Source organism: Cetorhinus maximus, chromosome 6 (assembly GCF_964194155.1).
Source record: "Cetorhinus maximus chromosome 6, sCetMax3.hap1.1, whole genome shotgun sequence".
NCBI classification, from domain to species: Eukaryota; Metazoa; Chordata; class Chondrichthyes; order Lamniformes; family Cetorhinidae; genus Cetorhinus; species Cetorhinus maximus.
The window spans coordinates 153,176,623-153,320,801 of record NC_135884.1 but is presented as its reverse complement, the minus strand read 5'-3'; the positions used below and the strand labels follow the sequence as shown (position 1 = coordinate 153,320,801).

The following is a 144,179-nucleotide window of genomic DNA, read 5'->3' as shown; positions in this document are numbered from 1 at the left end:
CTTCCTGCTCTCATTTTGCTTGGTCCTCTGGTGCAGCAAGAGCTGACTGCTTGAGAGAAAAACAAAGGAATGTTGCTGCTCCCTTGGTTTTATCATTTCTCTAATATTCATGTTAGACCATGTCTTTTTCCAGCCTGTCCATGATAAAGAAGTGGCTGCAGAGGACGAGCAAGTTTTCCTGATGAAGCAACAGGTAAGATCGCAACACTGCGAGCGATTGGGCCGTACTCCCCCGCCCCATCTTTTTCCTGCCTCAGAATAACTAACATCTTGAGAGTTGGGAATGTTCCCCCGGTGAACGTGGAAGTTCGATCCGGAAACATAAGGACATACAAATTAGGAACACGAGTCGGCCATTCGGCCCTTCAAGCCTGCTCCGCCATGTGATAATATTATGGATTATCTGATTGTGGCCTCAGCTCTGCTTTTCCTGTCTGCCCCATACCCTTTGATCCTTAATTGACAAGGGAGTCAATCTCACTCAGCCTCAGAAATATTCACTGACCCTGCCTCCACCACTCTCCAGGGAAGAGAATTCCACTGACCAATGACCCTCTGAGGGAAAACAAAAAGTCGTCCTCATCTCTGTCTTGAATGGGAGATCCCTCATTTTAAACTGTGTTTCCTGGTTAGGGAGGTGATGGCAATGTCACTGGACTAGTAACCCAGAGGCCTAGGTTGATGCTCTGGGGATATGGGTTCAAACCCCACCATGGAAGCTGGTGGAATTTAAATTCAGTCAGTAAGTCTCGAATTGAAGGCTAGTTTCAGTGATGGTGGCCCTGACAACTGTATAAATCCATCTGATTCACTTTAGGGAAGGAAATCTGCTGTCCTCACTTAGTTTGGCCTACGTGCCTCCAGACCCACAGAACGTGGTTGACTCTTAACTGCCCTCTGAAATGGCCCTAGCAAGTCACTGAGTTCAAGGGGAACTAGGCAACAAATACTGGACTTGTCAGTGACGCCAACATCCCATGAAAGATATTTTTAAAAAGCTCTAGTCTCTCTCACAAAAGGGGGACATCCTCTCGGGACCTTGTATGTTTCAATCAGGTCAACTGTCATTTTTCGACTTCAGTGGATAAAGGCTGCCCAACCTTTCCTCATAAGATAAACACCATCTCCCCCCCCCCCCCCCCCCCCCCCCCCACCTCACCCCATCTCCAACCAATCCCAGGAATTCGTCGTGTGAACCTTCTCTGAATTGCTTCCGATGCTATTGTATCTTTTCTCACGTAAGAGCAGAACTGTACACATTACTGCAGATGTGGTCTCACAAAATACCCTATACAGTTGTAGCTTTATACTGTATGCTTTTATATTCCATGCCCTTACAATAAATGCCAACATGCTATTTGCCTTGTTAATCACTTGCATCCTAACCTTTGGTGATTCATGTAGCAGGTGGACTTTGTTGCCCTCTAGTGGTGATATGGCAGAATTCTACTTTCCTGGGTATCTCTGTTAATATTGTTGTTAATGTTGCTCTATTTTAAGTGTTTTGTTTTAAACTGCAGCTGTTTTAATTTGGAGTTCAGATAGACTGGCATCTTTAACCTTTCAAAGAACGCACATAAACATGACAGACCGATCCGTAAACTTCAGGTCATTCAAAAAAACCTGCTGTCCGTGTCTCCGCGCCAAATCCTGTTAGCCCATCACCCCTGTGTTCTCTGACTGGCATTGGCTCCTGGTTAAGCAAGGACTCTTGAAATTCCCATCCTTGGTTTCAAGTCCCTCCTTGGCCTTGCTCCTCCCTGCCTCTGGAATTTCCTCCAGCCCCACAACCCTCAGCTCTCTGCACTCCTCTGATTCTGACCTGTTGTGCATTTCCAATTTTAATCATTCCACCATTAGTGGCCATGCCTTCAGCTATCTGGGGTTGAAAACCTGGAATCTCCTCTCTAAACCTCCCCATCCTTCTACCTGCCTCCTTTAAAATCCCTCGAAAACTTACACCTTTGATCAAGCCTTTGGTCGCTTGCCCTAATATCTCCTTATGTAGATCAGTGTCGAATTTTGTTTTATAATGCTCCTGTGGAAGTGCCTTGGGATACTTGTTATGTTAAAGGTACTTTGTAAATAAGTAGTTGTTGTACTGCAAGTTTGAATGAACTGGCTCTCTGCATTTACGGTGCACGTTCCTGGATCCCCAAACCCAGCAGCAGGCTCATAGCCCCCTGATACTTTTCCATCCTTGAAACGAGCCTTTTGAGCCTGTTGCTGGGATAAAGAAGGCTGATTTGTAAAAGGCAGGAAGCCAGCTCACAGGCCCTGCAGCCGGAGTTACCAATTAGAGTTACCAATTTTGGAAAGCTCTATCAAACTACTACAAAGAATGGTAGCAATCTGAGGAAAAAGGCCCACTACCACCACCTTAGGACAACTAGGGAATGGGCAATAAATGTCAGACTTATCAGTGACACCCACATCCCAAAAATAAATTTAACAAGAAAAAAACATCCTCGTTGCAAAATCCTATAATTTCAAGGCAATTCTGAGAGTTTTTTTGCAGGGGTGGAGGGCACGGGGTCAACTGGAGGGCAAAGTTTAAATGTGACTTCCGTCCCCCCTGCAGCCTGAGTTATATCCTCTGCTTTCTCTTAAATTTCCCAGGTTAATGAACCACTAGTAGTGTTGCGAGGGCTGGGGAAGAATGCTTTTAGGAACTTGCCCACAGGACTCCATGTCTGGAGCTCTGAACCACTGGATAGTTCTGAGGCCCTGTGCTTTGTGTGCGTCTGCCCCCATTCCCACAACCACAGCTTGCATTTATATAGTGCCCTTAATGCAGTGAAGAGTGCCAGGGTGTTAGACCTCTGGAGGGCTGGGTAAAATGGTGTGTCTGAGCACTGCATCTCTCAGCATTGCCTGAAATTATTCTCCAAACATAAGAGAGGCAAGCAAAAGAGTCGAAGAAGAGTAACCCTACCTGAAGATGCTTTGCTAACAGAACAGTATTGCAGTAGGGTGGCTGAGTAGTGTGATTGATGAAGTTTGCCCACGCACATCTGGGACCCCTGCTCTAGTCTTGGCTTTAAAGTTCCTATGTGAATTGAATATTTTTTAAAAATAAATTCTTTGGCTGTGAATATTGCCACCTTGTCAAGGCAACAAATGCAAAGGGCAGATTTCTTGAACCCCGATAATCTCTGTGGTATTGTGATGTAAATGAGCGGCTTGTTGGGCCACTTCAGAGGGCAGCTGAGAGTCAACCACATTGGAGTCCAGCTGGACTCACCCATACCAGGCTGGATACAGTCAGCAAGTTTCTTCCTTTTGGCTCACTTGGTAGCACTCTAGTCTTGGAGTCACAAGATTCTGGGTTCAAGTCCCAATCCAGAGCTTGAGCACAAAAATCAAGGCTGGCTCTCCACTGCGGTACTGAGAGAGCAGTGCATGTCAGGGGTGTTGCCTTTTGGATGAGACCTTAAACTGAGGCTCCCTCTTACCTGCTTGTGTGGAAGTAAAAGATCCCATGGCACTTTTTCGAGCAAAGGAGTTCTTCCTATTGCCCTGGCCAACATTTATCCCTCGACCAACATCACATCTGGTCATTATTACATTATAAGAAACGTAGCAGCTAATTTGTACGGTAACAGTGACTGCACTTCGTTGGTTGTAAAGTGCTTGGAGATGTCTAGTGGTCATGAAAAGCACGATTATAAATAAAAGTCTTTCTTTTTTTCCACTAGAAGACATTATTATTTGGGTTTTTATGATAATCCAATAGCTTCATGATCACTTTCACTGATATCAGTTGTTATGTTTTGAACTGAAATCATATTCTTAAACTGCCCATGGTGCAATTAGAACTCTTGTTCTCTGTATTATTAATCTGGGCTGTGGATGCTGGTCCAGTAACATAGCCACTGTGTTAGCATACCCCAATATTATGGCTTTGAACTTTGCAATGCTTCATGTCACCAATAAAAGTAGATGGAATTAATCATTTTCTGCCCTTTTCTTCCAAACCATTCCCCAAACCCAAACCTGCAAAATGTAATTGCACAGAAAAATCACTGGCTTCATCTGTCCCAAACCTTGGCCTTTGCAGGAACACAAACTGATGGATGACTTGATAAAAGCTGTAGTAAGGTTTCCAGTTTTTCTCTGTGGTGAGACAGTGTCTCCCTTTTCAGATGTATTCTAACATTGCCTACCCTTTCTCTTGCAGTCTCTTCTTGCCAAACAGCCTGCCACTCCTTCAAGACCTGCCGTAAGTCTGAACAGAAGAGCTTGAACTGTCTGAAACAAAAACTTGTTTAATTTTTTTTTAAACCAAAAAGTCTATGTTCCTCTGGACTCATCCCAATGAGAAAAGAGACCCCTCTGCACAGAAGTGGTGCACCTGAAGGTGCCTGTACATTTGTGCTGCTTTATAATTTGGGTTTGAGGAGGCCAATATCTGAGTTCCCTATCTCGCCAGCAGGCTTACAGGCAAGAGTCTTAAGTCCCCAGTGCAAGCAGGAAACTCAGGTTTAGCAGTGTAAGAGGGGGATGGCTCTCAGACTCCTGGACTCTCAGGTGCGATATAAAAGCAAGTTAAGTTGCTCCTCCTTGGTTCCTCTTGCATTGGAGAACTGCCAGTTGTAGAGGCAGCCTGAGAATGGATGAAACTCCTGACTTGATGCTTGGGTGCAGTGTTCTCGTACAGTGTGGCAGAGCTGACTATTGACATTGCTGCAGCAGGACTTCAGAATGTCACTTGGATGAGCTCTGCCAGGAGAGGAGCCAGGAACTTGAATCCCCCTCATATTTATACTGCAGACCAGCTACAATGCACCTCCGGCATCAGCAGGGCAATAACATGCAGCTGGCATCAAAGAGTTATTCTTACCCCAGACCTTAATGCTTTTTGAGGGGTTGGTGTGGGGTGGGGGGATGGAGGTGGGGAACACGATGCAGAAGATTCATAAATGTCAACATTATGAAAGCTGTTTGAGTTATTGCTGAAGGAGGCCATTCAGCCCATCATGTCTGTGCTGACTTTGCGAGAGCAATCCAATCCTGCTGTTCCCTTCTTTCCCCTTTGCTCGTACCTTCCTCCATTTCAAAAACTTATCCAGTTTTCCCTTAAAAGGATGCAACCTCAACCTTCCTCAACCTCCCCCTGTGTCAGAGCATCGCACGCTCCAATGCTCTGAAGAAATTTCTCCTGTCTTCCCTCGCTGTCTTAGGGACTACTTTAGGTTGGTGATTCCCAGCCATAATTCCCCATCTAGAATAAATAGGCTTTCCCTGTTCACTACATTGAAACTCTGCAGCTTTAAACCCCCTTGCAACCTCTTAACTTTCTCGGCTCCCACGTAAAGGGTTAGAATTTCTTGTCTTATAGAAGATAGACTTGCGTTTATATCTTCAGGACTTCACAAAGCACTTTACAGCCAATGAAGAGCATTATACTGTAGGAAACACGGCAGTCAATCGGTATATTGGAGACTGAGTTCAAATCCCACCATAGCAGCTGGGGAATTTAAATTCAGTTAATTTAATAAATATGGACTAAAAAGCTAGGATCAGTAATGGTGACCATGAAAGTATCAGAGTGTCGAAAAGCCCACCTAGTTCACTAATGATCTTTAGAGAAGGACATCTGCAGTCCTTGCCCAATCTGGTCTATGTGTGACTCTAGTCCCACAGCAAGGCAGTTGTCTCTAAACTGCCCTCTGAAATGGTCAGCATGCCACTCAGTTGTCTTCAAGAAGGTGGCTCACCAACATCTTCTCAGGGGCAATGAGGGATGGGCAATAAAAGCTGTCCTTACCAGCAACGCTCACATCCTGAGAATGAATAAAATAAAGAATTACTTACAGCAAAATCCGACAAACAATGAGATAATGACCTGACAATTTGTTTTTGTGCTGTTAGTTGAAGGATAATTATTGGCCCCAGGGCACTGGGATGAACTCACCTACTTTTTCATGTCTGCCTGAATGAACAGGCAGGGTCTGTTTTTAATGTCTCATCCAAAAGATGGCATCTCTGGCAGTGCGGCATTCCCTCAGTACTGCACTGGCACAAACCACTTAATAGGATGAAATGAGAATAAATTGAAATCCTGTGCACTGCTCTGTTTTGGCAAGAGATTAAATTATTGATCGAATAGGAAAACTGGCAGACAAACTTAGCAGGAAATAAAACTTGGCAAAAAGAGATTGCAAGATGCAAGATTGCATTCATTGCTTGTGACCTTCTGCACCTGAGCAAAATGGAAAAGCCACAATTTGCATTTCACTGCCTGTATGGATGATAAAAGCAGATTCCATTGTAAGTTTCAAAACAAATTAGGTATATATTTGATAAGGAAAAAAGTTCAAGACTAGGGGGAAAGAGATGGGGGGAACTAATTGGATGGCTCTTTCAAAGCTCTGCAGTCCTGCCACATCCATTCATAAATGGCGGTGGACAATTAAACAACTCACTGGAGGAGGAGGCTCCACAAATATCCCCATTGTCAATGATGGAGAAGCCCAGCACATCAGTGCAAAAGATAAGGCTGAAGCACTTGCAAGAATCTTTAGCCTGAGTGGATGATACATCTCAGCCTTATCCAGAGGACCCCACCATTACAGATGCTAGTCTTCAGCAAATTCGATTCACTCCACATGATGTCAAGAAACAGTTGAAGGCACCGGATACTGCAATGGCTATGGGCCCTGCCAATATTCCGGTAATAGTGCTGAAGACTTGTGCTCCAGAACTTGCCGCGCCCCTAGCCAAGCTGTTCCAGTACAGCTACAACACTGGCATCTACCCGGCTATGTGGAAAATTGCCCAGGTATATTCTGTCCTCAAAAAGCAGGACAAATCCAACCCCGCCAATTATTGCCCCATCAGTCTACTCAATCATCAGTAAAGTGATGGAAGGGGTCAACAACAGTGTTATCAGCATAGAAATAACCTGCTCACTGATGCTTAATTTAGGTTCTGCCAGGATCACTCAGCTCCTGACCTCATTACAGCCTCGGTTCAAACATGGACAGAAATGTTGAACTGGTGAGGTGAGGGTGTCTGTCCTTGACATCAAGGCTGCATTTGACAGAGTGGCACACAGTGTGTCAAGGAGCCCTAGCAAAAGTGAAGGGAATCTGGGGTGAAAACTCTCCGCTGGTTAGAGTCATGCCTAGCACAAAGGAAGATGGTTGTGGTTGTTGGAGGTCAATCAACTTAATTATGAACATACAAACAAGGAGCAGGAGTAGTCCATTCAGCCCCTGGACCCTGCTCCACCATTTAATAAGATCCTGGCTGATCTGATAGTAACCTGAAATCTGCATCCCACCTACCGCCGATAACCTATCGCCCCCTTGTTTACCAAGAATCTATCCACCTCTGCCTTAAAATTATTCAAAGACTCTGCTTCCACCACCTTTTTGGGAAGAGAGTTCCAAAGACTCACGACCCTCAGAGTGAAAAAATTTCACCTCATCTCTGTGTTTTAAATGCGTGACCCCTTATTTTTAAACAGTGACCCTTGAGTTCCAGGACATCACTGCAGGAGTTCCTCAGGGTAGTGTCCGAGGCCCAAACATCTTCAGCTGCTTCATCAATGACCTTCCTTCCGTCATAAGGTCAGAAGTGGGAAAATTTGCTGATGATTTCACAATGTTCACCATTCGTGACTCCTCAGATACTGAAGCAGTCCCTGTCGAAATGCAGCAAGAGCCGAACAATATCCAGGCTTGGGCTGACAAGTCCAAGTAACAATCACACCACAAGTGGCAGGCAATGACCATCTCCATCGAGAGAGAATCTAACCATTGCCTCTTGACGTTCGATGGCATTACCATTGCTGAATCCCCCACTATGAACATTTGGGGGTTACCATTGACCAAAAAAAGAGCCAGCGTGCTTATGATAGGCTGAATGACCTCCTTCTGTGCTGTATGATTCTATTGTAGTCTGGCAGTCAGGAAGACCTGAGCTGGAAGGTCATCTTTGTGGGTTATGTAAAGTCAGTTCTGGGTTTGATGAGTTTACGAACATCACAAGGAGAAGAAGCTGCTTGCGCATTAAGGCCGACTCAAAATGCCAGATGTGGGGGAAGTATCCCAGCAGTGTGGTTTTGCTCATGTTATACTTTTGCCAAATATATTAATGCATTTAAAGTCACACCTGAGTGACCTGTTTTACTGTGCTTCCTCCAAGGACTCTCCAAGACAGCCAGGTGGCTCTCCCAGGACCCCAAGACAACCAGGTGGGACAAACATGGTAACTGCAGTCCCACCCATGACATCGGGAACTCCAAAAGGTGAGTGCTGTAGGCCACAGGTGATTTAGTATCTGTTGGTCACCCTGCTGAGAGGGGTAATACACATTCATTTATTTAATTAAATTTAAGAAAATTCACTTGGTATGGATCGCAAACTGAACAAAAGGAAAGAACGTGGCATTTATGTAGTGCCTTTCCTGCCTTCTGGATTTCCCAAAGTGCTTTACAACCAATGAAGTACTTGCAGTGTAGTCAGTATTGTAAATTGGTGACCTTTTTACACACAGCAAGATCCCGTAAACAGAAATGTGATAGCAACAAGATCTCTTTTTTTAATATTGATTGAGGGATAAATATTGGCCCAGGCACCAGGATATCTTTCCTGCTCTTCTTCAAAATAGTGTGACATGAACTGAGGCACTGCCTGCCCTTTCAATGTCTCATCGGGGGGGAAAAAAAAGCATCTCCAACAGCTCAGCACTCCCTCAGCACTTCATTGAGTGTGTCTGCCTAGATTTTGTGCTCCAATCTTTTGAGTGGAACTTGAAATCCAGACCTTTGGATTCGAGGGGAATGCTACCCACTGAACCATGGCTGACGCCACAAATCATTCAGCAAAGGCAATGTAAACCGACGACTAGCCCATCAGTAAAAGGCCAACGCTTTTCCATACAGTTATTCAGTGAGCACCTTCCCTCACTACCATTAGCAACCAGAACTGCAGCGCATCACTAAGGAATCCCACTACCACTACCTTGGGTATCCAAGGATGAGCAATAAATGTGGTATCACCCGTATCTTGATATAATAAAAAGAATTGTCTCTGGTTAATACATCCCAGTACAGGGTCCTGTATTCCCTTCACAATTCTCTCAAAATTTATACTTTTACTCTGTTCCCTTCCCTTTTGTTTATTTTCAAACTTATACTACCTGTTTCACCCAAACCCCCATTCCAGACTTAGTAGTTTAAAGTTCTTGTGACTGCCCTTTCTTTCCTTTCCGTTAGGATCCTGGTCCCAGCTCGGTTCAGGTAGAGCATGTCCCAACAGTACAGCTCCTTCCTGTCCCAGTACTGGTGCCAGTGTCCCATGAAATGGAACCCCTCTCCCACAACACTTCTTCAGCTGCAACATGCCCACCTGCTCAGTCTGCCAATCCTTACTGTAAGTTGCACGTGGCTTGGGTAATAATCAAGAGATGAAAACCTTTGCAGTCCTATTCTTTAATTTAACTCCTAGTTCCTGATACATTTCAAGCAGGACTCCTTACCTACAATTTGGTTGGCCTCAACATGGATCGCAATGACTGAATCCTCCCCATCCCTCTCCAGAGAAATTCAAGACAGAGATATTTACCCAGATGTGTTTGCAAAGTCCCACATGCTGCAACCCAGACACTGATATATCGTAGTCCAGATTATTTGTATCTACTTATTAGTTTTTTTCCTGCATTAAACAGTAGCCAAAGATATTAAATACTAATTGCATGAAGTTTGCACGAACCAATATAAGTCTTTGGAAGCAAAAAAGCAAGAGCTTCCCCTTCTGCACCAAATTCCAACTTGCACCAAATTCCTGAGTTTTGAGCACTCTTTATGTTGTATTCTTCACAGTCAATCTGAGAGATCACTCTGTGCGTTAGCAGACACTGCTTACTTTAGACATCCTTACAAGCCACAACCAATTTACAAATACTGAAAGGTTCCTGCATGCAGTAAGTAGCACCTATTTGGGTGAGGTGAGAGTGACTGCCGCTGACATCAAGGCAGCATTTGACCGCGTGTGGCACCAAGGACCCCTAGCAAAAGTGGAGTCAATGGGAATCGGTGAAAACTCTCCACTGGTTGGAGTCATACCTAGCACAAAGTAAGATGGTTGTGGTTATTGAAGGTCAGTCATCTCAGCTCCAGGACATCACCGCAGGAGTTCCTCAGGGTAGTGTCCTCAGCCCAAGCATCTTCAGCTGCTTCATCAATGACCTTCCTTCCATCATAAGGTCAGAAGTGGGCATGTTCGCTGATGATTACACAATGTTCAGCACCATTTGTGACTCCTCAGATACTGAAGCAGTCCTTGTCCAAATGCAGCAAGACCTGGACGATATCCATGCTTGGGCTGACAAGTGGCAGGCAATGACCATCTCCAACAAGAAAGAATCCAAATATCGCCTCTTGACATTCAATGGCATTACCATCACTGAATCCCCCACTATCAACACCCTGGGGGGGAGCGGTTATGATTGACCAGAGACTGAACTGGACTAGCCATATAAATACTGTGGCTACAAGAGCAGGTCAGAGGCTAGGAATCATGTGATGAGTAACTCATCTCCTAACTCCCCAAAGCTTGTCCACCATCTATAAGGCACAAGTCAGGAGTGTGATGGAATACTCCCCACTTGCCTGGATGAGTGCAGCTCCCAAAACACTAAAGCTTGACACCGTCAAGAACAAAGCAGCCCACTTGATTGACACCACATCCACAAACATTCACTCCCTCCACCACCGACGCACAGGAGCAGCAGTGTGTACCATCTACAAGATGCAATACAGGAATTCACCAAGAATTACTTAGACAGTACCTTCCAAACCCACGACCACCACCATCTAGAAGGACAAGGGCAGCAGTTGGATGGGAACACCACCAGCTGGAAGTTCCCCACCGAGCCACTCACAATCCTGACTTGGAACTATATCGCTGTTCCTTCACCATCGCTGGATCAAAATCCTGGAACTCCCTCTCTAACAGCACTGTGGATGTACCTACACCACATGGACTGCAGCGGTTCAAGAAGGCAGCTCACCACCACCTTTTCAAGGGCAATTAGGGATGGGCTATAAATGCCGGCCCGGGCAGCGAAGCCCACATTCCATGAATAAATTTTTTTTAAAAACACTTGCATCTAAAAAGGAAAATACTGCGGATGCTGAAAATCTGAAATAAAAACACAAAATCCGGGAAAAATTCAGCCGGTCCGGCAGCTTCTGTAGAGAGAGAAAGTATTAATGTTTCGAGTGCGTTATGACCCTTCAGCTCTGTGGAAAAGTCATACGGACTTGAAATGTTGCTGTCTCCACAGGTGCTGCCAATCTGATTTTCTCCCCGCCCCCCCCAGCATTTTCTGTTTTTATTAAGCGCTTCCCTCTGATTGACAGTTAATTTTTCTGGTGTGCAGTTTGTGCCAACTGGATTGCAGTTTTAAAGTTCTAAGTTAAATTCAAAATGTTAAACTGAATTTCAGTTTGATAAATGGGTCATTTTAAGGTTGGGACTAGTGCTGGGCCTCAACTATTTGTAATCTATGTTAATGACATGGATGAAGGGGTCAAGTGTAGATTCACCAACTCCCGGGAGGGAAAAGATAAGGGACATTTGTATTTGGGTTTGCTGGTGGGGGCGGGGGGGCGGGGTGGGGGGGTGGGGGGGGCGGTGTTGCTGCTGGGCCTTCCGCTAGATGAACTCCCCCTATTCCATATCAGAATTCCAGGAAAAATGGCGCCCCAGGAGGAAATGCTACAGGACACAGGACAATTATGTTAAAAATGGCACGGTCCCATAAAATACAGAATGGTTGGGCATTCTGTCCGAGTATTATAGCCAAGTTTGCTGACAATGCAAAGATAGGAAAGCAGGCTGAGAGGATGACACAGTTTGCAAAGGGATGCAGATAGATTAAGCAGGTGGCAAATATTTGCTAGGTGGAGTATAATGTGGGAAATTGAGGTTTTCCACTTTGGTGGGAAGAATAGAAAAGCAGAATATTATTTAAATGGAGAGATTGCAGCATGCTGCAGTACAGAGGGATCTGGGTCTCCCTGTACATGAATTTCAAAGAGCACATGTAGGTGCAGTCAGTAATTCGGAAGGTAAGTGGAAGGTTGGCCTTTATTGCAAGGGAGATGGAGTATAAAAGTAGCTAAGTCTTGTTACAACATGTACAGAGCATCGGTGAGACCACACCTGAAGTACTGCGTGACAGTTTTGGCCTCCTTATTTAAGGAGGGATATACTTGCATTGGAAGCGGTTCAGGAAAGGCTCACTAATTTGATTTCTGGGGTGAAGGGGTTGTCTTATGAGGAAAGGTTGAGCAAGTTGGGCCTATACTCTTTGGAGTTTGGAAGGATGATAGATGATATTGAAACAAAACGGCTCTATAGGGTAGATGCTGAGAGGTTCTTTGCTCTCGTGCGGTATCTAGTACTAGACACGTTTTCAAAATAAGGGGTCTCCCATTTAAGACGGTGATGAGGAGGAATTCCTCCTGAGGGTTGTTAATCTTTGGAATTCTCTTCCCTAGATAACAGTGGGGAGGCTAGGCTATTGAATATTCAAGGCTGAGTTAGACAGATTACTGATTGATAAGGGAGTCAAGAGTTATGGGGACAGACAGGAAAGTGGAGTCAATGTCACAATCAGATCAGCTTTGATGTTATTGAATGGCAGAGCAGGCTTGTGGGGTCAAATGAACTACTCCGACCATTCCTTATGTTCTTATCTGTGCTGAGAATTCTCTCTCTACATTCCTGACTTGTGCACTGTCTTTTACATTGCATTCTTTTCATGATCATTCTGTGTGACCACTGTCGTGTACAATTTGTGAACCTTCAAAAGGAAAAATGAAAGTTTACCTTAGGATTATATCTTAGCCACAGATCCTGGGGAAGCTTAAAACTGAGATAGGAAGATCCAATGGGACTTTAAATGAAATATCCAGAATTCTAACGAATGCAGGTAAATTTAATCCCAATGTGTTTGACAAATCTATAAACTCTAATTAGGGAGAAGTGGGGGCAGGGGAATGGGGGTGGGGCGGGGGAATGGGGGAGGGGGGGTGGTGGGAGGGAGTGGCCTGGGTGATGGATGCAGACTTCAGCTTGGAAGAAGGAATTGGACTGGTGGTTTAGATTTTGCTGCTTCTGACTTAGCACATGGGAGAGTCTCTCTGTGACCGAGAAAGATAAACGCCTAATTAGGAAGGATTAACGAAGAGAGAGGATCAAATGCTACTTTTTTAACTTTGTGGCCAGTTACATGGACTCTGGATGCTGCAAGTTCCCTCAGCTACTAAATCAATCCCTTGCATCTATTTTGGAAAAAAATGAAAAGCTCACCACACTCTGCTGTTTATTGACCTGATTGAACTCTGTCAGGATGGAGCCTATACTTCCAGAGCACTTGGGAGACTGATTGCAGCTGTAATACTGCATGGAGTGAGCGCTTAACTGTGATTAAATAACTTGCAGGTGTGACAGTGCAATTCACCTGCTTTAGATCAGATTTCACTTGAGTAAAGCGTGGGAAGATGAATCTTTGTGCAATCAAGTTTTTGTGAGTGAATGTAAACTTGCTTGCGTGAGACTCTGAATTCAGCAGTAATTATCACAATCTCTGAGAGCTACTGCAGAGTTTAAAATCAATGACTCTTGAGCCTGCAGGTAGGAAGGCGAGTGCTAGATGGCACTCTTGTCTGGATTAAATGTAGCAAAACTGGTTTGGAGAAAGAGGACCTTTCTGAATAATAACCCTGGTCCAGATTTCCAAGCAGCGACAGTGTTTGTCAGATTGCTGCTTTGCTCATAAATTCGTAGACGCTGCACTGCATTTCCTCCTGGGCCTTTCCTGGAAATGTGGAGCACAGCGTCCCTCGGAACTCCATCAAAGTAGAGTAGAAGACAGCACATTCCTCTTTTAACAGCACCCAGCTGCCTTATGAGTAAGTTTAAAGATACAGTTTGAATGTCAGTGAATGGATGAGCAGGCGAGTGAGCTGGGTAGGGTGGCAGGTGGAGAGTTGGGTAACATAGTTTGAGAGGTCAGGGCGTGTGATTTGGGGGGTCAGTTGTGCAGTTACTCCGATGTTAGACTAAGTTTTAATCTATCTAACATTTCCTGTGTAACTATCCAGGCAAGTCCCATGGAACTATCCAAAGTCTCTCCCTCTAGCTCAGAGTCACAGACATTCGCGGATGGTCCTGGAGATCAGGGGAATTGCCCATTGGAAGTTGGAACTTTCCGGGCAATTGCCACAGGGGTGTGCATGTCAGAACTTCCACAGGGTCCCAATGCACATCTTCGGCCGTATGTCTGTTCTCCAATGACCTGGAGACCTGAAGATTTGGCCCCCTATTGCCAGCCTATTTCTGCTCTTGATTTCCACCTGAACAGGCAAGGAAGGTCTACTGTGCAGCTGAAGGACAGCACTTCTGACAATGCCGCACTCCCTATGTAAAGGACTGGCGTATCAGCCAAGATTAAACTCTAAAATTGCAGTTTAATTTTCAAATGCACAGTATGAAGCAAGCATGCTACCAACTGAATTTAGCTTCATTCAAACAGACATTCAAACCTTAGCAATTCTGAACTATCAACCTCACCAAGTTTCCTCAGCCATCACCCCCTGAGTTCACTCTCTTAATTGGTTCCTAATCTCCAATGTCTTCAGTTTAAAATTCACAGTTTTATGTTAAAATTCCTCCCTGACCTCTCCCCTCCCTGCATCTATAACCACTTCCAGCCTTACAACCATCCAAGATCTCGTTGTTCCTCCAAATCTGGCTATTTGGACATCCCCGATTTCCTTTGCTGCACCATTGGTGACCATGCCTTCAGCTGTCTAGACATTAAGCTCTAAAATTCCCTCCCTAAACCTCTCCACCTCTACTTCCCTCTTCTCTTTTAAGACCCTCATTAAAAGCTCATCCCTTAGCCAAGCTTTTTATAATCCCTCCTAATATGTCAACCTTTGGCTCAGTGTCAATTTTCTGTGAAGCAACTTGGGTGGTTCATAACATCATTAAAATCCGGTTATCTGGCCATCATCATGTTGCTATTTTTGGGAGCTTGCTGTGTGCAAATTGGCTGCTTTATTTCCTACATTATGATAATGGCTTCACCTTGTTATGATCCCAGCTGATGTTACTACTGGGCAAGTCAGATCCCAGGATGAAACCTGGTTTGATGGGTCTTAACTTTTTTTTTTAGAACCTGTGAAGGTAAGCTACTCAACAAATTCACAGGAGTCTGCTGATGAACTTTTAACAAAATAATAAAACATTTATTAAAAACAAGAAAAATGAATTCTGTTACACCAGACAATTGTCTGGAAAGATCGCTACACAAACACATGAAAATGATTCAAATATTCATGATTCCTTCACCCCAACTATGTCTTTACCGACACATACAAATTCAAAAAGATAAAACAATTTGCCATATCTATCCTATACTCTAATATTCAGGGCAAGTATACAGTACATGTGAACTAATTGGCGAACTGTGGTCAGACACCCTACCCTTCAAAGTAAATGACAGATGTGACGAAAGCAGATTCTATGGATTCCTCAACAACCCACCCAGATGCTTACCACACCGTGAGCTAGCTGGTCTCACTGAAACTCTTTCTTTCTCTCGAGAATTTCCACACTTGAAAAGAATTTGCCTTGGAATTTTCTCCAAAAGTCGCTCCCACTCGTTAGTTTCAACAAGAATCTACCTCCAATGTTTCAGTCTCTCCTTCCGAGGTTCCTTTCCCCTGGATCTCCATGTACACTCAAGCTTCACTTTCCAAGTTTCAGATCTTCCGGTACTTCGCTTCATCTGCTCCTCGCAGCTCTTTCTTTAACTTGGAGCCATTTTCACTGCCCCTGTCATTTATCTTGACTCTGGGATCTATCTCTGATCCATTTGTTGTCTCTGCCCGGTACTTTCTTCTGAGACCCCTTTCTGTCTCACTCTCTGGTTTGGGACCTCCTTCTTGGTTTGGGACCTTCTCCCTGTACCCCTCTGTGTCCTGCTCCCTGGGACGACACCTCTCAGATGGCGCCCCGTTCAGGTCATCTGACCTCCAGTTTTGTGCTGTTTCAGTTTTCTTCTTTATCTTCTTTGCACGTGCGCAGGGCCTAAAGATGGTGAAATCAACCAACTGTGCATGTGCGGCCATTCTCTGGCTGGCACATGCACAGAAGTCCTGGAGTTTCCGAGCTCCCAATTTAGCTAAGTATTTTTGTATTTCCTAACTACCATCAAAGAAGTGTTATGAGGTTAACAGTTTGGGAAGTCCTGAGGTTGTGTAAGGTGCTGTATAATGCAAGCTCTTTCCTTAAACTTGAGTCTGGAATATGTTTATCTTCTGTGAGATTATATTTCCAAGAAGCTTTTGAATAGCTTAGCCTAGAAGTGGTAAGGATTTTTTTTTTAATATATGTACACCTGAACCGCAGTCGCACTTTTTGCCTTCTGATCTTGTCATATGAACAGGTGTATTATTCCTATCGTCTCCTGTAACACGGTGCCATGACTTTTTTTTACATTCCTGCACAGGATGTGGGCGCCTCTGGCTGGGCCAGCATTTGTTTCCCATCCCTAATTGCCCTTGAGAAGATGCAGTCTGTGTGTTGTAGGAACTCTCACAGTGCTGTTAGGAAGAGAGTTCCTGGATTTTGACCCAGTGACAGTGAAGGAATGACGATATAGTTCCAAGTCAGGACGGTGTGCGACTTGAGGGGAGCTTGCAGGTGGTGGTGTTCCCATATATCTGCTGCCCTTGTCTTTTGAGGTAGTAGAGGTCGCGGGTTTGGAACGTACTATTGAAAGACCCTTGGTGAGATGCTGCAGTGCATCTTATAGATGGTACATTGCTGCCACTGTGTGTTGGTGGTGGAGGAAGTGAATGTTTGTGGATGTGGTGCCAATCAAATGGGCTGCTTTGTTCTGGATGGTGTCAAGCTTCTTGAGTGTTGATGGAGCCTCACTCGTCCAGGCAAGTGAAGAGTATTCTATCACACTCCTGATTTGCGCTTTGTAGATGGTAGACAGGCTTTGGGGGGGTCAGGAAGTGAGTTACTTGTTGCAGAATTCCCAAGCTCTGACCTGCTTTTGTAGCCACAGTATTTATATGGCTAGTCCAGTTCAGTTTCTGGTTAATGGTAACCCCCAGGTTGTTTATAGTGGGGGATTCATCAATGGTAATGTCATTGAATGTCAAGGGGGAGTAGTTGGATTCTGTCTTGGAGCCTGGCACTTGTGTGGGGTGAATGTTACTTGCCACTTATCAGCTCAAGCCTGACTATTGTCTGGGTCTTGTTGCATATGAACACAGACTTCTTCAATATCTGAAGATTCACAAGTGGTGCTCAACATTGTATAATCATCAGCGAGCATCCACACTTCAGACCTTATGATGGAGGGAAGGTCATTGGTGAAGTAGCTGAAGATGGTTAGATCTAGGACACTACCCTGAGGAAATCTTGCAGCGATGTTCTGGGACTGAGAGGATTGATCTCCCAATAACCATCTTCCTTTGTGCCAGGTATGACTCCAACCAGTGGAGTGTTATAGGAACAGGAGAAGGCCATTCAGCCCATCAAGCCTGCTCCACCAGCCAATAGGATTATGGCTGATTGAATACTTCAATGCCTTCCACACTATCCCCATAACCCTTTATGCTATCGTTAATCAGAAATCTATCAAACTCTACCTTAAACATACTCAATGACCGATCTTCCACAGCCCTCTGGGGTAGAGAATTCCAACGATTCGCAACCCTCTGAGTAAAGAAATTTCTCTTCATCTCGGCCCTACGTGGCTTCCCCCTTATTTTGAAATTGTGCCCCCTGGTTCTAGACTCCCCAACCACGGGAAACATTTCACCTGCATCTACCCTGTCTATCCCTTTAAGTATTTTGTAGGTTTCAATAAGATCGCCTCTCATTCTTCAAAACTCTAGAGAATACAGGCCCAGTTTGCCCAATCTCTCTTCATAAGCCAGTCCTGCCATCCCCAGAACAAGTATGGTGAACCTTTGTTGCACTCCCTCTATGGCAATAATATCCTTTCTGAGGTAAGGGGACCAAAACTGCACACAGTACTCCAAGTGCAGTCTAATCAAGCTTCTATACAGTTGAAGCGAGACTTCACTATTCCTGTACTCAAATCCTCTTGTGATAAAGGCTAACACTCCATTAGCCTTCATAATAGCCTGCTGCACCTGCATTTAACCTTCAGTGACTTATGGACAAGGACACCCAGGTCCCTTCGTACATCTACGCTTTCTAATCTCACCATTTAGGAAATACTCTGCACATCTGTTCCTTCTACCAAAGTAGATAACCTCACATTTTTGCACATTATATTCCATCTGCCATGTTCTAGCCCACTCATTAAGCCTGTCCAAATCTTCCCCTCAACATACATTCCCGTCTAACTTTGTATCATCCGCGAACTTGGAAATATTGCATTTGGTCCCCACATCCAAATCATTGATATATATTGTGAACAGCTGGGTCCCAAGTACTGATCCTTGCAGTGCCCCGCTATTCATAGCCTGCCAAGTGAGAATTACCCATTTATTCCTACTCTCTGTTTTCTGCCTGTTAGCCAATCCTTAATCCGTGCCAGTATATTACCTCCTATCCCATGTGTTTTTATTTTGCTAATCAACCTCCTGTGGGGGACTTCATCAAAAGTCTTTTGAAAATCCAAGTATACTACGTCCATTGATTCTCCTTCATCAATTTTATTAGTGACATCCTCAAAAAACTCCGAGTTCGTCAAGCATGATTTCCCTTTCGCAAATCCATGCTGACTATGCCCAATCAGATAATGATTATCCAAGTATCCATTTATCACATCCTTTATAATAGATTCTAGCATTTTCCCTACTAATGATGTAAGGTCCGTAGTTCTGTTTTCTCTCTCCCTCCCTTCTTAAATAGTGGGGTGACGTTTGCTACCTTCCAATCTTCAGGAACCATTCCAGAATCTATAGAATTTTGGAAAATGATCACCAATGTTTCCACTATATAGCAACCTCTTTCAACACTCTGGGGCGCAGAATATCAGGTCCCGGGGACTTATCAACCTTCAGTCCCATTAATTTCTCCAATACAACCTTCTTTCTTATACTAATTTCCTTCAACTCATCATTCTCCCTCGTCCCTTGGATCTCCTAATCTGGGAGATTTTCTGTATCTTCTTCAGTGAAGACAGACACAAAGTAACCATTTAGCTTCTCTGCCATTTCTCTATTTCCCATTATAAATTCTCCTGACTCTGTCTGTAATGGACCCACATTTGTCTTAGCCAAACGTTCCCTTTTTATATACCTATAGAAGCTTTTACACTCCATTTTTACGTTTTTTGCTAGATTGCATTCATATTCTATTCTCCTTTTCTTTACCAGTTTCTCGGTCTTCCTTTGCTGTATTCTAAAAACCTCCCAATGCTCAGGTTTACTACTGGCAACTTTATAAGTCTTTTCTTTTAATTTTATACAATCCTTCACTTTCTTTGTCAGGCACAGTTGACTAACTTTATTTTGTGTTTTTGCACCTTGACTGAATGTATAGGTGCTGTAAGCTATGTAATAGTTCTTTGAAGACTATCCATTGCCTATGTAGTCATACGTTTTCATGTATTTTCCCCATCCACCTCAGCCATTTGTCCCTCATGCTTTCATAATTTCCTTTATTCAACTTTAACACCCTTGCTTCAGAGTGAACTACATCACTTTCAGACATAATGTAAAATTCTATAATACCATCCCTAAAGCTTCTTTTACAACAAGATTATTAATTAGTCCTTTTTCATCACATAACACTAGATCTAAAATAGCCTAACCTCTAGTCGGCTCCTCAACATACTGCTCTGGAAAACCATCCCTAACACACTCCAGAAACACAGCTTCCACAGCATTAGTGCTCAGTTGGTTTACCCAGTCTATATGCAGATTGAAGTCACCCATGATTACTGTATTGCCCATGCTACATGTTTCACTAATCTCCTGATTAATACCATGCCCCACATTACCATTACTATTTGGTGGCCTATAAACAACTCCAACCAATGTCTACTGCCCTTTGCTGTTTCTTAGCTCCACCCAAACAGATGCCACACATTGTCCTTCTGATCTGAGATCCTCTCTTACTAATGCACTGATCCTATCCCTTATTATCAGCGCAACTCCACCTCCTTTCCCTTCTTGTCTGTCCTTCCTAAACATCAAATATCCTTGAACATTCAGTTCCCAGCCTTGGTCACCATGCAGCCATATTTCTGTAATGGCAATTATATCATAACCATTTACCTCTTTGTGCCCTTAGATCATCTACCTTAGTGTGAATGCTGCGTGCATTCGGGTGGAGTGCCCTTAACTTTGTCTTTTTGACATCATTCCGCATTTGAAGCATACTCAATGCTCTGCTTTGTTTCTCTTGCCTTCTAGTCTCACTACTTCCTGTTACCAGCATTAGTTCCTTCCCTTAGGTTCCCACTCCCTCTGACAAGCTAGTTTAAACCCACCCCAACAGCACCAGCAAATCTCTCTGCGAGCATATCAGTCCAGGTCCTGTTAAGATGTAACCCGTCCGGCTTGTACAGGTCCCATCTGCCCCAGAACCGGTCACTATGCCTCAGAAAACTGATGCCTTTCCTCCTACAATTCTCCAGCCACGTATAATCGATCAATCCTCCTATTCCTATGCTCACTAGCATGTGGCACTGGGAATAATCCTGAGATTACTGCTCTGAGGCCCTGTTTTTTAATTTACTTTCTAACTCCCTGAAATCTGCTTTCAGGGCCTCATCCCTCTTCCTACCTATGTCGTTGGTAACAATGTGGACTACGACTTCTGACTGATTCCCCATGCCCCTGAAGGATGTCCTGTAGCCGCTCAGTGACATCCTTGACCCTGGCACCAGGGAGGCAGCACACCATCTTGGAGTCACGTTTACTGCTGCAGAAACGCCTGTCTGGTCCCCTGACTATGGGACCCCCTTTCACTATTGCCCTTCCATTCTTCTTCCTCCCCCACCTGTACAGCTGACCCACCTGTGGTGCCACAAGCTTGGCTCTGGCTGTACTCCCCTGAGGAGCCATCGCCCTCATTAGCACCCAAAATGGAAAATCAATGAGCAAGCAGGATAGACTCAGGAGACTCCTGCACTACCTGCCTGGTTCTCTTAGGCTGCCTGACCATTCCCCATTCCCTCTCTGGCTGTGTGTTTCTGACCTGTGGTGTGACCATCCCCCTAAACGTGCAATCCATGTAGTCCTCTGCCTCATGGATGCACAACAGTGACTCCAGCTGCCGCTCGAGCTTGTGCAGCTGGTGACACTTCCCACAGATGTTTTTGGGACATATGGTGTGTCCACGAATTCACGCATGCTGCAAGATGTACACTCCACTTGGCTGAGCTGTCCTGCCATCCAGTAACTCTAAAAACTTTTATTAAACTTAGAGTAAGTAGAATAAATTACTAGTATCTTAACTTCGCTACACGTAACGCTAACTTTATCTTACTTTGGCTTACTTTATTACTTTATTTCACTTTGACTTGATTTAACTTTACTTCCCTATTGCTAGTGTTCCTTACTGAAATCCAAGTAGCTACTTCTTTATAAATACGTTTTTCTAGTTTTAAGCTATTTTAACACACTCCCTAACAGCAGCTTCTCACCAACTAATGAACTTACAGCTTTCCAGTGATGTCACTCCTGGATTTTTTTCAAACTCAGCCCACTGCCTGAGTAGAGGTGTCCCTCGTAGATCCGGCTGTCTTTGCTCCCGGAAGGTGAGTGAAGGCCCCGAGCCTCGCCCCCTCTTTATTCGCTGACCGAGTAGAGGTGTCCCTCTCGGGTCTGGCTGCCTCCGCTCCTGGAAGGTGAGTGGAGTGAGTGAGGTGGTGTTCCCCTGATTCCCATTGACTTTGGTTTTGCCAAGGCTTCTTGATGCCACACTTGGTCAAATGCTGCCTTGATGTCAAGGGCAGCTTTTTTGTAAGCCTCAGTTTTTGTGTAATCAACCCTTTGGCGTTTCCAAATCTCATTGTTTTCCCAAAGAGGTAACTGTTCAGCATTTTCCAGCCTCTCACTTTGTGGCCATGTTTCCTGCATTATAACAGTTGCTACATTCAGAAACTTTTAATTGGCTGCAAGGTGCATTGAGACATCCTGATGTTGTGTAAGACGCTACATGACATGCAAGTTCTTATCTCCTCCTCTCCTCTGTTGGCTGGTCCTTTTATCAATTTTAATGGTGCCTCACCAAGTTTTGGCTTCAGGCTGTGTCAATGTTGAAATCTTTTTTTATTTCAGGTTTTTGGCACTTAGAGGAAAACTAAGTTTATGTAAAGGTGTGGAGGTTGATTTAGCGAGTGTGAAGGTTTTTTTTAAATAGAAAGCAAGGATGTTGTAACTGGCATCTGACGGAGTGTGAAATAAGATGATGATGAAGTGGTAATTTACTGTTCGCAGTAGATCTTTATCGTAGCTTGAAGGCGCTAGTGGAGCTTGACAACCAAATGAAAAGCGTAAGTATAACTCATTCTTGAGTTTGAATTCCCTGCAGCTTCACATCGTTTGTTGAAACTAGTTTTCAAGTCCATTCAAAAACCCCTGCAATTATTCATGGTTGAATACCAAAGAAGCTTCAATTGGCCAGTCTCCTCTAAGTTTGCTGATTTTATCGAGGGTGGTAGTGGGAATACTGCAGTCAGTCTCCTAATGATGGCTTGGGCAAGGGCCCCATCCTCTCACCCAATCCCCTCCCCTTCCCCACTGAATAGTGCTCACCAGGTGAGGACAGGGATATTGGGTTCAGTTGTGATGGTCAGCGAGTAACCAGTGTCCGTTTTCTCAGCTCAGGAAGGAGAGGCACTTGGCCAAGGGCTAGTGGGGCCCATGGAATGGTCTCGAGTAAGATTCGGTGCCTTTGGTGGAGGGAGTTAAGAACAAGTCTGGTGGAGATTTTAACTGTTTTTGAGACAAGGCAATTTTTCTCCCTTGGTTTTAAAGTTCCCATCGTTGCGTTCAAAGCCTTCCATGATTGTGCCTCCTCCCAGCATCTGTAACCGCCTCAATCCTTTCATTCCTTCAAGCCTAGCGTCTAAGTGGTGGAATTCCCTCCCTAAACCTCTCCGCCTCGCAGCCTCTGTTTCCTCCTTAAGATGCTCCTTACAATCTCTGACCAAGCTTTTGGTTGCCAGTCCTTATATGGCTCAGTGTGATTATTTTTGTCTTGTAATACTCCTATGAAAAGTCTTAGGATGTTTTACTGTGCTAAAAACGCTATATAAATGCAGGTTGTTGTTTACTGTGCTCCTGAGGGCACTGGTTCAGTTCCATTTGTGCTGATTTCCCTCTGGTACCTTATCCAAGAGACCACAACCCATCTTCGATCCTAGACAGTGAGTTATGTTGGCCCTTCAGACCATGGTGGGTTGGGGGTGGGAGGAAATTGTGATTAGATGAGGCCAGGCTTGGGTTTCAAAGTCCTGTGAATTGCAAGAAGCTAACTTGCCCAAGCCTGACCCCTGCATTCTTTTAGCAGGAGGGTAATTGGGAAAGGGAGAAATTGTTCAAGATTTACTACCTAATTCAACCCACTGAGACAGATTGTAGCATCTTATATTACTGCCCTGTTGGAGACAACATACGTGCAGGAGGAGGCCAATCAGCCCCTCGAGCCATTTAATTCAATCATGATTAATCTGTAGCTTATTACCCCTGCCTAACAACAATCTATCAATTTAATTTCTGAAATGTCCAAATAACCTCCCAGACTCTTCGCTTTTTTTGGTGTGGGTGGGGTAGGGGGGGGGACTTCTAGATTTGCATTACCCTTTGTGTGAAGAAGTGTCTCCTGACACCACTCCTGAGTGGCCTGACTCTAATTTTAAGATTGTGTCCTTGTCCTGGACTCCCATCAGAGAAATAGTTTCTCCTGATTCACTCTATCAAGTCCTTTAATCACCCTCAATTAGATAGCCCCTTAATCTTCTATACTCAGGAGAATACAATCCCAGCCTTTGCAACCTGTTCTCCTAATTCAGCCATTTTAGCCTGTTATCATTCTAGTGAATCTGTGCTACACTCCCTCCAAAGTTAATTCATCCATTGAGATGTGGTACACAGTCTGAACCCAGTACTCCAAATGGAGCCTAACTAGATCAGAACAGAACTTAGCACAACTTTCACCTCTTTGTATTCCAGCCCCCTAAAGATAAAGGCTATCATTCTTATTAGCCATTCAAATTATTTGTTGTACCTATCCGCTTACAGACTTTTATACATTGAACCCCATTAATTTGATATATTGCTGCCAGGATGTAGACATTGCACTTGCATCCAGGAGTGAAGAATCCACACCCACAGAGTGGGACCTTGCTGTGCCCAAACTGGCTGCTGTGTTTCCTATGATACAGCAGTGACTGCATTTCAAAAAGTACTTAATTGGTTATAAAATACTTCAGGATATCTGGAGGTCGTGAAAGGTGCTGTAGAAATTCAGGTCTTACTTTAAATATGAGTCTTAAAACCTTTTGTCAGATCACATTCTTGGAATGTGAGCGAGCGAGAGGTGTTGAGGGAGACACTGGCCAGTTGAGCTGTGATAATTAATGAGTGTGTGGTGAGAATTGGGTCACCCGCCTGGACGAAGGCTGTTCCTGCATATTCTGCTTTTCCTTTCATTCCCTCAGAGGGAAGGCAAGCTTAGTGTCTACTCCTTATACTCCACAGTTCATTCAGTGTCCTTGAATGCAGCCCCAAGAGTTAACAGTGCTGGACAGCCAATCCTGGAACTTGTTGAACAAACACACTGTGCAAATACTGAGCTCAGTTGAGACCTCCATATTACAAAAAGGATTTGGAGGAACTGGAAACGGTGGGGGAAAAAAATGAACAAGGCTGATGCTGGAGCTGGGAGGCTATAACTACCTGGAAAGACTGGGCCTTTTTTTCTCCAGAAAAGAGAAAGCCAAGGGGTAAAACCGACAGAAGATTTTAAAATTATGCCGGGGATGGGGTGGTGGTGCTGATATTGTATCTGTAGTGTTAGGACCAGTCCCCGGACAAGATCCCACAATTTGTTCACTTCCCAATGGGACCCCCCATTTTGTTATGTTCCCGGGTGAGGAGGGATGAGCTGGCTCCCCTTCTTTATTCAAATTCCTCAGTTGGTCACAACAAGGTTAATTTGAAAGGGATCCCTTCCCCTGCGGAGACCTTTTCCCAGTCCAAAATGTATTTTTTTTAGAAGGAGCCAATTTAACCGGGCTTTCTTGAGCCAAAGAAAGACTGTCTATTTAGTTACTAAAAACCTGAGAAAAACAATAAAAATGCAACACACACACATCAGAAATGAGAAATTAAGAATCTAAATAAAAGTTTAAAAAGATATACGAGTACTTTTTGGCTTGTCCATGAGGCATAGATGGCAGTATGTTGCGGCTGTAAAGTTGGGTGATCCGGTAGAGCTGACTTCGGCAGTGTCGCAGTTGGTTTGGAGACATTTCATTCTGCAGGTTAGCTGAAGAAGCTGTCCTATTTCCTTTTTGATTGTGGCTTCTGCTGAGCTTTGCCTCTAGCAACAGAGAGAGAGAGAGAGATACTTTGCCTGCAGCTGCAAAGGTGACTAGTTGGAAGTTGCCTTGGCTGTCACACACAGCACACCAGCTTTTTAACTGAATTTTTTTCTCTTCCAGAATATGCAGGAAAAAATATGACTTGCACCAGAGTTCATGTTCTTTTCACCTCAGCCCATTTACACCTTGAGATATAAATCAACAGATGGATTTTGGACATCTGCTGAAACGTGCCAATCAGTCTTTGTCTTCCCAACCACAGGAGATTAAAGTTCAGTCTTTTCTATCTTTCCTATCTCCCTCTTCTGCTTGAAGAAGGCCATGACCCCAATTCAGGTGTAACACTCCATGTTCTCTCAGGACAGGTCTGTCAGTGTAATCCACATAGGAATTTTCCAGAAAGTGGTCACTTTACATTATCAGCCATAGTGTCCTTGCTTGTATTTCTTTAAAACACACAAGTCTTCCTTAAAAAGTTCAATATACCTGTAAGTAATTTGTGGCAGTAATCGGTTTTTCATGACAGTAGAGAAGTGTTTACACTTGGGAAAATCCAAACCTGAGGGCCAAAAATAAAAGATAGAGACTAATAAATAATAAGAGAATTCAGGAGAAACTTCTTTACCCAGAGTGATGAGAATGTGATCTCATCACCATAAGGAGTGGTTGAGACGAATGGCATCAATGCATTTAAGGGGAGGCTAATTAAGCATATGAGGGTGAAAGGAATCGAAGGATATGCTGATGGGGTGAGATGAAGTAAGGATCATTGAAGCATAAACACTAGCATAGAGCATTTGGGCTGAATGGCCTGCTTCTGGACTGTAAATTCTCTGTTGGAGTGCTTGGTTTTTCCAGGGCTGGTCATGGAGGGCATTCTTCTGTCAGTTTGATTGTGTTTCAATCTACTTGCTGGCAGGAACTGAAAAGTGAAACTGAACTGTGTACATAACAGCTGCTTTGTGCATTTTCAGCCTTTTACTGTTTTTCCTAAGACTGAGAGCGAAGCGGTGGAGACTGGGAGTTCCAGCACTCGCTGCTCTCAGCTTGTTTTGCTTAAAGGTGATTGCATTTTGCTAAAATTCATTTCTTGTTTGCCAGTTTATGGCATGAGTGGAAAATCAGTATTACTTTTGGGAGGGATCCTTGCCAAGAAAGATCCCATGAGCAGGGAAGACTCGTTGCAGGCTAGCCGATGATATCAAGTTCATGTTTAATGGAGCTGTGTGATTTCCGTTTTCCTTGAGTACACAACCATTCTGTTTAGAAACCACAACCAGTGTTTCCTTCATATCCTATAACATGCTGGAAGTGGTCAGCAGCTCCATCAGCATTTGAAAGATCTCCCCTTTTTTCTCTCGTTCTTTTGGAGGTTCAGTAAGTATTGGAAGATCTCCCTGTCCTCCCATTCTCTACCCATGTACCCCCTCCAAAAAGTCTACCAAGCACCAAAAAGTTACCCAGCATGGAAGAGGACAGGAAAACGCAGCTGTATTAGTGAAAAGGCAAACTTAAGTTGGCAAGACCCACAGTAATGTGGTTGACTCTTAACTGCCCTCTGAATTGGCCTAGCAAACCATTTAGTTGTATTCAAGTAGGCAGCTCGCCACCATGGTCCTTGCCAGTGATGCACACATTCACTGAATGAATTAATAAAAACCCAGAGTGATCAGCACTTGAAAAAGACTTCCTGACCAGAGTGGAGGAAAAAAGCCAGTAATCATTTAAGAAACTGTTGGATCCTGTGATGAGAGGGAAGGTTATTGTGTCTCTCCCTGAAGAATGAATGGGCTAAGGGGGAAGGAAAAAAAAAAGCATTTCTCATGATGTTTTTTATTCATTCATGGGATGTAAATGTCACTGGCAAGGCCAGCATTTGTTGCTCATCCCTAATTGCCTTTGAGAAGGTAGCGGTGAGCTGCCTGGTGTAGGTATGCGAACAGTGCTGATAGGAACAGAATTCCAGGATTTTGTCCCAGTAACAGCCTCATGATCCAACTGATGCTTTACTTTCAGTCGGTTTGAGGTACATGTCATTGTGTTGACTTCCTCGTGTCTCCTTTTCATTACCTCCTTCCCCACCTCCATCTAATAAATAGGGAGATGGTTGCAGAAATCTATTCAGAGAATGCCCCTTGTTCACCTGTGTACGTGAGGTCCAGGGTCTCTGATAGCATCGAGGCTGAATTATTCTGTCCTTTCTGATTTCAGGTCCTGCTGCTGCAAATGAAGGAGTGCTGGCAAACTTCTTTAACAGTTTATTGAGTAAAAAGACAGGTTCTCCTGGGAGTCCTGGAGCTGGAGGAGTACAGAATGCAGCCAAGAAGTCAGGTAAGCCCTTGCCACCAGTCATGTCCATCTGGGCTGGAAGTGGCTCATTCGGTTGTTATCAGTGAGATTTAAATAAAGCATCATATGGGGGTGCTAGTGAAGAAAATTTTCATGGAAAGCATTCATCAGTAGTTCTAAATGTGGGGACAGTTTGAGCAGTGAATTCAGGGTATCTTGATGGTTGACTTCTGAGCCTTGGAGACCAGAATGGTCCCACTTTAGATCCTTGGTTCATGACAAATTAACGGGGACAGGTAAAGTTACCCCAACTTTAAACATAGGAGCATTGTAGACTGGGACTTGCTGATTTACTTCTGAGGATTTTGCGAGAAACTTGGGAGCAAGTAGATATGCTGGCTCTGTCAGTGGTGGCGGAAATACCTTGTAGGAGGAACGAGTTTTTAATTTAGTAACAACCCTTACTCATTGTCCAAGCTAAGTGGCTTGGGTGAGTTCATGTTATCTGCATCTCTCATTATTTACTGACCTAGATCATGTCCTCGCTCACCACTTGCTTTGCTTCCACAGTGAAAATAAGTATTGTCATTGGGAGTCTTTCTGCATCACCCTTACGCCTAAAGACAGGAATTGCCCTGTCCCTGTACACTGTTCAAGTACTCACCTTCCCCATTAGTTACTGACTAGACCTTGCTGAGTTTGAACTGCAACCCTGCTTCAGCTAGGACCAGGGAATTGAATGGAAACAGCTTTAGATTGTTGGGATATGGTCCAGCTGTAACGACGCCAGAGGGCTTTGGGGGTATGTTGTTTCAAAAATTGTATATTGTGCTTTTTTTGTGTATTGATGGGAAAATACGATCATCAGGAACTGTACGCTAAAGAGTTCCCAAGATTTGCATTAATCAGGTCATGACCAGCCAGACAATTTCCTTTGGAGTTGGTTGGAAATTCCTGAAATACTTTGGAGTGGAGAGACTAGATTGTCAAATTGTTTGAAAAAATAACAAGATGTATTCACTGAGCAACTAACCAGAGGGTGGTCAAGAGGGAGTATCCTGACACTTTATACCTCCACCTGCCAAGTAGTTTTCAAGCTCGATTTATGAAACTTTCCCCAATGATAACTAAATAAAGAAACAAAAGTAAGTTTTTGCACTTATTCAGTCACTTTCATAGCCTTGAACAAAAAAACAGATGAACTCAGAACCCAGCAACCTAACCTGCAAGCCGCTGACCTGTATGATATAACGTTATAACACATGGCCTCTTCCGAATGAAGGCCTTGGGTTCAGACCTGCTGCACTCCAGAGATCTGAGCACAAAAATCCAGGCTGACGCTCCAGTGTATTAAAATCAAAATACTGCCAATGCTGGAGATCTGAAACATAAACAAAATGCTGGAATAACTCAGCAGGCCTGGCAGCATCTGTGGAGAGAGAAACAGAGATCACGTCTCAAGTCCAATATGTTCCGAAGAATAGCCTTGTCAAGAATACTCCCTTTGGGGTGTTCTGAGGTCGTGAAAGATGTTGCATAAATGCAAGTCTTTGCTGCTGCCAGTGCAAAGCTAGTGTGTCTCCATCTCCATATTTACATGGTAGCTGTGCCTCTGCCAAAGATCTGCAGTGGATCATGATTGCAGGAGGGAGATATTGATGCTGCTATGGAAACCTGAGTGGTGCCAACAAAAGCAAGCAGATAATTATTGAAGGATTGAGACCATTCTTGGCATGTGCCTCAGTTTTTTTTTTCTCTTACGCACACTCTCCACCACCCCAATTTCCTCTCTGGTGGACATAGGTTGTCTCTTGAACCTATTTATCATACCTGGTTCGGATGGTCTTTCCTGGTAACATCTGAAGTGCAACACCTGCAGGGGTGGTGGAAGCAGAGTCAATGGTGACCTTCAAAAGGGAATTGGATGAATACCTGTAAAGGGAAAAAAATTGCCGGGCTATGAAGAAAGAGCAGGGGGGGTGGGACTAATTGGATCACACTTTCAGAGGGCCAGCACAGACACGATGGGCTGAATGGCATCTTTTGTACTGTATGATTCTATACAGACTAGGAGAAAGAACTGAAAAAATGTAAAAGAAACATGTACAGTGTTTGGCTGTTTCACACAGTCTTTTTCTTGTGATTTTTAAGAGGCGTTCTCTCATTTTATTTCTAGGACAAAAGCCGGTTTTAACAGATGTTCAAGCAGAGCTGGATAGGATGTCTCGAAAACCGGATTCAGTAGTCACAACAAACAACTCTTCTCCAACAGAGAATGAAGCCTAAAAGCTGCAAGACACACTGTATAATATAATATTTAAAGATAAAAGACCAAATTAGACAATTGTATCAATCGAGAGGGCCAGCAGTTGTCTAATGTGGCAGCCGCTATCAGTTTTCGTTTGGGGGTGGGGGGGGGAAACATGAAGGCATTAACTAAATTTTAAAATGACTTGTGGCAGGATAAGTGTGTGCATTCCAGAAATGTAAATAAATCCCTGTGTCTGACAACACCTTAATCAAAAAAATAAATGTTTTTATCGGAAAGGCTAAGGGGGAATAAAATCTCGCTCAGAACACTGGCAAAGAGGTGTGTGTTACTGGGGTTTGAGAGAGCGCCTGGAAGAATGAGAGGGGGGTAAAGAATTGGGGTCAGAAATTGGACTGGGTTGCTTGGCAAGTTACAATTCTGAGGGGGGGTACGAAGAGATCTGGGAATCGGAAACTGGGGTTAATAGTAAGTAAGCGCTGCACTCTTATTCCCTTTACCCCATGGACTGCTTGTAGGGGAGTTGGTGAGCAATGCCAGTGAGGCAGTCAGGCGGTGTTGGTCAATTAGTAATCTGCAGAGTCAGCTATTGGATGGTAGGACCAAGCTGGTGCAGGAGATGGAACCGCTAACAGTGGCAGGGGCACGGTGAGTTGGGATGGGCAGAGGATGAGGAGGAAAGGTTCAGGAAAAAGGACAAGGGGACATGACGGAGAGGGGGATTCAGACTCTGCGACTGTTCTATAAATAACCGAAGTATAGAAGCATAGCAGTATGAAACCGTTTTTTTTTAATAAGGAACTTCGAATTAATCAGGACTTGAGGGCGGGCATGGAAGCAACTCTTAAAATCATGAATTCTTCGAAGACCAAGTTGTGTCTTTGAATTTAAAGACTTTTAGGATGTTTAGAGGGCACTTTGAACTATTAGTTGTTGTTGAGGACATAGGGAAGAAGGGGAAACCTGCTGGATACAAGTGCCTGACACACCACCATGCAGGTGTCATAGTTAGCGCTCAACTCAGACATGCACTATAGCACAAGTGGACAGTCGCTTCATGGCATTTTATTTTTTACCTTAATTTAAAAGTTATTTTATCCAGCGATGGAAAGCTTTTTAGTTTCAATTTTCCTGATAGTTCCTGCCTTCCTTGAACCGTGGTGAGTGAGGCCATCTTGAAACAAGGATGGATTAAAAAAGGAAAAAAAAAAGTGTTTTTTTCCCCCTTGCCCCATCCCTCCCACTAAAAGATATACCTGAGGAAAACATCATTCCATTGTCTAGCTGCAGTTAATGAAATGGCACATTATTTCTCTGAGTGTAAACACTACTCGATGTAAAGTACCTTATTGCATTGTATTCTCAAGGGGATTAACCACAGAATGGAATTGTGCGGACTTCTACTTTCTGTTGTACAAACTGTCCTAACTTGTGCTGAAATGGGAGGTCTGGATAATCAGCATTTTCCCTATAACATTGCATATATATTATTAAAAGCAGTAATATATTTACCACTGAAAGCTGGGCATAATTAGCTTCTGAGTATTTCCCAATAGCGAGGCTGTTTGTATAATTTTTATTTTTTATTTTTATTCTTTTTGAAGCTCTTAACTGTAATATGTATGTATGGAGGTAACCGGGAACGACTCACTCCTGTTCCCAAGTTCCTTGCACCAAGGGAGGAAGGGGTAATGTTTCCAGGTTTTGTCTGGAGAATTTACCTGATATCTATAATCAAAGTTGGTGTAGCTTTGGAGAAACTGCACATTTGGTCCACTGTTTTATTTTCAGTTCTTTTTTTTTAGATTAAACTGCTGGAACCAAACTTTAAACTGCTTCGAAGATAACAGAACAAATTGTTAATCCATATAACTGTTGTATAGAGGATGCTGAATGATTGTTACACTAACCTTGAGAAACCAAATTAATGCTTAGTAGACTTTTTTCTGTCTTTGTCTCTTCCTGATCCATCCCGCTTTACCCACCCTTTTCTGTTTCTTCTGTTCTGCATGTTCTCTCCCCTCTACTCCAGAACCTTTATTTTCCTTTTTCATCTCTCTATCATCAGCTTTTTTTTTGTCCCTTTTCACCCTGTAGCTTTTTCAGTCCGGATGTGTTTGCTCTGTCTTCTACTTTTATCTCCCTTCTCCTCCTCCTCCTCCTCCTGTTTTCCTTCTCCCCCATTCTTCCTCCTCCACCTTCTACCTTCCCTGTGTTTGTGTCTCCATCTTTACCCCTTCTCCTTTTCCAGTCAGTGTGCTTTGTCCTATTTCTGTCCTTTCCTCCCTGCCCCCTCTTCAATCTGTGCCTCTCTCCTTTTCATTTCTCTCTCTCTATATGTTAATCAGAATTGCAATTCTGGTCAGAAGATGCTGTAATCTGAAAGATCTGGCTCAATCTTGTTCGCATTCTTTTCAGAAATGAAAATGAAATATTTATGCTGCTTAATTTAAAGTTTGCACTTGAAATATTTTGTGGGAAGAAACCAACAAATTGGCATTTTTGAATCAAGTTTTAAATGAAAAGTTATTTAACAAAATGAGTGCTAATGTCCACCTTTTAATGAAGGTGGACATTTACTAGAGGGAGAGAGATAGGGGAGATATATATATGTATAAATAAAGTTCTCTGTTAACCATATTAGGTTAAACTTTTTGTACTGCATTGGACTGAAATTGTAACATTGAGAGGAGCGTTCTGATTTAGTTCACGTGTATGGCTTTAACCTGATACATTCATGTGGAATCTTGCTTTTTCTCTAGTGCTGACAAAGACAAAAATGTGTGTCTCCACGTGCCGGCTTCAATAAATGTGAATCCAGACTCGGTCGTCTGCCCTTTTATCATCTTTAAATTTGCTTTCTTCTGGATACACCGGCTGCCGGGATATGGGGATCCAGGCCCTGAGCTGTGCTGGTTTTAGGCTCCGTGGGCCCTGACCTGTGCTTACGTGTTCCATGGGCACTGACTCCTTGCTTGTTGGGTGGTTAAAGACAGGACAAGCGTCATGCTGTCCATTATTGATCGGGCAGCCCAGTATTCACCGTCCAGATCCATGCAGGAACTTCGGTTTGATGAACTGGGAGAGCTGTCTCTCAGACTAGCCAAGCAGCAGCCTGACATTGTCTGTAAGGTATGATTCTGAGAGTGTGACTATGTCCCAGACATCACCGTCACCATACAAAAACAGAACATTCTGGAAAAACTCAGGCCTGGCAGCATCTGTGGAGAGAGAAAGAGAGTTAATGTTTCGACTCTGTATGACCCCTCTTCAGAGCTTTTACCACCATCACCATGCCTGGGTATGTCCTGTCCCACCGGCAGGGCAGAGGTGGCAGCACAGTGGTATACAGTCGGGAGGGAGTTGCCCTGGGAGTGCTCAACATCGACTCTGGACCACATGAAGTATCGTGGCATCAGGTCAAACATGGGCAAGGAAGCCAGCTGGAGATTAGCACATACCATCCCCCCTCAGCTGATGAATCAGTGCTCCTCCATGTTGAACGTCACTTGGAGAAAGCACTGAGGGTGGCAAGGGCAAAGAATATACTCTGGGCGGCGGACTTCAATGTTCATCACCTAGAATGGCTCGGTACCACCATTACTGACTGAGCTGGTCGAGACCTAAAGGACATAGCTGCTAGACAGGGTCTGCGGCAGGTGGTGAGGGAAAAACGCACTTGACCTTGTGTTCATCAACCTGCCTGCCGCAGATGCATCTGCCCATGACAGTATCGGTAGGAGTGATCACCGCACCGTCCTTGTGGAGACGAAGTCCCGTCTTCATATTGAGGATATCCTCCATCATGTGTGGCACTACCACCGTTCTAAATGGAATAGATTTTGAACAGATATGGCATATATGAGGCGCTGTGGGCCATCAGCAGCAGCAGAATTGTACTCAACCACAAGCTGTAACCTCATGGCCTAGCATATCCCCCACTTTACCATTACCACCAAGCCAGGAGCTCAACCCTGGTTCAATGAAGAGTGCAGGAGGGCATGCCAGGAGGAGCACCAGACATACCTAAAAATGAGGTATCAACCTGGTGAAGCTACAACACGGGACTACTTGCGTGCCAAACAGCATAAGCAGCAAACGATTACACAAACAGATCAGATCTAAGCTCTGCAATCCTGCCACATCCAGTCGTGAATGGTGGTGGACAATTAAACAACTCGCTGGAGGAAGAGCATCCAAAAATATCCCCATCCTCAATGATGGGGGAGCCCAGCACATAGCGCAAAAGATAAGCCTGAAGCATTTGCAACAATTCAGCCAGAAGGGCAGAGTGAATGATTAATCTCGGCCTCCTCTGGTGGTCCCCAGCATCATATATGCCAGTCCTCAGCAAATTTGATACACTCCACGTGATATCAAGGAACGGCTGATTCAATGTTCCGGCAATAGTACTGAACACTTGTGCTCTAGAACTTGCTGCACCCCTAGCCAATTTATTCCAGTACAACTACAATGCTGGCATCTACCCAGCAATGTGGAAAATTGCCCAGGTCTCTCCTGTGCACAAAAAGCAGGACAAATCTAACCCGGCTAATTACCACCCCATCAGCCTACTCTCGATCATCAGGAAAGTGATGGAATGGGTCATCAACAGTACTATCAAGCGGCACTTAACAATAACCTTCTCACTGATGCTCAGTTTGGGTTCCGCTAAGACCACTCAGCTCCTGACCTCGTTATAGCTTTGGTTCAAATATGGACAAAAGAGCTGAACTACTGAGGTGAGGTGAGACTGACTGCCCCTGACATCAAGGCAGCATTTGACCGAGTGTGGCATCAAGGAGCCCTTGCAAAACTGGAGTCAATGGGAATCAGGGGAATACTCTCTGCTGGTTGGAGTCATATCTAGCACAAAGGAAGATGGTTGTGGTTGTTGGAGGTCAGTCATCTCAGCTCCAAGGTATCACTGCAGGAGTTCCTCAGGGTAGAGTCCTCGGCCCAACCATCTTCAGATGCTTCATCGGTGACTATCCTTCCATCATAAGGTCAGAATTGGGGATGTTCGTTGATGATTGCACAATATTCAGCACCAATCATGACTCCTCAGATACTGATACAGTCCATGTCCAAATGCAGCAAGACCTGGACAATATCCAGGCTTGGGCTGGTGAGTAGCAAGTAACATTTATGCCACACAAGTGCCAGCCAAGGACTATCTCCAACAAGAGAGAATCTTTGCCCCTTGACATTCAATGGTATTTAGCACTGAATCCCCCACTAACAACATCCTGAGTTCCCATTGACCAGACTGTACTAGACTAGCCATATAAATACTGTGGCTATGTTAGGAAATAGGAATAGCTTAAGTAAGTTATATTTGTATTTGTGGGTGTTAAGAATGAATTTTAGCTCTAAAGTTTAAGTTTGATTTGTATTTCTGTATCTGTGTGTTAAGAAAGGTCAAATGGAGTTTTAGTTTCACTTTAAAAGGCTGCTTGCATTTCTAATGAGATGTTTACAATCCCTATAAAGTGAAACTAAACACACAGGATTAGGAAGAACAATGCTGTTGCCTAGCAACAGGGGGCCAGATAGGCAGGTTCCTCCCACAGACACACATACTAGAAGAAAGATAGCAGTTTGTTTTGGAAGCTGTTTGAGTTCCATTGGTTTGAAGGCAGCTGTGAAGCAGAAGCAGCCTAAAAGGGGACAGATAGCAAGTCCAAGCTGAGAAAAAGTCCAAAGGAGATCATCTAGTTACAGGAAGGACAGGAACCTGGGGAAAAGGCCCTGTTAAGTGAAGGGCAGAGGGAAAGGCTCCAAGTTTCAGATTTAAAGTGAGGACAGCTTGCAAGAAGCAAGAAGGCTCAAAGAGACAACTGAAGGTCTGTAATTCTTTGCTATGTGAAGCAGTGGTGTACTGTTAAGGCTGAGGTGGTGAGAGAGTGCGCATGGACAACAGCTTGAGAGCATGTGGTGACCCAGGGAAGAGGAACATGAAAAGGAGAGTTTGAAACCCCGGAGGTGAACCCTTGTGCAAGGTGTCTGAGTGAAAACGTCAGTTTGGGATAAGATTCCAAGGTGATGTCCTGGTGAGTGGAGATTGGAATCCCTCATGTAAAGGACGGAATTCAGTGAGACTTACGATTGGCTTACAATGTGTGTGGGGGAGCGGGGTTGAGAGATCCATAGCATCTGTCTGGGGTGGCACCTGTCACTTGGCTTCAGAGTGTGGTGTGTCTGACCACAGGGTGCCATAGGTTTACATGGATTGTCTACTTACTGTGAACATTAGAGTATAAGATAACTTTTGTAAAAGCAAAAAACTGCGGATGCTGGAAATCCAAAACAAAAATAAAAATACCTGGAAAAACTCAGCAGGTCTGCTTTTGTAACTTGTTTGTAAGGATAACACCTGTATATATCTGTAAAGGCATAGTGGTGGAAAGAGCATTGTAATATAGTTCATCTTTTCTTGTAGAATAAATGTTTTATTCTTTTGTTAAAAGTTCATCGGTTGACCCCTGTGCCTCCTCCTTTAACTAGAAGGTCAGTAGCCACTCTCCATATATTTAAACAAACAAATAAAATTTAGGATCTGTCAAGCTGGGTTCCATTCTGGGATCAAGCTTGTCCAGGGGTAACCTCAGCTGGGTTCAAAACAGGCTACAAGAGCAGGTCAGAGGTTGGGAATCCTGCGATGAGTAACTCACCTCCTGACTCCCCAAAGCCTGTCCACCATCTACAAGGCACAAGTCAGGAGTGTGATGGAATACTCTCCCCTTACCTGGGGGAGTGCAGCTCCAAAAACACTCAAGAAGCTTGACACCATCCAGGACAAAGCAGTCCCCTTAATTGGCACCGCATCCTCAAACATTCAGATGTATGACTAAACTAAATTAGAGAATGCAAAGACGTAGTGGTATTGTCACTGCACTAATATTCCAGAGACCCAGGGTAATGCTCTGGGGACTCGGGTTTGAATCTCATGAAGACAGATAGTGGAATTTGAATTCAAGAAAGATCTGGAATTAAAAGTCTAAAGATGACCATGAAACCATTGTCGATTGTCATAAAAACCTATCTAGTTCACTAATGCCCTTTAGGGAAGGAAATCTGCTGTCCTTACCTGGTCTGGTATACATGTGACTCCAAAAAGGAATGAAACCGGATGGACCACCCGGCATCGATCTGGACACTGTAAATCCTCCTTACGAACATTTGGAGGCCAGTGCCAAAATTGGGAGAGCTGCCTCACAGACTAGTCAAGCAACAGCCTGACATAGTCATCCTCACAGAATCATACCTTACAGATAATGTCCCAGACACCACCATCACCATCCCTGGGTATGAGATTATTTCATCACACTCCTGCCTCACCAGCAGGACAGATCCAGCAGAGGTGGCGGCACAGTGGTATACAGTCGGGAGGGAGTTGCCCTGGGAGTCCTCAACATCAACTCTGGACCCCATCAGGTCAAACATGGGCAAGGAGACCTCCTGCTGATTACCACGTACTGCCCTCCCTCAGCTGATGAATCAGTACTCCTCCATGTTGAACACCACTTGGAGGAAGAACTGAGGGTGGCAAGGATGCAGATTATACTCTGGGTGGGGAACTTCCATTACCAAGAGTGGCTTGGGAGCACCACTGTTGACCGAGCTGGTCCAGTCGTAAAGGACATAGCTGCTAGACTGGGTCTGTGGCAGGTGGTGAGGGAACCAACAAGAGGGAAAAACATACTTGACCTCATCCTCACCAACCTGCCTGCCGCAGATGCATTTGTCCATGACAGTATCGGTAGGAGTGACCACCACACAGTCCTTGTGGAAACAAAGTGTCGCCTTCACATTAAGAATACCCTCCATCGTGTTGTGTGGCACTACCACCGTGCTAAATGGGATAGATTTCAAACAGATCTACCAACTCAAGACTGGGTATCCATGAAGCGCTGTGGGCCATCAGCAGCAGCAGAATTTTACGCTAACACAATCTGTAACTTCATGGACCGGCATATCCCCCACTCTACCATTACCATCAAGCCAGGGGATCAACCCTGGTTCAATGAAGAGTGCAGGAGGGCATGCCGGGAGCAGTACCAGGCGTACCTAAAAATGAGGTGTCAACCTGGTGAAGCTATAACACTAGGTTACTTGCATTCCAAACAGCATAAGCAGCAAGTGATAGACAGAGCTAAGCGATACCATAACCAATGGATCAAATCTAAGCCCTGCAGTCCTGCCACATCCAGTCGTGAATGGTGGTGGGCAATTAAACAAAATTGGAGGAGGAGTCTCCACAAATATCCCCATCCTCAATGGTGGGGGAGCCCAGCACATCAGTACAAAAGATAAGGCTGAAGCATTTGCTACAATCTTCAGCCAGAAGTGCCAAGTGGATGATCCATCTCGGCCTCCTCCAGAGATCCCCAACATCACAGATGCCAGTCTTCAGATAATTCGTTTCACTCCATGTGATATCAAGAAACGGCTGAAGGCACTGGATACTGCAAAGGCCCTGGGCCCTGACAATATTCCGGCAACAGTACTGAAGACTTGTGCTCCAGAACTTGCCGTGCCCCTAGCCAAGCTGTTCCAGTACAGCTACAACACTGGCATCTACCTGGCAATGTGGAAAATTGCCCAGATATGTCCAGTACTCAAGAAGCAGGACAAATCCAACCCAGTCAATTACCGCCCCATCAGTCTACTCTCGATCATCAGTAAAACAATGGTAAGGGTCATCAACAGTGCTATCAAGTGGCACTTGCTTAGCAATAACATGCTCACTGATGCCCAGTTTGGGTTCCACCAGGGCCACTCAGCTCCTGACCTCATTGCAGCCTTGGTTCAAACATGGACAAAAGAGCTGAACTCCTAAAGTGAGATGAGAATGACTGCCCTTGACATCAAGGCAGCATTTGACCGAGTGTGGCATAAAGGAGCCCTAGCAAAACTGGAGTCAATGGGAATCGGGGGGAAAACGCTCCACTGGTTGGAGTCATTCCTAGCGCAAAGGAAGATTGTTGTGATTGTTGGAGGTCAGTCATCTCTGAGGACATCACAGCAGGAGTTCCTCAGGGTGGTGTCCTCAGCCCAACCATCTTCAGCTGCTTCATCAATGACCTTCCTTCCATCATACGGACAGAAGTGGGGATGTTCGCTGATGATTGCACAATGTTCAGCACCATTTGCAACTCCTCAGATACTGAAGCAGACAATGTCCAAATGCAGCAAGACCTGGACAATATCCAGGCTTGGGCTGACAAGTTGCAAGTAACATCTGTGCCACACAAGTGTCAGGCAATGACCATCTCCAACAAGAGAGAATCCAACGATCATCCCTTGACATTCAATGGCATTACCATCGCTGAACCCCCACTATCAACATCCTGGGGTCTACCATTGACCAGAAACTGAACTGGACTAGCCATATAAATACTGTGGTTACAGGAGCAGGTCAGAGGCTAGGAATCCTGTAACGAGTAACTCACCTCCTTACTCCCCAAATCCTGTTCACCATCTACAAAGCACAATTCAGGAGTGTGATGGAATACTCCCCACTTGCCTGGATGAGTGCAGCTCCAATAACACTCAAGAAGGTTGACACTGTCCAGGACAAAGCAGCCCGCTTGATTGACACCACATCCACAAACATTCACTCCCTCCACCACCGCGCACAGTGGCAGCAGTGTGTACCATCTACAAGATGCACAGCAGGAATTCACCAAGACTCCTTACACAACACCTTCCAAACCCACAACCACTACCATCTAGAAGGACAAAGGCAGCAGATAGATGGGAACACCACCACCTGGAAGTTCCCCTCCAAGTCACTCACCATCCTGACTTGGAAATATATCGCCGTTCCTTCACTGTCGCTGGGTCAAAATCCTGGAACTCCCTCCCTAACAGCGCTGTGGGTGTACTTACACCACATGGACTGCAGCGGTTCAAGAAGGCAGCTCACCACCACCTTCTCAAGGGCAACCAGGGATGGGCAATAAATGCTGGCCTGGTCAGTGAAGCCCACATCCCGTGAATGAATTTAAAAAATCACTCCCTCCACCAATGATGCACAATGGCAGCTTGAAAGCTGTACAAACCACTACACCTGTTCTAGCAGCACCTGACTAGAAAACGGTTGTAAATGGCTGTTAATGCCAGTAACGTGGGTGTTGGTGCTCTGTTGCTACAGGAAGTTGAACTGGGTCTTGAGAAGCCGGTAGGATATTTCTCACTGAAGTTGAATGTGCATCAGAAGAAATATTTAACTCTAAAAATAGAGACTTAAAGTTTGGTTTTAGCTTTGCTGCATTTTGAAGTGTATGTTGCAAACAACTCATCAGAAACAGTTCTATGTACTGTGCACAGCCCTTCGAAGTTTCTGGGAAAGTTTTGAGATGAAAATTCCAGACTGTTCCAGTGGACTTTGTTATTGCAACTGTTCAATTTAAAAATGACACATGCGGCTGGGCGAGATCATTTATTTGCAGAGGATTTGTCAAGAGCTTAAATTCAAAAGGACTTGGATGTTGGGAAATTGAGAGTAGACTGGAGTGAACTTTATTCTTACAAAAGGATTGTACATATATTCATGGTTGATGCATGTACGCCATAGTGTAATAGGTTTTTTATATATATGGATAAGTATAATAGGTAATACAAAGTGGGTTGACAAAATGAAAATGTTTTTTTGAAATATGTAATTTCATTATTTTTCCATTGAAGGTGTGAAAATGCATGTTTTTTTTCAAAAAAAATCTTTTTGGGAATATGGTGGTATTCTGTAAAGCAGGGTGTGTGTGTGTTCGTGTGTGTGTGCGTGTGTATAATGTGTGTCTTGGGTAATTAAACTGGGGGTAGGTTGGTAAAGACAGCTGTCTGTGGGAACTGAGATAAAAGGTAAAAGGGTCTCTGATGAAGAGTCATCCGGACTCGAAACGTTAACTGTCTTCCTCTCCGCAGATGCTGTCAGACCTGCTGAGCTTTTCCAGCTATTTTCGTTTTTGTAAAAGGTAAAGGTGTTCGGTTCGTGCATTTGTAATGGTGAGGTTGGTGAGGTTGGATTGGCAAGTAAATAGGTTGGGTAAAATTTGCATTATGAGATAAATAGGAACTTGACTTTTCAACTGGTGAATTTCAATGGGGAGTTTCGAAGTGATAGGGACTTTTACAACTCACAGAGGCTTCATAAGTAAACAAGGGAAGGTTGTTAAATTTTATTTGACCTGAAAGTGGAGGCAAATGGAAAAGTTGGAGTTCAAAGAGGTGTTTGAGAACAATGGAATCTAAGATGAAAGGGAAGAAAGATATTTAAGGAAAGATGTTTCATTGCGTTGTGTCAGGGAGTTGTCCTGAGACCTGCTCTGTGCTGAGAAAAGTTGTAACTTCTGAAACAGCCACCCAGTGGGACCAGAAAAGTCTTTGTCTGAGAAAGCGGTTTGTTTTCTGAATTTTCTTGGGTTTCCACAGCAGAATGGAGGAGATCGAGAAGTTGTGTGGTATACCGTTACTCAAGTGACAGCAGTTTTTGCCTTGGGTAATACTACTGGATTTTTATGGTTATAAATATCAAACAAGATGAAACAGGTTGAGGCTTTTTCGGACAGAGAAAATTGAACCAAGAGTCTGAAACTAGCACAGCCATAAGTAATAATCCCATTGGGAATGCAGGAGTAATTTTCTATATTCAGTGATTAGAATGTGGAACTCACTACCATAAGGAGTGGTTGAGGTGATTAATGCAGATGCATTTAAGGGGAAGCTAGTTAAGCACCTGAGGAAGGAAGGACTAGAAATATATACTGATCAGGTTTGATGAAGTGTGTTAGGAGGGAGCTCCTGTGGTCCATAAACACTGACACAGATATGTTGGGCTGAATGGTCTCTCTGTACTATAGACTCATCGCAACTTGATGTCACATATGGAATGGAATTTGGTCAGAGTGGAGGCGAAAATCCTGAAATCATTTAGGAAATAGTTGTATACTGTACTGAATGGGAAACGCTAGGGTCAACTAACATCTTTAAAAGGTACGCTTCTGTTCCATGAGCATATACTTTTAAGAGCTTAAACTGTCCATTGGGTAAATGTACTGTACAGCTTGCTGAAGACCTGTACAGACCAGCACAGCTCTTCAGTTTCAATCTCAGGGGTGTCGATCTCGCTGGCAAGACTGGCATTGCCCATCCATCGTTGCCCCTGAGAAGATTGTGGTAAGTTGTTTGTGACTCGATGCAACTGAGAGGCCTCAGGTTCAAAATTAACCTTGTTGCTGTTGGACTGGAGTCACATATAGAGCCAGCCCTGGTAAAGACAGATTAACTGACGTCAGCTGGGCCAATGATGGGGGCACTACAGTCAATCGTGATGCCCTTGGACTCGAGAGATGGAACAGCTAGGATTCTCACTCCAGGTCACTGTCTAACTGATCGGTGCTGGAGAGTACATCACCACACCAAGCAAGGAGGAAGGAATGAAAGGTGCGAGCGAAACCAAGGCGAGTGCAATGGTGAGATGGGGAAGGTGTTACAGGAAGCAAGTGTGACTGTTACAGGAAGCATGCATATAACAGCTTGCATTTATATAGCGCCTTTAACATAGTAAAACAAGGAGCTTCACAAAAGCAAAATCAAGGCACGACTTTTGAAATTGGCCGGGAGCCATTGTAGTTCAGGAAGCACAAGATTGATGGGTGAATGTGAATTGGTGTGAGTTAGGATACGGGCAGCAGGGTTTTGGATGAGCTTAATTTCAAGGCGAAAGTTGGAAGGAAAAGTCAAGTAGACCAAAACTTTGGCTACAGTTTTTTTAAAATCGGCAGTTGTGGGTTCAAGGCCCATTTCAGGACTCAAACGTGAAAATCGAGGTGACAATCTAGTGGAGTACTGAGGGAGGGCTGCACTGTCGGAGGTGCCATCTTTTGGATGAGATGTTAACCCGAAGCCACCCTCTGCCCCCCCCCACCTCAGGTGGACCTGAAAGAACCCATGGCACTATTCTGAAGAAGAGCAAGGGAGGTCTTCCCAGTGCCTTGGCCAACGTTTGTCCCTCGAGCAATATCGGAAAAACAATCTCATTTTACCGCATCGCTTTCTGTGGGATCTTGCTGTGCAAAAATTAGCTGCTGTGTCTCCCGCATTACAACAGTGACTACACTTCATTGGCCGTAAAGTGCTCAGGGACGTCCAATGGTTGTGAAAGGTGATATAGACAGGCAAGCCTACTTCTTCTCAGTGTGTGTGTGTGTGTGTGTGTATTTAACATTTATCTGCAAATACAACTTAAAGGTAGTCAGTTGTGACAGAGAGAAAACCTGTCCTGGAACAGAAAGTGCTCGGGCCGCAATATCTGCATGTTCCTAATTGACCTTCCCAGAAACAAAACTTCCATTCTAACCTCAGGCCTAAATACCAGTTAACCTTTGAATGAACTCAGTTAGTGTTTACTTAACAGCAGTTATCATTTTCAGCCTTAAAACGACACACCCAATACTTCAGAATGATGCCTTTTATTTTTTCCATGCTGCAGTGTCTGTGTCTCTGCCTTGTGTGAGGAGCTTCATGGGGTGATTTGTTGAGATACATAAAAGCTAGACACCTTTCACCCATTTTCCCCATCACAGCCGGCTACCTGCAAATTTCACTCTGTGACAAAAAAGGAAATAGTTTGCCATTTAGAGAAATGGCACCAGCAACAAAAGGTATTTCATTAATACAGGAGAATGAACGATTCCAAATTCTCAGGGGGCTGTGGAATATATTATGGAAACTCACCAAGGCTCCTTAGACAGCACCTTTTATACCCACCACCGCTACCATCTAGGAGGACAAGGGAAGCAGGCACACAGGAACAGCACCAGCTAGAAGTTCCCCTCCAAACCACTCGCCATCCTGACTTGGAAATGTATCGCCGCTCCTTCACTGTCGCTGGGTCAAAATCCTGGAACTCCCTCCCTAACAGCGCTGGGGATGTACCTACACCACATGGACTGCAGCGGTTCAAGAAGGTGGCTCACCACCATCTTCTCAAGGGCAATTAGGAGTGGGCAATAAATGCTGGCCCAGCCAGCGACGCCCACATCCCCGTGAATAAAGGAAAACAAATTTTGAAGAAGAATAAGGGAGCTCTCCCTGTATCCTGGGCCAATATTTATCCTTCAACTGACGCTGCTAAAATGGATTATTTGGTTATTTATCATATTGCTGTTTGTGGGAACTTGATGTGTGCAAATTAGCTGTGTCATTTCCTACGTGACAACAGTGACCATACCTCAGAAGTGCTTAATTGGCTGTGAGGTGCACTGAGACATCCTGAGGATGTGATAGGCACTACACAAATGCAAGTCCTTTTTTTTTTGAAGAGAATAAATTAAAAACAACTGAAGCATTTCGCTGTGATGCTAACACGCCTATCAGTCTGAATTTCTAACGGTAATAACCTGGAAATGTTCTTTCTCAAAGTGTGATCAAACACTGACTGACCTGATTAAAAATTTGATGGGTTAGATGAAGAGAAACTGTTTCCTCTGGTAGGGGGGGAGGTAGAGGCGGTGCGGGGGGGAGGTTGTGGGGAATTTCGAACAAGCGGAAAGAGCCTTAAAATTCGAGCCAGGCCTTTCAGAATTGGTCAGGAAACATTCTTCACACAAAAGGTTAGCGGATATTTGGAATTTCCTGTGAGAAACTGTTGATACTTGAGTCAAGTAAAAATTTCAAAGCTGAGATTGATAGGCTTTGTTAGGCAAGGATAGAAGGGTTATGGAGCAAGACCAGTAGATGGAGTTAAGAGAGAAATATCTATGATCTTGTTCATCTTTCGAGGCAAAGATGACCACGTTTATCATCTGGGGTATTTGGTAGGGTTTCAGTGGGTGCGTAGGTGACTGATAAGGCCGATCTGTGTCTGAAATGTTTTGCAGAAAGGACAGGATACCACAGACGATTGTGTTTTGGACAAGTTGCTGGCTCAGGATTTCCTCTCCTTGTGTTTTCTCTCTGCCTTTGATGTGCACTTGCTTTCAAAGGAGGCTGCGCCGTTTTTTACTTGGTTTTGCCAGGTGCAGCGATCCTGAGCGAGGTTCTCCCGAGACTAGCCAGTCTTCAGCCAATTCAATTCACTCCACATGATATCAAGCCCTAGCAAAACTGGAGTCAATGGGAATCGGGGGGGAAAACGCTCCGCTGGTTGGAGTCATACCAAACACAAAGGAAGAAGGTTGTGGTTGTTGGAGGTCAGTCATCTCAGCTCCAGGACGTCACTGCAGGAGTTTCTCAGGGTAGTGTCCTCAGCCCAATCATCTTCAGCTGCTTCATCAATGACCTTCCTTCCATCATAAGGTCAGAAGTTGGGATGTTTGCTGATGATTGCACAATGATCAATACCATTCATGACTCCTCAGATGCAGCAAGACCTGGCTTGGGCTGACAAGTGGCAAGTAACATTCAGGCCACACAAGTGCCAGGTAAAGACCATCTCCAACAAGAGAGAATCTAAGCATCACCCCTTGATGTTCAATGGCATTACCATCACTGAATCCCCCACTATCAACATCCTGGGGGCTACCATTGACCAGAAACTGAACTGGACTAGCCATATAAATACTGTGGCTACAAGAGCAGGTCAGAGGCTGGGAATCCTGTGGCGAGTAACTCACCTCCTGACTCCTCAAAGCCTGTCCACAATCTACAAGGCACAAGTCAGGAATGTGATGGAATACTCCCCAACTGCCTGGATGAGTGCAGCTCCCACAATACTCATGAAGCTCAACACTATTCAAGACAAACCAGATTGCTTGATTGGCACCACATCCACAAACATTCACTCCCTCCACCACCGACGCACAGTAGCAGCAGTGTGTACCATCTACCAGATGCACTGTTGGAATTCACCAAGGCTCCTTCGACAGCACCTTCCCGACCCATGACCACTACCACCTAGACGGACAAGGGCAACAGATAGATGGGAACACCACCACCTGGAAGTTCCCCTCCAAGTCACTCACCAGCCTGACTTGGAAATATATCGCCGTTCCTTCACTGTCTTTGGGTCAAAACCCTGGAACTCCCTCCCTAACAGCACTGTGGGTGTACCTACACCACATGGACTACAGCGGTTCAAGAAGGCAGCTCAGCACCACCTTCTCAAGGGCAACTAGGGATGGGCAATAAATGCCGGCCCAGCCAGCGAAGCCCACGTCCCGTGAATGAATTTTAAAAAATCAAAACTCCTAAGTGCAGCCTTCAGAGTGTCCCTTGTAATGCTCCCTTTGGCCATCTTGAAAGGCTGCCCCAGACTCAAGCTCTCTATAGAAGATTCACTTTGGGTGTCAGGCCTTCTGGCTACGTGACCAGTCCAATTCAGTTGTGACGGTATCAATGGCGCGGATGCTTGGCAGGCCAGCTCGGGAAAACACCTCAGTGTCTGGGATTTTGTCCTGCCATCTGATCCTCTGAAGGCAGCTCAAGCGAGAAAGATTGAGCTTCTTGGCGTGACGCTGGTACACAGATCGTTAGATCCATGATCTAATTCATTGTTAGAACGAGTTCATAGGGCTGAATGGCCTGCCTCCTCTACTTACATTCCTCAATCTGTTCACTTAGTTAGACTTTGAGGCCTTAAGAGAGACAAAGTTTCAATTTAGCAGCAGAATAATACGTCATAAATTATATGGTACAACTGTCCAGTATTCCTTGATGAGTATAATTATCTCACTTACACCGAGCACCGCTGCATGAGCTCTGTTGGTATTTGTGTCAAAGTTTTTCATCCAGCGTATGACATTCACTCTCTTGACTGGTACTCTAGAGCTGACTGGAGGGAATGCTGACCTGTCTGAGGTGCTGCCCATTGTGGCTCAGTGGGTAGTGTTGTGGGTTTATAATGATATAAAGGCACCAATCGCTCATGAGGGATTGTGTAAACACGCTGTGGGTTCATTTATTGAATGAAACTAGGCACATGGGAGCATTTATACAGAGGCATATAGCCCAAAGACATCAGAGCTACAGAGCTGGGTGTGCTTACTCCGCTAAAAAACAAAAGTGAAACTAAACCAGGATAACACACTTCCTTTCTGGTGATTGGCATGCAGCTATCCCTTAAAGGCATATTACAACACCTCTTTCTTTTTAAAGATATTTTACACCCTTCTAAAGAAGTATAACTAGTTACAAAACATGTTCATGTTTAGTCACCATTACATAAGTGTGCAGAACTGATGAATCTATGAGTCTCTAAAGCGTAAAGTTAATCTGCTGCTATGCCCAGATCTTGTGATGGTAATCTTGTCTGGAGGTTTCTTTAATTGCTCACAGCCTGGGGAGGCGGTGGTGTACCGGTATTGTCGCTGGACGAGTAATCCCGAGACCCAGGGTAATGCTCTGAGATTTCCCAGATGGTGAAATTTGAATTCAATAAAAATCTGGAATTAAAAATCTAATGATGACCATGAAACCATTGTCAATTGTTGTAAAAACCCACCTGATTCATCAATGCCCTTTAGGGAAGGAAATCTGCTGTCCTTACCTGGGCCTGGCCTACATGTGACTCCAGACCCACAACAATGTGGTTGACTTTTAAATGCCCCCTGAACAAGGGCAATTAGGGATGGGTAATAAATGCTGGCCTAGCCAGCGACGCCCACATCCCATGAATGAATTAAAAAAAGATCCGTGTGATTGTCATTCTTGGATGTTGTTCCTGGTTGCATTTGGGACCTGTACCGTGGTTGAGGAACTGGAATGGATCTGATTTGTTCTCGGTTACACCTCACCATTGTGCCTTTGTGTCTAATTACTTCATAGGACCTTGGTTCTGAACAAATCCTTGTCACATCGGCTGTTTGTCATGTACCTTCTGTGGGATCCTGGATGCGAACTTGTTGTCCCAACTGTAAACTTGGTGATTCTCTACCTGCATTTTTATCATGCACATTGGTCATGTGCTCTTGCAGTTTTATAAGTTGCTCTCTAGTTTCTGAGAGAGTAGAATGGGTCAGATTAGGTCAATTGGTACGAACTGGTCTGCCAAACATGAGCTATGCCAGTGATGGAATAGTTGCACTTAAAGATGTCGCTCTCAGATGTAACATTGCAATGTACAGATTTGCTTGGTCTGTCTACATCTGAGAATTAGGATTTCACCATTTGAATCATTTGTTCAGTTAGGCCGTTAGATCTAGGGTAATAAGGAGAAGAAGTAGCGTGAGCAATACCCTGAACTGGCTTACCAACAAATTGCGGGCCATTATCCGTAATGGTCTCTCTCGGCACACCAAATAAACTGACAATAGCACTTAGAGTGTGCATGAGAGTTGTGCTTGACATGTTGTGCAATTGTCAAACAATGGGGTACTTGGTAAAGTAGTTAACGATGATGATGAAGTCAGTGCCATGGACATGAAAGGGGTCGGATGCAATTTTGGACCAAAGATGGATAGGAACTTTATGTGGAATCTGTGATACTCTGTGCTGACTTGGCACATGTTCTTGACATGCCTTGCACCTCTTAACAACAACTTCAATGTCATTGCTCATACCTGGCCAATAGACTGTCTCTCTTGCAAGCCTTCTCGTCCAATCAATGCCTATGTCTGAGTGATGAATTTGTTGAAGAATATCAAGTCACAAAGATTCCAGTATGATGACCTGCCTGCCTTTAAAAATGACTCCCCGCGAGATGCCTAGCTCATCCCAGTAAGGCCAAAATGGTCTCATGTGTTTGTCGACATGCTGAATTGAATCAGGCCACCTTTCAATGATAGTTTTCCACAGTTTCTGGAGTGTGGAATCTTGTAGCTGCCGGTATCTGTGACGTGCAAAATGAACCGGATCAGTTGACGGACTTGCATTCCCCTGCAAGTGTAATGTTGCAGCTCCCTTGAAACTGCCAATTTTGTCAAAACATTCTGGATATTTCAATGTTAGGTCATGAACTGAGTTGATAAGCGTAGTTTCTGAGGTTGATCTGCCTTGTGAAGTCTGACTGATTCCATGGATTGTCACTAGCACGAGGTCACGACATGCCAGTAGACTTGTGATCGCCGGACCTTTAGTCTCCATGATGTAGAACATCTATAACATCCAGGAAGATTGATTGTACTTGCACTCAAATACTATAGATCCTGTACATGGAACTAGTGAACTGCTGTACACTGAAAGTTTCACACTTGTAGGTTTCCTCCTGGTCTTCCACATCTGTGGATACGTATCTTTTATAATTCACAGAGGCAGTATGTTGGCACTTGCCCCTGTGTCAATCTTGGCCAATAATAAATATTTGCCAACTTCCTGAGGACAGATAATTTGAATCTTGGCAAACATTTTGGACAATGAGATGGTATCTATGTTTTCCGCAAGATTGACGGTGTGAAATGTGTTCACTGCTCTTTGTCTTGTCGTGCACATCATCATCATTTTCTGGTTTGTCAGTTACCTCATGTATATATTTCTGATGGGATACCGGATGGTCGTTCTTATTGTTTGAAGCTACCCATTGTGTATGGTCTGTTTGGATCAGTGCATGGCTCTTTGTAGCTGTATCAGCCTTTGCTCTAGTGCACTGACACTGACAATGGCCCTTTCTGCCCCATGCCTTGCAGAATTGCTGGAAACTTGGGCATTTCCCTGGTGCATGCAGATGGCCACGCCTTCCACATGTCTCGCTAGGTTAGGGGGTTTTAGTAAGTGCGTCAACAATTGGGGTTGTACTGAGCCTGTAAGCTTTGTCGACCTGCGAGGATCGCTGCATATTTATGTCCATCCTTCTGTAGCTCTTCGATGCTATACACCTTGGGCTTGTCTAGCAGATCTGTCTGGAACGCTTCCATGGGAGTGGGAGCGATCACCAACTCAACAATTCTGTCTGCTAGCTCAGTGTTTAAAATAATCACAGTACGTACCCTTTACTCTGCATCTGCTGACAAAATGGTCGATGGATTCTGTAGGCTGTTATCCAAATTACATGAACTCTGGTCGATGAATACGGAAGTTTAATCTGATTCACTCGCCTTTCCTGACTGAGTTTAACCCGGTGTTAGTTCTCTCGGTGCACTGTCCCACTGACAGACTCCGCACTGCGATCTCACCACGAGGGATCCACCTGATTACCAGCTCTTTATTTGAGCACTATCTTGCACTGTGTCTTCAAAGCCTTTCTGTGCAGTCACCATGCCGCAGTTTCAACACTCTCCGACGCTGTGGCGTCATTGTGGTCTGACCAGAAGATCGAGGGTCATCTCATGTCATGTAGCACGATCTAAGAGTGTTCACCATGTCGTACTTGTGCTGAATCTTGCTGCCAGGCTGAGCACTCTGTCGTTTGGAAGAAACCTCTGCTGCTGCACACCATGTTGTGTGTTTATAATGATATAAAGGCACCAATCGCTCATAAGGGATTGTTTAAACCTATTGTGGGTTCACTTATTGAGACTAGGCACACGGGAGCATTTATACAGAGGCATATAGCCTGACGACATCAGAGCTGCAGAGCTGGGTCTGTGTACTCTGCTTAAAAACAAAAGCAAAACCAAAACAGTATCACCTGTCACATTTCCTTTCTAGTGAATGGCGTGCTGCTATCCCTTAAAGGCATATTACAACAGGCAGTACTTTACCACTGAGTCAGAAGACTGTAGGTTCAATCTGACTCCAGAGACTTGAGGACAAAATCTGGGCTGACACTCCAATGCAGTGTTGAGAGAGGTGTTGCACTGTCGGGGGTGCCGTCTATTTTGATACCCTGCCTGCCCTCTTGGTAAAAGGTCCCATGGCACTATTTGAAGAAGATCAGGGGAGTTCTCCTCAGTGTCCTGGTCAAAATATATCCCTCAACCAATATTGATAAAGCAAATTATTTGGTCAATATCACATTGCTTTTTGTGGGAGCTTGCTGTGCATAAATTGGCTGCCGAGTTTCCTACATTATAACAGTGACTACACTTCAAAAGTCCTTCATTGGATTTAAAGTGCCTTGGGGTGTCCTGAGGCTGTGAAAGGTGCTATATAAATGCAAGTCTTTTAGACAGTTGTAATCAAAATTTCACACTAGTTGCAAATGTAAAATGTGTTTTTTGTTTTTTTTTCAAAAGCTTATCATTTACAAGCTGCTTTCCTGACTAAAGGATCATCCTCTGTAGTTTATAACCAGCTATAATTACCTACATTCAATTGAGAGTGCTGACTTTACTCAAAGAGACAGGCAACTAAACATCACATCATGCTCCAGACCCGAGACTGTCCCTGAACAATGCCATGCGAGATCTGCTGGCTTTGTGGATATTGTAAGTAGCTTTGTTTTAAAAAATTATACAGTGAGAAAAGTGAAAACACTTTTTAAATTGAGACATAGAGTACAAAAAGCAAGAATGTTATGCTAAACTTTGACAAATCATTGGTTAGACCCCAGCTGGAGTCGTGTGATCAACTCTGGGAACCACAGTTTGGGGACTTCAGTTACGTGCAGAGGCTGGAGAAACTGGGATTGTTCTCCTTGGATTAGATAAGGTTAAGGGGCGGTGATCAAAAAAATTAAGAAGCCTTGATAAACAAGAGACAACTGTTTCTAATGGCAGGAGGGTCGATAACTAGCAGACACAGATTTAAGAGAATTGGGTGGAGGACCAGACAGTTGATGATAATGTTTTTATGACTTGATATAATCTGGAATGTGCTTCCTGACAAGATGGTGAAAGCAGATTAAATCGTAAATTTCCAAAGAGAATTGGATATGTATTTGAAAAGGAAAGTGTAACGATTTGATGTACCAGACAGGTTTCAACCAGAAACAGATAACTTTATTACAGAGAGCTTTTCAGATGCTACATTCTTGAGCCAGGTCCTCAAAAAGAAAGCCCCATCCCCTGGATTACCCGCGTTGAGGGCTTATTGGTTGGAGCCTCCAAGGACAATCACGTGACCCCTGATAGGTAGTAGGAGAGGCTATACCTTCGGTTACTACATTTCCTCCCCCTTTAGTTTTTTTTACAGTTTCTATTTACAGAGAACATTTGAATAACCCACAACATATACATATATACAACTCAGGTGATTTAAGATTAAGTCTCTGAGGTGGTTTCCTTATTCGGTTAGAGTGGTGTAGCTCCACCACTTGAGGTTCTCCCACTGGGTCGACATGATCAGGACCTGTAGTGCCAGATGCATCATTAGAAAGTGGCATTTCAGGGTTTGGCAACTCTACAGAGACATCGGGCATGTCTATTCTAGGTCGATCTGTCACCTCAGGGATGTTTTTTGCTTTTATCTTAGTGTTTAATTGACTGCCACTTCTCTTCAAGGAATGCCTACCTTGAAGAAGTATTGCTCTTCTCTCCGACAGGATTTCCGCCTCTCTCTTTTGCCTTGTTCACCTTCATTGCTTTCCATTTCTCTCCTGGTGCTTTTCAAGGTGTTTACTCTATGACATCTTTTGGCTATCTCCACCTATCACTGGCCCTCTATCCAGCTTTACTTGTCCCAAACCCCCCTTAAACCAGCTTATATTTCACCTCTTTTCTACTTTTCCTTAGTTCTGTTGAAGAGTCATACGGACTTGAAACATTAACTGTGTTCCTCTCCGCAGATGTTGTCAGACCTGCTGAGTTTTTCCAGGTATTTTTATTTTTGTTTTGCTATTGATGGTTCAATGTTAATCACAGGCGGAATAGCTGGTTGTTGGAATGTCTCTCTATCACGAATATGGTCCACATGTTTTCGAACAATTTGGTCTTCCACTTGCACCTGGAAGGACAAGGGACCAATTTCTGAGATAATTGTACCAGGAACCCAACAAGGTCCATTTCCAAACTTCTGCACGAAAACTGTGTCCCCTACAGTGAATGTGCGAGCTTTGCTATGACTATCGTAATTCAATTTTTGATTACTCTGATTCTTCTCTAACTTCCCCTCTAAGTTTGGAAACACCAGACTTAACCTTGTACATGGGCAGCGTTTCATCAATAATCCTGATGGTGTTGAACCTGTAGTTGAATGAGGCGTGGCATGATAATGGAGAAGAAAGAGGGAAAGTTGAGTTTCTAGAGTACCTTTTGATAACCTCTTCATTCCTGATTTGAAAGTTTGCACGGTTCTCTCAGCTAAACCGTTTGATGAGGAATGATATGGGGCTGTTTTAACATGTCTGATTCCATTTAAACTCATGAGTCTCTGAAACTCTGTACTGGTAAAGACGGTACCGTTATTCGAAATGATGACTTCCGGTATGCCATGTATACTAAAACTAGTATACTAAATGATGCAGCTTTTCAATAGTTGCGTTCGATGTCGGTTATCTGACTTCATAGACATCCATCCATTTAGAATGCACATCTATGATCAATAAAAACATGGTACCTGTTATGGCACAGCCGATGGTAATTGCTGAGCTGCTCAAATCCCAAAGGCAAGCTTGAAACAACTGCCATGACTGTTTTGCAATTTGTATACATTTCGAGATGCTTGCCTTGAATTCAGTGGTAATATGTCTTATAGGTTTCTAACGAAACTAAATTAAACATTTATTAATAGAAGAAATGATTTTAAGTACACACATAGATCTACAAGTTACCACTATGATAACTTCTAAATCCCCTAGTTAATCTAATTCCCAGTTTCACCTTCGTTAAGGCAACAATAAGACAAATAGATTTTAAAAGACCCAGGCAAAGAAACACGATACCCTAAACAATCCAATTCAAAGTGAGTTTTCTTAACTTCAGTTCTTTGTAGACAGCAGCTTGAAGATTATATGCTGGAGGCTTTTCACACTTGTTTTTGATCTTAGAATGCCTTCCCTTACACACAGCCTTCTCTCCTTTATACATATTTTCCCCTTTGAATGCAAATTCCCATTGTTTCATTTTTGTCTTTGGACTTTATCTCTCTAGTAATAAAAATCCCTCATAGTACCAATTTTTGAGTAATCTTTGGGAAAAATAAACATACTGTTTCTTAACTTCCCCTGGCTAGGTGAAACATTTCACCCCTCCTTTGAATTCAAGCTAGTCTGGCTTATTTAAAATGCGGATGTTCCCTTTACCTCCTACATTCTAAAACTTCCCCCATGTTTACCTACTTAACATTTCAAATCTATCTTATCTTCTGATACATCAAAGCCTTCAGACCAGATGCATTTAATTCAATGAAGTCACACACACACACAGACACACACACATAGACACAGATACCATTATTCCTCTACTTTACAATAAATTCCAATAACATTATGAAAATTATTATATCTTCCTGACAGTACCTAAGAATGGTCCTACATAATCAATATGTGGTCTAGCCCAGGGCCCACCAGGCCACTTCCATGGATGCAGGGGAGCTGACACAGGCAACTTCTGTTGTTGCTGACGATGGAGACAGTGCTTGACCATTCTTTCAATGTCACTGTCAAAGTCTGGCCACCAAAGTAACCGTAAGCTTCACACAAACATCTTCATCTTCGGTAAGCCTGGATGTGCACTGTGAAGCTCTGTGAAGAGTGGTTCTCTTCCTTGTGAAGGGACAACAACTCTTGATCCCCACAACAAGATTCCATCTTGACAACTTAACTCTGTTTCTCGGGCATGGAATGGTCTCATCTCTTCAGACACTGGTGAATTCGACCATCCTTGCGATACAAGGTCTCTGGTTTTCGACAAAATTGGATCTCTGTTCATCCAATTTCCTATTTGCTTCGCACACACAGGCGAAGATTCCAGGAAATTCAGTACAAGCACAACCTCTTGTGGCGCTGGAGCTTGTACAATACTATCTGGTAATGGGAGACGACTGAGTGCGTCAGCATTGGCAATGTGTAAGCCAGGACGGTGCATAAAGGTATACTCATACACAGATAATATCAAAGCCCAACATTGTATTCTTGCTGATGCTATTGGCGGAATGACCTTATCCTCACTGAATAAACCCATTAATGGTTTATGGTCTGACACGATGGTGAAGTGTCGTCTATGCAGGTCCTGGTGAAATTTCTTCACTCCGAATATCACCGATAAACCTTTTCTAGCTGGGAATAATCCTTCTCGGCTGTGGAGAGGGTTCTGGAGACATAGCTGATTGGCCTTTCTGATCCATCTTCCTTTCTATGTGATAACACAGCTCCCACAACATAAGGAGGTGCATCACATGTTAATACCAATTCTTCCAATGGATCATAGTGTACCAATAAACACGATGAATGTAATAGCTTCTTAACTTTCGCAAAGGCCATTCCCATGACCAACGATGATTCTTTTTTAGCAACAAGTGTAATGGTGCCAACACTGTTGACAAACTTGGCAAGAAATGGCTATAATAATTGATCATGCCCAGAAAAGACTTGAGTTAGGTTACACTGGACGGAGAGGGCGCCTCTTTGATTGACCTGACTTTCCCCTCTACTGGGTGCAAGCCCATGGCATCCACCCTGTGACCCAGGTAAGTAACTTCTGGCACTTGGAATGTACATTTCTCTGTCTTTAATCGTACACCAGCTTCCAAGAATCATCTTAGCACCACTTCCAGGTTGGCCAAGTGCTCGGTTTCAGTTGACCCTGTGATCAGAACATCACCCAGGTAAACTATCACTCGGGGAAGTCCTTGCAAAAGACTCTCCATTGTCCTTTGGACAATTGCACATGCAGACGATACTCCAAAGGGTAGACAAGTATATTGATACAGACCCTTGTGCATGCTGATGGTTACATACCTTCTAGATGTCCTATCCAGCTCTATCTGTTGGTATCCATGGCTCATGCCCAGTTTTGTATAGGATTTGCCTATAGCTAAATTTGCATATAAGTCATCTATCCTCAGGATTGGATATTTATCTAGTTTGACTGCCTTGTTCACTGTCAATTTACAGCCCCCACTAATGTGTATAGTTTGGTCAGGCTTCACCTCTTGGACAATGGGCACTGTCCATTCCGAAAATTGGACTGGTTGGATGATGCCCAGCTTTTCTAACCGGCACAGTTCTGCATCCACCTTCTCCTTTAGGGGATAAGGCACAGATCTGGCCTTTAAGAAACAGGGTGCCAGCTGAGAATCCACATATATTTTTGCTTACATGCCTTTTAACGTCCCAAATTCATCATGAAATACATGGTCGTATTTCCTTAGCAGTTCAGGAACTCCTCAGTTCTCGAGTGAAATATTTCAGACCAGTTGAGCTTGATTTTCTGTAACCAGTCTCAGCCAGAAGACTAGGTCATTCACTTGTCACTATAATCACTGGAAGCTGGGCTGTCTGTTGCCTATAAGACACAGGCGCTGTGGCGATGCCCTTTACCTGAATAGATTCTACAGTGTATGTCTTCAATTGAGCCGTTCTTTGCTCCCGATTCAATGGCTGGGTTAGGTAGTAAATTTTGTGCTGTCCCACCACTGTGGATGGGGCTCCTGTATCTACCTACAGTATTAGTGGCTTCCCATTCACTTGGATTGTGACAGTGGTAGGTTTGGTTCATACAGCTGTTACGTTATATAGGGAATAGATGTCGGTGTCGGCAGCTTCAGGTTCTGCTGTATTTTTCAATTCAATCATATTGGTTTGCTGCCTTATGGGCTGTTTTGACTTTGCCCTGCATTGCCTTACTATGTGACCTTTCTTATGGCCGTCATGGCATTCTGCCTCCCTGAATCTGCAGGTGTCCGGTCCGTGGTCGCCCCCACATCTATAACAGATCAACCTCAGAGTCGCTGCTGCTGAAATGTTTCCACTCGGCTTTTTTTTATGTTTCTAACAGCGGACATTGCCTCTCGCTTCGCTGCTGTGTCTCTGGTTTTGTGCCACACCTGGCGGTTGGCTCCTGCCCCACATGAAGAACAGCGCCATGCTGTATGTGTTGTAAAGCCTGCGAGTCTCTTCATGGCTAGCACTATTTCCAGGGCGCGTTTCAAATCGACGTTGGCTTCTGCAAGCATACGGCGCTGAATGTCGTCGTCATGAGCTCCACAAACTAATCAGTCTTTCAGCATGTCATTGAGCGTGTCCCCAAAGTCGCAATGTTCAGTCAACTGCTTCAACTTCACGATGTAGATTGCGATGGATTCTCCCGGGGTCCTTACTCTGGAATTAAGCTCTGCACTATTACAGAGGCTTCGGCTGGGTAAGGCGTTTTCACGAGGTCCACTAATTCATTATAGGGTTCAGAATTGGGCAGGCTTGGCGCTGTCAGACTGCAGACGGACTGTATGTCTTCCTGCCACATATACTCAAAAGGGTGGCTCCCTGCTTTTCCTCTGCTGTAATTTTGTTCACTACGTTATAAAAACCAAAGCGCTCGACATACCGGCTCCAGTCTTCCATAGTCGCATCATAAGGATCGATTCTGCCGAAGAGTGGCATGACTGGTGAGTATACTTTTCTTGTTTCTTAACATTTAAGGTACTCATGGTAACAAGGTGAGGTGCAGCATCGGAGCGATTTTACCCTTGTCGCCAAATGTAATAACTTGGCATACCGGACAGGTTTCAATTAGAAACAGGTAACTTTATTACAGAGAGCTTTTCAGAAGCTACAGGCTTGAGCCAGGTCCTCACTGAGAAAGCTCCCCCCCCCACCCACCCACCCACCCCCGGATTACCCGTGTTGAGAGCTCATTAGTTGGAGCCTCCAAGTGACACTTGAAAGACAGTAGAAGAGGTTATATCTTCAGCTCCTACAGAAAGGTTTGCAGAGCTATTGGGAAAGTGCAGGCGAAGAGGGATTAAGTAGATATCCCTTTCGAAAGGGTTGGTTCAGACACGAGACCGAATAGCCTCCTTCTGTGCTGTATGATTCTAACTTCATTAATTGACACACTCTGCCAGATCAATAAATTGATTCAATTGAAATAACTATAATTTGAACTTCTTGTTTATCCAGGTACAAGCCTTTCTCCCCGAGATGCCTGTTGTGCTAAATGGGAGAAGCATCTTCTCCATTATCACAGCTAATTAAGCTTTCCTGCCCACTGTGGTTTAGATAATTGGAGATAGTCTGCATCTTCACTTGGTTCCAGTATTGTACTAAGGATGGCAGGTGTTAATATACATGGCAAATGCTCTTGACCTGCTTTTAATTGGAATTGGCCACAATACACCACACTGAATTGTTGACACAGTCCTGTTCGCTGCAATTGTACAACAATTAACATCTTGCATTTTATATGGTACCTTTTACATTGAATAATGTCCAAAAACAGCTATCAAAAAAAACCTGACACTGAGCCAGCTAGAGAGAAATTAGAACATGTCTCCCAAAAGTTTGCTCAAACAGGTAGATTTTCAGGAATGTCTTAAAGGAGGGAGGAAGAGAGACCGAGAGCATTAGCGGGGGTTGGGGGGTGGGGGGGGGGGGTGCGGATTTCCAAAGGTTCGGGTCTTCAGAGGCTCAATGCATGGCTGCCAATGGTGGGACGATGAAAACCGTGGACGTGCAAACAGCCAGGCTGGAAGGAACGCAGTGATTTCCAAGGGCCATGGGGCTGGAGGAAGTTACAGAGATCGGGTGGGTGAGGGATTTGTACGTGAAGATGAGAATTTTAAAAGAAGTTGACATTTGTTGAATGAATACCCGGAGCATAAAGCCAGCTTCAATCAGGTTCCCATAGCACTGGGACCAGCCAATTAGATTGGAAAACCAAAAATATCCTCTGCGGCTGCACTTGTGTCAGGTTACTGCTTCTCAGCCTTGAATCTGCCCAACCATCCCATTGTCTGCTGACTGCTTGGTCACTTATTCCAAGCTATTCCAGTGCAGCTAACACCTCTGCAGTGGGTTTTTTCCTCCCTCCTGTTCCCACAAGGTCACCATCAGTGTGCCCCAATATTCCATCTGGTCTACAAATTGTCCCATGTTGAGGCCTCTAAGCAAATGGCAGCTGTGAAACACAAAAATTACCTCTCTGCTCGTAGCATTGACTCCATAACACTTTCTCTGTTGTCTGACTGCCTACTTGATGATCCCAAACTTCCTCAACTCCTTTCTGCACTTCTCATACCATGGCAGCCAAAGGTCACCATTGATGAGGAGATCCAACACCGGATGAGCTGCACCAGCTCAGCCTCCTACAAAATACCGCAGCGAGTGTTTGACAAGAAAGACCTCCACAAGTCAACAAAAGTCCTAGTGTAACAGAACAGGTGTTGCCACCACAATCCTGTACTCCAGTGAGATCTGGATTGTGTATCAGCGACACATAAGAGCACTGGAGAAATTCCATCTGCAATGCCTCTGCCCCATCCTCTGGATCCAACGGGAGGACCTCTGAACAAATGCTAGCGTCCTTCTTGAAGCCATCTCTATGAGCATCCAGGCAAAACTGAAAAATCAACTTCGACACACTGGGCATTGTGTCCAAATGGTCGAAAACTGTATTCCGTACCAGGTCCTGTTTTCTCAACTCTCAAATTACCAACATTCCAGGAATGGATGGCTGTTTGGACTCTAAGCTCCGGAACTCCTCCTCTAATCCCCTCCCTCTTTCTTTAAGATCTTAAAATCTCTCTGACCAAACTGTTAATCACTTGTCCTAATATCTCCTTATGTGCCTCAGTATCCATGTTTGTCTGGTTATGTTCTGGTGAAGTGCCTTTAGGACATTTTATTATGTTAACCGCGTTATGTAAATGTACGTTGGTACAATGATTGGATTTACCCGACACTGCTGCACTGAGTTATCCTTCTGGTTGGATGCAGCAATTTCATGCTGTCACATTGGTTTTATTGGTGGTAGGACTAACTCTTGTTCCCCAGTGATTCCTTTGCCTATGAATACATTAATGTCAGGTATTGTTAATTTAATTGCTCAATATTGTCCGTTGTAATACATAGGTCTTAAGCTGGCGCATGGAGTTTAGTTTGTCTATTGCAAATTGTAGTGACAGAATCAGCTGCGATGGCTTTCCATTCCAACCCTGCACCATTTCCTCTGGTTTCGTCCAGGGATCTGTCCTTATTTGACATCCAGTACTGTATGAGCAGAAATTTCCTCCAAATAAATATGTGGAAGATTGAAGCCATTGTCTTCAGTTATTGCCACAAACTCCATTCCCTTGCTACCAACTCTAACCCTCTCCCTGGCATATGTCTGAGGCTGAACCAGACTGTTTCCAACCCTAGTATCATATTTGACCCCAAGATGAGCTTCCAACCACAGATCCACATTTCCATCTTCATAGCATTGGCTGACTGCACCCCTGCCTCAGCTCATTTGCTGCTGAAACCCTTCATTAACTCTAGACTTGACTATTCCAACACTCTCCTGGCTGGTCTCCCATGTTCTACCTTCCATAAAGTGAGGTCATCCAAAACTCTGCTTCCCACATCCTAACTCAAACCAAGTCAAGTTTACCTTTTATCCCTGTGCTCACTAACCTCCATTAACTAATAGAATGTTATAATTTATTGTGAGGGGAATTGAATACAAAGTAGGGAGGTTATGCTTCAGTTGTACAGGGCACTGCTGAGACCAAATCTGGAGTACTGTGTACAGTACTGGTCTCTTTATTTAAGGAAAGATGTAAATGCATTAGAAGCAGTTCAGAGAAGGTTTACTTAGCTAATACTAGGAATGGGCAAGTTATCTTATAGGGAAAGAGGTTGGACAGGTTAGGCTTGTATCCACTGGAGTTTAGAAGAGTAAGAGGTGACTTGATTGAAACCTTTATGATCCTGAGGGGTCTTGACAGGGTGGATGTGGAGAGGATGTTTCCTCTTGTGGGAGAATCTAGAACTAGGGGTCACTGTTTAAAATTAAGGGGTCGCTCATTTAAGACAGAGATGAGGAGAATTTTTTTCTCTCAGAGGGTCGTGAGTCTTTGAAACTCCCTTCCTTAAAAGGCAGTAGAAGCAGAGTCTTTGAATGTTTTTAAGGCAGAGCTACATAGATTCTTGGTTAACAAGGGGGTGAAAGGTTATTGGGGTAGGCAGGAAGTTACAATCAGATTAGCCATGATCTAATGGAATGGCGGAGCAGGCTCGAAGGGCCGAGTGGCCTACTCCTGCTCCTAATTCATATGTTTGTATGTAAATCTTGATTTTAAAATTCTCATCCTTCTTTTCAGTTTTCTCTATGACCTTGCCCCAGCCCAGCTCTGTAATCTCCTCCAGCTACACAACCCTCTGAGATACCTGCACTCCTCTAATTCTGACCTCTTGAGCATCCTCAATTTTGGTCTTCACCATCGCTGGTCTTGGCTCCAGTGGCCTAATCCCCGAGCTCTGGAATTCCCTCCTTACATCTCTTTGTCTCTCTAACTCACTTTCCTCCTTTAAGATACTTCTTAAAACTTACCTCTTTGACCAAGCTTTTGGTCACCTGTCCTAACATCCCCTTATGTGGTTGTAGTGATTGAAGGTATAACCTTTCCTACTGTCTATTAGGGGTCAAGTGATTATTCTGATGAATAAGCCCTAAGTGCGAGTAATCTGGGGTGGGGGAGGAGCTTTCTAGTCGTGGGCCCAGTTCAAGCATGTAGCTTCTAAAAGAGCTCTGTAATAAAGTTATCTCTTTCAAGTAGAGACCTGTCTGGTCAAGTCATTACATTTGGCAACGAGAGGAAAATAGCTCTGATGCTGCACCTCGCCTTGAGAATGTGGGTACATCAATTCTTAAGGAAAAAAGAAAAGTACACTCACCAGTCATGCCACTTTTCGACAGAATCGATCCTTATGACTCATCCATGGAAGACTGGAGCCAGTATGTAGAGCACCTTGGTTTTTATTTCGTAGCAAATGAAATTACTGCAGAGGAGAAACAGAAAGCAAATTATTTTGCGTGTCTGTGTGTCATGAAGTTATTAATGTATATATTATTGGAAAATATTTTTCTTTTAAAATAGAGGTTTACTCTGTGGGTGTGTCTTAATTGGATTAAAGCCAGCTAGTCTGGGTGCTTTGTGCACTAGTTTTGAGATGTAAGAGAGGTAGAGTGCATTTGCATTTTTTTTGAATAGAACATTCAAGAAGGCGAATGAAATCTGGCACCTAGCTAGCAGAGACCAAGCAATATTTATATTACTAATAAAATTGATACTATGAAAGGGGTTTTGTTGTTAGACAGGTGGAGTTCAAAGGGCCTGGTGATACAATGAGCATTTACATTCAATGAGCGGTGTTAGATAAAACTTCAGCAGTTTTGTGTGTGCGGAACAGAGACAATGTAAGATCGAAGCAGCTGTAAGCCTCCAACTGTCTCCACAGGAACCATCGTGAAAAGAACCTCATTTTGAATTCGCAAGGTGAAAATGCTTTGCCTGGTGTCTGGTTAAGTCTATGGGTTGCTGTTGCCTTAATGGAGATTAGTTTGGGAATTTGTTAAAAGTTATGAAAGTAGTAATTTGTAGCCATGTGTATATATTAAACTTGTGTAAACTAATAAAATGTTTCATCTAGTTTAATATAAAACCTCTCGAGAACTGATGGTCTGATTCCTGAATTTAGAGTTGCATCTCAAACATAACACTTAAAGATATAGGTTATGACAGTTGTTTCAAATTTCCCTCCGGGATTTTAAAAATAACTCAGCTTTACCGAAAGGCTGTCTCCTAACACTGCGGGAGCTGGACATATAACCTCATTTCTATTTTTCCTTAGTTCTGATGAAGAGTCATACGGACTCGAAATGTTAACTGTGTTCCTCTCTGCAGATGCTGTCAGACCTGCTGAGTTTTTCTAGCTATTTTTGTTTTTGGAACCTCATCCACAGTCTGACGGCCCCGAACATGTCCAATTCTAAACCTTGTAATGAATTGGTAGACCTCGCGAAGGCGCATTTTCAACCGAAGCCATTGGTAATAATACAGAGGTTTAAGTTTAACTCCAGGGTAAGGGCACCGAGAGAGTTCACCGCAACTTATATAGCGAAGTAGAAGCAGTTAACTGAACATTGCGATTTCGGAGATACGCTCAACAACATATTGCGGGACTGGTTAGTTTGCGGCATTCCTGACGGCACCATTCAGAACTGTTTACTTGCAGAAGTTAACATTGATTTGAAGTGCACCATGGAAATAGCACTGGCCATGGAACATGCTATGAGGGACTCGCTGGCATTACAGAGCGTGCAACATGGGGCCGTTCTTCAGTTAAGGCGGGAACCTGTCGCCGGGTGTGGCACAAAAACCAGAGACACAGCAGCGAAGCGAGAGACAGTCTCCGCTGCTCGAAAAATGAGAAGGCCTAGTGGAAGCATCTCAGCAGCAATTCAGAAGTTAATCTGTTACCAATGTGGGGGTAACCTCGTACCAGACACCTGCAGATTCAAGATGGAAGAATGCCATTACTGGCATAAGAAAGGTCACGTAATAAAACAATGCAGGGTGAAATCGAGACAGCCCATCAGACAGCAGACCAAGATGATTGAAGTGCACAATATAACTGAACCAGAAGCTGCTGATACTGATATCTATTCCCTGTACAATGTCAAAGCAGTATTTTTGTGACAAATTGGGAAAGATAAAAGGCCTACAAGCAAAAAATATATGTAGATTCGGAGGTGACTTTCTTTTAAGGCCAGGCCTGTGTCTTATGCTCTAAAGGAGAAGGTGGATGCAGAATCGTGCCGCTTACAGAAGATGGGCATAATCCAGCCAGTCCAATTTTCGGAATGGGCAGCGCCCATAGACCCTGTGATGAAACCGGATCAAACTATTTGCATTTGCGGGTACTACAAATTAACTGTGAACAAGGCTGCTAAACTAGATAAATATCTTATTCCGAGGATGGGCGACTTGTAGGCTAAGCTTGTTAGAGGCAAATCCGACACCAAACTGGACATGAGCCACGCATACCAACAGCTAGAGCTGGACAGCACGTCTAGAGTTGATGTAACCATCAACGCCCAAAGGCCTGTACCAATATACACGCCTCCCCTTTTGTGTATCGTCTGCCTGTGCAATCTTCCTAAGGACCACGGAAAGCCTATTGCAAGGATTTCCCGAAGTAGTACTGTACCTAGATGATGTCCTGATCACAGGGTTCAGTGGGAGCCAAACATTTGGCCAACCTAGAAGAGGTTTTAAGGAGATTTTTGGAAGCTGGTGTATGATTGAAGAAAGAGAAATGTACATTACAAGCGCCAGCAGTTACTTACCTGGGTCACCGAGTGGATGCCCAGGGGTTGCATCCAGTAGAGGAGAAAGTCAGGGCGTTCAAAGAGGCACCCTCTCCTTCCAGTGTCACTGAACTCAAGTCTTTTTTGGGCATGATTAATTATTGTAGTCGCTTCTTGCCAAACTTGTCAACCGTATCAGCCCCATTACACTTTGTTATTGAGAAAAAATCATCGTTGGTCACGGAAGGCGCAAAAAAAAGAAGCCTTTGTGAAAGTTACGAAACTATTACATTCATCATGTCTACTGGTACATTATTACCCATCATAAGAATTAACGTTAACGTGTGACACATCTTCCTACAGTGTGGGAGCGGTGTTGTCACACAGGGTGGAAGTTGCTTCCGAAAGGCTAATAGGCTATGTCTCCAGAACTCACTCTGCAGCTGAGAAAGGCTATACACAACTTGAAAAGAAAGGTTTATCAGTGATATTTGGAGTGAAGAAACTCCGCCAGTATCTGCATGGACAACATTTCACCATAGTGTCAGACCATAAACCATTAATGGGTATATTCAGTGAGGACAAGGTCATTCTGCCAATAGCATCAGCAAGAATACAATGTTGGGCTTTGATATTATCTGTCAATGAGTATACCTTTATGTACCGTCCTGGCTTGCATGTTGCAAATGCGGACGCATTCAGTCGTCTCCTGTTACCAGATAGTATTGTACATGCTCCTGTGCCACAAGAGGTTGTGCTTATGCTGAAATTCTTGGATTCTTTACCTGTGTGTGTGAAGCAAATAAGAAATTGGATGAACAGAGATCCAATTATGTCAAAAGTCAGAGACCTCATATTGCCAAAGTGGTCGAATTCGCCAGTGTCTGAAGAGATAAGACCATTTCATGCCTGTAAATAGGGAGGCAATGACATAGTGGTATTGCCACTAGAGTAGTATTCCAGAGACCCAGTGTAATGCTCCGGGAACCTGGGTTCAAATCCCACCACAGCAGATGGTGAAATTTGTATCCAACAAAAATCTGGAGATAAAAGTCTGATGATGACCATGAAACCATTGCCGATTGTTGTAAAAACCCATCTGGTTCACTAATGTCCTATAGGGAAGGAAATCTGTGTCCTTACCTGGTCTGGGTCTACATGTGACTCCAGACCCATGGCAATGTGGTTGACTCTTAAATGCCCTCTGAATAGGGCAATTAAGGATGGGCAATAAATGCTGGCCTAGCCAGCGATGCCCACATCCTGTAAATGAATAAAAAAATACAGAGTTAAGTTGTCAAGATGGAATCTTGTTGTGGGGATCAAGAGTTGTCATCCCTTCACAAGGAAGAGAACTGCTCTTGACAGAGTTTCACAGTGCGCATCCAGGAAGATGAAGATGCTTGTGTGAAACTATGTCTGGTGGCCAGGCATTGACAGTGACATTGAAAACATGGTCATGCACTGTCTCCAGTGTCAGAAACACCAGTCGTTGCCTTTTTCAGCTCCACTGCGTCCGTGGGAGTGGTCTGGTTGACCCTGGGTTAGACGACATATTGATTATGTAGGTCCATTTTTAGGTACCATGTTTTTATTGATCGTTGATGGATTTGTATGAAGTTAGGTCACCAACATCGAGAACAACTATTGAAAAGCTGAGCCAATTTTTTAGTATACATGGACTACCGGAAATCATTGTTTCAGATAACGGTAGAGTTTTTACTAGTACAGAGTTTCAGAGATTCATGAGTTTAAATGGAATCAGACACATTAAAACAGCACCATATCATCCCTCATCAAATGGGCTAGCTGAAAGAGCTGTGCAAACTTTCAAATCTGGAATGAAGAGCTTATCCGAAGGTGCGTCTGAAACTTGACTTACCCGTTTTCTTCTCAATTATCGTACAGCTCCTCATTCGAATACGGGTTCAACACCATCTGAATTATCGATGAAATGCTGCCTACGTACAAGGTTAAGTCTGGTGTTTCCAAGCTTAGAGGGGAAGGTAGAGAAGAATCAAAGTAATCGAAAACTGAATCACGATATTCATAGCAAAGCTCGAAGGTTCGCTGTGGGAGATACAGTTTTCGTGCAGAATTTTGGAAATGGACCTAGTTGGGTTCCTGGTATAACTGTCCCTGAAACTGGACCTTTGTCATTCCAAGTGGAAGTTGAAGACCAGATTGTTCAAAAACATGTGCACCATCTAAGGAGTAGCGAGACATTCCAGCAACCAGCTATTCTGCCGGTAATTAATGTTGAACCTTTAATCCCTGAGGTGACAGATCGACCTACAATAGACATACCTGATGTCTCTGTTGAATTGCCTAATCCTGAACTGCCACTTTCTAAGGATGTACCCGATGCTGCAGTTCCTGATCATGTCGATCCAGTGGGAGCACCTCAATTGGTGGAGCTACACCACTCTAACCGAATAAGAAGACCACCTCAGAGACTTAGTCTTTAATCACCTGACCTGTGGATATATGTATATGTTGTGGATTAAAATGTTATTTGTAAATAGGAAATGCAAAAAAAACTAAAGGGGATGGAAATGTAGTGATTGAAGGTATAACCTTTCCTACTGCCTATTGGGGGATCTTGTGATTGTTCTGACAAATGAGCCCTAAGTGTGGGTAATCGAGGGGGGCGGAGCCTTCTAGTCTTGGACCTGGTTCAAGTGTGTACCTTCTAGAAGAGCTCTGTGATAAAGCTATCTGTTTGAAGTAGAAACTTGTCCGGTACATCAAGTCATTACAGTGGCTCAGTATTTAATTTTGTTTTATAATGATCCTGTGAAGCTCCTTGACCGTTTTAAGGTGCTATATAAATACAGATTGTTGTAACTGCCATATTGAATTAAATGTACTGAAATGATTTGTCCTCTGGAGTTTGTTTTGTGGACTCTCTCTTTCTCCTGATTGGTGGTGATGTAGAGCAACAACTATAATTTTACATTCAGGTTAAGCCTGATAACTGTGTCAGGTGTCGTGTTGCGATACCTCCCTCTCCTTCTTATTTGTGATTTGGGTATCGAGTTGTTGCATGTTCCATGGTCTGTTCTGGGTGACCACAGTCCCACACTGCAGAGTTTTTTAATATCCCATTTTTGCATCCGCTGCGGTTTGTGTGGATGCAGTTTAGCGTTGCCCCTTTAGCCTTGGAAAAGTTGAAAGCCAGGAACCTTCTGCATCGGGTCTTTCACAAGATGCCTGTGGCTTCTTTTGAATTCCATTTGGCTTTCCAAGCTTCATCAGCCTTGAAGCAGCAGTGAGAATTATAATCTCAGGCTGCTGATTGATTTTCATTTGCCCAACGATTGCAATTATCCGACTTCCACATTTCTTTCATGGTGACTGCACAATTCTCACTCCAATCGGAAACGTGCTTGTTTTTTTTTACTCATTAACTGCACTGACTTTGGACTGTTGCAAATTTTGTGCATTAAGCGTACTGATCTCAGGCTGGCCCGCTATCACATTTCTGGCCCACATGTCTATCATCCTTAGGGCACACGCTAGACACGTGAGACCGAAGAGAAATCTGGAAAGTACAATGAGAAATTGCAGAAATCAGGTCCCCAGCTGCACCTCTCTCATGAGCAGAGGGGGAAATGGAGCAGCAACAGTTACGTGGGTGATGGAGAGAGGTGGAAACTGAGAATATGGACAGAAAGGGACAGCGATTAGGGAGATTGATGGTAAAAAGAGAGAGAGAGAGAGAGGGGGTGTGGTTGCACAGTGGGGTGATGTTACTGGGTGAATAATCCAGAGGCCAGGTTAATGATCCTGAAACATAAGTTTAACTCCCATTATGGCAGCTGAGGAATTTAAATTCAGCTAGTTAAACAAATCTGCAATAAAAAATGAATCTCAGAAATGGCCACTGAAACTGCCAGATTGTCATAAAAACCCATCTGGTTCACTAATGTCCTTTAGGGAAGGAAATCTGCCAACATTACCTGGTCTGGCTTACATGCGACTCCAGACTCACAGCAGTGTGGTTGACTCTTTACTGCCCTCTGAAATGGCCTAGCAAGTCACTTAGCTGTACCAAACTGCTATAGAAAAGTGAAAAAGGTAGAAAGTGGGACAGATCACCTGGTATCGACTGAGGCACTGGAAATGACAACGGCCAACCTTGTCCAGTCAACACTGCAAAATCCTCCTCACTAACATCTGGGGCCTTGTTCCAAAATTGGGAGAACTGTCCCACAGACATCGTCATCCAGAATCATACCTTACTGCCAATGTCCCAAACACCTCCGTCACCATTCCTGGGTGTGCCCTGTCCCGGTGGCAGGTCACAGCCTCCAGGGGTGGAGGCACAGCAGTATATGGTCGGGAGAGAATGGCCCCGGGAGTCCTCAACATTGACTCCAGACCCTATGAAGTCTCAGAGCATCAGGTCAAACATGGGCAAGGAAACCTCCTGCTTGTTACCACCTATCGGGGCAGGCCCCCACCCCCCCCCAGCTGATGAATCAGTCTTCCTCCTTGTTGAACAGCAATTGGAAGAGTCACTGAGGGCAGCAAGGGCACAGACGACATTATGGGTTGGAGAACCAACACATTGGAAAAACCTGACGCCCTGCGCATCAAAGACATCCTGCGCGAGAATGGTGACCCTGGACAGATCATTTTGCGCTGTACATCACACAACCCCATGAGTGGGCATAAGGCCGTCACTTTTGGCCCTGAAAAGTGCCCAGTCTACCTCAGATTACCCTGGAAGGGCAAGACATCTCAAAAATTTGAGCAGCAAGTGAAGCTAGCTGTTTTACGCTGCTACTATGCAGTAGCAACACGAGTGTATTCACCACTAACTGGATTCTGCGATTGGACACCATAAGCTAAGTTACTAGTGTGCTAAGAATTACGCTGACAACCAATTGAAGATTGTCAGACAGGCTCGCAGTGCGATGCATTTGCATTTACTGGAAGCTACATATATTAATACACAGGACCCTGTTCTTTGTAGGCAGAAAGAACATGGAATCACATTGTACCTGTCTCAGCTAAACAAAATCAGTTGTAGCCATTGGCTGATTCATTCCTCAGGGCAATGATTGACCAATCAGTCAAGCTACCTGGTTTAAATTTAAAGCAATGCTTGGCAGTCGCCATCAATTGGTGCATTCTACATGGCAATGCCTCTACCAATCAGAGTCCACTGCCAACCAATCAGCACTCTCTTCTCATACAGTATAAATTGTTGTTTTCCCCTTATATTGGTATTCTTGCAAAGTGTCCTGATGTGTGCAAGATGAAAAGCTTCAACTTGTCTCTTTTTTTTCAGCAATACTCAAGTTCTGTACTACCAAATGACGATATTGATAGGAGTGACCACCTTACATTCATCTGTGGAGAGAAAGTCCATCTTCACATTGAGGATACCCTCCATAGTGTTTTGTGGCACTACCACTGTGCTATATGGGATAGACTCAGAACAGATCTAGCAACTCAAAACTGGGCATCCATGAAGTGCTTGTGGACCATCAGCAGCAGCAGCAGAATTGTATACAACCACAATTTATAACCTCGTAACAATTCGTAACTCCTCAGATACTGAAGCAGTCTGTGTCCTTAAGCATCAAGCCTTGGACAACATTCAGGCTTGAGCTGACAAGTGACAAGAAACATTCACACCACACAAGTACCAAGCAATGACCAAAATCCAAAAGAAGAGAATCTAACCATTTCCCCTTAGCATTCAATGGCATTACCACCATTGAATCCCCACCAGCAACATCCTGAGGGTTACCATTGACCAGAAACTGAACTGGACTAGCCATATAAATACTGTGAGTAGAAGAGGAGGTCAGAGGCATTCTGCAGTAAGCAACTCACCTCTTGACTCTCCAAAGCCTGTCCACGATCTACAAGGCACTAGTCAGGAGTGTGATGGAATACTCTCCACTTGCCTGGATGAGTGCAACTCCAACAGCACTCAAGAAGCTCGACACAGTCCAGATGCAAAGTAGCAGTGTGTACTGTCTACAAGATGCACTGCAGCAACTCACCAAAGGTCCTTTGACAGCACCTTCCAAACCCGTGACCTCTACCACCTAGAAGGCCAAGGGCAGCAGACACATGGGAACACCACCGCTTGCAAGTTCCCCTCCAAGCCACTCACCATCCTGACTTGGAAATATATCACTGTTCCTTCACTGTCACTGGGTCAAAAACCTGGGACTCACTCCCAATCAGCACTGTGGGTGTACCTACACCACACTAACTGAAGCAGTTCAAGAAGGCAGCTCACCACCACCTTCTCAAGGGCAATTAGGGATGAGCAATAAATGTTGGCCTAGCCAGAGACGCCCACATCCCAAAAATTAATTAAAAAAAGAACAGAGACAGACTGGAAGTAAGAGATGAATAGAGACAGAGAGGAACTAGGTCTAGAGATAGTGAAACCAGGAATAGAGCAAGAGAGACTGGGAAAGAAAGAGCCAGAAGAGAGAGAGAGAGAGAAAAACTTGAAATAGAGAGGGAAAAACTGGGAATACAGAGACAGAGACTGGGAAGAGAGTCTGATTCAGGGCTGGCCTTTGAAAAAATGGTGCTCTGGGTGAACTTCCACTTTGATGCCTTTTCTTGGAGTTTGAGTGTGTAGAACTATTACTGAAAAGAAAGTTCACTTATAAATGTTAACATTTCTTTCCTCTGTTAAAAACAAAGCCAAAATGCCAATAGGTTTGCATTTTCTAGGCAAAGCTCACCCACGCCTGTCAGTAAACCGAGTGACTCACCGACAACTGCTAAATATTTAAACATTTTAAAAATTCCCCTCCCTTGAGCAGGACTCAAGAGTGAAAGTCTGTGCTTTAAACTCTCGGGTTCTTTTCTTTATTTTATAGTGTGTTTGGTCTATTTAGAAGCAGCCTGAACTCGCCTGGCAGCAGCACCCATCTTGCTAACTGCTGGTCCACTTGGTGACCTTGGTACTACTCCGTGCCCACTCCTCTAGTTTAGATGGATCGCTCTCTGCAGGACATGTGGCAGCCGCACTCTGCCCATACCCCCCCGCCCACTCCTCCGGCCACCGCTCATTCATTTACAATCCACATTCCTGACGGGAGAGCTAATTGATCTGCCAGTGGCTCTTAGCCCAGCTGGCAGCCCGTGGTTGGAATTTCCTATTGAAGGATCTGAGCGTGGGGAGTAAGGGAGATTCTGCTCGATTTGCAGACAGACCAATTCGCTGCTCGGGCTGCCGTTTGTGACCTGTGAAAAAAAGTGACCGAAACAATTTTTCAATGACCTTTCCGGGTTTCCTGGCACAACACCCTCGTGACAGGTTCGAGAACGAGAGGGCACAGATTTAAAGTAATTGGCAAAAGAAGTACAAGTGACATGAGAAAAAAATCTTTTTCACGCGGCAAGTGGTTAATGCACTGTCTGAGAGCGTGGTAGAGGCAGGTTCAGTCGAGGCACTCAGAAGGGAGTTAGACTGTTATCTGAAGAGGGAGAATGTGCAGGGTTACGGGGAGAAGGTGGGGGAAACGGCACTAGGCGAATTGCTCACCCGAAGAGCCGGTGCAGACACGATGGGCTGAATGGCCTCCTTCTCTGCACCATAACAATTCTGCGATCTCTTACATCCATCTGAGAGGGCTGATAAGGGCCTCAGTTTAAGGTCTCACCTGAAAGACGGCAGCTCTGACAGTGCGGCACTCCCTCAGTACTGCACTGGAATGTCAGCCTGGACTTGTTTATATTCAAATCCTTGAGTGGGTCTTGAACCCAAGACCTTGTGACTAAGTGAGTGTGTTAGCCACTGATCCTGAGACTGGTACAGATCTGAAATAAGGATAATAGGAATAGTGATATTAAGAATAAATAAAGAGACTGGGAAGTGGGAGTGGGTCCACAGGACTAGACAGAGAGAGTGGGAGAGACTGGCACCTGAGGGATTGATAACAGGTGGGGATTACACTGGATAGAGAGAGAGAGACTGGAATATATAAATAGTGGAAAAGTGAGGAGATTACAGATTGAGAGAGGGAGAGGTGAAACAAAGCAGAGAGAGAGCCGGCAGAGAGAGGGAGCCCGAGAGAGGGAGAGCAGTGAGCGGCCAGAGAGCCGGGGCGGCAGCAGCAACAACGACAGCGGCTCCCAGTCCTCGGTGTGCCCCGGGGTTCCGAGCCTGAGAGGCGGCTGCAAGAGGCAGAGCGGAGCCGGAGTCCGGTCGCTGTGTAGCCGGGGGCCGGACATGATGCTCTGGGCTTTGTGCGAGAAAACATTCAATCTCCTCCCTTTCTCCTGGAATTAACTTTAACCCCCCCGGAGCCCCTTTAAAGTGAAGGCGAAAGTTTACAGGAGGCTGCATTTTGCCACATTCCGTGTCACGCTCGCTGGGGCTTTTGCTGCAAGTTTAATCTCCGCTTCGTTTTTTTTTTAATTATAATAATAAAACTCCGTCCGCCAGGTTAGTCCTAAAGCCTCCCACACATTTTACTGTCGGGGAGACGAGGCGATTGCTCCCATTTGCCTTGGGAAGGATGAGCGATGCCGGGGATGGGGATGGATTCGGGGGAGAAGCCTCCAGCACTTCCATGATGTCTGGGGCTAGCAGCCCCTACCAGCCCACCACCGAGCCGGCGATGGCTCCACACCGGCTGGACATCAGGTGTGACACCGACTACCTGCGCTCCAGGTTCGGGATCCTCAAGATCGTGGAAGTGGTGAGTGTGATTTTTAAATATCAGTGTAATTACACACACACACACACACAAACACCCTCGTATCCAAACACACCCTTATTTACACAGACTTTATATATATATATATACACATACACACCTCTATGTACACACACAACACCCTCACATACACATCTTGTGTGTGTGTTTATATCTTGTGTGTGTGTGTTTATATCTTGTGTGTGTGTGTTTATATATGTATATATACACGCACACAACATACATACACACACCTCGATATTTACACACACAGTCCCTTATAAATACACACTTTTTAATATATTTTTACACACACAAACATACCTCGATATATGCACACGCCCCTCTAATAGGTGCACATACATATACACACCTCTCTGTATATTTTTAAATTAATTCATGGGTTGTGGGCGTCCCTGGCTAGACCAGCATTTATTGCCCATTCTTAATTGCCCTTGAGAAGGTGGTGGTGAGCTGCCTTCTTGAGCCGCTGCAGTCCATGTGGTGTAGGTACACCCACGGTGCTGTTAGGGAGGGAGTTCCAGGATTTTGACCCAGCGACAGTGAAGGAACGGCGATATATTTCCAAGTCAGGGTGGTGATTAGCTTGGAGGGGAACTTCCAGGTGGTGGTGTTCCCATCTATCTGCTGCCCTTGTCCTTCTAGATGGTAGTGGTCGTGGGTTTGGAAGGTGTTGTCGAAGGAGAATTCCTGCAGTGCATCTTGTAAGTGATACACACGCTGCTGCTACTGTGCGTACGTGGTGGAGGGAGTGAATGTTTGTGGATGGGGTGCCAATCAAGTGGGCTGCTTTGTCCTGGACGGTGTCAAGCTTCTTGAGTGTTGTGGGAACTGCGTTCATCCAGGCAAGTGGAGAGTATTCCATCACACTCCTGACTTGTGTCTCGTAGATTGTGGACAGGCTTTGGGGAGTCAGGAGAATGTTGAGGGGAAATGGTTTGTTTCTCTCTTGTTGGAGACGGTCATTGCCTTACACTTGTGTGGCGTGAATGTTACTTGCCACTTGTCAGCCCAAGCCTGGATATTGTCCAGGTCTTGCTGCATTTGGACATGGCCTGCTTCAGCGTCTGAGGAGCCGCGAATGGTGCTGAACATTGTGCAATCATCAGTGAACATCCCCACTTCTGACCTTTTGATGGAAGGAAGGTCAGCGATGAAGCAGCTGAAGATGGTTGGGCTGAGGACACTACCCTGAGGAACTCCTGCAGTGATGTCCTGGAGCTGAGATGATTGACCTCCAACAGCCACAACCATCTTCCTTTGTGCTAGGTATGACTCCAACCAGTGGATAATTTTCCCCATGATTCCCATTGACTCCAGTCTTGTTAGGGCTCCTTGATGCTACACTCGGTTAAATGATGCCTTGATGTCAAGGGCAGTCACTCTCACCTCACCTCGGGGGTTCAGCTCTTTTGTCCATGTTTGAACCAAGGCTGTAATGAGGTCAGGAGCTGAGTGGCCCTGGTGGAACCCAAACTGGGTGTCAGTGAGCAGGTTATTGCTAAGTAAGCGTTGTTTGATAGCACTGTTGAAGACCCCTTCCATTACTTTACTGATGATGGAGAGTAGACCGATGGGCCGGTAATTGGCCGGGTTGGATTTGTCCTGCTTTTGTGTACAGGACATACCTGGGCAATCTTCCGCATAGCTGGGTAGATGCCAGTGTTGTAGCTGCACTGGAACAGCTTGTCTAGGGGCCGCGGTATGTACTGGAGCACAGGTCTTCAGTACTATTGCCGGAATATTGTCAGGGCCCATAGCCTTTGCACTAACCAGTGCCTTCAACCATTTCTTAATATCACATGGAGTGAATCGAATTGGCTGAAGACTGGCATCTGTGATGCTGGGGACTTCCACAGGAGGCCGAGATGGATCATCCACTTGGCACTTCTGGCTGAAGATTGTGGCAAATGCTTCAGCCTTATCTTTTCCACTGATGTGCTGGGCACCCCCATCACTGAGGATGTTTGTGGAGCCTCCTCCTCCAGTGAGTTATTTAATTGTCCACCACAATTCATGACTGGATGTGGCAGGACTGCATAGCCTAGCTCTGACCCATTGGTTATTGAATCACTTAGCTCTGTCTATCACTTGCTGCTTATGCTGTTTGGAATACAAGTAGCCCCGTGTTGTCGTTTCACCAGGCTGACACCTCATTTTTAGGAATGCCCACGTACGTACACACACGCACACTCTATACATATGCACACACACAACATCCATTACACCTCACCCCTCTCCCCCAACAGACGCACACACATATACACACACACCACCCCTCCCCTCCCCTCCCCACCCCAGACACACCTCCATGCTGCTGAATTAGAAAGGCTCAGCTACAAGGAAGAAAGACTTGCGTTGATATAGCGCTTTTCATGACCACCAGATTTCCGAATGTGCTTCACAGCCAGTGAAGGACTTTTTGAAGTGTAGTCACTGTTGTAACGTAGGAAATGCAGCAGCCAATTTATGTTCAGCAAACTCCCACAAACAGCAACCTGATAATGATCAGATTTTTTTATTTTTTTTGGGGTCATGTTGAGAGATAAATATTGGCCAGGATAATCCCCTGCACTATTTCAAAATAGTGCCATTGGTTCTTGTACACCTACCTGAGCAAGCAGAGGGAGCCTCGGTTTAAAGTCTCCTCTGACAGTGCCGCACTCCCTCAGTACTGCACTGGAGCGTCGGCCTGGATTCTTGTGCTCCAGCCCTGGAGTAAGACTTGAAGCTGGAGCCGTGTGACTTAGAGGCAAGTGTGCTGCCACCAAAAACAATCTTAACATTTAACTAAAAGAAAACCAAGGAAATGCTGGAAATACCCAGCAGGTCGGGCAGCACCTGCAGAGAGAGAATCAGTTTGCGATTCAGGTTGATCAGAACTAGAAAAAATTACCCACGGAACAGGGTTTAAAACAGGTTACAGATTGTGGGAGATCTGTTCTGCTGCTGTTGACCCTCATGGGTTCCCGGTTTTGAGATATCGGGTCTGTTCAGAATCCGTCTCTGGCACCATGTCTCCACGGGTACCGCCTGACCTCCTGGGCGTGTTCCCAGCGTTTTCTCGTTTTCCAGCATCTGCGGTATTTTGAGTTTCATCAAAGCATGTCATAAAAGATTAAAGCATTAAATACTGAAAGTATTTAAAGAGGAGGTAGATAGATTTTTGAAATATCGGGGAGTTGAGGGCTCTGAGGAGCTGGCACGAAAGAGGGGTTGAGGCCTGGGGCAGATCAGCCACGATCTTATTGAATGGCGGGGCAGGCTTGAGGGGCCGAATGGCCTACTCCTGCTCCTATTTCTTATGTTCTTATGAGTGCTGTCTCAGTTAGTGGTGCTCTTGGCTCTGAGACAGAGGTTGTGGATTCAAATCCTCACCGCAGAGACTTTGAGCACAAAATCTAGACTGACACTCCAGTGCAGTACTGAGGGAGTGCTGCATGATCAGAGGTGTTATTTCCAGATGAAACTAAGGTTCTGTTTACCCTTGCAGGTGAACCCACAAGACCCTGTGACACTATTTCAAAGACCGAGGGTGGTTCTCCCTGGTGTCCTGGCCAATCTTAACATGCATGATGGTAATTTATCTCATTGCTGTTTGTGGGAGCTTGCTGTGTGCAAATTGGCTGCTGTATTTCTTGCATTATAATACTGGCTGATAATTGTGTATAATTGTGATTACCTATGTGCAGGTGGAGGGCATTGATTGGGTTGTTACAAGCGGAATTTCACTCTGAATAAATCTAAATTGAGTAAAGATTGGCTCTGCTTTCATCCTTCATCTGGCTATCAGGAGTTTAACACTGACTAGACTTCAAAAATTGTCAGTAATGTGCTTTGGGATGTCCTGAGGCTATGAAAGGTGCTATAGAAATGCTGTTCTTTTGATCTCTTTTTTGCCTTCATGCCTCCTCCCCGATTACTCACTGGTGCCAAGATTGATTAGAATGGGATCTTTCACTAGCTGAAGTCAAGGCAACTGAACATGAGCCAAGGATGTTCATGAACTGTTTTTGGAGGTATCTTCACTGAGGGACCTACGTGAGCATTGATGTTTAACAGTGAACGCCTTTGGAGGGTTAGGAGCCAGTTAGTGTTGCAAGATGGCAATTGGCCTCGCCACTGGTTTATCTAAACGTTTCTTCCGGTCAGTTTATTTGTTTCCTTTTCCCCCAATTATCTGGAATTCCCACAGGCTCATGGGAAAAGTTACTGATGTCATTTTGATGCACTGGGAGCTGTAGATAACACTTAAAATAGTTTATGTTCTTATTTGAATTCCTCAGCTGCTTTGCTTGTTGTTTGGGTAGTTTTCTGTGGCTTTTATCTTACTGCACTTTGAGGCTGATTTATTTAGCCGCTGCACCCAGCCTCGGTAAGTTTCTCCAAGAAGACACCTTCTCTTGCTACCACCCACCCTCCGAAGGACCCGCTTAAAGAGCTCTTCGATTTGGCTGTTCCTTTAGATCCATTTTCATCCTTTCCCATGTTTCTTCTCTCTTTTTGTTTTGTTCCCCGCTCTGCCTTGTCACATGTTCTGAAACAGTTTTAACAAGAAGATCGTTGCAGAGACGACTGACGTTTCTACAGTGTAGCCTTGGCCTGTCACAAGATGCTTTACAGCCAACAAAGTACTTTTTGAAATGTAGTTCACTCTTGGAAATGCAGCCGCCAATTTACAGACGTTGTTCTCTGGAAGGTAGCACACACTGACAAGACCCCGAGGGGTAGACATGTGTACTGATATAGAGTCTCTTGTGTGTGTTAATGGTTACGTACGTCCTCGATGTGCTAACGAGTTCTATTGCTGGTAATGAATGACCAAGTCATCTGCCTTCTACCAGTGTTGGGCAAGGGATAAATTATTGGACAGGACACCGGGGACATGCATTTCTTTAAATTTTTTTTGCTGTGTTTCTGCACATTCATGAATTGGGTTGGATCAGTCCGAGGGTGATGAGCCCCCCTACCCCACCCCCCACCCACCCGTGGGAAGTGATTTCTATCAAGACAGCAAACATGTCCGCCTCATTAGTTAATGATCTATTTGCCTCTCTGTTTAAAGATTGTAACTTTTCTCTCCTCCCAGCAGAACAAAGGGCCAAATCTGTTCGTGAGTTGTAGAGTATTTTAGAATTTGTGGCTTGCAAGCATTTAGTAGCATTTCATTATTCTGGAGGAGTCTTGTGTCTGAGCCGAGACATAACAAGTGATAAAAGCAGAATGCTGCGGATGCTGGAAACCTGCAGTAAAATAGAAAATGCTGGAAAATCTGATCTGACAGCATCTGTGGAGAGAGAAACAGAGTTAACATTTCAAGTCTGTATAACTCTTCAGAGCTGAAAGGAGAGTCATACGGACTTGAAACGTTAACTCTGTTTCTCTCTCCACAGATGCTGCCTGACCTGCTGAGATTTTCCAGCATTTCCTGTTTTTATTTATGCAGAAGCATGTTGTGGTCAAAAGGAACAGCAAAGCCCAGTGGTAATGGTTAGAGGACAACGGGCTCGATTTGAAGAAGCCTGTAGGTTGGAGAAGGAAGAAAAGGTCGAGGGAATTTGTACAGGTCTTTGTATCTTGGGAACCCACTCGGGCTCCACGCAGGAACTGTCCGTGTCTGGGTTTGTTCGCATTGTATTGGGATCGGGTCTAATTTCCAAAGTGGCACAATGAGTTGCGTGTGAACCTTGTTGGTACATTGCCAGCGGGAGCAAGCGCCACCTGCTAACACTGAGGGAGTGGGGCTGGTCATTCCGGTTAAATGGGAGGAACTGATGAGGTTGTTGAGAATTTGTTGTGAGTCCTGAAGCCATCGTAACGTATCAGTAACGCGATAGTCCTTTACTGCGCAAGTCTGACTCTCAGTCTACGGAATGACACTCCTGAAAACACCAGATTCACTCAGTGTCACGGCACAGTGTGTGTGTGTGTGTGTGTGTGTGTTTTCCTGAGACCGAAGCTCATTACTTCACTTCCTGTGGCCCTGGATATGTGGGGAGTAATTTTGCTTCTTAGTCATGAGGTTGTGGGTTCAATCCCGTTCCAGAGACATGACGCATAATCCAGGCTGACACTGAGTCTATAATAGCCACAATGCAGTACTGAAGGAATGCTGTGCTGCCGGAGGTACCGTCTTTCAGATGAGACGTTAAACCGAGGGCTGTGTCTGTCCTCTGAGATGGACCCAGTCCCCAGCAAGGTTTACGTCTGAAGGGGTGAGATCGGAAGAAGATCAGATGCCCCCAGTGACACTATTTTAATATCACGTTTGTGGGAGCTTGCTGTGCACATTGGGCTGCTGCATTTTTTTTCGATCACAACACTAAAAATGCTTCATTGTTTGTAGAGAGCTATGGGACTGCAGTAGGTGCTATAGAAATGCAAGTTCTTTCTTTTAACCTACTCTTGACTGCGGAGCTCCTTGCATCCCACAAGTGTTTGTTCGTCCATGTTAAACTTTAGCATCGTCTCAGTGAAGGAGGTGAGCTGGGTGTTGGAAGCCTCCAGATTGTAGGAAGAAGCGTTTGTATTGGGACTCTGTTGGAGTAGGAGGTAACTACAGAGGGAGAAAAAGGACTTGATTCAGGTCCAAGGGGTGATTGGGTGCTGCTGTAACTGAGTGTCAGCACCTTACAGGCAGTTTGTGTATTCTGTACCATGTCCTTCATAGAGCTCGACTAAACCTTCCCAATATTTATCCCGAAATATTTATCCTCCAGTATTGACCTCATTTATCTCATTGCTGCTTGTGGGATCTTGCTGTGTGTAAAGTGGCTGCCAAGTTTCCTACATTGACTACACTGCAAATACTTTGTTGTCTGTAAAGAATTTTTGGGTTGTTTTGAGGTTGCGAAAGGCGCTATATAAATGTAAGTCGTTTAGCTGAGAGGGAATGTCTTCCCTTAAATCAGACACCTAACCAGATTCAGCTGCTGTATGATAGAGTGAAGAAATACAGTCGACTGAGGTGACTGCCTGTCTGGGTTTCAGCTGGACATCCTTTGAGGCTGGTCTCCCACTGACCAGAGTAATCAAAAACTGGAAGAGGCAATAGTCACTTTTTCGATGCTTCCAGTGCTAATGAACAAATGGGTCAGTTTGACATCCGGGTGCATCACTGTTTGAGTTGCTTCTTCCCATGTGCTACTTGCAATAGATAGTGTACTCCAGGGAGTAGGCTGGCTGTAGGTAGGAGTGGCACATTGTGTATGAGTCTGGGCTAGATTAGGGTTCTTAACCCAGAGAGCGGTGCCAATGTTGAACTCGCTGCCACAGGGAGTGGTTGAGGTAAATAGTATAGCTACATTCAAGGGGAAGCTGGATAAACAGGAGGGAGAAAGGAATAGGATGGGAGCATAAACACCAGCACAGACTAGTTGGGCTGAAGGGCCTGTTTCTGTGCTGTAAATGCTATTTAAATCCAGGTAGGATCTTGTGTTTGTCAGGATAATGGAGGCGTAAACAGAGAGGGAGACTGTCCGAGTGAGTGGCTCAATTATAACGAACTGAGATTGTGTAACAGCGTTTGTAACTGCAGGTGTAAGAATAGCTTATAAAGAAGTGAGCCCATTTGTGTGTTTTTAATTACATGCATAGCGTGCTTGTGCCTGAGTTTGCTCGATCCCTATGTCCGGTATTTGCTCTACACCCTGGCCGCAGGTAACTCCTGGTCACGAATTGCAGGCTTTACACAAGTGCAGAGTCATGGAAAGGGATTGAGGAGGAAAGAGCAAAGGCTGGAGTCTGTGACGGGCTGAGGGACGAAGAGAGTAAATGACAAAGGGATGAGGGTGCGGGGCAAAAGGAGATGAGAATGGGACAGGTAAAGAACCAAAAGATAGGTCCCGTAATAAAAACGGAAAATGCTGGAAACGCTCAGCAGCTTGGGCAGCATCTGTAGAGAGAGAGAGAGAGAAACAGTTAACGTTTCAGGTTGATGATCTTTTCACTAGAAGTTCTAAAGGTCATCCTGACCTGAAACGTTAACTGTGTTTTTCTCTATCCACACTTGCTGCCTGAGCTGCTGAGTTTTTCCAGCAGTTTCTTTTTCTGTTTCAGTTTTCCAGCCTCCGCAGTATTTTACTTTTGTTTATGATATGGATGTGAACGGGCCTGCTGATCAGGGTTGCCGGTTCTACATATTCCAGGAGATTTCATCATGTTCATTCCAACCGGGCCAAATGACCTTTCTTCTCCATTTCCAATATTTCCAGAATTCAGTGGAATCAAATTGGGAGAATAATGCTGCCCCATGTGATTATTTTATATTTGCCAATCTCTATGATATTTCTCTCAGACTCCAGCAGCAGCGTCTGTGACATTCATCTTTCTAGAAGTCTGGTTTATGAATTGATTGCCCACACATTTGGAAACTTTAAACTGTGTGTCACCCATTTGTGGTTGAAATGCTTTTCCCCCACTTCTTTGTCTGATGGTTATACCTCAGCTGATGATGGCATTCCCGCTCGTATTGCCGGGAATTTTGCAGAACAGCGTGAAAAGGGGCAGTGAGCCTATTCTGCTAGGACGTGGCTGTCTCTAAGAATCCGGAGCTTTAGCCTTTTGTTTAGCGTTGCATCTGTCTTAAGAGAGGAAACTGGCTGGACCAGTCCTCTGGCACCCGCAGGTACGTCTCTGGCTGTCTGGATCCAGTGATGGGACTAAACCTGTTCATCCTGCTTTCCTGGTTTGGTTAGGTTCTTGTTAGGGTTGGGGTAGCGGGGGGCAGGCAGGTGGGAGTATTTGTGCCATGCCCACTCTGGGTAGATCAAGAGCTGTAAACAAGAAAGAATTGACGTGCGTCTAAAATGGAACGCTCTCTCGCCACCTCCACCACAAAACCTGCAATTAAATAATGCCTTTCAGATATGGAATGGAATGTTGGCCTTTGTCACAAGACATCAAAGGAGTGGAAATTATGTCATGGCTGTGCAGGGGTCTCGTAAGAGTCTAACCAGACCTTCGGACAATTATTAGACCCCACTCAGTGCATTCAGTCCTGGCACTGCACCTCAGAGAGGAGAAATGGTCTCTGTAAATGTAGCAGTGCAGACTCACCAAAATGATACTGATGCAAAATATGAGGACATATTGTATACACCAGAAACAAGCAGAAAATGCTGAAAAATCTCAGCAGGTCTGGCAGCATCTGTGGAGAGAGAATCAGAGTTAACGTTTCGAGTCCGTATGACCCTTGTTCAGAGCTGAATCCCCCACTATCAACATCCTGGGGGGTTACCATTGACCAGAAACTGAACTGGACGAGCCATATAAATACTGTGGCTACAAGAGCAGGTCAGAGGCTAGGAATTCTGCAGTGAGTAACTCACCTCCTGACTCCCCAAAGCCTGTCCAGCCTCTACAAGGCACAAGTCAGGTGTGTGATGGAATACTCTCCACTTGCCTGAATGAGTACAGCTCCCACAACACTTAGGAAACTTGACACCATCCAGGACAAAGCAACCTGCTTGATTGGCACCCTGTCCAGCACCTTCAACAACCACTCCCTCCTACTGCACAGGAGCAGCGGTGTGTACCATCTACAAGATGCACTGCAGAAATTCACCAAGGCTCCTTAGACAGCACCTTCCAAACCTGTGACCTCTACCACCTAGAAGGACAAGGGCAACAGAAGCATGGGAACACCACCACCTGGAAGTTCCCCACCAAGTCACTCACCATTCTGACTTGGAACTATACTTTTGGATTATCAAAATCCTGGAACTCCCTCCCTAACAGCACTGTGGGTGTGCCTACACCACATGGACTGCGGCGGTTCAAGAAGGGAGCTCACCACCACCACCTCAAGGGCAATTAGGGATGGGCAATAAATGCTGGCATAGCCAGTGATGCCCACATCCCAAGAATGAATATTAAAAAAAAACATTTATCCCTCAACCAACATCAGTAAAACATATTTTCTGGTCAGTATCACATTGCTGTTTGTGGGAGCTTGCTGTGCGCAAATTGGCCACCACTTTTCCTACATTACCACATTGACTACACTTCGAAAAGTACTTCACTGGCTCTAAAGTACTTTGAGATATTCAGTGGCCTGAAAGGGGATATATAAATGCAAGGTTTTGACCTTTCATCAGGCCTGGAAAAAGTTAGGGATGTAGAAGTTTATAAGTGACTGTAGAGTTTGGGAAAAGTGGAAGGGAGAGGGAAGAATGAAAGTGAGGTAACTATACCCTGTTCTGGCAAATGGCCACTGACCGGAAACATTAACTCTGTTTCTCTCTCCACAGATGCTGCCAGACCTGCTGAGTTTTTCCAGCATTTTCTTGGCTTGGCCAGTATTTTACTTCTGATTTTCAGCATCCGCAGTATTTTAATTTTGTTCCGGAGCAGCGCTGATATGGTGTTTCCAACCTCTGGTTATTTTATTGAGTTACTGAGCTCCCTATTGTTAGGACAGCTCGTGTGTTGGGAGCAACTTGAGGTGATGAACTGAAATACTGTGTCATCACAGAGGGTATTTCTGTGCTCCCATAGCACAGCCTCTCTTGTCTGAGTGATGGCTGATAAATTATGTGCGCAGAGTGGCACCAAATAACAATTTAACAACTGGCATTTATATCATGCCTTTAACTTATTTAAACAGAATCACAGAATTTTAATGGCATGGAAGGAGGCCATTCGGCCCATCGTGTCTGCTCTCTCCAAATGAGCGTTATGACCTAGTGCCATTGCCCAGCCTTTTCCCTGTACCCCTGCACATTGTTTCTATTCAAATAATCATCCAGTGCCCTCTTGAATGCCTTGATTGAACCTGCCTCCACCACATTTCCAGGCAGTGCATTCCAGACCCCAACCTCTCGTTGTGTGAAAAAGTATTTTTCTCATGTCACATTTGCTTCTTTTGCAAATCAATTTAAATCTGCGCCCTCTTGTTCTTGATCCTTTTACGAGCGGGAACAGCTTCTCCCTGTCTGTCCAGCCCCCTCATGATTTTGAACATTTCTATCAAATCTCCTCTCAGCCACCTTCTCTCCAAGGGGAACAGTCCCAACCTCTCCAATCTATCCTCATAGCTGAAGTTTCTCATCCCTGGAACCATTCTTGTAAACCTCTTCTGCGCCCTCTCTAATGTGTTCACATCCTTCCTATAATGTGGTGCCCAGGACTGTACACGATACTCCAGCTGAGGCCCAACGAGGGTCTTATATAAATTCAGCATAACCTCCTTGCTCTTGTACTCTATGCCCCTATTAATAAAGCCCAGGATACTATATGCTTTATTAGCTGCTCTCTCCACCAGTCCTGCCACCTTCAATGATCTATGTACACATACACCCAGGTCTTTCTGCTCCTGCACCCCCTTCAAAACATCCCAAGGTGCTTCACAGAAAAGGAGAATGTGCACAAGGCATCGCAGTTGTGAGCTGGGCTGGATGGAGCAGTGTCGGAGTGTCCATCATTATTCATATTCCCATTTCCAGTGTTACCATGCTGCACGGAATAGTTGTTAATTAGCGGATTATAGTTGCTGAGTAAAACCACTTCCTTGTTTTGTCAGCTCTCACTTGTCATGGTCTATTGTTGTAAACACCTTTCCCTGTGGCACATATTGCAGTTAGATAAGACAACTATGAGACTTTGTACATTGGTGTGAGAGAGAGTCTAGCATTAGTGAAACTGCCATTCAGAAAAGACTGACTGAATATTCAACAAACTCTATGTGCGTGTGCTTGTGTGTATTCAAATCAGTGAAGCAAGACTGTTTAAACTGACCTTCACTCTTGTTTGCTGAGGCTCTTTGACTTTGCATATCTGATAACGCAGAGGGATTTTGAGAATTGTTTTTTTACATAGTGAGTTGTTCTGGTCTGCCTGAAAGGGCAGTGGAAGAAGATTCAATAGTGACTTTCAGGAGGAATTGGATAAATTCTTCTTGAAGGGAAAACATTTGCTGAGCTTTGGGGGGAAAAGAGCAGGGCAGTGGGACAATTCGAATAGCTCTTTCAGTTTAGCCAGCACGGACATGATGAGCTGAATGGCCTCCTTGTGTATATGATTCATGCAGTAGCCCCATGGGATCCTTAATAACTGAGCTGCTGTGACCTTAACCTGCACCTTGTATTGATTCCAGTGGTTGTGTGTGGTCAAAGGAGCCGATAACTCCAGACTTGAGAGCAGTCAGGGTGGACAGTTTGTTTTGATGTATCGTACCCGGGTCTGAGCCCTGACTGCTCACAACTCTGGAGTTGCTGGTTCAACCTGTTGGAATCCCAAAGTCCTCCATCAGCCTCGCAAAGATTCTGGGCCACTTCAGCATAGGTGCACTCCTGGGACATGATGTAAAATAGCAGCGTGAGAACATGACTCCAACCTCACTGACTACCAATGCTCTGTGCTCATATTCTTACTTTTGGTAAAGAGCCTTTTCAGTTTTATTCCTGCCGTAACGCATTTTTAAAAAATTGTTCCTGCGATGTGGGCATCGCTGGCCAGGTCAGGATTTATTGCCCTTGAGAAGGTGGTGGTGAGCTGCCTTCTTGAGCCGCTCCAGTCCATGTGGTGTAGGTACACCCACTGTGCTGTTAGGGAGGGAGTTCCAGGGTTTTGACCCAGCGACAGTGAAGGAACGGCGATATATTTCCAAGTCAGGATGGTGAGTGACTTGTAACTTGCAGGTGGTGGTGTTCCCATGCATCAGCTGCCCTTGTCCTTCTAGGTAGTAGGGGACATGGGTTTGGAAGGTGCTGGCGAAGGAGCTCTGGTGAGTTCCTGCAGTGCATCTTGTAGATGGTACACACTGCTGCTACTGTGTGTCGGTGGTGGAGGGAGTGAATGTTTAAGGTGGTGGATGGGGTGCCAATCAAGTGGGCTGCTTTGTTTGGATTCCTTGAGTGTTGTGGGAGCTGCACTCATCCAGGCAAGTGGAGAGTATTCCATCACACTCCTGACTTGTGCCTTGTAGATGGTTGACTTCTCCTCTTTGCTCTCAGTGATTTAACCCTCCTGCTCTCTAAATCCCCTCAGTTTTAGAACCTCAGGGCATCCCAGAGTGTTTCACCCAAAGAAGCATGTTTATGAAGTGCAGGCCCCTGTGTTAATATAGGAAACACAGCTGCCAATTTGTGCCTAGCAATGTGATAGATGACCAGACAATCTTGTGCGTCACAGAGCAGGTTAAAGTTCTGTAAACGTCAAAGCTTCACGGGCTAATGCATTGAACCTGTTGTCATTACATGGTTGACCTGCTCCCAGAATGACTGACTGGTAGTTTCATTTGGCCAGGAAAGCAGTAACACTGGTTCTCCGCAGTCCCACCAACCACACTGAGGTGGAATATCGCTGCCAGGCTGCTTTTTTCAACTACACCTGACTCTTAGACTGGGTCACTTAATCACTGTCACCATCACCTGCAAGTTCCATCCCAGCCACACAGGATTTTGACGCGGGACATGATCACCGTTCCTTGGGTCAGAATCCTGGAACTTCCTCCCTAACAGCACTGTGGGTGTACCTACACCACACGAACTGCAGCGGTTCAAGAAGACAGCTCACCACCACCTTCTCAAGGGCAATTAGGGATGGGCAATAAATGCTGGCCCGGACAGCATCGCGCAGATCCTGTGAAAGAATAAATATACAAAAAAGCACAGAGAGCCAGCGAACCATCTTGGGCCCTGATTCCTAATACCCCAGGTCTGGGGAAGTGGAGGGGCTTGTGATGCCTGTAGCTTGTCTGCTATCCCCCATCCTCTCTTCCGCCGGCCCCACATTCATATCCTGGAGATCACACGTAAAATCCATTTGTTTCGAATGGGTTATAACAACAATAGGATTCAGCAACTTGAACATGGCAAATGATCCTAAGGAGCTTCACAGGAATCTTAGCAAACAAATTTTGATACTGAGCCATTGGGACAGTTGATCTACCTCTTTGACCAAACTTTTGGATATCAGGTGCACCTTGAAGCAGGGTAGAGCGATGAAGAGGCGGAAAGGTTTAGGAAGGGAGTTCCAGGGCATGGGGCCCAGGCAGCTGAAGGCACCGGCACCAGTAACTGAGCAATGAAATCGTGGATTTGCAAGAGGCCGGAGTTAGAGGAGTGCAGATATCTCCGAGGGTTACGGAGCTGGGAGGAGGCTACGGAGCTGGGAGGAGGCTGTGGAGCTGGGAGGAGGCTACGGCATCGAGGGGTTTGAAAACAATGATGAAAATTTAAAGGGAGAGGCTTTTTGGGGACTGGAAACCAATATAGGTCAGTGAGCACAGGGGTGATGAGTGAATGGGAGTTGGTGTGAGTTCCGATATAGGCACCAGAGGTTTGGTGAGTTCAAGTTTACAGAGGATGGGAGACCATCCGGGAAAGCAATGAAAGTTGAGTCTGGAGGTAACAAAGGCGTGTGAGAGGGTTTCAGCAACAGTTGACTGAGGCAATCAGGAGCCAGGTATCTCCCTTATTCTCCCCCCACAGTGAGTATCGAGGGCAACTGCTGTGGACCCAAGTTGAGTTTTTTTAAAAAAAGCCTTGACTCTAATTTTGGCTCTTGTCACATTGGCAAATTATCCTCCAGTACGTTCTGCTGTCTGGAGATGGTAGTAATGTGGAAGGTTGATCAACAACTGATCAGGAAATGGGTTAGGAGCAGCTTGGGTCATCGAAGGGAACCTTTGTCCTCTTGGGTGGGTGTAAAAGATCCAATGGAATTAGTTTGAAGTAGAGCAGGGGAGTTCTTCCTATTGCCCTGACCAATGTTATTCACTCAACAATCATTAGCACATTGCTTTTTGTGGGATCTTACTGTGTGCAAATTGGCTGCCATGTTTCTCACATTACACACTTGCTGCATTTTTTAAAAAAAAATAGTACTTCATTGGCAGTAAAGTGCTTTGGAATGTTCCTAAGATTAAGGGGCTATTATAATTATTTTTTTCCCTTTACATTGAGTCAGAGTGTCTGCTACAAGATTACACCTCTTCTAGACTCTTCAAAAAGCTTCGTTTTGTAGCGGGGGTGGGGGCGGTGTGCTGTGAGAAATATTTTGCGTACACATCTTGAGGGCAGTCACGTTGTCTGCCCTTTGATCTTGTCACATGAGTGAGTAGATTATCCTCGCCCTCTCCTTGTGACAAACTGCACTGAAGCAACAGCTTCTGTGCATTTCCAAATCCTTTTATGCTCCTCTTTCCGGGAGAGGTGGCAACTGTCTATTTGCCAGTTTCTGCCTTCAATGCTGATTCATGCTGCTGGACGTTATTTCAACAACAACACAGCTTAAAGGAGCTTTAAGTCGACAAATTATGTTACTTCACATCCAAACTGACGGGTGAAAAGAAGGACTTGCATTTATTTAGCACTTTTGTGACCTTGAGACTTCCCAGAATGTTTAACAGTTATTGAAGTATTTTTTTTTGAAGTGTAGTTGTTGTAATGTAGGAAATTTCAGTCAGCTAAAGCACAAACTGCATTGTAATAATGACCAGCAAATCTGTAAGGATGTTGTTGGTTATGGAGTTGTGGTAGAGATCAGCCATGACCTAAATGAATTGTGGAACAGGCTAAAGGGGCTGAATGGCCTCCACTTGTCTTGTCTCTTCTCTCCCTTCTTCTTTCTTCCCCCTTTCCCCATCTGCACTTACCCCTCATTCACTCAAAATCCACTCCTTTCCCGCTGTCTCTGCAATCCTTCTAAAACCTCTCCCCATCTTTCCCCCTCTCCTTTCCTCCTCTCCCCTCCTCCCCGTCTACTCTCTTTTTTCTCTCCTTGCGTCCCTTTCCTCTCCTCACCATTCCTTCTCCCTCCTAGTTTTGTGTTGCCTGCAATCCTCACTGAGCGAGCCAGCTCTGGGATGGGAGGAGCAGCTCTCTGTTCACCACACTTTGGAGCACAGATGCATTGCTCCCTTCCAAGTTTAGAATTCCAATGGTCCGAATCACTTCCCACTCAGTCCCATTCTGTAGCATTCTTAATCCAGGAATAAGATACTTCCCATTTATCTGGCATTGGAGACAGTCAGCTGCATCATATATCTGCTGCCAAATTTAACCAGGGCTACTGCATTAGGGAATGTATGAAATCTGGATATTTCCTTTGTGTAGTTTGTGCTTTTTGGAAGAGTTACTGACATTTGTACAGTAAGTGATTTGAAAAACCGGCCACTTTCATTTGAAATTCTTAGTGGTCTAGTCAATGTTCAGTTTTAACTTGACAAACTTCCTCAGGGAAGGAGGTGGCGTAGTGGTATTGTCACTAGACGAGTAATCCAGAGACCCAGGGTAATGCTCCAGGGACCTGGGTTTGAATCGATAAAAATCATTGCTGATTGTTGTTAAAAAAAAAACCCATCTGGTTCACTAATGTCCTTTAGGGAAGGGAATCAGCCATTGTGACCTGCTCTGGCCTACATGTGACCCATGTGGTTGACTCTCAAATGCCTGATTGCCTCTTAAATGGCCTAGCAAACCACCACAAAGTCTCAAAAAAGGAATGAAACCGGACAGACCACCCGGCATTGACCCAGGCGCCGGGAACGACAACTGTCGACCCTGTAAAGTCCTCCTTACGGACATTTGGGGGAGTGTCTCACAGACTAGTCAAGCCTGACATAGTCACCTTTACGGAATCATATCTTACAGATAATTTCCCAGACACCACTATCACCAGCAGAGGTGGCAGTACAGTGGTATACAGTCCGGAGGGAGTTGTACTGAGAGTCCTCAACGTTACTCCGATTGATCCCATGAAACCTCCTGCTGATTATCACATACTGCCCTCCCTCAGCTGATGAATCAGTGCTCCTCCATGTTGAACACCACTTGGAGGAAGCACTGAGGGTGGCAAGGGCACAAAATGTACTCTGCGTGGGGGACTTCAATGTCCATCACCAAGAGTGGCTCAGTAGCACCACTACTGACCGAGCTGGTCCAGTTCTAAATGACATAGCTGCTAGACTGGGTCTGCGGGAGGTGGTGAGGGAACCAAGAGGGAAAAACATACTTGACCTCATCCTCACCAACCTGCCTGCCGCAGATGCATCTGTCCATGACAGTATCGGTAGGAGCACAGTCCTTGTGGAGATGAAGTCCCACCTTCACATTGAGGATACCCTTCACCATGCTAAATGGGATAGATTTCGAACAGATCTAGCAACTCAAGACTGAGCATCCATGAGGCGCTGTGGGCCACCATCAGCAGCAGAATTGTACTCAAACACAATCTGTAACCTCATGGCCCAGCATATCCCCCACTCTACCATTACCATCAAGCCAGGGGATCAACCCTGGTTCAATGAAGGGTGCAGGAGGACATGCCAGGAGCAGCAACAGGCACACCTAAAAATGAAGTATCAACCTGGTGAAGCTATAACACAGGACTACTTGTGTGCCAAACAGCATAAGCAGCAAGTGATAGACAGAGCTAAGCAACCCCACAACCAACGGATCAGATCTAAGCTCTGCAGTCCTGCCACTTCCGGTTGTGAATGGTGGTGGACAATTAAACAACTCACTGGAGGAGGAGGCCAGAAGTGCTGAGTGGATGATCCATCTCGGCCTCCTCTGGAGGTCCCCAGCATCACAGATGCCAGTCTTCAGCCAATTTGATTCACTCCACGTGATACCAAGAAACGGCTGAAGACACTGGATACTGCAAAGGCTATGGGCCCCTACAATATTCCAGCAATAGTACTGAAGACTTCTGCCCCAGAACTTGCCGCACCCCTAGAAAAGCTGTTCCAGTACGGCTACAACACTGGCATCTACCCAACTATGTGGAAAATTGCCCAGGTATGTCCTGTACACAAAAAGCAAGAGAAATCCAACTTGGCCAATTACCGCCCCATCAGTCTACCCTCAATCATAAATAAATTAAGAGTAGGGGTTAACAACAGTGCAATCAAGCGACACTTGCTTAGCAATAACCTGCTTACTGATGCCCAGTTTGGGTTCCACTCAGCTCCTGACCTCATTACAGCCTTGGTTCAAACATGGACAAAAGAGCTGAACTCCCGAGGTGAGGTGAGAGTGACTGCACTTGACATCAAGGCAGCATTTGAACAAGTGTGGCATCAAGGAGCCCTAGCAAAACTGGACTCAATGGAAATCGGGGGGAAAACTCTCCACAGGTTGGAGTCATACCGAAGGTCAATCATCTCAGCTCCAGGACATCATGCAGGAGTTCCTCAGGGTAGTGTCCTTGGCCTAGTTACCTTCAGCTGCTTCATCAATGTCTTTCCTTCCATCATAAGGTCAGAAGTGGGGATGTTCGCTGATGATTGCACAATGTTCAGCACCGCTCGCAACTCCTCAGATACTGAAGCAGTCCATGTCCAAATGCAGCAAGACCTGGACAATATCCAGGCTTGGGCTGACAAGTGGTAAGTAACATTCATGCCACACAAGTGCCAGTTGATGACCGTCTCCAACAAGAGAGAATCTAACCATCACTTCTTGATGTTCAATGGCATTACCATCACTGAATCCCCCACTATCAACATCCTGGGGGTTACCATTGACCAGAAACTGAACTGGATTAGCCATATAAATACTATGGCTACAAGAGCAGGTCAGAGGCTAGGAATCCTGCAACGAGTAACTCACCTCCTGACTCCCCAAAGCCTGTCCACCATCTACAAGGCACAAGTCAGGAGTGTGATGGAATACTCCCCACTTGCCTGGATGAGTGCAGCTCCCACAATACTCAAGAAGCTTGACACCATCCAGGACAAAGCAACCCACTTAATTGGCACCCCATCCACAAACATTCACTCCCTTCACCACCGACGCACAGTAGCAGCAGTGTGTACCATCTACAAGATGCACTGCAGGAATTCACCAAGGCTCCTTAGACAGCACCTTCCAAACCCACAACCACTACGATCTGGCAGACAAGAGCAGCAGACACATGGGAACACCACCACCTGGAAGTTCCCCTCCAAGTCACTCACCATCCTGACTTGGAAATATATCGCCGTTCCTTCACTGTCGCTAGGTCAAAATCCTGGAACTCCCTTCCTAACAGCACTGTGGGTGTACCTACACCACATGGACTGCAGCGGTTCAAGAAGGCAGCTCACCACCACCTTCTCAAGGTCAACTAGGGATGGGCAGTAATTGCTGGCCTAGTCAGCGATGCCCACATCCCCTGAATTAATTAAAGAAAAGTATGGAGGAACTCGATATGTTTCTTTTGTTCTCCTCAACTGAATGGTGCTGCCATCGTATTTAAGGGCACTGCTTAAATCTTCAGTTTTTCACATGTACGTTTCATCAGGTGTCGGCACTGAATTGGTGGGTAACATTTGAGCAAATATCCAGGCTGACACACTCCCAGTGCAGAATTGTGGGTGTCCTGCTCTCAGAGGTGCTGTCTTGCAGATGAGACATTAGTTGAAGGCCAAGCCTGCCTCTTGTGTGGCCGTCAAAGATTCCATGGCTCTATTGTAAAGTACAGTGGGGGAGTTATTCCTGGTTCTCTTGGGACAATATTTATCCCTCAAGCAATATCACTACAAATTATTTGGTCATTATCACTTGCTGTTTTGTGGGAGCTGGCTGTGCACAAATTGGCTGTCATATTTTCTGCATTATAACTGTGACCAAACTTAAGAAGTATTCACTGGCTTTAAAGTGTTTTTGAGATATTTCCTTTTTGGTTTTTTTTTCTCTCAACACAGTAAGGGCTGTCAGTAGTGAGAAATGGAAATAAATCATATCACACACTCGGTAGAATTAAACACTCCCAGGACAGGCGCAGCACAGGGTTAGATACAGAGTAAAGCTCCCTCTACACTGTCCCCATCAAACACTCCCAGGGCAGGTACAGCACGGGGTTAGATACAGAGTAAAGCTCCCTCTACACTGTCTCCATCAAACACTCCCAGGACAGGTACAACATGGGGTTAGATACAGGGTAAATCTCCCTCTACACTGTCCCCATCAAACGCTCCCAGGACAGGTACAGCACGGGGTTAGATACAAAGTAAATCTCCCTCTACACTGTCCCCATCAAACGCTCCCAGGACAGGTACAGCACGGGGTTAGATACAAAGTAAATCTCCCTCTACACTGTCCCCATCAAACACTCCCAGGACAGGTACAGCACAGGGTTAGATACAGAGTAAAGCTCCCTCTACACTGTCCCCATCAAACACTCCCAGGACAGGTACAGCACGGGGTTAGATACAAAGTAAATCTCCCTCTACACTGTCCCCATCAAACACTCCCAGGACAGGTACAGCACGGGGTTAGATAGAGAAAACATCAGAAGGTATATCTCAGAGGTTTACTTGGGCGGAATTGAATGCTGGTGCAAAGGATATAATAGGAGAGAGTGACCAAAAACTTGTTCAGAAGTGGATTTTATCAAACACTGTACAGAAGAAGTGAGAGGTGATAGATTTATGGCATTAATTACAGAGCATGGGTCCTCATGGCTACTGGTGATGGGCTGAAAGGAGAGACAGCCCAGCAGGCCAGATCAAGAGGAGCAGAGTTTGGGAGGATTGTGTGGAGGAGATCACCGAGATAGGGAGGGACAAGGCTATGAAGGCATTGGAAGATGGGAATAAGAATCTTAAATTGGAAGCTTTGGAGCATCAAGGGCCAGTGTTAGGTCGATGAACACCAGGGTGATGGGTGCATGACATTTGGTGCAAGTTAGCATATGGGGGCAGTGTTTGGATGAGCCCATCTTTACAAAGGCAGGATGATGGGAGACCAGCCAGGAGAGCATTGGAATAGTAGAATCCAGAGGTGACGGGATGAGGCTTTCAGCTTTAGGTGAATGTGTGATGCAACCCATACTTGTTGGGCCCACTGGCCCAATATCAGAACATGAGAGGAGGGAATTTGGTGATTGTAGCTTTGTGCAGTCCCTATCCAATACACAAGCCCCCATTGAGAATTCCTCTTTGTGTGCTTGTATATTTTATGGGCACAGTAGCACAGTGATTATGTTATTAGACAAGTAATCCAGGCGCTGGGACTAATCCTCCAGAGCCATGAGTTCAAATCCCACCAAGGTAGCTGGGGAATTTCAGTTCAATCAATGAGAAAAATCTGGAATAGTCTCAGTAATTGTGATCATGAAACTATTGGATTGTTTTTTTAAAAAAAAAACAATCACCTGGTTCACTAATGTCCTTTAGGGATGGAAATCTGCTGTCCTTACCCGGTCTGGCCTACATGTGTCTCCAGGCCCACAGCAATGTGGTTGACTCTTAACGGCCGTCTGAAATAGCCGAAGAAACCACTTGGTTGTATTCGGAAGGAAGTGCTGGCCTTGCCAGCGACATCCCCACACTCTTGAGTAAAAATTCAAATTGTGCAAATGTATGAGAGCTAAAGGCTGGTGGCCGTGTATTGAGGAAGCAGTAACTTCTGTTACTGAGGCATTCTTCAATCTAACATGCTTCAGATTGCACGGGAGGATTAAGGGAAATGCTGTCTGTGCTAAAGAATTCCGTGATTGTATTGGGTGTTCCCAGTTAAAGATCTGCCTTTTGAATCATTCTGGAGTTGATTCAAGGGGAGATGAGGATTTCTTATTCACGCAGTGAGTTATGATGCATTGCCTCAAAGGGCAGTGGAAACGGATGCAATAGTAACTTTCAAAAGGGAATTGTGTAAATATTTGTCAGAGAATATTTGCAGGGCTGTAGGGAAAGAGCAAGGGAGCGAGATTAATGGGATAACTCTTCCAAAGAGTTGACACCCACACCACAGGCCAAATGTCGTCCTCCTGAACTTCCAGACCCTATGATTGACTGACTGTGGAGCCCTCCCCACGCCATGTTAGGAACAGGCTTGGGCTCTCTGTGTGATATCACTGCTCACAGCTTATTAGACGCTGCTGTTCCCATAGTGACAGGAATTATCCCGCCTGGTAGCTGAGCTGTTGCAGATGGGTTATTTTGGTGAAGCACTGGAAGTCTTGGTTAGATTCAAACATTCAGTAAGAGTTAAATAAAGACTATCACTCACGGCTGACTCCCACCATTCAGCGATACATCCATTACTAGATTAGAGTGATCTTATTTCTATGTATTCATATATAGAATTTATATATAGTAACCTAACAGATTAGTCAGTGTGTATATATAGATTACATATATAATAGTAAAATAACAGATTAAAATATATACATTATATTGATGTGTAGTCTGTTCATTTCAAAATCTGTGTAAATGTAGATATATATAGATACATATTATGGTTACTTATTAACAACGGTGTGTGGAATAGATAAAAATGTGAAACCTGTCTGAACAGACACCTGTACAATAAAACAGGCCCTTATCCAGAGACCTAAATAACTTAAAAGGTAACTGAATCAAGGTTTTATAAGGGACAACAATTTATTTAGTGCCTTATGTTCGACCTCATAAACATTTCAAAGTGTAAATAGTTTTGATTTGTTTTGAAGTGCAACGGCTCTTGTGTGCAAAAAGGCAGTGGGCTGACCAGTTTATGCACAGCAAGATCCCACAAGCAGCACTGAGATGAATGGCTAGCTATGTTGAGATCCTGGTCCTGAGATTTTTTTAAAAAAAAATTCATTCACGCGATGTGGGCTTCGCTGGCTGGGCCAGCATTTGTTGTCCTTGAGTTGCCTTCTTGAATCACTGCAGTCTATGTGGTGTAGGTACACCCACAGTGCTGTTAGGAAGGGAGTTCCAGGATTTTGACCCAGCGACAGTGAAGGAACAGTGATATATTTCCAAGTCAGGATGGTGAGTGACTTGGAGGGGAACTCCCTGGTGGTGATGTTCCCAATTATCTGCTGCCCTTGTCCTCCTAGATGGTAGTGGTCGTGGGTTGGGAAGGTGCTGTCTAAGAAGCGTTGGTGAATCCCTGCAGTGCATCTTGTAGATGGTGCACACTGCTGCTCCTGTGCATTGGTGGTGGAAGGAATGAATGGCACCACATCCACAAACAATCAAGCGGACTGCTTTGTCCTGGACGGTGTCCAGCTTCTTCAGTGTTGTAGGAGCTGCACTCATCCAGGCAAGTGGAGAGTATTCCTGAGTTGTGTCTTGTAGATGGTGGACAGGCTTTGAGGAGTCTGGAAGTGAGTTACTCGTTGCAGGATTCCTAGCCTCTGACCTGCTCTTGTAACCACAGTATTTATATGGCTAGTCCAGTTCAGTTTCTGGTTAATGGTAACCCCCAGGATGTTGATAGTGGGGGATTCAGTGATGGTAATGCCATTGAACATCAAGGGGCGATGGTTGGACTCTCGCTCTTGTTGGAGATGGTCGTTGCCTGACACCTGTGTGGCACGAATATTACTTGCCACTTGTCAGCCCAAGCCTGGATATTGTCCAGGTCTTGCTGCATTTGGACATGGACTGCTTCAGTATCTGAGGAGTCGCAAATGGTGCTGAACATTGTGCAATCATCAACGAAGATCCCCACTTCTGGCCTTATGGTGGAAGGAAGGTCATTGATGAAGCAGCTGAAGTTGGTTGGGCCTAGAACACTACCCTGAGGAAATCCTGCAGTGATGTCCTGGAGCTGAGATGATTGACCTCCAACAACCACAACCATCTTCCTTTGTGCTAGGTATGACTCCAACCAGTGGAGAGTTTTCCCCCTGATTCCCATTGATTCCAGTTTTGCTTGGGCCCCTTGTTGCCACACTCAGTCAAATGATGCCTTGATGTCAAGGGCAGTCAGTCTCACCTCACCTCTGGTCAGCTCTTTCGCCCATGTTTGAACCAAGGCTGTATGAGGCCAGGAGCTGAGTGGCCCTGGCGGAACCCAAACTGGGCATCAGTGAGCAGGTTATTGCTAAGCAAGTGCCGCTTAAAAGCACTGTTGATGACCCCTTCCATTACTTTACTGATGACCGATAGGGCAGTAATTGGCTGGGTTGGATTTGTCCTGTTTTTTGTGTACAGGACATACCTGGGCAATTTTCCACATAGCTGGGTAGATGCCAGTGTTGTAGCTGTACTGGAACAGCTTGGCATGGGGCGTGACAAGTTCTGGAGCACAAGTCTTCAGTACTATTGCCGGAACATTGTCAAGGCCCATAGCCTTTGCAGTATCCAGTGTCTTCAGCCATTTCTTGATATCACGTGGAGTGAATCGAATTGGCTGAAGACTGGCATCTGTGATGCTGGGAACCTCTGGAGGTTCGAGATGGATCATCCACTTGGCACTTCTGGTTGAAGATTGTTGTGAATGCTTCAGCCTTATCTTTTGCACTGATGTGCTGGGCTCCTCCATCATTGAGGATGTAGATATTTGTGGAGCCTGCTCCTCCAGTGAGTTGTTTAATTGTCCACCACCATTCACGACTGGATGTGGCAGGACTGCAGAGTTTAGATCTGTAAGTTGGCCTTACAGATCCGTTGGTAGTGGGATCACTTAGCTCTGTCTATCACTTGCTGCTTATGCTGTTTGGCATGCAAGTAGTCCTGTGTTATAGCTTCACCAGGTTGACACCTCATTTTTGGGTATGCCTGGTGCTGCTCCTGGCATGCCCTCCTGCACTCTTCATTGAACCAGGGTTGATCCCCTGGCTTGATGATAATGGTAGAGTGGGGGATATGCTGGGCCATGAGGTTACAGATTGTGTTTGAGTACAATTCTGCTGATGCTGATGGCCCACAGCACCTCATGGATGCCCAGTTTTGAGTTGCTAGACCTGTTCAAAATGTATCGCATTTAGCACGGTGGTAGTGCCACACAACACGATGGAGGGTATCCTTAATGTGAAGGCGGGACTTTGTCTCCACAAGGACTGTGTGGTGTTCACTCCTACCGATACTGTCATGGACAGATGCATCTGCGGCAGGCAGGTTGGTGAGGATGAGGTCAAGTATGTTTTTCCCTCTTGTTGGCTCCCTCACCACCTGCCGCAGACTCAGATGTGGTGGGACTATTGCTGGTCACCCTGGGTGGTGCTGGTCACCATCGGAGATGAGCAGAAATATTGTACAGATTGAACGATCCCCGCTCCAAACTCTATTTCAAATGAGCTTACGAAATAGGAACAGAAATAGGCCATTCAGCCCCTCAAGCCTGCTGCACCATTCCATAGGATCATGTCTGATCTGCCTGCATTTTTAATTCCATGTTCCAATCTACCCACGATAACCTTTGATTCCCTTGCCTAACAGGCATCTACCTCTGCCTTAAAAATATTCAGTGACCCCACTTCCACCACCTTCTGATGCAGAGAGTTCCAAAATCACACAAGAGCAAAGTCCCTCAGAGAAAAAAAAATCTCATCTCTGTCCTAAAAGGGTGACCCCTAATTTTCAAACAATGCCCCCTAGTTCTGGACTTGACTACAAGAGGAAACATCCTTTCCACATCCACCTTGTCAAGACCATTCGGGGTCTTATATACTTCAATTGAGTCACCCCTCACTCTTCTAAACTCCAGTGGAAACAAGCCCAGTCTATCCAACCTTTCCTCACAAGACAACCCCGCTCATTCCAGGTATCAATCTAGTAAACCTCCTCTGTACTGCCCCCAACACATTTACATCCTTCCTTAAATAAAGAGACCAAAACTGCACACAGTATTCGCAGTGTGTTCTCACCAATGCCCTGTATGACTGAAGCATAACATCCTTACTTTTATAAAAACAGAATTACCTGGAAAAACTCAGCAGGTCTGGCAGCATCTGTTGAAGGGTCATGTTGGACTCGAGACGTCGGCTCTTTTCTTCTCCACCGATGCTGCCGGACCTGCTGAGTTTTTCCAGGTAGTTCTGTTTTTGTTTTGGATTTCCAGCATCCGCAGTAGCTTTTAGCTTTTTGTTTTTATCCTTACTTTTATGTTCAGTTCATCTCGTTATAAAGGATAGCATTCCATTAGCCTTCTTAATTACTTGCTGTACCTGCATACTAACTTTTTGTGACTCATGTACTAGAACACCTAGATCCCTCTGCACCTCGGAACTCGGCAGCTGTTCTCCCTTTAAGTAATACTCTGCTTTTTTGTTCTTCCTGTCAAAGTGAACAACTTCACATTTCCCCACATTATACTCAATCTGCCAGATTTTTGCCTGTTCACTGAACCTATCTAAATCTGTCTGCAGCCTCCTTATCTCCTCTTCACAACATACTTTCCTACCCAAAACAAAAACAAAAATACCTGGGAAAACTCAGCAGGTCTGACAGCATCTGCGGAGAGGAACACGGTTAAAGTTTTGAGTACGTATGACTCTTCAACAAATCTAAGGAAAAATAGAAAAGAGGTGAAATTTAAGCTGGTTTAAGGGGGGCTGGGACAGGTAGAGCTGGATAGAGGGCCAGTGATAGGTGGAGATAACCAAAAGGTGTCAATGACAAAAGGACAAAGAGGTGTTGAAGGTGGTGATATTATCTAAGGAATGTGCTAATAGGTGACATTAAGGGTAGAAAGCAGGACGAGCAAGGGACAGATAGCCCTAGTGGGGGTGGGGTGGGGGGAAGGGATCAAAATAGGCTAAAAGGTAGAGATAAAACAATGGATGGAAATGCATTTAAAAATAATGGAAATAGGTGGGAAAAGAAAAATCTATATAAATTATTGGAAAATAGAGGGACCGGAAAGGGGGTGAGGATGGAGGAGAGAGTTCATGATCTAAAATTGTTGAACTCAATATTCAGTCTGGAAGGCTGTAAAGTGCCTAGTCGGAAGATGAGGTGCTGTTACTCCAGTTTGCGTTGAGCTTCACTGGAACAATGCAGCAGGCCAAGGACGGACAAGTGGGCATGAGAGCAGGGTGGAGTGTTGAAATGGCAAGCGACAGGGAGGTCTGGGTCATGCTTGCGGACAGACCGAAGGTGTTCTGCAAAGCGGTCACCCAGTCTGTGTTTGGCCTCTCCAATGTCGAGGAAATCGCATTGGGAGCAACGAATGCAGTAGACTAAGTTGAGGGAAGTGCAAGTGAAATGCTGCTTCACTTGAAAGGAGTGTTTGGGCCCTTGGACGCTTGCCATTTCAACATTTCTGGGTGGCAGGATGTGATAAGTGGTGTGCCACAGGGATCAGTGCTGGGGCCTCAACTTTTTACAGTTTATATAAATGACTTGGATGAAGGGACTGATGGTATGATTACTAAATTTGCTGATGACATTAAGATAGGTAGGAAAGTAAATTGTAAGGAGGGTACAAAGTGACATAGGTTAAATGAGTGGGCAAAGATCTGGCAAATGGAGTATAATGTGGGCAAATATGAAATTGTTAATTTTAGCAGGAAGAATAAAAAAGAATCGTATCATCTCAATGGTGAGGGATTGCAGAGCTCTGAGATTCAGAGGGATCGGGGTGTCCTAGTGCATGAATTGCAAAATGCAGGTACAGCAGTTAGTTAGGAAAGCTAATAGAATGTTATCATTTATTGTGAGGGGAATTGATTTCAAAAGTAGGGAGGTTATGCTTCAGTTGTACAGGGCATTGGTGAGACCACATCTGGAGTAATGTGTACAGTACTGGTTTCCTTCTTTAAGATGTGAATGTGTTAGAAGCAGTTCAGAGAAGGTTTACTAGGCTTATATCAGAAATGGGCAGGTTGTCTTATGGGGAAAGAGATTGGACAGGTTAGGCTTGTGTTCACTGGAATTTAGAAGAGTAAGAGGTGACTTGATTGAAACCCTTAAGATCCTGAGGGGTCTTGACAGGGTGGATGTGAAGAGGATGTTTCCTCTTGTGGGAGAATCTAGAACTCGGAGTCACTGTTTAAAAATAAAGAGGTCGCTCATTTAAGACAGAGATGGGGAGAAATTATTACTGAGGTCCGTGAACCTTTGGAACTCTCTTCCTCAAAATACAGTGGCAGCAGAGTCTTTGAATATTTTCAAGGCAGAGGGAGATAGATTCTTGATTAACAAGGGGGGTGATTAACAAAGTGGGGTGAAAGGTTATCGGGTTAGGCGGGAGGTTACAGTCAGATCAGCCATGATCTGGATTGAATGGCAGAGCAGGCTCGAAGGGCCGAGTGGCCTACTCCTGCTCCTAGTTTGTATGTTCATATGTTCGTATGTATACTATGGCTGGCTGGCAGAAAACAATCTTTTATCCATGCTAATATGTTACCCCCTACACCATGAGCTTTTATTTTCCTCAATAACCTTGGACGTGACACCTTATCAGATGCCTTCAGGAAATCCAAGTACAGCACGTCTACAGGCTCTCCTTTATCCACAGCACATGTTACCCCTTCAAAGAACTCCAATAAATTGGTTGACCTTTCACAAAACCATGCTGCCTCTTCCTGATTACCTCGGGTGCCCGGCTATAACCTCTTAATGATCGATTCTAACACTTTCCCCAGGACAGATGCCAAGCTAACTGGCCTGTAGTTTCATGTTTTCTGCCTCCCTCCCTTCTTGAATAGAGGGGTTATATTTGCTACTTTCCAGTCTGATGGAGTCTTTACAGATTCTAGCGAATTTGGGAAATTTAACACCAACGCATCTACTTCCTCATTAGCCACCTCTTTAAGACCCTAGGATGAAGTCCATCGGGACCTGGAGGTTTGTCAGCCCACAGCTCCATCAGTTTGCTCAGTACCTCTTCCCTAGTGATTGTAATTCCACCAAGTTCCCCTCTCACTTCCACCTCCTGATTTACAGCTATTACTAAAATGTTTCTAATATCCTCTGTAGTGAAGACAGAGGCAAAATATTTGTTTAGTTCATCCTCCATTTCCTTATCTACTATTAACTCCCCACTGTCACTCTCTAGAGTATTGACACTCACTTTACTTTTTTCCTTTTTAAATACCTGTAGAAACTTTTGCTATCTGTTTTTACATTTCTAGCTGGCGGATCCCTAGCTACTGACTCCATTCCTCTCCCTGGCAACAGTTTGAGATTAAGTCAGTCTGTTCGCAACCTTGGTGTTGCATTTGATCCTGAGATGAGCTTCTCACTATGCGTCCTTGCCTTCACTAAGACCACCTATTTCCACTTTGTAACATTGCCTGACTTTGCTCCTGTCTCAGCTCATCTGCTGCTGAAACCCTCATCCCTCATGCCTTTCCAGTCTGATGGAACCTTTCCAGAATCTAGCGAATTTGGTAAATGAACACGCCGTTGTTACCTCTAGACTTGACTATTCCAACACACCCCTGGCTGATCTCCCACATTTTACGCTCTGTAAACTTGAGGTCATCCCATGTCTTAACTCACACCAGATCCAACTCCCCTATCACTCCTGTACTCACTGACCAACATTGGCTCTCAGTCAATCAATGCCTTGATTTTAAAGTTCTCATCCTTCTGGCTTGGCTGTTCCCTATAACTGTAATGGTCCCAAATCCCACAACCTGGAAGATACCTTTGTTCCTCTAATTCTGGCCTCTTGTATATCCCTGATTTTAAGCGCTCAACATTGGTGGCCGCGCCTTCCGTTGCCTGGGCCTTGGAATTCCCTTCCTATACCCCTCCGCCTCTCTACCTCACATTCCCTCTTTAAGACACTCCTTTAAATCTACCTCTTTGACCAAACTTTTGGTCACCTGACCTCATAGCTCCTTGTGTGGCTCGGTGTTTAATTTTGCTCTCGTGTTCTTGTGAAGCACTTTGGAATGTTTCATTATGTTTAAAGGCGTTATATAAATACAACTTGTTTTAGTTGAAACCCGACAGGACAGGAGTAGGTGATTATTTACAAGGGTGGGTTTTTGCCAGTCAAAAAACCTTTTAACCGTCTCCAATATTATTATAATTAACAAACAAAAGCATTAAAGGAAAATAAAAAAATCTTTTTTAAAACGTCCCTATGATTTTTCTCCTGGGTTTTGCTCACAGGAGATTAGTCTTTGATCCCTAGAGACTCCAGGACAACCTTGGAGGGTTGACAACCCCATTGATGGTCAGATTTACCACGTTGCTATGGTTCTGTTGCTGTGTTCAAAGTTTCCCTGCACGAGTTGTGTGCTGATATAATTGTGATTGTAGCTTGTGAAACTCTGCTGGGTTCCTGTTGTGAGAGGATCCTGGAATTGGCCTATGACTCCAGACATGCTGTCTAATTTAGTGTTTTTCCATGGTAAATTATTCTACAGCTTCCTAAAATTTTGGGTGAAAAATATTCCGCCTGACTTCAGCTTCTACTTTGCATTTTTTAATTTTTAACTTTTAACTAACAGGAAAGGTTGGGTAGGCTTCAGTTCCTTGCAGTTTAGTTGTCTGAGGGGTGATCTGCTTGAGATTTTTAAAACACTACTACTGATACTTGCATGACAAAAGTTTATCATGGGCTGTCTGGTTTGGCCATCCATTCGATGGTGCCTGAGATGCCAGGAATGAAGTGCTTCCTGTATCTGATGTTTGTGGGCAGTTGTTGTGATGTGTCCTATGGCCTGAGACTCTTGGCCCCAGGTTGTCCCTTGTTGTCCACTTGGGGATCGGGTGGTCGTATCACCCGTACCCTGTGCATTTGACCAACCGATATGTGGTCTCCCGCCGCAGTGTGTTAATTTGTTGAAGGTGTTTCTGGCAAATGAAGAAGCTGGAGCCTGTCAGTCTCCCACATTGGTTACGCTGGGCTTTGTGAAGAAACCTAAGTGCAGACTACTTTTCCCTTCCACACAGTTTCTCCCTGACGCAAGTGGAAACTGGTTCTTATATATGTGTGTGTGCCCTAGCCTTTTCCCCAGTTAGTATCAGCTGCTCTTACTCACATCTAGACCATGCACTCAATTATCACAGCATTTGCAACATTAACAGCATGTGCTAATTCTTCAAGAGCTTAACATCCATCTGTCGCCTCCTGGACAGAGAGCTTGAATGCATCAAGCGTGTTTAAAATATTAAAAGTATTCGATAAGATGGATATGGAGAAACTATTTTCTCTGAGGGGGAAACCAGAACAAGGTTAAAATTAAGGCTGGGCTAATTAGGAGTGAAATCAGGAAGCAATTTTTCATGCAAAGGAGAGTGGAACTCTCTCCCAAAAGGCTGTGGATGCTGGGGGTCGATTAAAACCCTCAAAACTGAGAGAGGTTTTTGTTGGGTGAGGATATCGGGAAAGATGACTGAAGGCTTGGTCAAAAAGGTAGATTTTAAGGAAGGAAAGCGAGGTTGAGAGACTAGGAAGGAATTCCAGAGCTTGGGGCCTACGCCACTGAAGCCACGACCTCCAATGGTGGAGCAATTAAAATTGGGAATGCGCAAGAAATCAGAATTGGAAGAATGCTGAGACCTTGGCAAGTTGTGAGGTTAGATTACAGAGATAGAGAGGGGCGAGGCCATGGAGGCGAAGGATGAAAATTTTAATTGTTTATCTCTTTTTAAATAAGGGATCTGGAAATAACAAGTTGGCATCAGTAAAAGTGACCATGAAAACTGTTGGTTTGTCCCAGCTGGTTTACTGATGTCCAAAAGGACATCTGTCGTTCTTACCTGATTCTGGACCTAGATGTGACTCTGGTCCCACATTGCGATTGTCTCTTAATTGCCCTCTGAATTGGCCACTCAATCTTATCAAACTGCCCGTGGTTCAAGATGGTGGCCCACCATCACTACCTCATGAGCATCCCAGGGGGTGGGCAATGAATGCTGTCCTTGCCAGCGATGCTCACATTCAATGACTTGTCAAAAAATGACTTCTCCGGTTGCTGTTTACTGTCAGTTTTCTCCTTTCGGAATGTTCCCCTTGGAACGTTTACTACATTCAAGACCGTGTACAATTCAACATTGTTATCTCGTTTTGTTCCCCCTCCCACTTAGCCGATCCTCAGCTCCTACACAACCTTTCTACCAAACTGATCCCTTCCAAGTTAAACGCCTGTGCCAGCATTTCTATTCTTGCTGTGTAAGTGTTGCACTTGTGATGTTAACCGGTATTAACCAGTTTGAGACCGTCACCCTCCAGATGACGCTGACTTCAGCCTGTGTGCACAGTACCTACTTCAATCTTTATTTATACAATCAATGTCACCCCGCATGATGTCTTTCTGTTTGAGAACTGCTCTTGAAATGCATGTTGCTACCTCAGCCTCACCCTCCTGAGTTCAGAAGGTGATGGGTTCAAGTCCCAATCCGGAGATTGAAGCACAAAATCCAGGCTGGTATTTTCATTGCAATGGAGGAGGACAGAGATGCACTGCCTTTTAGATGAGACATTTAAACCCAGGCACCTTCTGCCCTCTCAGCCGGACGTAAATGATCCCATGGCATTGTTTGAAGGCAAGCAGGGGGGAGCTGTCCCCAGGTCAATAGCGAACTTTTAATCAACGTCGCAAAAAACAGATTATCTGGTCATTATCACATTGCTGTTTGTGGGAGCTTGCTGTGTAATTTGGCTGCTGCGTTTCCTACATTAGAACAGTGGCTACATTTCAGAAATGCACTTCACTGGCTGTGAACTGCTTTGAAGCTCCTGTTTGTGGAAGTTGCTATAGAAATACCAGCCTTTCCACAGGGTCAGGTGCAGTAAGTCTAGCTTCTCCCCTTTTCCTGAATTGTGTTACTATAGATACCTGGCGGGAATGGGAACAGGATGTGGCCTCTGTCCCAGCGGGCAGATCAGCAGTGTATCAAGCCATTGTTTTTTTTTTTGGCAGTAATTGGAGCGATTTTTAAATTTTTTTTATTTTCAAAATACGGTGAGATCAGTCTTCAGCTAATGAGAAAATCCCACTGAGCCCTTTTCATACCCATCCCCCTCTTTCAGCCTGGATGAGTGACTTCTAATTTTTGTTTGCAGAGAGGAGCACGAGTGCAGAAGGCACCGGGTAGTAGATGCTGAGTTCGTTAAATATGCAGGAATAATACATAATTAAATCATCCAAATGACTTTTTATGACTTGCTCCAAATATAACACAGAGTACTCTCCCTTTTAATCAGCACTTTACAACTTGAAGCACCCTTTCTAATGACCTCCCCTTCGCGGCGACAGTTTATTTCGTGGTCGCGCTAGGAAAGTCTGGCTCCCCTCCAGGTTTCACCTGGAGCTTGAATGTTTGCGGCACCTGGTGTCTGCAGTCATCTTGTGTGTGTCTGTGGACCATTCAAGCAGAAAATGCTGGAAGCACTCAGCGGGTCTGGCTGTCTGCGGAGAGAAATGTTTCCAATCTGCGACAGTCTCCTTTGTCAGCCCCCATCTGCCCTCCTCGGGTGGATGTGAAAAAAATAAATTCCCCAGCACCATTTTGAAGAAGAGCAGGGCAGCACCTCAACCAATCGGAGCTAGTCGGCCAACCAATCCATACTTTTTTCTGATGGAGGATAGACTGTGGCTTCCTTTGAAATTTGGCATTCTTGCATCTGTCCGGATGAGTGCAAGTTGAAAAGCTTTGACTGGAGCGCTCAAGAGCAGGAAGCTCTCCATGGCGTCCTGGTCAATAATTATTCCTCAGACAGCACCAATTAACCAGATTATATGATCATCATTACAGAGACGTTTGTGGGAGCTTGCTGTGTGCAAATTGGCTGCCACATTTCCTACATTGCCATTGTGACTCAGCTTCTCAAGTACTTCATTAGCTGCAAAGAAGTTTCAGATGTCCAGTGGTCATGAAAGGCACTATATAAATGCAAGTCTTTCTTATTCTTCCATGGAGGAAGAGAGTTCTTATGGTGTCCTGGGCCCAATCTTTATCCCTTAACCAATATCATTTTTTGGAAAAAAAAAATTAATTGGGTTATTATCACTTTGTTTTTTTTGTGGGAGCTTGCTGTGCATTAATTGACTGCCACGTTTCCAACATTACAACATTGACTATGCAAGAAATACTTCAATGTTGCTGTAAAGAGAGACATGTTGCCAAATCTTTTTGTCTTGCACTCATCAGGACAAACTCAGGAATGCTAAATTTCAAACAATCACAACGATTTATACGACCGGAGAAAAGACTGCTGCCAATAGCTGCGCTAACAACCAATTAAAAATAATCAGCTGAGCGCATAATGTGGCTCATTTACACCTGCTTGAAGCGACACACATTCATACACAGGGACCCTTTCTCTGCAAACAAAAGGAATATGTTCCAGCCTTGTGCCTTTTTTTTGAATTACCCGGGAGCTTGGGGAGCCTGTAGTTCCCTGTTGCTCTCTCCATGGCAACACCTCGGCCATTCAGAGTCAACTTACCAACTTATCTCCTGTTGTATAAGTTGTCATAATTGCTTGAAATTTGGCATTCTTTCATTTGTCCTGATGAGTGCAAGATGAAATGCTTCGGCAATATGTCTCTCTTTTCAGCTTTGTCTGTGTTCTGTATGCCAAGCAACTGTTAATAAATACTACATTGACTGTAAAGTGATAAAGAGGCCCTGAGGTTGTGAAAGGCGCTATATAAATGCTTGGCTATCTCTTGTAACCTCTTCTAATGGGTTTTATGTTTGCACTGCCAGACTGAACTGTGGCAAGATGTACAGGACAAGGGCCATTTGGTTGAGGTGGTGAGGAATGCTGTAACAGGTGCAAGTATTGAGAAAGTTGGAAGGAAAATTAAACGCGTTAAGTGAGTAACATCAGTGTTTCACAGCCAATGAATTACTTTAACATATTTTGTGGAGGAGTTTTTGGGAGAGAGTGCTGGCCAGAGCACCAGGAGATCTGCCCTACTTTTCTTCAAATAGTGCTGTGGGATCCTTTATGTCCAGCTGACCATCTTTGACAATGCAGTGTCCCCTCAGTACTGCACTGGGAGTGTCAGTCTGGAATGGGGTTTGAACCCACAACTTTCTTACTCGAAGACAGGGGAGCTACCCAATGATCCAAGCCAGAACACACCTTTAAATGTTTTCTCATTCTTGTAGCCTTGCTGTGCTTTGTCTGTTTTTGTTGAATATAAGTATTTGAGTTCAGAAGTAGGGAGTTCAGCCCAAGGTGTCTGTACTAGACACCCCCTCTCCCCACCCTCCCGCTAACTGTCACCCAGTCACCCTGCTCTCTCCCATGCCTTGCAGTATTTTATTTCTGTTTATCTAAATCTCCCTTTTAAATATGGTGACTTGAGTCTTTTACAATTGATAGATTCCAACTTCTTTATTTGAAAACATTTGAATTCAGTTTTTAAAAGGAAATGTGGAAATAGAAACCAGGCCCCAGTTGAATTGACCAGGAAGCTGTCAGATTGTCAATAAAACCCCATCTGCTTCACTAATGTCCCTTTAGGGAAGGAAATCTGCCCTCCTTACCTGGTCTGGCCTACATGTGACTCCAGACCCACAGCAAAGTGGTTGACTCTCACCTGCCTGTTGATGTGGCCTAGTAATTTGTACCAAAACTGCCACCAGATGTTCAAGATGGTAGCAGCCACTGCCTTCTCGAGCAGAATTCGAGATGGTCAATAAATGCCAGCCCACCTTCCAATGTCAATGCCCCCTTGTTTACTAAACGAAAGAGCAGCGGCATTAACCTTTCACTATTCACCTTTCCTAAAACCTTTTGACAGTTTGAACACGTTTGTTTATATCTCTGTCCCTTAATCTTTTCTACACATAACACAGCCCTGATTTTTCAGAACTCTCAGTAGGACTGGATCCTCTCGTTCCCATGTATACCCACGCTGACTTTTTCCCTTGACTTATGGAATGGGGCAGTCAACTCTGCAGTCAGTGCTCCAACGCATGGGATAGACCAGTTGGGCTGAGTGGCCTCTTTCTGTGCTGGACATTTCATGTTACTGGAATTAACCAAGACCTTATACAGAAGGACCTAAAATATAGATGCAGAAGTGGGACACATGGTCTACATCAAGCCTGTACCACCATTCAGTTAATTGAGGAAGGACAGCACCCATTTCTTAAGGGGAAATCGTGTTTAACTAACTCGGTGGAGTTTATTGAAGAGGTAAAAGAGGGTTGATGGGGGCAATGCTGTTGATGTATTGTACATGGACTTCCAAAAGTCCATAAAGTGCCATGCAACAGACTTGTGAGCAAAGTTAGAGCTCATGGAATTAAAGGGATTAGTAGCAACATGGATACAGAATTGGCTGAGTGACAGGAAACAGAGTCGTGGTTAATGGATGTTTTTCAGACTGGAGGAAGGTTTGTATTAGTGTTCCCCAGGGGTCAGTGTTGGGACCCTTGCTTTTCCTATATTAATGACCGAGACCTTGGTGTACTGGGCACAATTTCAAACTTTGTGGATGATATCGAACTTGGAAGCATTGTGAACTGTGAGGAGGGTTGTATAGAACTTCAAAAGGTCACAGACAGGTTGGTGGAAAGGGCAGACAAGTGGCAGATGAAGCTTTTTGCAGAGAAATGTGAAGTGATTCAATTTGGCAGGAAGAACATGGAGAAACAATATAAAATAAAGGACGCAACTTCAAAGGAGCAAAGGGACCTGGGTATATATGTGCATAAATCATTGAATCTGACAGCATAGGTTGAGAGCGCGGTTAATAGAAGTGTACACTCTCCTGGGCTTTATACACTGGGACATAGAGTACAAGAGCAAGGAAGTTATGTTAAATTTGTACAGAACACTGGTTCAGCCTTCACTGGAGTATTGCGTCCAATTCTGGGTGCCACACTTTAGGAAGGATGTGAAGGTATTAGAGAGAATGCAGATTCACAAGAATGGTTCCGGGGATGAGGAATTTCGGTGACGTAGATAGATTGGAGGAGATTTGATAGAGGTGTTCAAAATCATAAGATAGGAAGAAACTATATCCCGTGGGTGGAAAGATCAAGAACGAGAGGGTACAGATTTAAGGTAATTTTCAAAAAAAGCAACGACGACATGAAAACCTTTTTCATACGCAGCGATTGGTTCATGTCTGGAATGCACTGCCCGGGAGTGTGGTGGAGGCAGATTCAGCTGAGGCACCAATGGGGTGTGAATGGCTGACGAACGGCCATCTGGAAGCAACGTGGAGGAATAAAGAAAGAAATGAGGCAGAGGTTATATCTAAAATTGTTGAACTCTTAAGTTGAGTCCAGAAGGTTGTGGAGTGCTGAGTTGAAAGGTGAGGTGCTGGACCTCGAACTTGCACTGAGCTTCATTGGAGCACCGCAGTGGTCCAAGGACAAAGGTCAGAGTGAGAGCAAGGTGGAGAATTGAAATAACAAGTGACTGGAAGCTCAGGGTGATGCTTGGAGACTGAACGGAGGTGTTCCACAAAGTGGTTTCCCCAGTGTAGAGATTTCCAGCATTTTCTGCTTTTATTTGGTCAGAGGTAGGTTTTATTGAATCATAGAATGGGGTACAGCACAGGAGACCACCATTTGGCCCATTGGTTCCATGTCAGCTCCCTGCAAGAGCAACTCAGCCGATCCCACACCCACTTTCCCTGTAGTCCAGCAAACTATTTTTCTTTTGATAATTATCCAATTCCTTTTGAAAGCCTCGATTGAATCTGCTTCCACCACACTCCCAGCCAGTGCATTCCTGATCCTAACCACTCGCTGTGTGTAAAAGATTTTCCTCATGTTGCCGTTGATTCTTTTGCCAGCCAGTACAAATCTGTACCCTCAGATTTCAACCTTCCTGCCAATGGAACAGTTTCTCCCTGCCAACTCTGTCCAGGCCCCCAGTGCTTTTGGACACCTCCATCAAATCTCCTCCCGACCTTCTCTGAGCAGAACAACCCCAGCTTCTCCAATCTGTCCACGTAACTGAACGTAACCAATTCCTGGAACTACTCTCGTAAAATTTTTCTGCACCCTCTCTAAAGCCTTTGCATCCTTCCTAAAGTGTGGTGCCCAGAATTGGACACGTATTCCAGTTGAGACGGAACCAGTGTTTTGTAAAGGCTTAAGGAATCTTTTAAAGGAGGAAATGGAAGTGGAGGTTTAGTAAGGGAATCCCAGCGGCCTGAGGGCTGACATGGCTGAGATTAGGGTTTGGGAGGTTTCCCATCCCTAACCTGTGAACACAGGCAGCATCAGAGTTATTCTGCGCGACAGCGGGTCACTCCCAAACCTGATGGAGTGCTTACCTGCCGGTCACACCTGGACAGTATTTCAGAACGGGTTACTGGATAGCGATCAGTAACTGTGTGTTTATCGACATTTTAATTATGTGAGCGTTGCCGGCATGCCCAGCATTTATTGCCCATCCCTAATTGCCCTTTTGCTGGTGAACTGCCTTCTTGACCCGCTGCAGTCCATGTGGTGTAGGTACACCCACAGTGCTGTTAGGGAGGGAGATTCAAGATTTTGACCCAGTGACAGTGAAGGAATGGCGATATATTTCCAAGTCAGGATGTGACTGGAACTTGGTGGTGTTCCCATGCATCTGTTCTCCTTCTAGATGGTAGTGGCCGTGGGTTTGGAAGGTGCTGTCTAAGGAGCCTTGGTGAGTTCCTGCAGTGTATCTTGTAGATGGTACACACTGCTGCTACTGTACGTCAGTGTTGGAGGGAGTGAATGTTTGTGGATGTGGTGCCAATCAAGCAGGCTGCTTTGTCCTGGATGGTATCAAACTTCTTGAGTGTTGTGGGAGCTGCACTCATCCAGGCAAGTGGGGAGTATTCCATCACGCTCCTGACTTGAGCCATGTAGATGTGGACAGGCTTTAGGGAGTCAGGAGGTGAGTTACTCATGTTTAACTCCTGTTCTGTGGCTTTATGTAGAGAAACTGGGTTCTTCTCTTCCGAAAAGAAAAGGTTAAGGGCAGATTTAATAGAGGTGTTCAAAATTACAAAGGGTTTTGATAGAGTAAATGACGGGGAGGTGATGGCATAGTGATATTGTCACTGGACTAGTCATTCAGAGACCCAGGGTAATGCTCTGGGGACTCTGGTTTCAATCTCACCCAACAGATTGAATTAAAATGATGGATTTAAAAGTCTAATGCTGACCATGAAACCATTGCCGATTGTCGTAAAAACCCACCTGGTTCACTGACGCCCTTTAGGGAAGGAAATCTGCCATCCTTACCCGGTCTGGCCTACATTTGACTCCAGACCCGCAGCAACGTGGTTGGCTCTTAAATGCCCCCTGAAATGGCCTAGCAAGCCACTCAGTTCTCAAGGGCAGTTCGGTTGGGCAGTAAATGCTGGCCTAGCCAGTGACACCCCCATTCTATGAATGAATTTTTTTTTAAAAATGCGGAGAAACTGTTTCCAGTGGCAGGGTGGGTGAGTACTCAAGGATAAAAATTTAAGAGAATTTGGCAAAACCAGAGGGGTGATGAAAATTTTTTTTCCAGTTTACAACTTGTATTTATATACCGACTGGGATAAAACATCCCACGTTACTTCATGACATGTTATAAAGCAAAATTAGACACTGTACTGCATAAGGAGATGTTCGGTCAGATGGCCAAAATCTTGGTCAAAGCGGTAGGTTTTAAGGGGTGTCTCAAAGGGTGAGAGAAGGTCAAGAATTGCAGAGGTTTGGAGAGGGAATGCCAGAGTTTGGTGCCCAGGCAGATGAAGGTACGGCCGCTGATGGTAGAACGATTTTAAAAATTGGGAATGTGCAAAAGTCCAGAATGAGCAGAGTGCGGAGATATCGGAGAGTTGTGGAGCTGTTTGGAGGTTACAGGGATAGGGAGGGGGGGGTGTGAGGCCGTGGAGGGATTTGATCACTTGGCGGAGAATTTTAAATCGAGGCATTGCCTGACTGGGAGCTAATGTAGGTCAGTGAATATACAATGCAGCAAGTTCTGCTCTGAAATGTGTACTGCCCTGAAAGGGTGGTGGAAACAGGTTCAAAAGGGCACTTGGGCTGACGGGAATAAATTTGTCGAGCTGTGAGGAACGAGCAGGGGGAGTGAGCCTGTTTGGATAGCTGTTTCAAAGAGCAGATGATGGGTAGAGTGGCCTCCTGTGCTGTGTGATTCTATGATTCGTTGAAGCCACGCTGAGCTACACACTACAGGTGGGAGATTAAAATAACTCCCCAGTCCATTTCTTGAGTCAAAGCGCTGGTGGCTGATTCCCATCTCGACAGCAGGTGACCTTGGACTGATGTTTGTTTGCCCGTGCACTCTCTGCTGCTGCTGCTGCTTGTTGTGTGATTAATGTTCAACGCTGAGTGGCTGGCTGCTCAGAAACACAAACCAGCAGGAGGTCTTTTTACTGCCCCGCCCAGAATGGGGCTTTGACTTCAATCTCTCGAAGTGGATCAGTTAGAACGTTGCAGGGATTATGCCTGAGCCTTGCAGTATTCTGGAGAGTGAAGTGTTTCCTAAAAGACGCACCTCCGTGTTGTGTAGGTATTGGCTTCTCGCTCATTCCACTATCTCGGGCTGTGTGCGCCTGGTTGTTGGGGGGCAATTAAATGTTTCAAGACCAAAACTGACTGACGGACTGATTTTCTTTGTGAGGGGTATGCAGCAAAGGTGGGGTGGGGGGGGGGGGGGCGTAAATGGAGCTCAGGCCCAGGTCAGCCAAGCCATGGAGTGTTTTCCAGCATTAAAGGTGCTATATAAATGCAGGTTGCTGTTGATCCAGTTGAAATGGCAGAACTGGCTCGAGGGGCTGAATGGCCTTACTCCAGTTCCCTAATCCCTGTTGTAGATCCAGTTTCCAGCAGGATCTTTGATTTCCCTGCCCCATCCCCCTACCCCTCACTTATTGGGAGGAAGGAGGTCGGTTTAGTCCCAGAAACTCAAAATGATCTTGCCCAGGCGGCGATTAAAAACCTGGCCAATGAACAATTCGATTTATATTAGGGCAGTATTCTGTAATAGACCCAGTCAGGCAGAGAGAAAGAGAGTGTGCATCTTTAAAATCAGACTCCAATATCTGACCGACATCATTCACCGATTGTTCAGTATATAAACACTACAAACAGGGCTGCTCAACCTCTTACATCATATAGCTGGGATTATGATTTTGAGACGCTCCCTGGGGTTTGTTTGAGACAAAATCAGGAGAATTCTGGAAATCTGCCGCAGTTCCAAGACCCTTGTGTCCATAACAAGCATTTCCCTTCAAGTCTCACACAGAGTCTGCATCTGAAATGCTCTCTGACTCCGGCACTCCCTCCATCTCTCTCTTTCTCGCCCCCCTCCCCCTCGCCCCCGCCCCCTCGCCCCCGCCCCCTCACCCCCGCCCTCTCTCGCCTTGTCCCGCTCTCACTTGCTCGCTCCCACTTTCACTCTCGCTCGCTCTCCCGCTCTCCCGCCCTCGCTCGCTCTCCCGCCCTCGCTCGCTCTCCCGCCCTCGCTCGCTCTCCCGCCCTCGCTCGCTCTCCCGCCCTCGCTCGCTCTCCCGCCCTCGCTCGCTCTCCCGCCCTCGCTCGCTCGCTCACTCTCTTTCTTGGCCTCTCTGCCTCTGCGTGTCTCAAGCGAAGAGAGCTGCAATTTTTTTTTTCTGATTTCACATCTCCTTTTCTACTCTCTGTGCTTTGACCAGGTTGATGTTTCCCTCGTTAGGCACTGGAACTAGGCCTGGCTTCTAATTTAACACTTTTAGTGGGAGGCGGTGGCGCAGTGGTATTGTCACTGAACGAATAATCCAGAGACCCAGGGTAATGCTCTGGGAGCACAGATTCAGATCCCATAAATTTTAAATGCTATTTAAATTCAATTAATAAATCTGGAATTATAAAGCTAGTCTCGATAATGGTGATCATGAAACTATCATTGATTGTCGCAAAAATCCATCTGTTTCACTAATGTCCTTTGGAGAAGGAAATCTGCCATCCTTACCCGGTCTGGCCTACATGTGACTCCAGATCCACAGCAATGTGGTTGATTCTTAACTGCCCCCTGAAATGGCCCTACCATTTCAAGGGCAATTAGAGATGGACAACAAATGCTGGCTTTGCCAGCGCTACCCACATCCCGTGAAATAATAAAATAAACTTCAGAGGGCAGTTGAGAGTTGACCATGTTGGTGTGGGGCTGAAGTCACATATAGGCCCAGACTGAGTAAGGGATGGCAGATTTCCTTCCGTAAAGGGACTGGAGTGATTTTTTTCAGATAATTCGACAGCTCCTTTGTCCATTTAACTGATATTAGCTTTGCATTTGCTCAGTTTTTAAGAACTGCACTCAAATTTTCCAGTCATCCTAATGGAAATTTGCATTATCTGATGTGCAATCGGAAAGGCAGGTGGTCTGTGGGTGTCAGGTATATTTTATGAATGCGAATATGCAGGAAACATCACTTGTATGAAATTGCCATTTAAAGACACAGGTCCTCCAAACTCGAGGAAAAAGAGTAAAAACCATTGCAGTTCTGTAGCTTCGGGGCTGACCCAAAGTGTTTCACAGCCATTGAAGTACTTTTGGAAGTGTAATCGCTGTTGCACAGTAGGAAATGCAGCAGCCACACACACAGCGCACAGCAAGCTCCAACAAACAGCAACAACGTGATAGCGAGCAAATGGTCTATTTTTGTGATGTTGATCAAGGGCCAGGGATAACTCCCCTGCCCTTCTTTGAATTTGTGTCATGGGGTCTTTTGCCTCCACTTGGAGGGAGCACCGTTCCTTCACTGTCGCCGGGTCAAAATCCAGGAACTCCCTCCTTAACAGCACGGTGGGTGTACCTACACCACATGGACTGCAGCGGTTCAAGAAAGCAGCTCACCACCGCCACCTTAAGGGCAACTAGGGATGGGCAATAAATGCTGGCCCAGCCAGCGACACCCGCACCTCATAAACGAATTTAATAAAAGAGCTGCGCTGGGGTTTCAGTTGATTTTTCAGGCGAGGGTTTGAGGACAGGGCGAACAGAGAGGATCGTGCAAGTTTTCTTTAATCTTCAAGTGTGGTGTGGAATTTGACTTCTGCCTGATATCCTGTCCCCTGGAGAAATCAGAGTCATGATGGCACAGAAAGAGGCCATTTGGCCCGTTGGATCCATACTGGCTCCCTGCAGAGTAATCCAGTCAGTCCTACTCCCCCGTCCAATCTCTGTAGCCCCTGTAAGTTTACTTACCTCAAGTGTCCGTCCAATTTCCTTTTGAAATTGTTCATTGCCTCCACTTCTACCGCACTCATAGGCAGCGAGTTCCAGCTCACTGAGTAAACAAAAAAAATTCCTCCTCTCATCCTCACTGCATCTTTTGCCCAAAACCTTAAATCTGAGTCCCCCCCCCACTAGTCCTTGTACCATCAACCAATCGGGAACAGTTTTTTCTTTGACTACTTTATCTAAACCTGTCACTACCTTGTACCCCTCCATCCAATCTCCCCTCCATCTCCTTTGCTCCAAGGAGAACAACCCCATCTTCTCCATCCTAACCCTGAGGCTAAAATTCCTCATCCCTGGAACCATTCTGGCAAATTGCCTCCTCTGCACCCTGTCAAAGACCCTCTCAACCTTCCTAAAGTGTGGTGACCAGAGTGGGATGCAAAACTCCCATTGTGACCTAACCAGAGTTTTATAAAGGTATATTGACGTGATTCATATACACAGCAATGGAAACTCTGCTGTAACGCTCACCTGGGATAAAGAGCACGTCAGTATTTGTTGCCCAGACTCTCGCGTGTAAACTAATTGTAAATTGTTAGCTTCTGTCAGTAGCCTTGCTTCTGAGTCAGAATGGTTTTGGATTCATGTCCTCGCTCCACAGACTTGAATGCATAACTCGATCAGACATTTGAATGCTGCACTGAGGGAGTGCTGCACTGCCAACCTGCAGTAAGACATTAAACTAAGTGCCACGCCTGCTCGTTTACCGTGGGTCAGGTTGATGTTACAGGTTCTGTGGCACTCTCTGAAGAAAGAGCAAGTTGGGTGGCAGATTCTCCTGGTGTTCCTGAGCTCAGAACGGGTGAATTGTTCACTTGTCTGATTGTCGTTTTGTAGATTCTTGCTGTGAATCGGACGCTGCCTTTGCCAACTTCACAGTCACTGATTTTCAAAGTAACTCATTGTACCTGGAGTATTTTGAGAGTAGTGATGGGGAACTGTGTACTTTTGTTGATTGGAATTGAATAGTACCCATGGTAACAATGTCCGTGCCAGAGGGTGGCCATTTTGGGAGAAGAGGAGACAGTTGGAGGGATGGAGTGAACAATAGTGGGACAAGGGCATTGGGCTTTTTTGCTCTGCAAACATTTGCAGGTTTTGCATTCCTATGTGAAGTGGAAATGTTTTTGGAAACTGGATATAATATAACATCTAAAGTGATCTGCCTAAGGGCTTCTGCTCTCCACAGGTCCTCTCGACGCCTTCTCCACTTTCCTCTTCAGTTGCCCGTAGGAATCTCCAAATTTTTGATTTCAAGTTGTCTAACATCATCATTCTCTTTCTCCCTCTCGGCCTACATCCCTCTAAACTTCCTTCCGACACCTCCTTCAGCAAGTCTTCATGCCTCGGAATGTGGCCAGTCCAACCTTGTTGCCTTTTTCTTTTGATGATATTCACCCAACAATTTTTCCTCAACCACCATCCTGAGAATTCCTTCATGTTCTCTCCAACTGACCCACTCCATCCTTCTCTGGAGCCACCTTTCACAACTCTCTCGTCTTTGGGTGTCCACTTTTCTCCAGGTCCGTGTTTCAGCCCCATACAGCGAGAGCCTCCAAATCACAGTCTCGATGATTCTTTCCTTAAGATCTCCACTTATTTCTATTCTTAGCAATTCTTTTATATTTGGAGAACGCATTCTTTGTCATTGCTATTCTAACTGATTTATTTCTGGCAATAACCAACTTCTGACAAGACGCTTCCCAGAATCAGTTCCAAAGAAGAGTTGCATTGGACTCGAAACGTTAACTGTTTCTCTCTCCACGGACCTGCTCAGCTTTTCCAGCACTTTCTGTTTTTATTTTGGATTTCCAGCATCCGCTGTATTTTGCTTTTATTATTTATGTTTCCCAGCACCTTTTAGATTGTGACACCTGTTTCAGCTGTCGATCTTTTATCTTGATCTCTGTTTTCCCAGCATTATTTCTTCAATCTTCGTAACTTTGCGTGTCTTTTTACGTTAATTTTAATTTCTGTCGAAGGACAAAATCGCTGAGTGCATTAAGACTTTGGTATTTTTTTTTTAGAAATAAACTCAATTTGCTGTTCCTGTGGAAAGGTTCATTGCCCAAATCCCCTCAAGATCTTAACAGCCGGAATATTCCAGCCAGATGCAATGGGGCCAGAAGTTTACGCGGGAAGGGTGGGGGCCATTCCAGGGTTACCAACCGTCTTGAATTTTATGGGACCATCTCGGATGTGGGACAGTTGTCCCCTGTCCCAGGATGTTTGTTGCCGGGACTCTGTTTATCCTGTATTTTGATGGGTTTTTGTGCGCGTGTAGTATGCACCTCCTCATATGCACTGCACTCTTGTCCCATTGGCCTGCTTTCTGTTTCACCAGCAACTCTTCACCAGCGCCCCCCCACCCCCACCACACCCCGTTCCCTCAGATTCACCGGTAACATCTCCCCACCCCCAACTCTTACAATTCCACAATTACCCACCCTCCTCCAATCCCCCCCTCCCCGCACACCGCCACCCACCCCCCTGCAAAACCTTCGGCTCTTGAAGGTTCACCGGCACCATCACTGGCCCCCATCCCCCCATCCCACACCACCCACCCACCCCCCCCACCCGGCACAAGTTCATCACCCCCACCCCCCACCCTGCTCTATTCAGCAGAACCCCCACTCGCAGGTTCACGCGTCCCCATGAGCCGTATGATCCCCATACCAAATAGTCCCTTAACTATTTCCTCGAGAGTTGGCCACCTTGGACCATTCAGCCCCTCCAGCCTGAGGATCTCAGCTGAACTGTCTTTTGACTCCGTTCGCTCCACCTGGTTCCATAGCTGAATAATCTGGTTTGACAAAAGTCTGTCAATCCCAGCTTTGAAATTTTTAGTTAACCCCCAACCTCAACAGCTGATAGGGGGAGGGAGTTCCAGACTTCTGTTCCCCTTTGTGTGCAGAATGTGCTTTGTGACATCGCCCCTGAACAGCCTGACTCTAATTGAAGGTTCTGCCACCTCATTCTGGACTCTCCCACCAGGGGAAATATTTTTCTGTCTACCTTATCAAATCCTTTGATCATCTTAAACCTCTCAGTTACTTGACTCTTTAATCTCGAGGCAATACAAGCTTATTCTACGCAGACTGTCATTATTATTTAAGCCTTCGGCCTGTGTCGAGTTTTCAGTGTGTTTGAAGAGTTTGGAGCCAACACCAAGTGGGTTAATAAAACACAAAATACTGGAACTACTCAGCAGGCGAGGCAGCATCCGTGGAGAGAGGAATAGGGTTCATGTTTCAGGGGCTCTGGTCGATGGCCTCCCATTGGAATGGGATGGAGAAAACACAAGGGATAGGGTGGAAGGCAGGAGAAATTACATAACAATAGGGAGTTGGGTCAGGTGAAAGTGGGGTGGTGATGGGACAGGTGAAGAAACAAAAAATGGGTTTGGGGAAGGTGTAAATGAAGAATCATTAGAGGCACCTGATGTCTGAAAAAAACGGGAGCAGAGATAATGATCCGAAATTGTTGAACTCGATGTTGAGTCTGGAAAGCCGTAAACATAGGGAACATTGGACTCAGGAGCAGGTGGAGGCCATTTGGCCCTTCAAGCCTGCTCCACCATTCCATAAGATCATGGCTGTCTGGTTGTGGTATCAGCTCTACCTTCCTGCCTGAACTCCCCCCGCCCCCCCCAATAACCCTTGACTCCCTTGTCTATGAAAATTCTATCAAACTCGGCCGTGAATAAATTCAATGACCCAGCCTCAACTGCTTTCAGGGGAAGAGAATTCCACAGACTAACGATCTCCATGAAAAAGTTTCTCCTCATCTCTTGTCTTAAAAGGGAGACCTCTTTTTTGTAAACTGTGTCCCCTAGTTTTAGTCTCTTCAACAAGAGAAAACATCCTCCGGCTATCCACCCTATCAAGAACCCGCAAGATCTTGTGTTTCAATAAGATCACCTCTCATTCTTCTAAACTCCAATGGGTATAGGCCCAACCTGTTCAACCTTTCCCCATTGGATCAGCTCCAGTGGAGTAAAGTCCCTAATTGAAAGATGAGGTGCTGCCCCTTGAGTTTACTTTGAGGGTAAAGTCAGGGTGTATTGGAAATTTAAAATGGGTTAATTCCAGTCCAGAACGCACCTTTAACCTTTGATCTGTGTTCTCAAGACTCGCCTCCATCTGTTCACTGTGTGGCAGTGAGGACCAGTGTAAAGTACGGAGGATAAATATTGAGTGATCTGATTTGCTTGATGTCTATTATCATCTTATGTTGCACACACACACACTCTGACTTGCATTCATTTAGCTCCCTTGTTATGTCAGTTAAAAACATCCCAATGGGCTCTCAGCTACACTGAATTAAGTGGTGAGTATTATTAGTAAAAAGTAACTATGAAGCTACCATTTAAAAACCGACTCATTCACTAACATCCTTTAGGGGTGGAACCTGCCTCCCGCCCCCTTGCCTGGTCTGGGCTATATACCATATGTGACTCCAGTCCTACACCAATCTGGTTGACTGCTCCGTACTTTCTGTAGTTGTCGAGCAAACCACTCAGTTGTGGATAGATCTCTTTTAGAAAGTAATATTTTGAGGATACAGTATGTGAATAACTTGTGACACAACATAAGGCAAATGGACTGTAGCTCGGGAGGAACAAGTGATTTTGGGCCTATGGTTCTCAAATCTCTCCACCACTGGGGGTTTTCCTCACTTTGTGTGGGTCTGTGATAGACTCATTAGTAGGGATTGTTCACAGTGATTTGTCAATAACTCCATTATCATTGAATTATGTGACTACCAGGATCATAGAAGGTGAATTAGATGGACCGTGGTCTTTTATTGCCTTGTAATTCCTGTGTTTGTTATGCATCAAACAACTGTGGAAGCACCTTCAATACAAGGACTTCACTGGTTCAATGGAAACCCAACCACCCCCTTCAAATCCTGTTTCTGTTAAATTCATTCAGCCCAACAGTTCTGTACTTGTGTTAATGCTCCACATGCGCATCCTCCCAACACTACTTCCTTTCACCCTATCAACGTATCCTTCTATCCCTCTCTCCCTCACATGTTTATCTTGTTTCTCCCTAAATATGTTTATACTGTTCACCACAGCTACATTATGTGTTATTATCTCCTGCATTCTCTGGATAAATGCGTTTCACAACTTTAGCAGAGAGAGATCTGATGAAAGTATTTCAAATTGTCAGCATGGCTCAGTGGTAGTGCAAGCTTGCCTTGGGGTTAGCAGATTGTGAGTCCAAAGTTCACTCAGGAAGGAGGGGTAATAAATACCTACAACACCCACATCCGATGCACTAATTTTTAAGAAGTAGAGGGAAAAGCAGCAGCCATTGTGGGCTCTGCAAACAGGAATGAGATGATTGCTCGATCAGTTTTTGGTTGTGTTTGCTGCTTTTTTTTTGGGGAGTAAAAGATTTCTTTGCCAGATGAAACACTGCAGATGTTACTCTCAACGTTGGCTACCTGGTAGGCTAATGGAGAGGATGGTGGAGGGGGTCTTTCAAGCTGACTTCCAATTGGAGGATCCCCAGCAGAGAGCCAGCTGGTTGCCCTGCCGACAATGCAGTGAGGTTGAAAGTAATAGGAGAGGTGATGGAGTAAATGAAGAAGCAAGGACTAAACAATGGGTTTGAAAAGCCTGTAGATTGTAGGAGCAAGCAAAGACCACGACAGGCGAGGAGTTTCACAGTTTCGAGGCCCCAACTAGATTTGGAGTTAGAGATAGTGAGACAAATCTCACTATGTGGAGAAAAGACATTGAGCATAGAGTTACTTGCAGATTGGAAGGAAGAGAGACACAGCAATACAGAGTTGCTTTTTTGTATGGTTAAACATCCCCAGGTACATAATTCGACAAAACCTAATACTGAACCACACAAGGACAGGTGACCAAAAGGTTAATCAAAGAAGTAGACTTTAAAGAGTGACTTGGAGGAGGAGGGAAAGAAAGAGAGGTAGAGAGGTTTAGGTAGGGAATTCCAGAGCCTAGCAACAGGTAGCTGAAGGGATGGCTGCCAATGGTGTGTAACAATGAAAACTGAAGATGCGCAAGAGGTCAGAATGGGAGCAACACCGAGATCTTGGAGGGTTGTAGGGCTACGGGAGGTGATGGGGATGGGGTGTGGCGAGACCATAGAGGGATTTGAAAAAGGAGATGAAAACTATAAAAGTTTTGAGAAGCTGAATATTAGCATTGATAAAGTAGAGAGAGAGAGAGAGACTTGGCTGAGAGAGGGAGAGACCGTCCAGGAATTAGAGAGAGGTGAATTGGACAATGAGCTTAGGTTTCAAGAGAGTGAGGAGGGAAGAGTATGTTAGATGTTAACACACTCTTCCAAATGAGAGAGGGCGATTAAGGGATACAATGATTGTACTACTGTGAAAAAGGCAGAGACCAAAACTGTGACCAGGAACAAAGCACATTTGATTTTAAAGATTGTGTTTCCCTTTCAGGTTTTGGCACTAATAGCCTTCATCTGCATTGAGACGGTGAAGGAGTGTTTGCCATGCGGGGGTCTTTATTTCTTCGAGTTTGTTAGTTGCACAGCATTCGTGGTCACTGGAGTTCTGCTGCTGATGTTCAGTCTCAACCTTCACACTAAAGTACCGCAGATCAACTGGAATTTGACGGTGAGTTTGGCAGAATCGTACAATCATAAAATCGCAGAATGGTTAGCATGTAGAAGGTGGCCATTTGGCCCATCATGTCTGTGCTGGCTCCCATTAAACAGCCATGGGACAGATACAGCACGGGGTTATACACAGAGTAAAGCTCCCTCTACACTGTCCCCATCAAACACTCCCAGGACAGGTACAGCACGGGGTTTGATACAGAGTAAAGCTCCCTCTACACTGTCCCCATCAAACACTTCCAGGGCAGGTACAGGACGGGGTTATATACAGAGTAAAGCTCCCTCTACACTGTCCCCATCAAACACTCCCAGGACAGGTACAGCAGGGGGTTAGATACAGAGTAAAGCTCCCTCTACACTGTCCCAGTGATGTTTTGATCGAGCATCTCCTAATGCGCGTGCGTACCATTTTTTATATTCCATTCTCCAACTATCCTGTGACTTCTTGGAAAGAAGCTTCGGAATGTTGGAACTCTGTCCTTTCATTTGCTGTGCAGAACTGTGGAGGAATGAGATTGTAATGGTTCCTCCAATACATTTTTAAAAAATATTTGCTTAAAGCAAAGGACCATGTGATGGGTACAAATGTGGATTGGATTCAGTTCCTCATAGAATGGTAGAGCAGAGGAGGGGGGTGCCTATTGTGGCTATCCCAGCTCTTTGAAAGAGCTATCCTTTAAATCCTACTTTCCCCTGCTCTTTCCAATGTAGCCATACAGATACTTCCTTTCCAGGAACTTTTCCAATTCTCCTACTAAAGTTCTATTGAATTATCTTCTACTTCCCTTTAAGCCAGTGAATTTCAGATCGCAATAACTTGCAGCGTGAAATTTTGTTTCCTCATATCACCTCTGCTTTAACATTCAATTTGTATCCTCTGGTTATCGACCTCCCTGCCAGTGAAATGATTTTCTCTGTATTTACTCCACCCTACCTCTTCACTGTCGCTGGGTCAAAATCCTGGAACTCCCTCCCTAACAGCACTGTGGGTGTACCTACACCACGTGGACTGCAGCGGTTCAAGAAGGCGGCTCACCACCACCTTCTCAGGGGGCAATTAGGAATGGGCAACAAAATTGCTGGTCTAGCCAGTGGTGCCCATGTCTTGTGAAAGAATAAAAAAGAATCCCTCATGATATTGAGCACCTCTCTAAATCATCGCGTAACCGATGTCCCTCCATCCTTGGTAACATTCAGGTAAATCTCGTTTACATCTCTCTAAGTCCTTAACATCCTTATTAAAGCGTGTTTCCCGAATTAAATACAATATTCCAACTGAGGCTTAAGCAGTGATTTATAGAGGTTTAATATCATTTCTTGGCTTTTGAACTCTCTCTCTATTCATAAAATGAAGGATCCCAGCGGGCTCTTTAACATCCTTCTCAACTTGTTCCAAGAGCACAAGATATAAGAATAGGTCATCAATAGCCCATCAAACCTACTCCGCCATTCAATAAGATCATGGCTGATCTCCCTCAAGTTAATTTTTCTGCTCATTCCCAAATTCTCGGTGTCCAAACATCTATTGATCTCAGTCTTGAATGTTCAACAACTGGGGATCCACAATCCCCTGGGGTACAGAATTCCAAAGGTTCACAACCCTCTAAGTGAAAAAATTTCTCCTCGTGGGAGACGGTGGTGTAGCGGTAATGTCTATGGACTAGTAATCCAAAGGCCTAGGCTAATGCTCTGGGAACACTGGTTCAAACCCCACAATGGCAGCTGTGAAATTTAAAGTTTAATTATTAAATCTAGAATATAAAGCTCGCCCCAGTAATGGTGGCCATAAAAATTATCATTGATTGTCATAAAGACCCATCTGGTTCACTAATGCCCTTTAGCGAAGGAAATATGCCACCCTTACCTGGTCTGGCCTACATGTGACTCCAGACCCACAACAATGTGGTTGACTCTTAAGTGGCCTAGCAAGCTACACAGTTCAAAGGGCAATTAGGGATGGGCAATAAATGCTGGCAACCTCTGTATGGCTGAAGGCGGAGGATCTTTGAAGGAAGATCAGTCAGATCAAAGGTTCCGTCTCCTGGGTTGTGCTAATCTCAGCTCAGGTGGGCCTATCAGTGACCTTTAACAGGGAAGGAGATGTTTCACAGGCGTTGGTGCTGGGTTCACCGCTCACCATCTGCGTAAACAAAATGTGGCTTCGGCAATCGTAGTACAAGATCCAAGTTTCCAAATGACACCACATTGTTTGGGGGAGCTTCCGGGAGTGCTGGTAATGCCAAAAAGCTAAAACAAGAATCCATTTAATGAACTCACAAAACCCTGGTATCAGTGGCAGATGTATTTCAACATTGAGAAGTGTCAGGCGGTGCACTTTGGGAGGGTCAATAAGGAAGCCACACAATCCTTGAAAAGTAAGAGCCTGAATGGGGGAGAGGAGCAGAGGAACCCAATAATACAGACTTGCGCATTATTAAAAGTTGTGACACTGCTTCATGAGGCCATTAAAAAAAAAATGCAAACCAAGGAGTGGTTTTCATATCTTGGAGAATAGAATTGAAAAGCAGAGAGTTATGTTAAACGTGTATTAGGCCACACTTGGAGTACTGTGCACAGTTCTGGTCTCTATTATAAGAATTGAGAGATATTTGAGAGAGAGCAGAGGAGATGCACAAAGACGATATCGGAACTAAGACAACAATCGAGAGAGAATGAACAGGCTGGGTCTCTTTTCTCTAAGAAGGCTGATGGGATGACTTAGTAAGAGGCCTTAATGAAAGGGCTTAATAAGGTGGACATGGAAAAAATATTTCCACTCATTCAGGAGACTGTGACTAGCAGTCATAAATCTAAGATAATTATAGAAGGGTCGTAAGGACTTGAAACGTTAACTCTGTTTCTCTCTCCACAGATGCTGCCAGACCTGCTGAGTTTTTCCAGCATTTTCTGTATTTGTTTCAGGTCTCCCAGCATCCGCAGTATTTTGCTTTTATCTTAAGATAATTAATCATTTGGTAGTGCAGAACTTGAGTATTGCTGAAAAAAAAAGATAAGTTGTCGAAGCTTTTCATCTTGTGCTCATTAGGACAATTCGGAAGAATACTTGATGCTGTGGGTAGAAAACTGTGTGTGAGAAATTTGTAATATTTCTTTTTACTTTGAAATTGCAAATTTCTCTCACACACAATTTTCTACCCACAGCATCATATCCAGATCATCTTGCGCTGGTCATGTTAGTGTTCCATCAAGTCTGCAGAATAGAAACAGGCCAATCGGCCCAACTGGTCTGTGCCGGTGTTTATATTCCCTATTGGCTTATTCTTCTGTTTCTTCCTCACGTACTTAACTAGCTTCCCCATAAATACATTCATATTATTCACCTCACCCACTCCCTGTGGTAGCCAGTTCCATCTTCTCCTCGTTCTCTGGGTAATGAAGTTCCTCCTGAACTCATTAGTGGATTTATTAAGATATTGCTGAAAACATCAATCAATTGTCCTGATGAGTGCGAGACGAAAAGCTTTGACAAAAAAAAATCTCTTTTTTCAGCAATACTCAAGTCTCCATTTTATAAAAAACCCAAGAAACTGGAGAAGGTGCGAGAAAGATGTCCAACCAGATCTGAGAGGTTATAACTATTAGGAAAGAATGAACAGACTGAGGCTCTTTTCACTAGGAAACAGAAAGCTGTGATCTGATAAGAGGTCTTATAATCTTATGAAGGGGTTTGATAGCATAGATGTAGAAAAGATGTTTCCACTTGTGGGGGAAACCAAAACTTGGGAGTCATAAATATAAAAGCAAAATACAGCGGACGTGTGTATCTCTGGCTGGGCCAGCATTTATTGCCCCCATCCCTAGTTACCTTCGAGAAGATGGCGGTGAGCTGCCTTCTTGAACTGCTGCAGTCCCCGTGGTGTAGGTACACCCACAGTGCTGGAAAATGCTCAGTGGGTCTGGCAGCATCTGTGGAGAGAGAAACTGAGTTAATGTTTCAGGTCGAGGCCCTTTGTCGGAACAGAGTGCTGACGAGAGGTCATCGAGCTGAAACATGAACCCCCCCGTTCTCCTTCCACAGTTGTTGCCTGACTTGCTGAAATGTTTTTAGCATTTTCTGTCAAATATAAGATAACCAACTAGTAAACCGAACAGGGAACTTCTCTACCCAGATAGTGGTGAGAATGTGGAACTCGGTACCACGGGAAGTGGTTGAGGTGAATATCGTCAATGTATTTAAAGGGAAACTAAATAGAGACAAAGTGAGAAATGAAGAGAAGGATACAATGATAGGGTGAGATGAAGAGGGAGTGGGAGGAGGCTCATATGGAGCATAAACAGTGACACAGACCATTAGGGCTGAATGTTCTGTTTATGCGCCGTGCAATTCAATGTAAATCAAAACTGAACTTATCTAAGCTGCATGTTTGTGCTTAAACTCTGATAGTTTATGTTGATAAAATAACCTAATCTGGAGTTCAGACCACCAACCCAACATCAGGATTCACTGTAATTCATTTTAATCACAAGTACCTCCCATCATCATTAATATCTTTGGCTCTTCTCATTTTGTATCATTTTTTTAAATGCTTAACAGAATTAACTTAAATGTTAACCGTAATCTTAATAGTAACTGTTTGATCTGGAGGAGAGGTCCTGATGGTGGGATTTTTTTTTCAATCCCATCATGGGCAAGACTTCAAGACAGCAGCAGCGTGTATTTATGTCACGCTTTTAACATTGTAAAAATTCCCAAGGCGCTTTTCGGGAATGTTATAAAACCAAAACTGGCACTGATCCACGTTAGGGCAGACGACCAAACGCTTGGTCAAAGAAGTAGGCTTAGAGGAACATCTTAAAAGAGGAGAGGGAGGTAGAGGCTCAGGGAGGGAATTCCAGAGCTTAGGCCCAAGGCAGCAGAAGGTGCAGCCACCAACGACGCGACAATTAAAATCGGGGATGTGCAAGCGGCCAGAATTGGTGGAACGCCGATTATCTCGTAGGGTTTGAGGAGATTACAGAGATGGGGGAGGGGGGGGCAAGGCCACGGAGGAATTTGAAAATGAGGGTGAGAGTTTTAAAATCAAGGCATTGCCAAACCTGGAAGCAATCTCGGTCAGTGAGCACAGAGGGCGATGGGTGAGCAGGATGACTGGTGCAAGGTAGGGTCTGGGCAGAGGAGGTTTGGATGAGTCAAGTTTAAGGAAGATGGGAGGCTGCCCAGGAGAACATTGAATAGTTAAGACTGAAGGCAGCAGTGTCACGGAGGATTTCAGCGGCAGGTTGGATTTGGGTAATATTATTGAGTTCGTGGACTGTCCTATCTCTTTATTCTCCTTTCACAGCTCATCTACAGTCTCCCCATTATGGACTTTGTCTCATTATTTTGACTCCACCTGCAGGTTCTGTACACACTCTGCTATCATTGATTCGACCCACCCAATTAACCACTCTCTCAGCCCATGTACAGTGATGGACTCAGTCTCCTTCATTTTCAAATTCTTCCCTCGTACTTGATTCCCCCATCGGAGGAAATGATTTTTCTGTATCAACTCTGTCGAAATCCTTTAAATATTTTAAGCACCTTGCTCAGCCTCTAAACTCGAGGGAAGACAAGTCAAGTTTAAGCAATCTGACCTCGATTTAACCCTTTACTATAACACCAACCTGTGAATGAAGACAAGTTACAGGGGAGCAAGGGATCATGGCTCATCCCTTAACCATTATCCCTTGTCCTTTAGCCATTACTACCTTTAGAAAACCAAAATCTGTCAATCTCAGATTTGATCTAGCATCAATTGCCATTTGCAGAAGCACATTCAAACGTCTCTCACCCTGTGTGTGAAGTGTTTCCTAATGTTGCTCCTGATAGGTCTGGCTCTAATTTTTAGACTATGCCCCCTGGTCCGAGACTCTTAAACCAGCAGAAATAGTTTCTCTGTCTCTCTCAGCCCTATCTGTTCCCCTTAATATCCACAAAACTTCAATCAGATCACTCTGTAACCTTCTAAATTCCAGGGATTACAATCCTAGTTTGTGTAATCTCCCTTTGTAATCTAACCCCTTTCAGTCCTGGTATCATTCTGGTCAATCTACACTACACTCTCTCCAGGGCCAGTATATCCTGCCTAAGGTGCGGTGCCCACAGTATCTCCAGGTGGGCTCTAACCAGGGCTTTGTATAACTGAAGCACGACTTCTACCCCCTTGTATTCTAATCCTCTAGATATAAAGATCAGCATTCCATTCGTCTTTCAGATTATTTTCTGTACTTGTTCATGATATTTTAATAATCTGTGTACCTGGACCCCCAAGTCTCTGTGTTCCTCTGCTGTTTCTAGCTTTTCACCAGTTAGAAAGCCCCCTGTTCCAGTGCCTTTTTATGTCCAAAGTGGATGACCCCACATTGAAATCCACTTGCCGGTTTTGCCCATTCACTTAATCTATCGACATCTTTGTATTTTGACCCTTCCACCTGCACTGCTTACAATGCCGCCTGTCTTTGTGACATTGGGAAATTTGGATTTGTGGTTTGGTAAATTTGGATTTGTGGTTTCTATTCCATCATCTAAGTCATTTCATAAATGGGGTGAATCATTGAGACCCCAAAACAGATCCTCTAATCACATCCTGCCAATTAGAATGTCCATCCTTTCTTCCTCCTCTTTATCTCCTGCCGCTTGGCCAATTCACAAACCAGTTCAAGCATTTGCCTTCAATTCCATGAGCTACAACTTTAGTTAACCATCTCTGTGTGGCAAGAATGTTACTTGCCATTATCAGCACAAGTCTGAACATTGTCCAGCTCTTGCTGCACATGGGCACAGACTGCTTCATTATCTGAAGAGTTTGGAATGGAACTGAGCATTCTAGTTGATTAATACACTGATTGCCAGATAACTTTGTATGGATATTCAGAAGAAAGGATTGTCCAAAATATTCATCCATAGACTGGTACCCATGCAGAAGATAATGAGAAAACCCTTTGTTCAATGCTGGTGGCCTTACATTGAAAATATTTCAATGTATGAAGGTCATGTAGTCTCTCTCTGACTCAAATAACTGACTATTTGCAGAACAAAGCAAGCATTCTAATAGAGGCCTTTAGAATAATAATAATAATGAGGTTTGACAGGATGGAGAAGACATTTCTATTTGTTGATGGTTGGTGGGAGTCCAAAACTAAGAGCCATAAATATAAGATGGCCATTATTATGGAATTCAGAAGAAACTTCTTTACCCAGAGAGTGGGGAGAACTTTGAACTCGCTGCCACATGGAGCACTTGAGACAAATAGGAAAGATGCATTTGAGGGAGAAAGGAATAGGATATGGGTGAGGTGAAGAGGAGTAGGAGGAGGCTCATTTGGATCATAAACATCATGGAGCATTTGGACTGAATAACCTGTTTCATGCTGTAAATTCCATGTAATTCTAAATACTATCTAAAGATCGATTACGAAAAACATAGGGGACTGTCTTGGATCAAGGACATTATCCACTGAAACATCTGACAGATCATGGAGGTTTAGCGATAGAGGTTTAGTTGAACTGTTCTACATTGCGAGAAAGGGAATCCACTTGAATAGGAATATTGAGAAATGCCAAGTGACTGCAGAATCCAAGCTATCAGGTACCTAGTGAGATACAGGGACTGAGCAGTACACTGATATACACTGTGGTAGGAAGGCAAAGTCTAAGACTGGAGCCAGGAAATACTTCTCTCTACAAAGGTTGCTCAACAATTGGAATGGTTTGTCGGGAATAGTGGTGAGCTTATTGAAGAAATAGCTGAATGTTACGGCAATAAGATACTCGGGTTGGTGTATTGGGCAATGATTCACTGGGATACTGCCTGATAAAAAACACAAATATGAAGAAAGTCCCAGAAATTTGGGTCATCAAAGCAGCCCGCTTGATTGGCACCCCATCCACCACCTCAAACATTCACTCCCTCCACCACCGACGCACAGTGGCAGCAGTGTGTTCCATCTACAAGATGCACTGCAGAAACTCACCAAGGCTCCTTAGAACAGCACCTTCCAAACCCACGACCTCTACCATCTAGAAGGACAAGGGCAGCAGATAGATGGGAACACCACCACCTGGAAGTTCCCCTCCAAGTCACTCACCATCCTGACTTGGAAATATATCTCCGTTCCTTCACTGTCACTGAGTCAAAATCCTGGAACTCCCTCCCTAACAGCACTGTGGGTGCACCTACACCACATGGACTGCAGCGGTTCAAGAAGCCAGCTCACTACCACCACCAACTCAAGGGTAATTAGGGATGGGCAATAAATGCTGGCCCAGCCAGTGATGTCCACATCCGTTGAAAGAGTAAAAAAGAAAGTTAGGTCTATTGTTAAAACAAAGCAAAACTAGGAGTGAGGGGTATAGAGCAGAGTTGAATAGACAAAGTTGATGTAAAGATCAGCCATAATCTAATAAAAAGGGGAAGACCAGGCTTGAGGGTCTGAATGGCCTCTCCTGTTCACTTATAAGTTACAAACTGATATGAAAGGAGTGGTTATAATAATGAGAATGTGACAGGGCAGATAAATGCAGCCTTTTTCCAATAGTTAAGGAGTTAGGAATGAGGGGTCATAGATAAGATGAAACAGAGAAGATTTGGAACAGACAGCCAGAGAAACTTCCTCACACAAAACCTTGTGGAATTGAGGCAAAGACTGTGTCAACATTCAGGATGAAGTTGGATAGGTGAACAATGGGAAAGTGGTTGAAGGAATATGGAAACAGGGCTAGTAAAACTGTATTTGTTCATGCCTGTGTGTTTCTGTGTGCCCGTGTGTTTGTGTGCCCCTGTGCCCCCGTGTGCCCATGTGCCCCTGTGTGCCCATGTATTTCTGCGTGCTTTTGTGCCTGTGTGTTTCTGTGCACGCACGTGTTTTTCTGTGTGTGTGGATGGACATTAAGCTTTGGCTATGGTGTCTCCTATGGTTAAGTATTTTAACAGAGCTCACTCTCTCAGCTGCGACATGAATAATGACCACCTGGGTGGGGCCTTGGCTGCCTGTAGCCCACACTCGGCAGTTTAAGATGGGGGAGAGGTTGAGTTGAGGAGTGACAGCATGTGACCAAGAAAAGAAAGTTGAAGGAATTAAGTGTGCAGCCTAGTGTGACAGGGACCACTCTGATTTCCATCCTTGCTTGAGGTGAGGTGAGAGTGGATTCTTTTGCACGTTGTTTTTGGACTCAGTTTAAGGACATGTTCCTGTGCACACTTATTAAAGCTTAACCACAAAAATGTCAGCAATCCCATTTGGAAGGTTTAATATCCGTGTGGTTTGCATTTTATATAGAAGCAGATTCCAGATGAATTTCACTGCACACTTTGAACTCAATGCATCTGCTGACCATGTGCCTCCTGGGTTGTGTGTCTTTATTTTAGATTTTAGGGACACTTTTCTGTACAGCGTCAGAATCTGGAGGACACAAGACCCTTCAGCCCATTGTAATTGCCCTTTCAGAATCCCAACCCTCACCGTCTCTCCATAACAGCATCAAATGATCCCAATGTCCTGGCACAGCAGTGGTCTCAACTGGAAAGTGTGATTATTCTCATTGGCATTTATCGTGGGTACTTCTCATGTGGAAAGACTAAATAATCCCCCCACCCGACCCCCCCGCTGTCTTTTCCTGTTAGAGGCTGCCGACCTAGTGACTTGGAGCCTTCATGACTTTCAAACCTGATATCCCATCCTTCACATGAGTACGTGCTGCATTGTCGGATGGGCAGTGCCGAGGGAGTGCTGCACTGTCAGGGATGCTGTTATTTTCTAACTGAGGCCACCTCTGCCCTCTCAACTGAGCAGAGAAAAGATCCCGCGGCTATTCCTTACGGAAGAGCAGGAGAGTTGTCCCTGGTGTCCTGGGCCATATCTATCCCTCAATCAACATTATGAAAGAGGCAGGTTATCTGGTCGTTATTTCATTGCTCTTTGTGGGAGCTTGCTGTGCCCATATCAGCTGCAGCGTTTCTCTACATTACAATGGGACTGCACTTCAAAAGTATTTCATTAACTTGGGCCATCCTGAGGTTGTGAAAGGCATCGTTATGCTTCACCTGAAAGATGGCGCCAGTGTAGATTTTGGGCTCAACTTGCAGGGGTAAAGTCTGAAACCATGATCCTCTGACCCAGAGCTGAGAGCGCTGACCCACTGAGACATGGTTTAATGTGGGCTGAGATTGTGGCTCTTAATTAAAAACGTAGCTAGTACTGAAGTGCTGGAGGGGAAAATCTTTGAATTTGAACTCATCCAAAATTCTGCTGCCTGTTTCCTACTTCAGGGGTAGGTGGTGGCATAGGGGTATTGTCAATGGGCGAGTATTCCAGAGACCCAGGGCAATGTTCTGGGGACCTGGGTTCGAATCCCACCACGGCAGATGGTGAAATTTGAATTCAATAAAAATCTGCAATTAAAAGCCTGATGATGACCATGAAACTAATGCCTACTGTCAAAAAAAACCCATCTGGTTCATTAATGTTCTTTTAGGGAAGGAAATCTGCAGTCCTTACCTGGTCTGGCCTACATGTGACTCCAGATCCACAGCAGTGTGGTTGACTCTTAAGTGGGATGGACAATAAATGCTGGCCTTGCCAGCTGACCTACATTGGCTCCCAGTCCAGCAACGCCTCGGTTTTAGAATTCACAACCCTGTTTTCCAATCGCACCACGGCCTCACCCCTCCCTATCTATGTAATCTTCTCCAGCCTCTGAACCCTCCGAGATCTCGGTAATCCTGTAATTTTGACCTAGCATACGAACATACGAATTAGGAGCAGGAGTAGGCCACTCAGCCCCTCGAGTCTGCTCCGCCATTCAATAAGATCATGGCTGATCTGACTGTAACCTCAACCCCACATTTCTGCCTACTCCTGATAACCTTTCACCCCCTTGTTAATCGGGAATCTATCTGGCTCTGCCTTAAAAGTATTCAAAGACTCTGCTTCCACCGCCTTTTGAGGAAGAGAGTTCCAAAGACTCTCAACCCTCTGAGAGAAAAAATTCTCCCCATCTCTGTCTTAAATAAGCGACCCCTTATTTTTAAACAGTGACCCCTAGTTCTAGATTCTCCCACAAGAGGGAACATCCTCTCCACATCCACCCTGTCAAGACCCCTCAGGATCTTAAATGTTCCAATCTTGTTCTTTCCTGATTTTCTTCACTCAACCACTGGTGTTTGTGCTGGTGCCTTCTGCTTACTGGGCCTCGTGCTCTTGAATTCTCCTCCCTAAATCTCTCCACGTTTCTTCCCTTCTTTCAAGCGCTTCTTTAAAACCTGCCTCTTTGCCCAAAGCTGTTGGTCATCTGACCGAATATCTCCTCATGTGGCTCAGTGTTGGTTTTGGAGAGAGGGAGAGAGGGAGGGAACAGGATATGTGGCACTGAGATAGGCGATTGAGTGCAACCAGTCCATGCCTGATTATTGCTCCTGTGAAGAGCCTCGGTATGTTTTACTACAGGAAAGGTGCTATATAAATGCAAGTTGTTGTTGAAGTCGGGTTTCTGTGTACAAGTTCTTTCCATTTGGTCAATATTTTGTTCCCTTTTTTCTCAGGATTTGCTCAACACTGTGATCAGTGCTGTCCTCTTCTTCATTGCCTCCATTGTGCTGGCAGCCATGAACCAAAGGATGGGAGGAGAGATCGCTGCTGTGGTAAGTTACCCCCTGGGGTAATCTCCAGATCTTGGGGGAGCTCAGGGTCCTGGGTATCATCCTTGGAGTATCAATGGAACCATCTAAGCACCCTATAGAGGATGGCATCTTGGTTGAGCTATCAGAGAATATAATCACCCCCTCCTCTCTCCTAATGGGTCAGAATTAACCCCATCGAAAGAGGGCAAAACGCAGTGAGAGGGGTTGACGGGCAGACTGAGTCATTGGCTGACTGCTCTCCGACTCTTTCAGCTCAGAAAGAGGCCATTCGTGCCCGTGCTGGCTCTTTGGAAGAGCTGTCCAATTAATCCCACTGCCCTGCTCTTTTCCCCGTAACCCTGCACAACATTCTCCTTCAACTATTTATCCAGTTCCCTTTTGAAAGTCGCTATTGAATCCTTTCGGGCAGCACATTCCAGATCAGATCAGCTCTCTGCGTAAAAATAAACATTTTTCTTCCCCCATCTCCTCTTTATTTTTTGGTTCTTTTGCCAATCACTGTCCAGCCACGTTCTCTGGTTACCGACCCTCCTGCCACTGGAAACAGTTTCTCCTTATTTACTTGGTGAAAACGCACTTTGAGCACCTCTTGGTAATTTTTCCCCTAAACCTTCTCTGCTCTAAGGAGAACAATTCTAGCCTCTCCATGTAACTGAAGTCTCTCACCCAATGGTCCTAAAGTTTCCGTCTCTATTGGCCAGTCTCTTCCTTGGGGAGCCCCTTAAATGAGTTCGTTGAGATGAATGTTGGTTGATTTCTAAGTTGTGATGCGAGGGCAAGGACTTTACTGTGGCTCCGGGAAAAATCCGGGAGAGCTGAGGCCATAGTCCAGGCTGATGCTCCCAGTGCCAGTACTGAGGGAGTGCTGCACTGCCAACGGTGCTGTCTTTCAGTTGAGACTTTAAACCGAGGTCCCCATCCCCCCGCCACTGGCCAATATTTCTCCCTCAATCAACATCATGAAAACAGATTACCTGGTCAGTTATCAGATTGCTGTTTGTGGGAGCTTCCTGTGCCTAATTTGATGACTCCATCCCCCACATTGCAACAGTGACTACACTTTAAAAAAGAAAAGCACTCGGTTGGTCGTAAATGGGTTTGGAAATTCCTGCGGTCGGGAAAAGCACTAAATAAATGGAAGACGTTTTAATTTTTCTTATTCTGCTGTGTGTTTGTGACTTAAAAGATTGGTCCTTAATCTTTCTTCTGTTGTCATTACCCCATTACCCCACCACCCACCCACCCACCCAGGTGTTTGGCTTCCTGACTGCAGGTGTCTTTGCGGTCAACACGTACTTGGCCTTCAAGGTGTGGAGACTGACCGCCCGGCGGCAGCCTGGGGGTCCGGCCAGCGAGTACACACGCGCTCGCTCGGAATCCCGGGGGGAGGTGGAGAGCCGGCCCGAGATACAGCGTCTGGAGGGATGAAACAGGGGAACCTGGACCCCCCTCCCCTGCAGCACAGAGAGACAGAGAGAGAGAGAGAGTCGAACGTCTGCAACACTTGTGGCAGCTGAAGGATCGAACATCCAACATTTCACAGAACAGACATTTCCCATTTACTATTGTATTTTTTTATATTACAGTGCGGAATATTTTCGGATGGCAGGTTAACTAACCGTGGAGAAATGGAATATGGAGATTTGGAGTTGTTAACGAGTGGGTTTGTGGGGTTCATACCCCCCACCCTCCCCCGTGCACCCTGGGCTGAACCCCTGAGTGAGTGGGTGGAGTGAGTGGGTGGAGTGAGTGGGTGGAGTGAGTGGGTGGAGTGAGTGGGTGGAGTGAGTGGGTGGAGTGAGTGGGTGGAGTGAGTGGGTGGAGTGAGTGGAGTGAGTGAGTGAGTGGGTGAGTGGGTGGGTGAGTGAGTGGAGTGGAGTGGAGTGGAGTGTGAGTGGGTGGAGTGAGTGAGTGAGTGAGTGAGTGGGTGGAGTGAGTGGGTGGAGTGAGTGAGTGAGTGAGTGGAGTGGAGTGGGGTGAGTGAGTGAGTGGGTGGAGTGGGGTGGTGGAGTGGGGTGAGTGAGTGGGTGGAGTGGGGTGAGTGAGTGGGTGGAGTGGGGTGAGTGAGTGGGTGGAGTGGGGTGAGTGAGTGAGTAGAGGGAGTGAGTTGAGGGGAGTGGAGTGAGTGATGTCCAGCTCCGGCCTGGCTTTGCCTCGGGCCCAGTGTGGTCTCTGTCCGAGATGCTCAGCCCTCAGTAGCTGGGCACTGGGTGACCTGTCGGTGAGATGGTTTATTTATTGGCCACGGAAGTGGGGAGGCGAGTGTGAAAGTTGATATTTGCAAAGGTGTTTGTTGTTGTTGTTGTTTTGAGTGGGAGTGAAGCCCCCCCCCCCGGGAGAGGGGGGGAGGAGGGGGTGAGGGAGAGGGGGGGGAGGAGGGGGTGAGGGAGAGGGGGGGGAGGAGGGGGTGAGGGAGAGGGGGGGGAGGAGGGGGTGAGGGAGAGGGGGGGGAGGAGGGGGTGAGGGAGAGGGGGGGGAGGAGGAGCTGACATGAGAAGCTGCTTCAGTCTTGACCCGAGCAAAGGGCACAGTGTGTGTTGTGTGAACATTGCACGGTGCAGAGAGGAGCTCGGAGTGAAATCTCAATGGGGTGTCAGAGAGCGGGGGGAATCTCGCTGGCTCATAAGTTGCTGTGGTGCAGATGGCCCCCCACCCACCCAACCCCTCACCCCCAACCCCCAACTCCAACCCCAACACTAAAGCGATGTCTTTCCACTCGATCGCAGTCAGAACAGCTGCAGTGAGGCTTCTTCCACCCAATTCTGCAGGAGACAAAATGTTCCATCGGTCTCCCATCTCGCTTCTCTTCAAAACACTTTTCAAAAGAGAGAAAAAAAAATCCAAAGATTGATTTTGTTTTTGTTTTGTTTTTTTTTGTTTATTGCTTGTGACCAAAAAAATGTGAGAAAGTGAAAAGCGAAAACACTGTGGGCTGCTGGAAATCGGAGAGAGAAGCCGGACAGGACACGCTGGAGAAACTCAGCGGGTCTGACGGTCTGTGCAGAGACAGACAGAGAGGGACAGACAGAGAGGGACAGACAGACAGAGAGAGACAGACAGACAGAGACAGACAGACAGAGAGAGACAGAGACAGACAGAGAGAGAGAGAGACAGACAGACAGAGAGAGACAGACAGAGAGAGAGGGACAGACAGACAGAGAGGGACAGAGAGAGAGATAGAGAGACAGACAGAGAGAGAGAGATAGAGAGACAGACAGACAGAGAGAGAGAGCTAGAGAGACAGACAGACAGAGACAGACAGAGTGGACCTTTCCAGTCCCTATGACCCTCCTTCAGAGCCGGAGAGAAGCAGCCCATTTCCACCACTTCCCTCCAGCTCTGAAGAAGGATCATTCGGACTCGAAACATCCGCTCTCTTTCTCTCCCCCCCACCCCACCACCGTGGAGGCTGCCTGACCTGCTGAGTGGTTTTTCCCCCCAGCATTTTCTGTTCGCGTTGTGTGTGAGAGAAAGTGAACGCGGCTAAAGAATTATTTTTTGGTGACCAAAAAGGATTGACTGAAGTGTCAGCGCAGAAAGGAGAGCCCTTTGACCCCCAGCGATTAGTGTCAAATCCCAGGGGTGTCACCTTCCTGATCGAGGGTTTCATTGGTTTATCAATATTACTCTGGGGTTTTGAGTCTCAGTCGAAGTCAGGCAAAGAGCTCCTGGCGCTGAACACGTTTTGTGTGTATCTTGATTTGATTTCCTTCCTTGTTGTTGAAGCATTTAAGAATTCTAAATATGTACATGCTAATAACTGGCTATTTATTACTGGATCTGCTTGAAGCAGTTACTGAATCAGAACTTTTTTAAAAAAAAAACAAAACTTTGATGCGTCAGCTGGAAATGTCCTTCGTTGACAGAGGAGACTCGAGGGGAACACTGTGAGTCTGCTCTTTAATACCTTTCTATATTCACTGGTTAGATCAGCACCAGCACACACACACACAGGCTGCTCCCACACCGCTAACCTGTACAGCACAATGGCCAAGTTTTCTCGGCCCTGTAGGTTCCTACTATTTAGTCTTAAGTAACATATGAAAGGTTTAGGATTCCAGTTTCCATTGATCAGCAGCTGAGTGGGTAGCACTCTCATCCCTGAGTCCGAAGGTTAAGGATTCAAACCCCACTCCAAAGACTGAAGCGCACAATCTATGCTGACACTCTCTCTGGTGCAGTACTGAGGGAGTGCTGCGCTGACTGAGGTGCTGTCTTTTGCTTGAGGTGTTGAACCAAGGCTCCATCTGCCCTCTCCAATAAGATCCCGTGATTACTATTTTGAAGCAGAGCAGGGGAGTTACCCCCGGTGCCCTGGCCAAAATTTATCACTTCACCTACATCATTTTGAAAAGCCTTGCTGTTTGTGGGAGCTTTCTGTGCCCCAATTGGCTGTTGTGTTCCCTGTATTACAACTGTGCCTGCATTTCACAAAGTATCTCAGTGACTGTAAAGCTCTTTGGCGGGGGGTGGGGGGGTCCTGTTGTTGCACAGCAGTGCAAATGTCATGGGACGTCCCCCAGCCCCAACCCCACACACCCAGCCTCCCCCCAACCCCATACACCCAGCTTCCCCTCTACCCCAGCCAGAATTTTCCTGATTTTTTAGCAAAAACATGACCCCCCCAAAAAAGCCCCAACATATTTACGTCTTCACATTGTCAAAGCACCAAGCTGACCTTGTTGGTTAGTATTGGATCTTGTAGCCAGTGAGAGAGAGAGAGAGAGAGAGGTGGCGGAGGAGTTGGAGGGAGGGAAGGGAGTGCTGCACAGCGAATATCACCTCACTCGGCCGCATGAACCTGATGCCTGATGTTTAATTTTACCTGTAAACCAAATAGTTTTTAATTTGCAGGAAGAAGCTCTGGCCAAATGTTGCAATGCAGGCTGTTCAATGTTGCACAATGTCTCTAAGCTGTGTTGTAAATTGCTTCAAATCTCACCCAAAGTGCCTTTTACAGGAGCGAATGTTGTCCTGGGACCCCGATGGGCTTTAACTTCCTATCATTCGTGCCCTGAATCGAGGTGACTGATTACATCGGCCTCTTTTTGTGGGCGGGTTACTGGTCTGGAGATTCCAGCTAACCTCTGGTGTAAGTGACCAGGAATGATCACTCTGTATTAAGGTGAACGGCTGCAAAGAACATTCCGGAATCCTACGGCTCGGGAGTTTCTGATTTGCGATAGTTTGTGCGCCACCTTTTTTTATTCCTCATTTCGCACCCACTCCCCTCCCCACTTTAGGGGGGTTAATTTTCTGAATTCCTCCTTCATGATGCTTCTCGGATGGGGAAATGAGAACAAGATTGTGTTCCCCTTGTCTGGGTGGGGGTGGGGGTGATCTAGAGGGTGCAGGGCAGACCTGGTTTACACTGAAGGGGATTATGGATGTGAAAAGCTCTCCTTACAATGCCTGAAGGTCCCTTTTTTTTAAAAAAAAGCTGGTGTTAATTGTAGTCAAGTTTTCCTTGTCCTATCCTGAGCTGTGGCAATTTGTTACTGGAACTTACTCTCTCCTGTTTTGCTCCTGATCCTTCAACCCTTCTCTCCGTCTCCTCAGAGTTGTATTTTTGTATGTGCTTAAGAGTTATTTAGTTTTCTGGATGTCACTTGTTGGTACAGATTCCTGTACCTCTCCTTTGTACCCTTGTTAATAAATAAAACGGATTTTAACTGCTGAGGGTGTCGGGCTGTGGTGTGACGGGCTGACGGTTCCTGTCTGTTGTCTGGAGAGAGGAACTTACCGTGTTGTTTTCCCAGCTCCGTTTTTTTTTTAGAAGGGTTCCGAGCAGCTCGCCCTGTCTGGGCAGGGAGGCCATTCGACCGTCCAGTGCAATCCTATCCCAACCGCGCGGGCAGACTCCCCCAGCACGGGGCTCTCTGAATGAAATTACTCGTGCTCCCCCTTTCTGCCCTGCCTGAGGTCCACAACAGTGGCCCGGCTGCTACCCACCCACTCCCAGCAGACTTTTAATGACCTGCCCCCTGCCCCCTGCCTCCCCCCCTGATGTAACAAGCTGCCTCAGCGGGAGAAACATCAGGACCGTCAGCAGGAAGCTGAAAGTTGTGGGTTGCTATTTTCTCACTGCTGTAACTCTGCCTTTGCCTCAGCTGCTGGACCTCTCTCATCCACGCTTTTGTTACCTCTTAGACTCGATTATTCCAATGCACCCCTGGCTGGTCTCCTCAGTCCACTCTCCGTACATCTTCCGACTAGGCACTTTACAGCCTTCCGGGCTGAATATTGAGTCCAACAACTTTAGATCTTAAACTCCCTCCTTCCCCCCCATCCCCACCCCGTTTCTTCCCCCTCCCTTTTGTTTTTTTCAATAATTTATATAGATTTTTCTTTTCCCACCTATTTCCATTATTTTTAAATCTACAACTAATACCTTGTGAGTCTTTCCACCCCACCCCCACTAGAGCTGTACCTTGAGTGTCCTGCCATCCATTCTTAATTAGCACTTTTCTTAGATAATATCACCACCTCTTTGATCCTTTTGTCTGACATCTTTTGATTATCTGTTCCTATCACTGCTTGCTTGTCCCTACAACCACCCCACCCTCAACTTCTCTCTCCCCCCACCCCCCCACCTTAGACTAGCTTATATTTCACCCCTCTCCTAACTATACTTCAGTTCTGTTGAAGGGTCATGTTGGACTCGAAACATCAACTCTTTTCTTCTCCGCCGATACTGCCAGACCTGCTGAGTTTTTCCAGGTAATTCTGTTTTTGCTCCGTACACACGAGGTCATCCAAAACTGGGCTGCCTGTCTCTCAGCTCGGTCACCAGGTCCCGTTCCCCTTTCGCCCGCTGACCGACATTGGCTCCCAGTGAAGCAACAGCTTGATTTTAAACTCCTCATCCTTGTTTTCAAATCTTTCTAAGGCCTTAGCACCACCCCCCCCTCTCTCTCTCTCTAATCTCCTCCAGCTCTACCACCCTCCGAGACGTCTGGGCTCTTCTAATTCTGGCCCCTTGGGCTTCCCCAGTTTGAATCGCTCTACCTTTGGCGACGATGCCTTCAGTTGCCTGGTCCCCAAGCTCTGGAATTCCCTCCCTAACGCCTCTCCGCCTCTCTACCTCCTTTCACCTTTAAGACGCTCCTTTAAAACCTCTTTGACCAAGCTTTTTGTCATCTGATCGAATATCTCTTTATGTGGCTCGGTGTCAAATTTTGTTTTATAATGCTCCTGGTGAAGGACCTTGGAATGTTTTATGATGTTAAAGGAGTATAACTATATATATATATATATATATATACACACACACACAAGTTGTTTCTTTCCTGATTTGGTGTAACCTTTCAGTCCTGGTGACACCCTTGTAAATCTTTGCTGTACGTTCTCCAGTGTTTCCATATCCTTTTGTCTTCCCTGTAAATTGCTGCTGTGTGTTTTCTCCTTGAACTTGTTGTGAATTTTCACACTTTGAACAAACTCTGAAATCTGGATTCCAAATTCTGCTGCAGGAACCTCCAGTAGCCTCCAGATGGCACTGTGGGCAGATACACCATGGCTCAACAGCACCACCGCCAGGCTTATTGTGTCACTGCAGGGATTGGCAACAACACTAGGGGGGGAAACTCCCCCCCCACCCTCAAATGCCCATCCACTTTTCTCCTTCTCCACCCGCCCTAACCCCCACCCCATAATTCACATTGAAGCATAGATCCACCGGCACTCACCAGTACCTCACACAAGTGATGTCTTCACATGCGACTGTTCCTAGACAATATTTATCCCTCGACTAACATCACTGAAACAGATTATCTGGTCATTGTTGCATTGCTGTTTATGGAATCTTGCTATGTGCAAATTTGTTGTCCTGAGAATGTGGAAGGTGCGACAGAAATGCAAGTGCTTTCTAATTAATTCCAGGTCTCCACTGAGTTAACTGCTCTCCACTGGGATGACGATCCGGTTACAGATGGGTCCACGGCTAGCAGGAGAATTAGCCAACACCCTTGATCGATCATTGTGAAAGCTTCTGCCAAGTTGTGTGTGTGTGAGGCTCATTTGGAGTATAGACCAGTTGGGCCGAATGGCCTGTATCTGTACCGTATGCTCTATGCAATGCTTTCAAAGCTAACATTGCCATAGCGCAGGACATAAGCAATCAAATTCAGAGTCTGCGGCAGCTTCTAATGCCAGTTCAGCAGTGAACATTGTGCCAGCTGTGGGCTCAGTGCTAGTAGTCTTGTTGCTGAGTCGGAAGGTAGTGGGTTCAAGTCCCACCCCAGACACTTCAGCACAAAATCTAGACTGACACCTCTAGTGCAATACTGAGGGAGTGCAGCACTGTTGGAGGTGTTGTCTTTTGGGTGAGGTGTTAAACTGGGGCCACCCACCCCTCATGACTGGACGAAAAGATCACACAGCCACAGTTTTGAAAAAGAGCATGACATGTTCTTCCTAGTGTTCTGGGCCAATATTTATCCCTCAACCAATATTACATTTTGACAATTATTAGATCATTTTTGTCAAAAAGAAAAGAGACGCGTTGCCGAAGCTTTTCGTCTTGCACTCATCAGGACAAACGCAAGAATATCAAATTTCAAATGATCACAACAATATATAATACAGGAATAAAAAGTGCTGATTGGTAAGCCAATTCTGATTCGTTGAACAACCAGTGCCAGTGTGATGCCATGCATCATGTAGGCCGTATGTCACAATGACTGGCTGATCGAATCAAACAATCTGTTCCTTTGCTTGTTCATAACAGGCAGACCATAAGATGTAGGAGCAGAAATAGGCCATTCGGCCCATTGAGTCTGCTCCGCCATTCAATGAGATCATGGCTGATCTGATAATCCTCAACAACACTTTCCTGCCTTTTCCCCATAACCTTTCATTCCCTTAGTGATTAAAAACTTGTCTATCTCAGCCTTGAATATGCTTAATGACCCAGCCTCTACAGCCCTCTGCGGTAAAGAATTCCACAGATTCACTACCCTCTGAGAGAAGAAATTCCTCCTCATCTCTGTCTTAAATGGGTGACTTCTTACTCTGAGATTATGCCCCCTGGTCCTGGACACAAGGGAAAATGATCTCTCCAGCCTCTACCCTGTCAAGCCCCCTAAGAATCTTATATGTTTCAATTAGGTTGCCTCTCATTCTTCTAAACTCCAATGAGCACAGACCCAACCGACTCAACCTCTCCTCATAAGAAAATCCCTCCATATCCGGGATCAAGCTAGTGAACCTTCTCTGGACTCCCTCCAATGCCGGCACATCTTTCCTTAGATAAGGGGACCAAAACTGTTCACAGTATTCTAAGTGTGGTCTAATTAATGCCAAGTATAGTTTTAGCAAGGCTTCCCTATTTTTATACTCCATTCCTTTTGAAATAAAGGCAACATTCCATTTGCCGTCCCTATTACCTGCTGAACTTGTATGTTAGCTTTTGGGATTCATGCACAAGGACTCCCAAATCCCTGTGCCGCAGCTTTCTCCATTTAAATAATATTCAGCTCCTCTTCTTCCTGCCAAAATGCATAACCTCACATTTTCCCACAATATATTCCATCTGCCAAGTTTTTTCCCACTCACTTAACCTGTCTATATCCCTCTGTAGACTCCTTGTGTCATCCTCATCACTTGCCTTCCCAATTTTTGTGTCATCCGCAAACTTGGCGATAGTACATTCACTTGCCTCATCCAAGTCATTAATATATATTGTAAATAACTGCATCCCCAACACTGATCCCTGTGACACTTCACTAGTTACAGGTTGCCATCCTGAAAATGCCCCCCCTTATCTGTCTTCTATCAGTTAGCCAATCCTCCAACCAATGTTAATATACCACCCCCAACACCATGGGCTCTTATTTTATTAAGTAGCCTTATGTGCAGTACCTTATCGAACACCTTTTGAAAACCCAAATATGTTACATCTACTGGTTCCCCTTTATCTATCCTGCTTGTTACCTCCTCAAAGAATTCTAATAAATTTGCTTTCATGAAGCCATGTTGACTCTGCTTGATTATATTATGCATTTCTAAATGCTCTGCTATTCCATCCTTTATAATAGACTTTAACATTTTCCTAAAGACAGATGTTAAGCTAACTAGCCTATAGTTACTTTTTTTTTATCTCTCTCCCGTTTTGAATATGGGCACTACATTTGCAGTTTTTCAATCTTCTGGGACTTAGCCAGAATCTAGGGATTCCTGGAAGATTGCTACCAGCGCATCCACTATTTGTGTACTCAACCAGCCCGAACTTGCAAAACCCAAAACCAAATGTCTACTGTTAGATGTGATTCTGCAATTGGACAGCACTTGCTGAACAATCATGAGTGTGCTAATAGCGACACTAACAACCAATTTAAA

General features: G+C 45.0%; 2 protein-coding genes across 3 annotated transcripts in view; both read left to right on the top strand.

Moving 5' to 3' along the window:
• The window catches only part of dync1li2 (dynein, cytoplasmic 1, light intermediate chain 2), a 96,898-nt gene extending 65,566 nt beyond the window's left edge, over positions 1–31,332 (top strand). The window contains exons 9-13 of one of the 2 annotated variants that reach the window (XM_078544664.1): positions 134–193; positions 4,181–4,222; positions 8,155–8,257; positions 27,793–27,912; positions 30,047–31,332. In XM_078544664.1, coding sequence (XP_078400790.1) covers positions 134–193; positions 4,181–4,222; positions 8,155–8,257; positions 27,793–27,912; positions 30,047–30,156 — 435 coding nt within the window. In that variant the 3' untranslated portion in view covers positions 30,157–31,332. The remainder of the gene's footprint in view (positions 1–133; positions 194–4,180; positions 4,223–8,154; positions 8,258–27,792; positions 27,913–30,046) is intronic. The other variant, XM_078544665.1, reaches the window with a different exon arrangement.
• Positions 31,333–72,562: 41,230 nt separating this feature from the next.
• Positions 72,563–135,283, top strand: cmtm4 (CKLF-like MARVEL transmembrane domain containing 4). Its single transcript, XM_078542996.1, has 4 exons — positions 72,563–72,815; positions 122,024–122,200; positions 133,743–133,841; positions 135,093–135,283. The coding sequence occupies exons 1-4, from the start codon at positions 72,633–72,635 to the stop codon at positions 135,267–135,269; spliced, it is 636 nt and encodes a 211-aa protein (XP_078399122.1). The 5' UTR covers positions 72,563–72,632; the 3' UTR covers positions 135,270–135,283.
• The last annotated feature ends 8,896 nt before the right edge of the window (positions 135,284–144,179 follow it).

Excerpts from the sequence above, each read along its gene's own strand:
- cmtm4 (XM_078542996.1), top strand. The coding sequence starts at position 72,633 with ATGAGCGATGCCGGGGATGGGGATGGATTCGGGGGAGAAGCCTCCAGC. Across the intron at positions 122,201-133,742 it reads AGATCAACTGGAATTTGACG|GATTTGCTCAACACTGTGAT; the intron begins GTGAGTTTGGCA and ends CTTTTTTCTCAG. Across the intron at positions 133,842-135,092 it reads GAGGAGAGATCGCTGCTGTG|GTGTTTGGCTTCCTGACTGC; the intron begins GTAAGTTACCCC and ends CCACCCACCCAG.